The 142,070-nt window shown below is 49.6% G+C and overlaps 8 protein-coding genes, 1 long non-coding RNA gene and 2 pseudogenes across 14 annotated transcripts; 4 read left to right on the top strand and 7 right to left on the bottom strand.

Moving 5' to 3' along the window:
- Positions 1–14,367: 14,367 nt before the first annotated feature.
- LOC112900695 (G-type lectin S-receptor-like serine/threonine-protein kinase LECRK2) lies at positions 14,368–16,933 on the bottom strand. The gene has a single exon (XM_025969520.1). It carries the CDS (start codon positions 16,931–16,933, stop codon positions 14,420–14,422), a length of 2,514 nt encoding a protein of 837 aa, XP_025825305.1. The 3' UTR covers positions 14,368–14,419.
- A 29,021-nt stretch (positions 16,934–45,954) lies between these two features.
- Positions 45,955–46,555, bottom strand: LOC112899252 (histone H3.2). The gene has a single exon (XM_025967654.1). The coding sequence runs from the start codon at positions 46,499–46,501 to the stop codon at positions 46,091–46,093; it is 411 nt and encodes a 136-aa protein (XP_025823439.1). The 5' UTR covers positions 46,502–46,555; the 3' UTR covers positions 45,955–46,090.
- Positions 46,556–47,563: 1,008 nt separating this feature from the next.
- LOC112899250 (RING-H2 finger protein ATL74-like) lies at positions 47,564–53,506 on the bottom strand. 6 transcript variants are annotated; one of them, XM_025967650.1, is made up of 5 exons: positions 53,276–53,506; positions 50,068–51,979; positions 49,575–49,814; positions 49,283–49,457; positions 47,564–49,174 (listed from the first exon to the last, which is right to left on the bottom strand). In XM_025967650.1, the coding sequence occupies exon 5, from the start codon at positions 49,078–49,080 to the stop codon at positions 48,475–48,477; it is 606 nt and encodes a 201-aa protein (XP_025823435.1). In that variant the 5' UTR covers positions 49,081–49,174; positions 49,283–49,457; positions 49,575–49,814; positions 50,068–51,979; positions 53,276–53,506; the 3' UTR covers positions 47,564–48,474. The 6 variants fall into 6 exon arrangements, with proteins under 6 accessions (XP_025823435.1, XP_025823436.1, XP_025823433.1 ...); XM_025967651.1 differs by having other exon boundaries at positions 47,564–49,457; positions 53,266–53,506; XM_025967648.1 differs by having other exon boundaries at positions 47,564–49,457.
- Positions 53,507–55,330: 1,824 nt separating this feature from the next.
- Positions 55,331–56,583, bottom strand: LOC112899043 (extensin-like). The gene has a single exon (XM_025967371.1). The coding sequence runs from the start codon at positions 56,426–56,428 to the stop codon at positions 55,595–55,597; it is 834 nt and encodes a 277-aa protein (XP_025823156.1). The 5' UTR covers positions 56,429–56,583; the 3' UTR covers positions 55,331–55,594.
- Positions 56,584–62,595: 6,012 nt separating this feature from the next.
- Positions 62,596–63,958, bottom strand: LOC112901702 (extensin-like). The gene is made up of 2 exons (XM_025970666.1): positions 62,867–63,958; positions 62,596–62,738 (listed from the first exon to the last, which is right to left on the bottom strand). Exon 1 carries the CDS (start codon positions 63,897–63,899, stop codon positions 62,904–62,906), a length of 996 nt encoding a protein of 331 aa, XP_025826451.1. The 5' UTR covers positions 63,900–63,958; the 3' UTR covers positions 62,596–62,738; positions 62,867–62,903.
- A 7,438-nt stretch (positions 63,959–71,396) lies between these two features.
- On the top strand, positions 71,397–73,975 carry LOC112901156. The gene is made up of 4 exons (XR_003230255.1): positions 71,397–72,200; positions 72,551–72,626; positions 72,701–72,811; positions 73,592–73,975. It is a non-coding gene; the product is annotated as an uncharacterized LOC112901156 (long non-coding RNA).
- A 1,083-nt stretch (positions 73,976–75,058) lies between these two features.
- LOC112898914 (U-box domain-containing protein 27-like) lies at positions 75,059–76,907 on the bottom strand. Its single transcript, XM_025967228.1, has one exon. It carries the CDS (start codon positions 76,685–76,687, stop codon positions 75,356–75,358), a length of 1,332 nt encoding a protein of 443 aa, XP_025823013.1. The 5' UTR covers positions 76,688–76,907; the 3' UTR covers positions 75,059–75,355.
- A 6,009-nt stretch (positions 76,908–82,916) lies between these two features.
- LOC112901514 lies at positions 82,917–84,259 on the top strand. Its single transcript, XM_025970444.1, has 3 exons — positions 82,917–83,634; positions 83,763–83,820; positions 83,935–84,259. The coding sequence occupies exons 1-3, from the start codon at positions 82,956–82,958 to the stop codon at positions 84,152–84,154; spliced, it is 957 nt and encodes a 318-aa protein (XP_025826229.1). The 5' UTR covers positions 82,917–82,955; the 3' UTR covers positions 84,155–84,259.
- Positions 84,260–98,367: 14,108 nt separating this feature from the next.
- On the top strand, positions 98,368–105,357 carry LOC112900694 (annotated as a pseudogene).
- Positions 105,358–105,696: 339 nt separating this feature from the next.
- On the top strand, positions 105,697–106,226 carry LOC112900692 (annotated as a pseudogene).
- A 32,672-nt stretch (positions 106,227–138,898) lies between these two features.
- LOC112900691 lies at positions 138,899–139,510 on the bottom strand. Its single transcript, XM_025969519.1, has one exon. It carries the CDS (start codon positions 139,508–139,510, stop codon positions 138,899–138,901), a length of 612 nt encoding a protein of 203 aa, XP_025825304.1.
- Between the last annotated feature and the right edge of the window lie 2,560 nt (positions 139,511–142,070).

Here is a 142,070-nt window from a genome sequence, read left to right as displayed (position 1 = left end):
CGGCCGCGATTGGCGCCAACGCATTTTCTTTTCCCTCGCTGTTCCCCTCGCGCTGCGCGCTTCCCCGCGCGTGGCCGACCGGCCGCGGTCACCGCCGCGACCGGCGCCGGCACTTCTCCCTTCCCCTTTTTCTTTTCTCTCTTTCTCCCTATTTATTTTCCTTTTCCCTTTTTCCTTTCCTTCCCTTCCCTTTTCTTTTCCCTTTTCTTCCTTCCCTCCCTTTTCTTTTCTCCTTCTTTCCTTCCTGTTTTCCCCTCCCTTCCCCTGCTCCCGAGCTCCCGGCCTCGCCGCCCGCGCCCATGCGCCACCCGCCCCGGCCGTGCCGCGACGCGCGCACGCGCACCGCGTGGCCGCGCGCCGCGCCGTGCCAGCCGTCGCTCGCGCTCCGCCTCTGGCCCGCGCCACGCCGCGCCCCGCGCGCACGCGCGCGCTCTGTTCCCGCGCGTGCCGCGCCGCCCGTCGGTACCCCGCCCCGCCGCGCGCGCGCCGTCGTCCTGTGCCGCACAGCGCCGCTCCACGTGCTCGCACCGTCACGTCGCCCCGGCCTCGCTGCCCGCGCCGCCGCTCGACGACACGAACGCCACGACGCGGCCGCCATTAAGGCGCCCCGCGCCGCTCGCCGGCCCTCCCCACCGGCCACCACCATCCACCGCCTTTGGGCGCCTATAAATAGGCCCCTCGGCACCCCCGGCACCCTCACAACCCTCCACCGCCACCCAGCCCACGCCTCACCAAGCCCAGCACCACCGCCGCGCAACGCACCGCCGCCGCCCGCCGGCCTCCGTCGCCACACCTCCCTGCTCCACCTCAGCCCGAGGTAAGGACGGGGATGGAATCCCCTCCTTCCCCTCTCCCTTTGCCCCCACCTCCGAGCCGCTACCGAGCCCTAGGCCGGCCGGATTTGGCCGCGCTGGCGCCCCACCTTCCCTCCTCTGTTTTGCATGGGGGAGAGGAAGGAGAAGGGCAGTTTTGCCCATAACCCCCCCCCTTTTCTGTTTTTCTCCAAAAGAAACCCCCCCTATCTACTTCTTTTTGCAAAAGAAACCCTACGCTTTCCGTTATTTCAAATCGAACCCCTCGATACATAAACCAAGATATATTTGATGCTTTTTAGCATGCACAGGGTAATTCTAGGATTAGCAAATAAGCCCTTACCCCCTTTAGATGATTACGAACAAGTCCCTAGATCCCCGTTTAAGCCCTGAAACCACTTTAGCGCGTCATTTTATGTGCGAAATGACCTCCGATCGACCCGAAACTTTACCACGCCCTTTCTAGTATAGTTTTAGCCGTGCCATTAAGAAACCACCCAAAGACATCGCCCCTAACCCCGTAACTAAATTATTTCCGATTCTAGCCCAACGATAAAAGCTTTTAGTTCTTTCGCTTGATTGTATGTCTGTTTGTTTGCGTCGTAGGACACGGAGTGAACGGAGAAGTTCCCGACTGCGACCAAGCAACTGAGGACCAGTTCTGCGACCCCGAACCCGAGGGACAGTGCTTCGATCAGGACCTCCTGCAAGGACTTGACGATGGCAAGTTCAATTCCGCCCTTTGATGCATATTTTGTCCTAGTTTTTATAAACACAACCCGATGGCCTGTTTTATAAAATTGCATAGTTTTGCGTGCCGTAACCATGGTAGGATAGCCACCCTTGTTGTGACAACCCTACCTTGACCACCTGATTTTATAAAGAAAATGTGTGTGTGGGAAAGGGTAAAATGTGGATTTGAGAAACGAGTCGGACGGGATGGATGGCATTTCTGTGTGAATTGCCGTTGGTGTGCTCGTACCTGTGTGGTTGAGCGTGGAGGGGAGATATCCATCTTGTCACCCCTAAGGACCGAGTTGATGTGTCGTCTCACCTAGCTTCCTGTCGTGCAAACCACTTGACCGTTGTATGGGCAACGGCTTGGCCTAACCCCACTAGTTAGTCTGATAGCCATCAGGAGAGCTGGGAGCACGGGTGATCAAGGAGAAGGGATAAGATCTGTGTGACTTATGCCCCGGTTAAACCTCGGAGATAGGTCGAATGACCCCTTGATGGATCCCGAGATGGCTAGTCAGGTCTAGCTAAGGTGGGTAATGGCTTTGTTGGGATCTGCACCGGCACTAAGGTGTTCGTGCTGTGGTACCCCACCTGTGGGTAAAGTTGCACACCTCTGCAGAGTTAAAATCTATTCGAATAGCCGTGCCCACGGTATTGGGCAAGTTACAGTGTGGTCACATAACTAGTGTTTATCTCTGGGAATGGATGGGCTGGTGTGAGTTGTTTGGAAAACATCCGGCAGTTGTGCCGTGTGCTACGGCGGACGGGGAGTCCGGTAGCAGTTTAAAACTTGGATCCTGTGTGGATCAACATCGTGTGCTCTTGGTGCTAGAAAACTCGTTTTGAAAATTGTTTCTAAACAAACCCTTGCATACATTTGAGTTTTCCGCAAATGAACCATAACCTTATCCTTGGATTGTCCTGTGCATATGATTATTGTTATACCCCCTCCGTGGGTGTGATTGGACTTGCTGAGTACGTTTGTACTCACCCCATTCTTACTTTTACAGTGGAAGACCCATACTACGTCCCCGAAGACAATGAGTAGGGTTTCGTCCTGCACCCAGTCTTGCCTGTGGGCGAGGCCACCGCTAGGACTCCGCATGGCGCAAGACTCTGATGATCCACTCCTCGTAGCTAGTGTAGTAGTGTGGGTTTTAGTTGTAATCCTCGCGATAGTGGCGCTTCACTGCCCATTACCGCGTAGAGTTGTACGGTGATGTACCATCTGATGTAATAAAAGTGCTATCAGCCTCCTGGGACTGATAAAGCAGCACTTTTAAGTCTTCCCTGATGGGGGGACGCTTCAATGGTGGTTTGTATTCTCTTTGGTGTAGAATGACCTAATGATCTTCTGTTTTTAGGGGGGTCCCTGACCTCCCTTATATATCCAAGAGGCCAGGGTTACAAAGGTACTAACCAACATCAACCAAGGAATCGTAACAGAACATGTCTCGAGTAGATTCCCCCTGTATCGGTTAGCTCTATCTCCTATTTAAACGGAATAAATAAGAGATAAATAAGATGAATAAGAGATAAGACGGACTTAATCTCTTAGACCTCTTTAAACTATGTTATGTGCCCAGCCCGGTGGCCCCGGGTCTGACAAGCCCCCGAGCTCTTCGTAGCTGAGTACTGCAGGCTTATCGAGTACTTTCAAAACAGTCTTCGACTTCTTCTGAAGCTTCGTCTTGAAGACCTTCTTCGAGTACTTGCTTGGCTGCATCGAAGCTATGAGGTGCTCATGCCTCGAATTTTTGTTATGGTGTGCGATTTAAAAATCGCACTCCATATGGAGTAGCCCCCGAGCCTTAGGTTGAATCGGAGAATCTGGCTGAGGGTCCCATTTGTCTGTAATCCTCCTTACCTACTCTTCGAATAAATTCGAAAACTAAGTAGTCGATGCCACGTATCCCGCAGCCCCCGAGCCTTGAACCCAAATCTCCCAGGTTTGGAAAAAAGGATCCAAGAATCGTGGCATTGGTGTTACTCTGAAATCCCGAGAAAAACTCTTCGCTTTCTGCATAATGAAAGTAAGCCTCCCGCTGGTTTATTTAACCGCGCGGTGACTTAAGGTTTCTTCTGCACTCTCAGTCTTCATACGAGTCTTCTTCGAGTAGTTTTGCGGCGTCCGGCCCCCGAGCTTACGAGCCAGGAGAGCCGAAGGAGCCATGTCGAGTAGTGCGCATCGCCCAGCCCCCAAGCCTGAGAACTAGCAGAACTGTGATGGCACGCCGTGCTGCCTGGAGGGTTGTTGCCGAAGCTTGATCTAAAAAAAAAGACAATGCATACATTATGTAGCATAATGCGAAGATACCGAGTAGTACTCAGTAATAATATAAATACACCAAAATTTATTCGGTGTAAAAATTTTGCGTCTTGCTCTTGCTAGGCCATGTAATTTCCCCGGCAGTTAGCCTGTTACGTTTAGCACCTGATCCCTGATGGCCGTAGACCATAGCGTAGGGAGCTTAGCCGCATGCACGCGTAGGAGCATAGGCTTACAGAAGAGTCGAGGTTTCACGGATTAAGGCGTGTGCTACCCGAGTACTTTAGCAACCGTTAAGAGAAGACAAAGAAGTCGTCATGCGACAAAGAGGATGCGCAGTGCGCAAAGATAGTCGGCGAAGTGTAGCTCTAGAGGGTTTCATACCCATCGAGAGTCGTACACGGACAAGTAATCGATCATGGTGTAGCCCCCGAGGGTTTCATGCCCGTCGAGAGGCGTACCAAAAAAGGTAGCCGATCTTGTGAAGAACAAGTCGGAAAAGGTATAAATCACTTAGCTTGATTCGTGGACGAATGTCGACGAAGCCGTGGAGCTCGTTGATGAAGTTGCGGCGATTTGTTGATGAAGCTCGACTAGTTGGAACCGATTCCGACTAGTTTTCAAGTCGAGATGAGTAGTTGATGTAGTCGTCGGTGAGCTGCCGATCGTCCTCGCGAAGTCGAAGTAGTCGCGACGGCCGCGGTGCATCGACGTTGCAGCGCAAGGTGAAGTCGAGCCGAGTAGTCGAGGTCCATGTAGCCGTTCGCTGAAGGATCCGATCTCGAACTCGATGAATCGATCCGTCGATGCACATGCGTGAAGGTAGCAATCCACCACCTGGTGAACTAGAAAGATGCCATCGAGTTCGCCGGTGGATCTTCGACGCGCCCCCTACCTGGCGCGCCAGCTGTCGGTGTTTAACCGGCTGCCCACCGAGGGATATACCCAAGGTGGTAAGTTTTGGGTGAGGGAACGCCGAGATCAGGAACTCGAAGGTGCAAAGAACACAAGACTTTAGACAGGTTCGGGCCGCACGGAGCGTAACACCCTACGTCCTGTATGGTGGTTTGTATTCTCTTTGGTGTAGAATGACCTAATGATCTTCTGTTTTTAGGGGGGTCCCTGACCTCCCTTATATATCCGAGAGGCTAGGGTTACAAAGGTACTAACCAACATCAACCAAGGAATCGTAACAAAACATGTCTCGAGTAGATTCCCCCTGTATCGGTTAGCTCTATCTCCTATTTAAACGGAATAAATAAGAGATAAATAAGATGAATAAGAGATAAGACGGACTTAATCTCTTAGACCTCTTTAAACTATGTTATGTGCCCAGCCCGGTGGCCCCGGGTCTGACAGCAGTATTCGAAGATTCCGCCATTGGGAACCTTGATGAATCGAGAACTTGGAGAATAGATCTAGAGTTGGCAGCGCAAGATCGAATGTGTGTTTTGAAGCCCGAAGAAGGATTCCGCGGCTAGGGTTTATGAGCAAAGGGGTTTTTGGAAGTTAACCTAGATTTCCGGAATCTTTAGAGATCTATCTTGGAGAAGGATTTGAGTTCCGGCAGAAGGTAAAACGGATTGGAAGGTTATTTCGGATCCGGATCGGTATATTCTAAGACCAATGCGTTGCCATCGGCTCTTGAGCAGGTCGTTGTGCGCAAAAGCTTACTGATGTGAGAAGAAGATTCTATTTACAACAGGGAAGTGAGAAAAAAGAGGAGCCGATTGCTCCTAAAGCCGATCTAATGGTGGTGCTACAGCCTACCACCAGTATACGCCGGAGGTCTTGCGATGCTTGGTCGGCGGGGCAATGCTAGCACCACTATCATCGCTGCTGCTATTGCTGCTGTCGTCGCTCCTGCTGCTGCTGCTGGTGAAGCCGCCATCGTCTTCGGCTTCTGCGGTGTCGTCGGAGGCTTCGTCCGATGACCTGCCAAAGAGGAAGTCACCTGCTACCGAATCTTCTTTGGTGGAAAAGGAATCAGCTCTTTCCTCCGAGGAGGAGAGGTCTTCTCCCCATGAGGCATCGTCTTCGTCGTCCTCCTCCAGCTCTGCTCCAAGAAGGAGTGTGAGGTCCTCATCATCAGTTAGGGATTCGTCATCCTCTGACTGACATTGGAAGTCCCACTCTTCTGCATCCCAATGCAGGGGGGCAAGGATCTCATAAGCGGCTATCGGATCATATTCTAGGGTGGGTTCTCAGGAAGATTCAGATTCAAAAAAAATAACAGAAGAGGTAGAGGAGGAGGAAGCCATTGCAAGAGGAAGAAAGGGTGGTGCAGATACGATTGACAATGGTTGTGAGAAGAAGGCAACTAAGGAAGATGCTAGGGGTAAGTTTATAAAGGCAAAGGTAGAAGTGAAGTGAATCGGCACCCTAACGGTTCCCAAGGAGACTGAAGCAGAGCGGTCACATCCTCCGGAAGCTGAAGAGGCATGACTGTACGGGTTGGAAGTCGAAGGGTTAAGGCGATTTTAAAAAGGGTTGATTTCGGAATTATTATTGCCGAAACCAGGGGGGCATGTGTTATCGCCATAATCTGGACGGGCCGGAAGTGGGCCATGGAGCAAGATGGGCTTAGGGGACAACAATGATGGGCTTGCGAATTGGACCTTGTGCGGATGCCTTGGGGCCAGAAAGGCCATATAGATATAGGTAGTTAAGATTCATATCGTGTTAGGGTTGGTTAAGAAAGATAAGTCTACGAACTATAAATATGTACCATGAATAAACAAGAAAGAGAATCATTCATCAACAACTCTCGGCGCATCGCCTCCCCCTGTTCTAGGGTTTTCTCGGGTAAGTGCCGTGCGGCCCCGATCACGCCCTGCGTGATCGGGGTAGCATCACTTGCGCCCATTTGCTTTATGTGTTCCTCATTCTGAAGCTTTGTAGATGGCGAGTAGCACTAGTTATCTCAGCACGCATAGAGTAACGCTATTTTCTTCATATCCCGATCGTACCTTGCTTGTTGCTCATGAGTGTTTGGTGGTCATCGTGTCCGATCTCGGGTGCAATGGTCATGTCTTGCTTTATTTTTATTAATAGATCCAATCTGTTGTGATTAGTTTCTGTTTATTGGAAATTTAGCTTGATATATGCATGATTAGGCCTTGCAAACGAGTTGAAAGTTCCGGCAGTAAGATTAGTGTCGGATCGTAGCTTGAAAAGAGATTGTTCCGGGAATCGGCTCTTCGGCTGTTTTTAGGCCTCTGATTAGGCTGGTTGTTCCGATGCTATTGGTATCTGTTAGGCTCAATCATGTGTAAGATGTTCCGATCATGCAATGAGGGCTTAGTCATCGTAGATTGGATTAGATTAATATTTATGAAGCAAGATTTATATTGCCTTTAAGTACATTTGTCGCCTATTTATAGATCCGATCCGGTATTGATGCAATCGGCTCTTCACAGCCGATACCGGGGAGGAGGTGATGAGCCGATCACGGCTCGGACTAACCTTTACATGTGTCTGTGCACACAGGAATTTAATACATCACACCTTCCTGATCAGGTGCAGGGTCAGGTGGCACGCCTAGCGACTCCAAGTCAGGGTGTGTGCCGGATTACTAGGCCGTTGACCGAGGGATCGGGGCCCACCAGCAGTCTCAGAAGCCTCCCGGCTCCTCGTGTTGCCTGTCACTGCTCGCCGGTGGGTTTTGACCGACAACAAACCCTCCAGAGCTACATTTCGCTGACTACTTATCCGTGTACATCTCTCGATGGGCATGAAACCCTCCAGAGCTACACTTCGCCGACTACTTATCCGTGTACGACTCTCGATGGGCATTGAAACCCTCCAGAGCTACACTTCGTCGACTACTTTTTGCGCAACGCGCATTCATTCTATCGCAATGTTGACTACTTTTGCGCACTGCGCATCCTCTTTGTCGCATGACGACTACTTTCTGCTTGTTGTCTCCTCTTAACGGTCGCTAATCTACTCAAGTAGCAAATGCCTTAATCCGTGAAACCTCGAGTCTCCAGTCATGACCTAAGCGACCCGACCTGTATGAGCGAAGGTTAGAGACCTAAGCGACTTGTACATGCTATGGGCGAAGGCTAAACTGGGACCGGGTGAACGTAAAGGGTGGACTACTCAGGAGAATTAAATGGTCTAAAAAAGAGCTCGACACAACAATTTTTACACCGAATAAATTTTAGTGTCTTCACATTATTACTGAGTACTACTCGATATCTTCATATTATGCTACATAATGTATGCATTGTCTTTTTTCAGATCAAGCTTCGGCAACAACCCTCCAGGCAGCACGGCGTGCCATCACAGTTCCGCTAGTTCTCAGGCTCGGGGGCTGGGCGATGCACACTACTCGAGATGGCTCCTTCGGCTCTCCTGGCTTGTAAGTTCAGGGGCTGGATGCCGCAAAACTACTCGAAGACGACTCATATGAAGACTGAGAGTGCAGAAGAAACCCTAAGTCACTGTGCGGTTAAATAAACCAGCAGGAGGCTCAATTTCACTTTGCAGAAGGCGAAGAGTTTTTCTCAAGATTTGAGAGTAACACCAATGCCACGATTCTTGGATCCTTTTTCCAAACCTAAGGGTTTTGGATTGAAGGCTCGGGGGCTGCAGGATACGTGTCATCGATTATTTATTTTTCGAATATACTCGACGGATAAGAAAAGAAGATTCAAGACTAATTTGACCCTCAGCCTGATTCTTCGATTCAACCTAGGGCTCGGGGGCTACTCCATATGGAATGTGATTTTCCATCGCACCCCATACAAAAGAAGACTTGAAGCTATTTGGGGCATGAGCACCTCATACCCTCGATGCAACCAAGGAAGTAGTCGAAGAAGACCTTCAAAATGGAGTTTCAGAAGAAGCCAAAGACTACTTCAGAAGTACTCGAAATGCCTGCAGTACTCGGCTATGAAGAGCTTGGGGCTTGTCAGGGATAGATCCCCTGGGTACCGCAAAGAAGCTACTCGTGAGGAAAAAGAAGTCTGATTCCTACTAAGATTCAGACTGTAATCCTATTAGGACTCATACCTTATAATCCTACTAGAACTCGTACCTTGTAATCCTATTAGGAACCCCGTCCCCTGGGATATATAAAGGGGGGCAGGGATACCTAGATAGGCAGAGAGAGAGAACCAATAGAGAGTAGCCAACAGGCAACTTAACACCCAAGCGCAGGGCGCAATATACAACACCCCAAAATAGGATGTAGAGTATTACGCTACTCTAGCGGCCCAAACCTGTCTAAATTCGTGTCTTGTGTCCTTGAGTTCACCTTCAAATTCCAGATCCAGCGATCCCTCACCAAATAATCACCTACCTTAGGGTATTCCTAGGTAGGCTGACGGTAAAAACACCGACAGTATCATATAATATTGGTTTGGGTATATAATTATCTAACTAATCATTGCTTAGCCATATCTAATGTTGATTTAATCGCTATAATCGTTTGGTGTGAATCGGATCTGTAGTTTTTTTATAAAATTTTATGGGTACCTAATTTAGAGGATTTACTTAATTTTTTATGGGCTTTATATCTTTAACTTAGCATATTATATTATCAAGCAGGGATTAGTCAGATGATTTGCTTGGCATAAATCGTCATTAGATAGCACTAAACTATTATTAAACTAAGGTGGTGATGATAAATGCACCAATTTAGTTAGTCAAAGGGTTAATTTGCACCAATAAAATATGAGTGATGAATATCACACTTTTATAATATTTGAGGGATGAAAAATACACTTTTTTTATTTTTTATATTCTTCTGTTACTCCTTGTTATTCAATCTATCCATTACTTTTTTATAGATATTAATATTTAGTTGTGTGTTCATGATATAATTGTTCTAAGTGTATAATTTATTTGTTCGCTTTGTATATTAAAATGTTCGACCATTTTGACTCATTTGTTCATGATATTTATTTTTTATTATTTAATCTATACAATCAAATGTTTGCGATGTTTAATATTTCTATCCGTTGTATATTATTATTTTGTTCGTGACGTTTAATTTTTTGTTCGTGAAATAATTATTTGTTCATGTTGTTAATATATTTGTTCTCAGTATTTGAAATAAATTATTTAGTATTAAAAATGATTTTAAAAAATTATCGTGCAAATATAGGTAGGTGCGGTTTTGTTTTGAAGATTCTATCATACTAAAGATAATGGTGCAATCCAAATTTAATATGGATGCTTGATTTAATAATTATATTTTTTTTATTTCCAATTTGCATGCATATGGGTGAGGTCACGGTAATTGTCCTCTCCTGCATGCATGCACACGATCCCTCTCCTCTTTTGTTGGCAGTACACATGCATGCTAGCTATTTTGGTGGACTGATTACCTATTAGGTGATAGTTGGAGGGCATCATAAAATTAATTTAGCTTGTTAGGTCTAACAATTAACTCTAGCCCATGCGGGAGGGCGCACCTCTTCAGGTGACGATTGGAAAATCTGTCACTGAACTGACAGCACCTTGACGGCCGGCCTGACCGGTCATTTTGAGTTGCTTGAGAAAAATGCAACACGGAATTCAGGTACTTTGTTCACCAATCACCACCTGCATATCCAGTTTCAACAGCGTTTAGATGTAACTGAGAGCGTAAAGGCAGTCATGTAAAAGGAGGTCCGTGAGCAACTTCCTTTCAATGTCTACTCCTAGTTCTGTTTGTGGCAAACAATTCAGATGTATGTCACGGTTAAGAGACAGTAAAAAACATACGGAAAATCACGATTACAAATGTAACTGCACTTAGGTTTTATGTGTTGTGATACTTCTCATCTCCCAACTATATTTGAATTTTTTTACTTTTAACCTTTTTTAAGATAATTTTAAAACTAATCCGGTTCAAAATATATTTTCACCCTATAGTCCGTTTGGTCGCGCCAGCCTGATTGGCGCGACTGGCAGCATCTGTCGCACCACTATATACGGCGTGATAGCGCCACGCTGGCCACCCGCGCCAGCACGGCACCTACGGGGCGGCCCTGTCGCGCCAGGCGGGCTGGCGCGATAGGCTTAATGTACTAGGTCCCGCCAGCTCCTTTCTCCTCTCCTTCCCACTCTTTCCCTCACCTGCTCGAGCAGAACCCCTCCTCCTCCGGCCCCCAAATCCGGCTATTTTGGGTGGGAAAAGCGGGGGATCCATCCTCACCCTCCTCTGAATGTATTGCCCCTATCCTTTCTTCGTTTTACGGATTAAATTTGTGGATGTTAGGGTATAATAGTGGTTAGGGTTGATGTTTGATTTGAAACATAATTTTGTAGATGAAATATTTCTTTGGATCAGATGCTTAGATAGTAAGCAGATATTACTCCGCCCACAATTTTAACGTGTGGAATCAGTTGGAAGTGCAAGGGTTTTTTTATGAATACATGCAATGTGTAGTTTGTTTGATGAATGTAGGCCATGTGTAGGTTGTTTTGATGAATATATGCAGTGCTTTTGTCCAATGCAAAAATGGTACTGTTACGATTCGGTATTTATGAAATGTATCTAATCACAATGAACAACCCACGAGATTAGTCTAAGCGGCTTGGTTATGGATAGTACCCATCCGAGTACGGTGAGGATGCTCCAGTCCCTCCTGCCCTTCCAGTTCCATTTTGTCGGTATCCTCCAGGTGATATTCTGGCTCAAGTGAAGCAATTAAGCCATTCTAAAACTGCCGGTAGATCATTCTACGTGTGTAAGTGGAAATCCCCGGCCTTTTGTTGCCATTGTTATTTTTTCCAAAGTAGATCGATGGGCCAAATAAGTTCGACCCTATGATCCGGTTGTTCCCATACAAAGAGTGGAAGATCAAACCGTACAATAAGTTTAGACGGTGGGTGCCTCTACCACCAAATCCTCCTCCGATAACGAAGGAAGAGAAGCAAGATGCTGCTATAATACGTGTAAAGAATCATCCTCTGTGTTATTATGGTGTTCGTGCCAAGCTTCACAGACCAAATATTATTGGTGTGCCCTCTAAGTTCACACTTTTTCTGATGCTCGCTAAAGACACATGTAAGCATAGTGCAACTTATTGTGTATTGTTTTCATAATGAGCTTGATTATTTTATTTTAGTTTATCATAATATGCATGTCGTTATGTGTCATGCTGGATGGATAGCCGTTATGTGACTTTAATGAGTATATTTATGGTCCTAGATCTCGTTGGCCCATGGAAGAGGAAGTGCGGGAATTTGAGACTAACAAGAAGCCTTGGCCATATGAGAGTAGTCCTAGCCTTCGCTGCAAGTGTGGTATTTCGCCGACGGAAAGCGTAGTACCTTTTGAGCTTGGCTACGGATTTTATCGTGCCAGCAACTACGGAGATTATTGGGTGGGTATTTGGCTTCACCGTTTTACCTCTAAATTATTGTACCGCTTCATGATATATTGATGTACTTAAATGTTTGGCTCAAAATGATTGGGCAGGAGGGGCAGATTTGTGATTGGGAGCGGTTTGAAGGTCGGCTTCACCTAATGTTGGACTTGGGCAATTACTCAGAGCCTTGGAAGTCTAGGAAAACTGCATATATAAGAAAGAAGATAAGAAGGAAGTATGATGTTCCATTACCCGATTGATCATTTTTCTTTTTGGGTCTGTTTTGCAAGACCTACGTCGTGAGCATGGAATGAAGGCATATGATAGGTCCGGTCTTGAGAAGTGCATTGCTTATTGAAGAAGGAACAGAGATAAGTTTTCACGGCCCCTAACTAGGGCAGAGCGGTCGGCTATTGAGTTGAGGGAGAAGTAAGAGCATGAGGTGGAGAAGCAGAGGTTGAGGGAGGAAGGGCATGGCAAGGTTTTATAGTAGATCCAAACATAAAGTATCCAAATGGATTATGGGAAGAATATTTCCAGAAATTGGAGGCAAACAAGAGGAGGGTCAAAATGGAAGAGATGGAGGAGTTAGCTACGGAGGCCTGGAGGCAATGCAAGCACTACTTGCCGATTTGCCTCACCAGGTGCCCAATATCGAGAAGGAAGTGCCATCCAAGGAACGTAAGGAGTTTGGTGTAAGAGCAACAAATGGAGGCAATGAAGACACTCGTTGGTGACTTACCTATTGAAGTTGACCATGTTGACCATGAAGGAAAATCGGTGGATATTCCCAATTGGGTGGGCAATGAAGATGACGATGATTGGGGTGACGACAAGTTGCTCTACGACGGCGACTCCGATTAGATTTTCATGGATTTATTTTATGGTATTTATGTAATGGATTTTGTATGCGGACTTTGTATGTGTATCAGATTTTAGTTTGTATTAACGGACTTTGTGTGGTTGTCAGACTTTGCAAATACTTCATGTTTTGTATTGTGTTTTATGTAATGAATACCTATTTGGAAAATTGGAACTTCATTCATGTAGTAAAATATGCGATGCTAGATTATATGGTAGTACATAATACATCTGATGCCTTCATACATGGAGTACATGATATGGGGTACATCAAATATATAGAAAAGTTGCATTGGTCATACAAATGCATTTGTAATACATACGATGCATTTATACATGGGCGCACCTTAACTAGACATAGTAGTTATGTCGTCCAGCAACTGTTGGTGGCATGAAGCATTGCGTTAAGTTCTTTGCACGCTCCTGGCATAGTTCTTCCAACTGATTGATGACCTCGGCCATCTTCGCCTTCTCATGGCTACAACATGAGCTTCTTTTACTTGGCTGCTAGCCACCAAGGATCATTTTCTTAGCAGTTTGCCCGCCAAGCAAATTAGGCTGACGTCAAAATTTCCAACGCTGCTAAGAAAATGTAAGGCATGTTTATGGACCGTTGGTGTGCCAGCTAGAAAAGGTAAAGCTACAACATGCAATGGGTTATTTTCTATGGTAATTTCATGACGAAGAAAATAAGAGCATCTCCAAAAGCCTCTGTATCCTTGATGAGTTAGCTAAAAAAAAAGAAACCCCACCAAAAACTCGATCCAACATAGTCTATATTTTCCTCGGATCGCTATCCTACTCGGTATTTCGTCCCCCTCGCTCGGCAAAGAAGCCAAGCCCCTCCCGCTCGCCATCCCACCCTCTCGTGCTCCCAGCCCCGCCCTCTCGCACTCCCCGGCAGGGACGTTGTTGGCGGGGTCGAACAAGGCGGCGAGCCAGGCGGGAGACCTCGCACCGCCGCTGTCCTCCACGGCGTCTCTTCCCTTTGCCGTGTCTCCTCCTCTGCCGGGCCTCCCCCACCGGCACCTCGTCCCTCCGCCACGAGAGCGCGCCTCCCTCCGCCGCCGCGGGATGCCACAAGACAGACATGGTCTATGACATGTGAGGGCCATCTATCAGAGCAGTTTTTTTGAGCGGAGGAGGGGGATGGATGGAGAGTCCGTTGGTTACCTCACCCTTTGAGAAACTATCTATTTTCTTACAGAACTGCTAAAACTCTAAATTTAGCTAAGATTTTAGCTAGCCTCTTGGAGATGTAAAAGGGTTGCCGTAGTTTCCAGCTGTTGCATCCTTTCGATAGAATAGATAGCTTTATTAATGAGATATACTAGCTGATCTCAGACCTAACCGTCCAAGCCGTGTTTATTTGCTGGTCTACGTACTTACATGAAACATGACAGAGCAAAGTAAAAAAAAGGAAAACTCTCTTATTCAATCTTGAGCTGAGGAATTAAAGGTGAGGATTCCATGTAGCAATCTGCAAGGTCAGGCAGCGCCTCAACCCGCGTCCGGCTGGTCTCCAGCATCTGCACAACCTGGTGCATAGTCGGCCGCAGCAACGGGTTTGGCTCGATGCACCAGAGCGCCACGCGGGCAAAGCGCTCTACCCTCTCCAAGTCCTCAACTGTGTCAACATCTGCGTCGCCGTGCAGCATCAGCTCTGTCCTCCGTGCACTCACCAGCTGCGCCGCCCAACCAAACAATGTGACCGTCTCGTCTTCCTCCGCACGCTGCGGCAGATCAGGCGTCACCGGTTCATGGCACTTCCGGCAGCAGATCATCTCCAGCAGCACGACACCAAAGCTGTACACATCCGCCTTGGTGTCAACGCGCGAGCTGGTGTGGAGCCACTCGGGCGCAATGTACCCTCTGGTGCCCCTAACATGGGTTACCGTGGTGTGCACCTGCTGGCTCCCCAATAGCTTGGAGATCCCGAAGTCGGTGATCTTGGGGATGCCATGGTCGTCCAGCAGGATGTTGTCTGGCTTTATATCGCAATGGATAATTGGTGCGATGCAGCCATCGTGGAGGTACTCGAGCCCTCGGGAGATGGCGAGCGCAGCCTCGGCGCGCCAGCGCCATGGCGGCCGTTTCTCGGGGTTGAAGAGGAAGCTGCGGAGTGACCCACCTGACATGAACTCGAATACAAGCATCCGGTGGTTGCCTTCTTTGCAGTAGCCGATCATACGGACCAAGTTCCGGTGGTGGATCTGCCCAATGGACTGCACCTCGTTTGTGAACTCCTGCTCACTGTACTCGTTCGAGCTGATGAGCTTCTTCACCGCGATGGTATGTGGCTGTGGTGATCTTATCGTTCCTTTGTAGACCTCACCGAAGCTACCTTTGCCCAGTAGTTTCTCGAAGCCATTGGTAGCTTCATGTAGCTCCTTCCAGCTGAATGATCTCACGCTCGGACTCAACAGCCGCTGTCTCTCTCTGTTCTTGGTGACACAATGCTGTGCCACGAGGCCGCCGATGGTAATGATCAAAAGAAAGGCCAAGGAAATGGCGATAACCTTGTAGGCGAATGCGTTTCTCGTTCTTGATATCACCTGAGAATAATTCCTTGTCCGCACCTTGATCAGGGCCTTCGTCGTGACACCGTTCGCTCGCCAGCCGTTGGTGAGCACCGCCACCTCCGCACAGTCAGATCCGCCGATCATCAGCGCGGCGGCGCAGAAGCAGTCGCTGAGGCAGTACTCCCGGCACTGCTCCTCCGTCACCGATGAGAACTTCTTGTAGTATATCGAGGCCTCCCAGGTGGTGTTGAGCAGCTCCACCAGGGTGAACTCGTCGGAGCTGTTCTCCCCGTCGCAGCTGTGCGGCTCGAACGCCGGCGTGCAGCCGCTGTCCCTGTGCTGCTCGTCGGTGTAATTGTATCCGCTCGGGCACACGCAGTTGAGCCTGTCCCTTGAACTCGGTGTCGGCGCGGAGAGGCAGTAGGACCCCGGGCCGCACATGCCCTGCAACCCAGACGTCCACTTGATGCAGCCGTAATCAGGGAACGCACCAGAGACAGTCCAAGACGTGTTGCCGGTGCCGCCGTCCTTGGGACGGATGTAGGTTCGGACGATACCGTCGGGGTCCATCCTGGCGAACTGGAAGTACTCGCCGGCGGCGAAGCTCGCCACCGGCTTGATCAAGCTGGAGACGGTGCCGTTGTGGAGGGTGCAGTTGAGGCGGCCCCGGTCGTCGAAGGTGATCGTCGTGTTGCCGTCGGGGCTGTTGGTGTACGCCTGCCAGTAAGCGTTGTGGGGGTCGTTGCCCTTGAGGAGGTCGACGTAGAGGACGACGTTGCCGTCGCTCTGGATGCCCATGCTGAACCGGCCGGTGGTGAACTCCGCGTCGGCGCGCTTGGCGAAGACCTTCCCTTCGGACCGGGCTAGGTCGTAGACCAAGGACTGGCCGGGAAGGAGCGTGTCCGTCGGATACCAGAAGCTCTCCCACAGCACTTGGCTGCCGGAGTCGCTCAGGAACTGGAGATTGCCGGAGTCGCGGAGCGCGAGCACGGATCCACGCTCGAGGGTCGGCGTCCACAGCACTTGGTTGCTGCCGTCGGTGAGCGTGAGCTGGCCGTCGGCTGTGATGCTCAGGACGGACTGCGCCGTGGCGTTGGGCGTGGCCCCGGAGGGCGACTGTTTCGCGAACCACACCACGGACTCCGGCTGCGGCTGGGAGGAGTCGTCGTCGCCGCCGAAGCGGAACCACGTGGCGAGGAGGAACTTGGTCGGGTCGGAGGTGAAGGCGCGGAAGCCGAAGGCGAAGCCGCCGGACGGGCTGGTGATGTAGTCTGGCGGCGCCATGGTGGCTCCCGCGGTCAGGTTGGTCCGCGCCGCCACGGCCAACGGCAGCGAACGAGGTTGTTGCAGTACCACCAGCAATAGCACGGCAAGAAAGGGAACGTGGGTGACGGGAGCAGAGCAGCAGAGCACAGGCGCCATGATCGCAGCTTCGTGCCGAGCGACCGAGCAAGCGCTGCGCTGCTGTATGTGCGGCCGTGCACAAGCTTTTGAGCTGGCTGGCGGCCCCCGCGGGTAGTGCGGTCGTACCAATTACCAAATGTCTAGTGACACGACGCCGAGGCAAGACTCAGGAGCTCGAGTCTTCACGATGGCACGTACAGATGGAGATGGAATCCACCGAGAGAGGCGACCGGAACGTCCAAGGAAAGCCCCCATCTGCATCTGGTGTGGAGCCTGCACGGTTGCATCATTAAGTTACCAGCTAACTCAGTGTTCCGTAGTCCTTTTTTCAGGAGAACCCGTCAGCGACGTGCTCTGCCCGGCCGCTAGAAAGTCTCCGCCCGGAGAACCAGTCAGCGACGTGCTCTGCCCGCTAGAGTCTGCGAGGGTGCCTTTGGTTCAGCCGGGGATTTCTGAAAATTCGATTTCTGGAATCAGCTGTGGGAAAGCTGCTGTGAGCTGACAGCTGTGGAAAAGCTGAAAGCTGTTTGGCTGAAACAGCTGTCAACTGTGTGATTCTGCGAGAAATGTCAGTTTTGTCCCTGAGACTGTATAAGACTGTTTATATGCTAATTAATTGTAAGGATACGTAGATGACCGTTTTGAAAGGAAATTATCATAATTAGAATTGTTTGACGTATATAATTAATACAAAAGATATATAGATCCACCTCGACCTAACTAAAATATTATCTTCAACTAACCAAAGCATTAGCTATGTTATCACGAACAGTGTTCATGATAACCTCATTCTCCTCCTCAAGAATTTCATCCACTTCTGGTTGTGCCACTTCTTGTTCCTCGGTGTCGTCCTCATCTTGCGGCATATAGTTCTCATCTTCATCACATTTGTCAAACGCATCATCTTGTAACACGCTATCACGAATGAAATCGTGCAATGCCATGCAAGCCATAATGATATGCGCCTGCGTACGAGTTGAGAAACTTGGCATCGACTTCAATATACGCCACTTTTGCTTAAGGACTCCAAATGCACGCTCAATTACATTGCGAAGGGATGAATGCAAATAATTGAACAGCTCATATTTCCCTTGAGGTGCTCGCTGTCTGCGAAGATGAAATTCGGGTAGATGATATGTACTTCCTTTGTAAGGAGCAAGATATCCGGTTCGGTTCGGATAACCGGAATCCACAAGGTAGTATTTGCCTAAAAAAGAACACAAGTCAATGACATATACTTCATGACTTATACTTCAAATAATACCAAAGTATACACAAAGTTAGCATTTGTACCTGCAGGTGGTTTCGAAAATTTGTCACCAAAATTTGTTAAGGCATGATTGAGAATCCGTGTGTCATGTGCAGAGCCCGGCCAACCAGTAACCACAAAAGTAAACCTCATATCAAAATCACAAACTGCTAGAATATTTTGCGATGTGTACCCATGCCGACATGTGTGGTTGACAACATCCTCTGCAGGTACCGAAACTTGTACATGTGACCCATCTATAGCTCCAATAGCATCTTTGAAATGAGGCCAGAAACGGTTTTCTCTAACCTTTGCATGCTCGGTACTAAAAGTAGGATCCCTCGGTGTGATATTATCTTTTGCTAATTTTCGCAAACATTTCAAGACTTCCTTAAATTTAGTGTGAACTGTCCATAGGGACCGAACGAAGCGGTTTTCAGCTTGAGAAAAAGATTGAGGTCCTCCAACAATCCATAAAAACGTATCTACTGACTCCACGGATGAAACATTGCTTGTTGACTTCAAACCATAGTTAGCGACAAGTGAGTTATGAAGTACCATGAAAACCTCAGGAGTCATCCTAAACATCTTGTAGAAATATCTAGGTGCAGCTAGGCACTCTTCGACCCACTCAATTCCAGATTGTTGAGGATTTCTGTAATTATTTTTATTCAAGTACCTTTCGGTGTACCGGTCACCTAATGACCAATGGTGGTAGCCTGCTTGGACAACTCGGCTAGAAGTTGAAGTCCGTTGTGACCCTTCTTTGCCAATTCTTCCATGGCCTCTGCAAGCATGAGCATAACAAGTACACACCATAAGCCACATTTCAGATTATCAATCTACGGGTCTGAACATACAAGGACTCAAACAAATCATTATTCATAAAATACGAGTCTGAACATACAAAGACTCAAACATAATGGTTAGCTTACACAAGAACAACAATATAATAGTTCAAAAAACAATAATGATTCAAATAACAAGAACGAACATAATGATTAAGGCAACTTCTTCATCTCATGGTCACTTTGCAGCAAATCAAGTTTTCCTTCATTTGTCTCAAACAAGGTGAGGAGCTCCCTAAATTCAGTTTTCATTATCAATAATGCAGCTGTATGCACGAGGGTAGTTTTCTCCTGTACTCCATATTCTTTCACCATCCTCATAGCCTCCGCAAGGGTAGGAATGTGGCTGGTCATATAAGGAGCCGATGAAGCTTCTATACTAGTGGTAATCTTGTTCACTCCATCTTCGATCTTGCTGCAGGTTTGTTTGTACAGACGTAAAAATGGACTTTTCTCTTCCTTATCATCCGCACACGTAGAAGAAGGGGCTTTACGCTTCTTGACTTTCTGTTGGAGCATAGTGGACATGTGGATATTTGAGGGGCTTCTCTCAACCTCATGCACTTCATCATCACTGCAATTATCAGACAAATCTCCAGGTATGGAAACAGATGCCCCAGTAACATGTGCACTTCCAAACATGATGTGCATCGCCTCCAAGTTGTCCGGACCACGTTTTCTAAACTGAACATGTTTGCATTTCCTTCCATTACTTGGATCGTCGCATCTCTGCAATATATTGGTTAAATTAGCTACTACAAAATATCCAAGAAAACTACAAAATGACAAATGTTGGGACACTCACCGCAAGATGCTCGTTCCACCATTCATCTGAACAATCTACAGTCTGCTTTTCATCATTCCAACCAAATCCGGTGGCAGCATTTTTTAACTCCATAAAAATAGTATAACTTCTTTTGAGACCATCCCATTTATTCTTGAGTTGCAAATGTTCTAGTTTCCAACCAGTTTTCTGTTCAAACTTTTCTGCAACATTCTTCCATCCGACTCTATTCAAATGACCTAATGGCCTATGCCCAGCATTAAACAGCTACCGGACTCCCCGTCCGCCGTAGCACACGGCACGACTGCCGGATATTTTCCAAACAACTCACACCAGCTCATCCATTCCCAGAGAGAAACACTAGTTATGTGACCACACCATAACTTGCCCAATACCGTGGGCACGGCTATTCGAATAGATTTTCAACTCTGCAGAGGTGTGCAACTTTACCCACAGGTGGGGTACCACAGCACGAACACCTTAGTGCCGGTGCAGATCCCATCAAAGCCCTTACCCACCTTAGCTAGACCTGACTAGCCACCACGGGATCTATCAAGGGGTCATTCGACCTATCACCGAGGTTTAACCGGGGCATAAGTCACACAGAGCTTATCCCGTCTCCTTGATCACCCGTTGCTCCCAGCTCTCCTGATGGCTATCAGACTAACTAGTGGGGTTAGGCCAAGCCGTTGCCCATACAACGGTCAAGTGGTTTGCACGACAGGAAGCTAGGTGAGACGACACATCAACTCGGTCCTTAGGGGTGACAAGATGGATATCTCCCTTCCACGCTCAACCACACAGGTACGAGCACACCAACGGCAATTCACACAGAAATGCCATCCATCCCATCTAACTCACTTTTCAAAACCACATTTTATCCCTTCCCACACGCACACACACTTTCTTTGCAAAACCAGGTGGTCAATGTATGGTTATCACAAGTAGGGGTGGCTATCCTACCATGTTTTCAGCACACAAAACCATGCAACTTTATAAAACAGGCCTCTGGGTTGTGTTTATAAAAACTAGGACAGAAACATGCATCAAAGGGCGGAATTGAACTTGCCATCGTCAAGTCCTTGCGAAAGGTCCTGATCGAAGCACTGTCCCTCGGGTTCGGGGTCGCAGAACTGGTCTTCGGTTGCTTGGTCACAGTCGGGAACTCCTTCGTTCACTCCGTGTCCTACGACGCAAACAAACAGACATACAATCAAGCGATAGAACTAAAAGCTTTTACCGTTGAGCTTGAATCGGAAATAATTTAGTTACGGAGTTAGGGGTAATATTTTTGGCTGGTTTCTTATCGGCATGGCTGGAACTATACTAGAAACGGAGTGGTAAAGTTTCGGGTCAATCGGAGGTCGTTTCGCACATAAAATGACGAGCTAAAGGGGGTTCGGGTGGTTAAACAGGGCTCCAGGGGTTTATTTGTAAGTATTTGGAGGGAGCAAGGGCCTATTTGCAAATTCTAGAAATACGCAGGGCACGCTAAAGGATGTCAAGTACAAATGGGTTTGTGTAATGGAGGGTTTATTTTGAATTATTTAAAAGGGCGAGGTTTCCTTTGCAAAGAATGGGTGGATAGGGGTGCTCCTAAGGGGGGGTTTTCTTTGGGGAAATACAGGGGAGGCCAGGGGGTTTTGGGCAAAATGCCCTTTCTTCTTCCTCCTGCCGCAGGAAACAGGGGAGGGGGAAAGGGGGGCTCGGCGCCGGCCCAATCCCGGCGGCCGAGGCCCGGGGCGGCTCGAGCGCGTGGGGGAAAAGGGAGAGGGGGAAGAGGGGGTTCGATACCCGCCCTCACCCCGGGCTGGGGTGGCGCGTGGAGGCCGGTCGACGGGAGGCGGCGGCGGCGGGTGGTGCGGCACGGGCGGGCGGCGATGGGGGCGCGGGGAGAGGCAGGAGGCGGCGGTGGGAGCTGTGGGGGAACGAGGGGCTGCGCGAGCGCCTATTTATAGGCGGGGGACGGCGGTGGAGAGGCCGGAGGTAGGTGGAGGCCGGCGAGCGGCGCGGGGTGCCACTAATGGCGCTCGGCCGTAGGCTTTCGTCGCGACGCGGCGTGCGACGGGGCGCGGGCGTCAAGGCGGCGTCAAGCGCGTGGGGAGGGGCCGGGTGCTGTGCGCACAGGGGCGGCGCGGGCGGCGAGGTGGGGTGCGGCAGCGGCGGGCGGCGCGTCGCCACGGCTCGGCCGTGTGCGCGGAGCGACGGGCGGCACGGCGGGCGGCGCGGCACGCGGTGCACGCGCGTGCGCGCGCGTGGGCGCGGGCAGCCGGCGTGGCGCGGGCCAGGGGGGGCGGCCGGTGCTCTGGAGCTGGGCGGTGCTCGGGAGCAGAGGAGAGAAGGGAGGAGAAGAGAGGAGGGAAAAGAAGAAAGGAAGAAAAGAAAGAGAGGAAAAAGGGGAAAAAAGAAATAGAAGGGAGAGAGAAAGGAAGGAAAAGAGAGAGGGGAGAGAGAGTGTCGGCGCCGGTCGCGGCGGCGACCGCGGCTGGTCGGCCACGCGCGGGGAAGCGCACTGCGCGAGGAGGAAGGAATCGCGCCGGCGTTGATTGCGAAAAGCGGTCGCGCGCGGTTGTCGTGACGCGGCCGGGCGCTGTGCGGCACAGGGCGGGAAACGTGACAGCGCGCGTGTGGCGGAGAGGGTCAGGGTTTTTCGACGGTTAAATTTTTAGTTGGAACGCGTAGTTTAGATTTGAAATTTTCGGGGCGTTACAAACCTACCCCACTTAAATGAATCTCGTCCTCGAGATTCGGCTGGCTCCTAAACAGATGGGGAAATTCCTTCTTTAGGGCCTCTTCGCGTTCCCATGTCGCTTCTTCTACTCCATGTCTACTCCACTGAACCCTGCATATCCGTACTTCGGAGTTTCTTGTCTTCCTAGTGACAGTGTCCAGAATTTTGACCGGTATTTCCTGGTATCGCAGATCCGGCTGTAGATCGATTGTTTCCGCAGGCACATGTTCTCCCTCGGGTACTCTTAAACATCTCCTTAATTGCGAGACATGAAATACTGGGTGTATATCTGACATTTCTTCCGGTAACTCCAGTCGGTATGCCACTGCTCCGACCCTCTTCAGAACTCGATATGGTCCAATATATCGAGGGGCTAGTTTTCCTTGTACCTGAAACCTTCGTGTCCCTCGAATGGGTGAGACTTTGAGATAGACAAATTCTCCCGGATTGAAACTTACTTCCCGCCTCTTCTGGTCCGCATAGCTCTTTTGTCGGGACTGAGCCGCTTTCAATTTCTTGCGGATTTCCGCTACTTTTTCTTCCGCTTCTTTTATGAGCGCGGGTCCTACTAGTGCACGTTCTCCAACTTCTGACCACATCAGGGGAGTTTTGCATTTCCTTCCATAGAGAGCTTCGAATGGCGACATGCCCAAGCTGGCTTGGTAACTATTGTTATACGAGAATTCTGCATAAGGTAGACTCTGCTCCCAATCATTTCCATAGGTCAGGGCGCATGCTCTCAGCATATCCTCCATAATCTGATTCACCCTTTCGGTTTGACCATCCGTCTGTGGGTGGTATGCGGAGCTAAAATCTAGCTTAGTGCCCATGGCTTTATGCAGGCTTTTCCAAAACCTAGACGTAAATTGGGTCCCTCTATCTGAGACAATTCTGCTAGGCACTCCATGTAACTTTACTATGTTCTCCACATAAAGCTTTGCCAGCTTTTCTCCACCGTAAGTGGTTCGTACAGGTATGAAATGAGCCGATTTAGTGAGTCGGTCCGCTATTACCCATATGGAATCGTGTCCCTTCTGTGTTCTGGGTAGGCCTACTACGAAGTCCATTCCTATTTCATCCCATTTCCAGACCGGGATAGGCAAGGGTTGCAATAATCCCGCCGGTTTCTGATGTTCGGCCTTGATCCTTTGGCAAGTATCACAATGAGCCACGAATCGTGCAATATCCGCCTTCATTCCATTCCACCAATATTTTTGCTTTATGTCCATATACATTTTGGTGGATCCCGGGTGGATGGAGTAGGCTGAGTTATGGGCTTCGTCCATGATTAGCTGCCGGAAGTCTCCATTCCGGGGCACGCAAATCCTATCCTCGTACCATAATGTCCCCTTATCGTCTACTCTGAAACCCGGCGCTTTGTTTTCTCCAGTTTGTTTGCAGATCTTCATTAACTCTTGATCCGATCGTTGGGCTTCTCTAATTCCATCTTCTAGTGTCGATTGGATGTTTAGCACTTGGCTGGAACCTCGAGGAACAATGTGCACATTTAATCGTGCCATTTCCTCACATAGATGGTCATTCTTGGGTCCATAGGTTTTCCCGCTTAAGGCGTCGGCCACCACGTTCGCCTTTCCGGGGTGATACTGAATTTCCAAATTATAGTCCTTGACCAACTCCAACCATCTCCTTTGCCTTAGGTTTAAATCCGGCTGAGTGAAGATATACTTCAGGCTCTTGTGGTCGGTGTAAACCTCACACTTATTTCCAATCAGGTAATGTCTCCAAATCTTAAGGGCATGCACTACGGCTGCTAATTCCAAATCATGGGTCGGATAATTCTGCTCATGAGTCCTGAGTTGGCGGGAGGCGTATGCAACGACTTTCCCGTCTTGCATCAGTACGCACCCTAGTCCTTGTTGGGATGCGTCACAATAAATGACAAAGTCCCGATGGATGTCCGGTAGGGTCAGCACTGGGGCGGTTGTCAGCCTTTGCTTCAATTCTTGAAAACTTCTTTCACAATTTTCCGTCCAGGCGAACTTCTTCTCCTTCTTAAGAAGTTCCGTCATGGGTCGGGCTATCTTGGAGAATCCCTCAATAAATCTCCGATAGTATCCGGCTAATCCAAGAAAACTCCTGATTTCACTAACGTTGGTCGGCCGCTGCCAGTTAGAGACCGCTTCGACCTTCTCTGGGTCCACTGCTACGCCTTCAGCGGTCAGAATGTGACCAAGGAAAGCTACTCTCTCTAGCCAGAATTCACACTTGCTAAATTTGGCATATAGTTTATGCTTCCTTAGCTTTTCCAACACTACCCGCAGATGTTGCTCATGTTCCTGAATACTCTTAGAGTAGATAAGTATGTCGTCAATAAAGACTACGACAAACTTATCTAGCTCGTCCATGAACACCTTATTCATGAGGTTCATAAAATAGGCAGGAGCGTTGGTTAGTCCAAAGGACATTACGGTGAACTCAAACTGCCCGTAACGGGTGACAAAAGCTGTCTTGGGGATATCGTTTTCCCTAATCTTGAGCTGAAAATACCCTGACCTTAGATCGATCTTAGAGAAGTACTTGGCTCCTTTTAGCTGATCGAACAGGTCATCGATCCTGGGGAGGGGGTACTTATTCTTAATGGTAACCTCGTTCAGGGCTCGGTAATCTACACACAACCTCATACTCCCATCTTTCTTCTTGACAAACAGCACTGGGGCTCCCCATGGCGACGAGCTTGGTCTAATGAAACCAATTCGTTGCAGTTCTTCTAGTTGCTTCTTTAATTCCATTAACTCAGAAGCCGCCATCCTATAGGGTCTCTTGGCTATCGGAGAGGTTCCGGGAATAAGGTCTATGACGAATTCTATATCTCTGTCCGGCGGCATACCGGGAAGCTCTTCGGGGAATACATCCGGATATTCGTTTACTACCGGGACTCCTTCTAAGGGCTTGGCTTCCAGGCTAAACACCATTGGGTCGAACTTACTATCCCGGGTATGGCAGATCACTTGTACTCCTTCGGGGTTTGTTAGGTCTACCACTTTGTCGGTACAGCCTATGAGACCATTGTGCCGGCTTAACCAGTCCATTCCAAGGATCACGTCTATTCCCCCAGACTTAAGTACTACCAAATCTGCTAGAAAGTCTACCCCACTTAAATTGATCCTTACCCGTGGACAATCTAATTGACAATTGATGTCACCTCCAGGCGTCCGGGTTAATAGGGGTGTTTTTAGTAGTACTGTAGGTATTTTGTGTTTCTCCACATAGCTCGAGGATATAAACGAGTGCGATGCTCCAGAATCGAATAGTACTATTGCTAGAGCTGAGTTGACTAGATACTCACCGAGCACTACGCCCTGAGCTTCTTGAGCCTCCTGCTCGTCGATGTGATTGACGCGGGCTCGTCCAAATGATTGCTGCTTCACCTGCTGGCTGCCATCGTTGTTGCGGACGGGCACTCGGTTGGCACCGGTCAGGGCTGGTCTGGGCCCATTCACCGTGTTGGAGAAGGCCGACGTTGCCGGCTTATTCTTGGCGTAGGGGCAATTGGCGATGAAGTGCCCCGTCTCACGGCAGTTGAAACAGGCCCTAACATTGTTGTTGTCGGAGGCGGCCAGGCTGGTGTTGCTCTGCGGGGCCCTCATGGTATTCTGGCTCTTAGGCTGTGCTTCAGAGGCTCGTGATCCCGTCACTTGGGACTGAGTCCTATACTGCATTGGGGCCTGGGATCTTGGTGCGGTGTAGTTGGAGTTCCTCGGCTTCTGGAAGCGGTCCTGTTGGTGGGCCTTACTTTCCAGGAATTTGCGTTTATTATCCTTTCTCTCTTCGGCTTTGGCCCTTTCCGTGAGGATAGCTTTGTTCATCAGAGTGTTGAAGTCCGGATAGATCTGGGGGGTAAGTAAAGTCCGGAGTTCTGGGCTTAATCCCTTCTTGAACATGTCTTGCTTTTTATCATCGTCGTTCACCTCTTCCGGCGCATATCGGGCCAATTCTATAAACCGGTGGGTGTATTCTTCCACCGTCATGCTTCCTTGTTGTAGTGCGCGGAATTCATCCGCCTTGCGCTTCATGGTGGCCGAGGGGATGTGGTAGCGGCGGAACTCCCTTATGAATTCTCCCCAGGTGATAGTAGAGGCATCTTCGGCTGCGGCACAGTAGTTTTCCCACCAGGATAATGCTGTTCCGGTGAGCTGGTGGGCTGCCAGAAGGACTTTATCCCGATCCTGGCATTCGAATGGTTCGAGCTTCCTCTGAATTACTCGCAACCAGTCGTCAGCATCCAACGGGTTGCAGGATCCGGCGAAGGTAGGTGGCTTGGTCCTTAGAAAGGCCGTCAGCTTGTCGTTCATATTCTGCCCTCGTGGCTGCCGGTTAATGAGGGCATTCGCCAGAGTCTCCAGTATGAGGGTCTGGTTATGAATGATTTGCGCCAGGTCTCCGAGGGGTGGGGGTGGTGGTAGTTGTTCTCCTTCTTGACTTCCCCCTTGGTTCTGGCTTACTTCTTGTTCTCCCTGGGGAAGATCTTGTTCAACGGGCTGTGCTCCGGCACTGGCGGCTACGGGGTTCCGGCCACGGGAGGCCCTCGCGACGTTCCGGGGAGTCACCTGTTGATCGGGTAGATTGGGGTTACGTTTATGTGATGTTTAAGTTGTTTAATTCGTATATATATATAAGGCAGAATCTACCTCCTGCCGGTACTCATATAAATAATCAGCACACAACAAACCAGCACACAACATCACAAACAACAAGCACAAACCATTTTATTACTGCAAGGGGGGTACAACTTAGGGTAAGGCTAGGTCTCGTACTACTCGTCTGGGATCAGGCACAACAACAAAAGTGGCTGGGGACACATCACTAGGGTGGCGCCGGTCATTTTACCCGCGGGGCAGGCCTTCTTCTGGGGCGAAGAGTGCGAGTGATCCTTGCTCGCCGTCCTCTGGGTTTCCACCGGCCAGGGGTTGCGCTTCAGCATCCCTTTCGACGGCGGCAGCAGAGCTTTCAGGGTTCCCGGGTGGGGCTTGTGTGTTTCCAAAAAGGGGTCCCCATCCTATGATGGGCGTCCCGAGTAAAACATGGTCCTCCCCAATTGCCGGGACTGGTGTCCCACTTCGGGTCCAATCTTGCATGCGCCGGTCTCGGGCTTGCCTGAGGCTTTCTTGGGCGACCGCTTCGCTACTGACCGCGGCTGCGGCTCTCGCCTCGGCGTGGGTGACTCGGATCTGCTGTATCCTCACTGCGAGCTCTGCTTGCTCGGCTCGATGGGTCTGCTCCCTTAGAAGGTTGGCTTGCTCATCAAAGAGTTGGTCCAGGGCGGCTAGGTAGGTAGCCACTTGGTACAGGGGGCCTTCTTCGTGGCGACGTCGTTCCAGGTTTCTCATGCGTGCTTCCCAGACTGGGGTTTTGATGGCCGGCAGGAAGAACTTCGCTGGCATAGGGGCGAGGTGTTCTTCAAAAATTCGGCACAGATAACGGAGTGCTTTTCTGATGGCCAAGGGGTAGGTGTCTTGGTGTCTAAACCCTGTGGCGGTCGCCCGCCAGGGCTGGATGTCGGGGTAGCGGTTGCTCCTGGCGATGACCAGGATCACCCTGCAGCGGAGGGTACCATGGTGCTCGTACTCTCGGCTGTAGTACCTTGGGCGCTCCGTAACGCCAAGGTCCTCCAGGGTGTTGATCAAAAGGCTGGGGAATCCAGGTGCAGCTTGGCAATCGCCCTGGGTCCATCCTTCCTCAGCCATCTGAAACAGAAACAGGGTAAACAACCTGGTACAGGTGCAAAAGGGAGTAGATGATTTTTATTATTACAACAAGGGTGGTACAGTTTTCATAGATGCGTGGTCATTAGGGTAGGGTTTTAGCTAGGGGTGCTAATCCTATCATGGGGATTCTTCCTCGGTCCTGATAGAGCGCTTCTTTATTGGAAGGAACTGATCCATCTCCTTTTCAGTCTGAGTACCCTTATCCCAATGTGTTTCCATGGGTTCTTCTTCTTCTTCCTCTATCCATCCACCTATTCCGTTGTGGTTCTCGTATTCTTGCATCTGGGCTTGGAGGGCGGCTAAGGAATATTCGGCGCTTGCGGCTCTTGTCCGTTGTTCCTCCAGCTCCTAGGTTATCTTTTCGATCCTATGGATTAGCTGCTTCAGTTGTGCCGCCTGTTCACGGTAGAGTGCATCCAAGCCAGTAAGGTAGATGGACAGGTGGGAGACCGTGTCTTCTAGTTCTTCTTCTTCTCGTCCAAGTCCCCTCATCCGGGCAATCCAAGTGCGTCCTCTTCCCTCGGCGGGTGGGAAAAATCCCATAGGAGTCCGCTGAAGGTGGTGCCTGTAAAGCACACGCAGTCGTCGCAGGGCTGTACGGGCGGCCTTTCGATAGGTGTCGGGGAAGCGGAAACCAGCGGTGGAGATGAACCAAGGGTCCACATCAGGGTAGCGGGTGCTTTTCTCCACAAAAACCATCATGTCGCACCGAAGGGTGCCTCCGGCGATGTACTCATGGTAGGCATACTCTGGTGGTTCCATAACCCCAACGCGTTCCAGGCTGAGCAATAGTAACTTGGGGAGGCCGGGCTCTGCGTGGCAGATTCCGTTAACCCATCCATTGCCAGCCATCTGGAACAAGGCAAAGACCAGTGGTGAGTGTTTGTGCAGAAAATTTCTAAATCGGGACGAGTTCTAGGGCCTGAAAAGGGGTCTCGCTCCTAGGGTCACGTCCTACGGCCAGCCTACGGCTCTGATACCACCTGTAGCATCCCCCCATCAGGGAAGACTTAAAAGTGTTGATTTATCAGTCCCAGGAGGCTGATAACACTTTTATTACATCAGATGATACATCACCGTACAACTCTACGCGGTAATGGGCAGTGAAGCGCCACTATCGCGAGGATTACAACTAAAACCCACACCATTATACTAGCTACATAAAGAGGATCATCAGAGTCTTGCGCCATACGGAATCCAACGGTGGCCTCAACCACAGGCAAGACTGGGTGCAGGACGAAACCCTACTCGTTGTCTTCGGGGAGGTAGTCGGGGTCTTCCACTGTAAAAGTAAGAATGGGGTGAGTACAAACGTACTCAGCAAGTCCAATCACACCCACGGGGGGGGGGGGGTAAATCAGAAATTAATGCACTGAACGATCCAAGGATACGGTTATGGTTCATTTGCGGAAAACTCAATTGTATGCAAGGGTTTGCTTAAAAATAATTTCCAAAACGAGTTTTCTAGCACCATAGAGCACACGATGTTGATCCACACAGGACCCAAGTTTTAAACAGCTACCGGACTCCCCGTCCGCCGTAGCACACGGCACGACTGCCGGATATTTTCCAAACAACTCACACCAGCTCATCCATTCCCAGAGAGAAACACTAGTTATGTGACCACACCATAACTTGCCCAATACCGTGGGCACGGCTATTCGAATAGATTTTCAACTCTGCAGAGGTGTGCAACTTTACCCACAGGTGGGGTACCACAGCACGAACACCTTAGTGCCGGTGCAGATCCCATCAAAGCCCTTACCCACCTTAGCTAGACCTGACTAGCCACCACGGGATCTATCAAGGGGTCATTCGACCTATCACCGAGGTTTAACCGGGGCATAAGTCACACAGAGCTTATCCCGTCTCCTTGATCACCCGTTGCTCCCAGCTCTCCTGATGGCTATCAGACTAACTAGTGGGGTTAGGCCAAGCCGTTGCCCATACAACGGTCAAGTGGTTTGCACGACAGGAAGCTAGGTGAGACGACACATCAACTCGGTCCTTAGGGGTGACAAGATGGATATCTCCCTTCCACGCTCAACCACACAGGTACGAGCACACCAACGGCAATTCACACAGAAATGCCATCCATCCCATCTAACTCACTTTTCAAAACCACATTTTATCCCTTCCCACACGCACACACACTTTCTTTGCAAAACCAGGTGGTCAATGTATGGTTATCACAAGTAGGGGTGGCTATCCTACCATGTTTTCAGCACACAAAACCATGCAACTTTATAAAACAGGTCTCTGGGTTGTGTTTATAAAAACTAGGACAGAAACATGCATCAAAGGGCGAAATTGAACTTGCCATCGTCAAGTCCTTGCGAAAGGTCCTGATCGAAGCATTGTCCCTCGGGTTCGGGGTCGCAGAACTGGTCTTCGGTTGCTTGGTCGCAGTCGGGAACTCCTTCGTTCACTCCGTGTCCTACGACGCAAACAAACAGACATACAATCAAGCGACAGAACTAAAAGCTTTTACCGTTGAGCTTGAATCGGAAATAATTTAGTTACGGAGTTAGGGGTAATATTTTTGGGTGGTTTCTTATCGGCATGGCTGGAACTATACTAGAAACGGAGTGGTAAAATTTCGGGTCAATCGGAGGTCGTTTCGCACATAAAATGACGAGCTAAAGGGGGTTCGGGTGGTTAAACAGGGCTCCAGGGGTTTATTTGTAAGTATCTGGAGGGAGCAAGGGCCTATTTGCAAATTCTAGAAATACACAGGGCACGCTAAAGGATGTCAAGTACAAATGGGTTTGTGTAATGGAGGGTTTATTTTGAATTATTAAAAAGGGCGAGGTTTCCTTTGCAAAGAATGGGTGGATAGGGGTGCTCCTAAGGGGGGGTTTTCTTTGGGGAAATACAGGGGAGGCCAGGGGGTTTTGGGCAAAATGCCCTTTCTTCTTCCTCCTGCCGCAGGAAACAGGGGAGGGGGAAAGGGGGGCTCGGCGCCGGCCCAATCCCGGCGGCCGAGGCCCGGGGCGGCTCGAGCGCGTGGGGGAAAAGGGAGAGGGGGAAGAGGGGGTTCGATACCCGCCCTCACCCCGGGCCGGGGTGGCGCGTGGAGGCCGGTCGACGGGAGGCGGCGGCGGCGGGTGGTGCGGCACGGGCGGGCGGCGATGGGGGCGCGGGGAGAGGCAGGAGGCGGCGGTGGGAGCTGTGGGGGAACGAGGGGCTGCGCGAGGGCCTATTTATAGGCGGGGGACGGCGGTGGAGAGGCCGGAGGTAGGTGGAGGCCGGCGAGCGGCGCGGGGCGCCACTAATGGCGCTCGGCCGTAGGCTTTCATCGCGACGCGGCGTGCGACGGGGCGCGGGCGTCAAGGCGGCGTCAAGCGCGTGGGAGGGGCCGGGTGCTGTGCGCACAGGGGCGGCGCGGGCGGCGAGGTGGGGTGCGGCAGCGGCGGGCGGCGCGTCGCCACGGCTCGGCCGTGCGCGCGGAGCGACGGGCGGCACGGCGGGCGGCGAGGCACGCGGTGCACGCGCGTGCGCGCGCGTGGGCGCGGGCAGCCGGCGTGGCGCGGGCCACGGGGGGGCGGCCGGTGCTCAGGAGCTGGGCGGCGCTCGGGAGAAGAGGAGAGAAGGGAGGAGAAGAGAGGAGGGAAAAGAAGAAAGGAAGAAAAGAAAGAGAGGAAAAAGGGGAAAAAAGAAATAGAAGGGAGAGAGAAAGGAAGGAAAAGAGAGAGGGGAGAGAGAGTGTCGGCGCCGGTCGCGGCGGCGACCGCGGCTGGTCGGCCACGCGCGGGGAAGCGCACTGCGCGAGGAGGAAGGAATCGCGCCGGCGTTGATTGCGAAAAGCGGTCGCGCGCGGTTGTCGTGACGCGGCCGGGCGCTGTGCGGCACAGGGCGGGAAACGTGACAGCGCGCGTGTGGCGGAGAGGGTCAGGGTTTTTCGACGGTTAAATTTTTAGTTGGAACGCGTAGTTTAGATTTGAAATTTTCGGGGCGTTACAATAGGCCATGTTCTAGTACTTATTATATTTATCTATCATAGGTTAAACCACAGATCTGATGTGCACATCATAGCATAATTTTTTAGTTGTAGAGCAATCTTAACAAGATAATAAATTATAAGTGGAGATGTAGGATAATATACACCAGACAGTGCAACTGTTGAAACATAAAACAACTCAAGAAATGGTAGCACTTTTTGTGTCACAACCCAATGCTCATCAGTTAACAACAAGGGCTCACCTTCAGCCCTAGGATACTGAGCATGGATGAAAGTAGTGAAAGGGGTCTTATGAGGAAATAGATGCTTAAGCATTAGAAAGATAGAATTCCAAAACTTTCTAAGCATAACACCAGTTGCAATGCAGTAACTTTTATATACATCAATTCTCTGATTAGAGGAACTTAAGAATGATATTGCACTTCTAAATGTTTCTATCAAAGACTTAAGAGCAATCTTCTTAATAATCAGATTGATAATATGACATGCACAACGTTGATGCAAGAACATAGAATTAACTGCATTAGATGATGCATACTCTAGTGCATCAATAACCTCAAAACCAAGGTATTTAGACAGAATAGGTCTCAGTTTTTGCATGGCTGAAGCATTAGATGATGCATTGTCTAAAGTAACAGCAAACATCTTTTCAGTCAAACAATAATCAGCAAGCACAAATGCAACACGGTCAGCAATGTCTATCGTGGGACACATCAATAAGAACTAGATCAAGCACCCTCTTCGCTAGTTGCCTGTCAGAGTTTATGTACTCAGCAACAACACTAATATAGTCCTCTTTAGCATTACCAGACCAAATGTCAGAGGTTAGACACACACAATTTACAGAAGCACTAAAAGTCTCAATAAGCTTAGCCTTGCAATCAGTGAAGTACTTCAGTATATCTCTAGTGGTGCTTTGCCTAGACACTCTAACATATTTAGGGTTATGAGCAGTTTTAATATACTCTTCAAAAGCCTCAGATTCACCCATAGAGATAGGAACATCAAGTCTAGCAATCAATCGAACCAGTTGAGTACGAGCAACCAGAGGATAGTAGTCCCAACTACGCATACTACCATCATGATTAAAAGAGATTTGAGACCGAGACATGCGAGTCTTTTCACGCTTCTTAACGCAAACTGCAATATGCCAGGAAAGGTAACCAGTGCCACCACTAGAGAGAGCAGAGTACTCCTTAGAGCAATGCAGGCACCTAGCTCCGTACCTGAACCATCTTACCATTGATGTTCTTGAATAGTTTTTCATAGTCATCCCAAATAGGAGAGGTAGAGGGACGTGAGCGCTTGGCGTTGTTCCCGTCCAAGGGAGGTGCAGATGGATCATCAGCGCCGTCGACGCTGATGGGATCATCAGCGATACGGCCGAACATGGCCTCACGGTCCTCGCGCATGTCGTCCTTGTCGTCATCTCCAGCCAACCCGCACAACCGCCGCTCTTCGTTCATACCCACCTCAACCGTCTCATCGTCAGAGCCGGCCATCATCACTCGCCAGTGACCTGGTTCCTCAACAGCTGCAAAACAAACAAGATCTAGGTTAGGGAAATATTAGAGAGAAGAGATGACCTAGATTTAGGGTTAGGGTTGTACTCGTACCTTTGCAGCCGGAGCACCAGGATCGCCAGCGATGTCGATGAAGCACGGATCCAGCCCTCTGGTTCTTCAACGGATCTAGTCTACATTTGCAGAAAGAGTGAGAGACAGTGAGACCGAGACACACACTGACATACACACACACGGAGAGAGAGAGAGAGGATTCGAGGGAAGAGCTCTTACACTAGATCCAGAGCACCAGAGTTGCTGGAGTTCAGCGACGGCAAGGTCGACAACAGCAGAGATGATGAGGTGGACAACAAGGAGAGGAGGAGGCTACATCATCTGTGCAAGATTGAGATGAGGGGTCTAGACGGGCGTGTCGTGTGCCAGTGCTGGCCCCCGGCGGCTCAAGGCTACCGGAGCCTGAGAGGATGAGATGACGGAGGAGAGAGGGGTGAGTCACAGAGAGGAGAGCGAGAGAGGAGGGAGAGAGAGAGAGAGAGAGAGAGAGAGAGAGAGGAGAAAACGAGCGGCGCGGCGAGTCAGACGAGAAGAGAGAAATGAATTAGGGTTAGGGTTGAGGGAGGCGGCGGCCGACGCGCCGCATTATGTAGTAGCCCTCCCCCAATGGGCCATCGTTGTGCCACCCTTGGGCCGGCCCATTAAGCGTGTCGTGCCCGTGCTAGTGCCGCGTGCCGCGAATGTGGCCCAGGCACGGCACTAGCCAGGCACTAGCATGGCACTGGCATGATGAGCCACGTGCCAGGCCGTATCGTGCCACGTGCCGGGCCGTTCTAGGGTTGTGCTTGCTAGTGCCGTGCCAGTACCAGCCCGGCAGGCCTGACCCGTTTGACCAACTATACTTCTGAAAGATACTTAACAACCGGGTGTTTGTTGAGCTGCCAACAGCAGGTTGTTTAATGTATTCAAAACACCTGATTGAGACAAAAGTTTCTAGTGCCGTGCCAGTGCCGGCCCGGCGGGTCTGGCCCGTTTGGCCAACTATACTCCTGAAAGATACTTAACAACCGGGTGTTTGTTGAGCTGCCAACAACCGGTTGTTTAATGTATTCAAAATACATGATTGAGACAAAAGAAAATTTCGGATGTTTCATGTAGACCTGACACCCGAATTCTAAACCATCAGATCAAATATGTGACGGCCAAACACACACAGCGCAATAATAGCACGTATTCGCTTCATCCCTCTATTTTGGATTGAATACACGTCAAAAAAGAGACTGGAAGTACCACTGACATATAAGAACATAGTATGTGATTGCTTGATTACCAATACATTTGCATACAGAAAATTAGGGGGGATAGCAATTAAAATATGAAAGTCAGCAAACGACATTAGCATATATTTTTATACAGCTTCAAGTGGTATTGCGTTGGCACCATTTTTTGGCACGTGTTAAGTTCGGCGTCGGAAAGGAGTAGGAGGGACTTTGTGGAGTGAAGGAGGAAAATCGGCTGATTAAGATGACTGAAAGGAGATAGATGAGGACTGGCCGATGGGGTTGCCGATTGGAGGCTTGGCCGATTTTGCACAAGGGGTTCAGTCGATTGCCGATTGAACATTACTACCGATTGGGCCGGATTGGGCCTGTCGCGTTTTGTGATCAATTAGGGTTTTGTGTCGAGTCTGACTCTTGCATGGGTCGATAAGATTGTTTAGAAAGTTTATTTTTTTAGCGTCAAGTTTTTTGTTTGTCATGATCGACAAGGAGTCTGTATTTTAGATATAAATAGCGACCCTGCATGGTCTAAAGAAGTTTTGTAAACACCAACATAAACCAAAACCCTACTTTTTTCGCAATCTACTTTTCGTACTTTGCGACTTCGTGGAATCTTTTTCCTTTTTCCACGAGTTCTCTCGAGTTAGCGGGGCTGCATCACTTCAATCTCCGCCTTGCTGACTTTAACTTCGGGCGCATCGCTGTCGTTTTATCTAGATTTATTCACAATTTATCGATACCTGCTAGATCTACAAGTTTTAACTCAAATCTTATAGTTTTAGTTTTTATCACCAATTGATCCAGTTTGAAATAACTTCTATCGGCTAGATCGGATCTATTAAAATATATTGTTTCATAGCCGATTTAGATCTGTTTGGAGCATTTGTTTATCGAGCTCTGTTTAAATTATATTTTAGTAGCTTTTTACATTGCTCACATTACAAAAATTGGCTTCCCTAACTGTTTATCTTTACTCGTATGGGCAACTTTACCATTACAACCTATCGGAGAGATTCGGTACACCAGCCGTTTCGCTCCTGAATTTAATATTTTATTTTCTTGTCAATCAACAAGTCAGGGCACGCCTTTGGTCTAGATTCAGTGTGCTAGTAGGTGAAGGTCGCTGCACGATTTTTGCGTCAACATATTGATATACTTATATAGTCCGGCATAGAAATTTTAAACCATATATATACATAACCTACTATACTGTCTGTCATACCCCAGCCAACCATGATAGCTATTGGCATACAAGATCAGCTAAAGAACAGCATTACTTCATCGGAAGGTCTCACATTTTTGCTTCTCAAAATGAATATGATGCTAGTGTGTTGTCCCACGTCGTGGCATGCATGGTTTGGACATCGGATGACAGTGAAGAGCCGAGAAAAGTCATAAGCCATGCGACTCGAAGAGATTGGGTCCGCAGAGTGAAAGATGAACTCAAGGTCCGGACAGTCAGCACCACCAAGTTGGGGTTAACCCCTATCAAATCTGAAGCCAGCACAAGGCAAAATACTGAGGGCGTGCAGTTGTCCTGTGTGACATATCAACACACTCTCAAATTGATAAGGCTCATACTTGCATGCCATCTGCAGAAAAAAAAGAGAAGAGAAGAAAAAACAGGATACTTTTTGTGTGATTAAAAAAATGATGTCATGCTCATGGTCCAGACCAAAAACACTAGCACTGATGCATACAAAAACATAGACACGGAATAATAATGACAGTTTGACGGTGTCAAAATACCAAACTGACAGCCAGATAATCACTGTAAAAATAAAGTTGAAACATTGTATATGATCACAGGCGCATAATGTACTAGGAGTAGGAGAAAAATACTCACAAAATTGCAATGCATAAAAAATAGACATGAATACATTATCTGTAAATACCCTGAAGAAGGAAAAGAATGGAGCATCCAAAAGGCTCGCTGATCGGTGGGAATAGGTTTCGGCCTGCACAAAAGAAGTAATTTGAGAAACAAAACGATGTTACAAATGTTACTTAAAGTGATTGAATTTTGATCAGGATCCTCAGACACAGTAAGAGTCATGCACACAATTACTAAAGGGGGTGCTATAACTGATGTAAAATCAATTTGCATTAGAGCGTGAAGAACTGTGTTGATTAAAAAAACAAAACTATGCCTGTAGTGGCAAAAGTTATATTTTCTTTTGGAAAATAAAAGAAACATCATAATACTAAAATGGGGGCATCAAAAACAGCGTAAGCATATAACTTGGGAGGCATGAATGAAGTAATGAGATCAAATGACTATAGAATTGAAAACTTGCAGGTTGGGACAAACAGAGAGAAGAAATATAAAGGGGCATGATGTAAAGTTTGAAGGTTACAACCAGAAGAACTATCAAGCTTCTCCATAAATTAAGGATTCCACGGCAAAGACTGTTTTTTCTCTATTGAACTTGCATGCTGCATTACAACAAAAATAAAAGGTTAATACACACTTAATCTTGAAAATATACAGATCAGGAAGACACCATTGAATAAAAAATAGTTCCATTACAGTACAACAACACTGAAATGATAGTGGTATTATCACTGTCATACCAACTCAACTATATTGTACATCTGATGTTTGGGAAAAGATAACACAAGTTCAATGATTTCATCTGAGCGTAGTAGACTAGCACAAGTCTTAAAACTTAAATCCATGTTCATTTGTGATGCAATTAAGTCAGGATTATTATATCTTCAAAATTTATTCAACTTTTGTAGAGACTAAGAAAAAAGTGCTGCATAATGGAGGAAATATTATAAAAGAACGACACTGCAAACAACTTTGTGAATATTGAAGAAGAGGTCTTGCACCATATAGACCAGGAGTTACTAGATCAAGATCCGCATATGGACCAGACTCGGTCAAGATCCGTATAAGTCTTGATCATAAGTCTTATTCAGACAACTGCAGAGACACATAGGATGCAGAAAAATGAACTGTGCAATTATTAAAATATGTATAAAAGGAAAATGATACTTGCACAAGGTTTAAGTGACCTTGCAAGCTTCAGCTTTTTTACCCTGTGTGAACATGACAAGTTATCATGTATGTGCAAAAAGAAAGGGTAGCATCATTTTTTTGCAAAAAAAAATAGCATAGTCATAACAGAGAGAAGAAGATATGCTTATATAAAAAGCACTGGCATCATTTCTAAGAAGCATCAGTAGTCGTAACAGGGGGAGATGATTTGAACAAACCTCAACATCTAAAGAATTGTCAGTTTCATTCTCGGATAGAATAGCACAATCATGGCTAGCTCAAAAGTCGTCGAATATACTTCACTCCCTGAATCCAGTGCTAATTCACTATTTCTCTTCTGGGCATCTAATGAGTAAATATATACACATCAACAAGAAAAATAACCCTGAGTCCAAAGGCAATGGTTTTATATTGGAACCTTGAGCTATCATATATAAAATACAGTGATAAGTCATAATGAACTAACCCCACTCACAAAAGAGATGCACAGATCCTACTAGTCGTACATTTCTGCAACTTATGAGAGATGGATTTAACCTGCAAAAGCATGACTTATAATTGTGTATGTGCCTAAAACATCTCTCCTTAAAAGCAGGCGAGACCCCATTCAGACTGCGCAGCTTGTCATGATCAGAAAAAATGATCAGGATTCTCACCTCTCTCACCCTCGTCACATAGCCCCTTTGGATCCTCGGAATCGGTCCGAATTGGAAACACATTCTAGCGCGGCCTGTTCGGCTCCCGCGAGAATTGGGAAAGAGGATTTCACCGCTCTCCAGACCGAGGAAAGTTGGGCTACGACCAATTCACTGCCAAAAAAATGGAAACGGATTCCACTTCCTCGTCCCCGAGCCCCCGCTCCTCTTGGCTCTCGCGAATACATGGCGATGGGGGATAGGGTTTCCTAGTGCCTCCTCCTCTATCGCCCCCTTCTGTTCCTCCGCTCCGTCACCGGCTCAGTCATCCTCTTCACCCGGTAGATCAAACGTGGTTGCCGCTTGCCCGCAGCGGAGAATCAGTCCGCTTGCCCTGATCTGACCCCATCCAGATCAAGGTAAATCTTGGGTCACAACCACACCTCCGTCTCATCTTGTTGGCATCTGTGATGTATGTATGTGATGTATACTCGATTTGGAAATCAATCGAACTTGGCATTGATTTTTTTTTTCTTGTAGGATCGATCTGGGCATGATTTGTTCTAGGGCATCGATGTTTTTCTTGTAGGTCGTTGGTCATCTGTGCTTGCTAGGTAACTGTACGGGTCAATTCTTACTTGTTTGGCAGTCAGTTTCGCATCCTTCAGTTTGATTTGGGTAGCCAGAACCTAGCTGTGATAGAAGGTTTCATTGCCATCGAATGCCTACGCAAACTATCGTGGCCTCTACTTGACTACCCTAGCAAGGGGTGGTGGCTTAGTTTAATTGTCATATCAGATTTAAGTTGACAAATTAATAACTTGATTGACACATTTTATAGATTAAAGTTTGTTGCATTTGTTTTCCAAACAATTCTTTTCTCTTTATGAATCTTGGTATGAGTCTAAGATCATCAGTTGTGAGTTGTGACTTGTATGACTTGCTCTGTTCTTACTTTTTGAAATAACTGTTCTTTGCTACTTATTGAAGAGTCTTACTTAATTGCTTCTAGTGATAGGGTTTAGCTTAGGCTTAGCTGCTGGTTTCAGGAAAAAACCTAGTAGTTCTAGTGATGCTCTGTTCTTTGCTCTTGATCAGTAAAATTCCATGCTACAATTTATCTTTACTGATTTGAATATATTGGTATAGTTCATACAGCGGTCATGGTTTAACTAACCACTCAATCGTTTCTAGTGATTGGTATAAATAATAAGAGTGATAGGTTGATACTAAAGTATTTCTTTAGCCTTGTTTACTGCTGTATCCTTAATTTTGTGATGGCCAGATAGGAGTAGATGTTCAGATAGTAGTAGAGGTTCAGATATTCCAGCTTATAACACTAGTATATAATTCATTTGTGATAGCCAATAGTCATCTCTTTTTTTTCAGCATGGTGAATTCTTTGCATAACACTGCCTTTGCCGGTTCCAAGCTCGCGATGAGAAAATGTGGAGGGTTGTGTTAGGTCTGGCGAACCAGCGTAAAAAATCAGCCACTCAAATGGAAATAAAATCCATAAGAAATTCGTTGGGGCGTAACCCTCTTAGCGACGCGCTACATCGGAACCAGGGTGTGGTGCTAAATGGGCATGGGCCGGGTCGTCATCCCCTCAGGGGCGCGTCGTATCGTGATCCGGGTACGATGATAAGTGAGCAAGGGTCGGGTCGTCGCAGCCTCTGTGGCACGCTACATCTGCGCCCGGGTGTAGTGAAAAATGAGCAAGGGTCTTCGCATTTCTCTCGACGGGTGCGAAGGGTAAGAAAGCTACCCGAGCCAACTAGGATTCGTTTAGGTAGTTGGAACGTAAGGTCTCTAACAGGTAAGTTAAGAGAACTAGTCGATATAGCAATTAGGAGGCGTGTAAATATTCTATGCATGCAGGAGACTAAATGGAAGGGCCAGAAGGCGAAGGAGGTGGAGGGTTCTGGCTTCAAGCTCTGGTACACGGGGACAACTTCGGGTAGGAATGGTGTAGGCATCTTGATCGATAAGAGCCTTAAGGATGGAGTTGTAGATGTTAGGAGGCAAGGCGACCGGATTATCCTAGTGCGGTTGGTCATTGGAGATTTGGTTCTGAATGTGATCAGTGCCTATGCCCCTCAAGTAGGTCTTAGTGAGAGCTCCAAGAGTCAGTTTTGAGAAGACCTTGATAGTATGGTTAGTACCGTGCCTATCAGTGAGAAGCTCTTCATAGGAGGAGATCTCAATGGCCATGTGGGAGCGACTAATGTAGGATATGAGCGAGTACACGGGGGTTTCAGGTATGGTAGTAGGAACGAGGGGGGGAGGATGTTTTGAATTTTGCGGTGGCCTATGACCTGTTGTTAGCGAATACCCTCTTTAGAAAGAGCGAGTCCCATCTAGTGACTTTCCATAGTGGACAATACTCGAGCCAAATCGATTTTATCCTTGCTAGGAGAGAGGATAGACGTGCATGCTTAGATTGTAAGGTGATACCTGGGGAGTGTGTTGTCCCCTAACACAAGCTTGTGGTGGCGGATTTTCGTTTTTGGGTACGTGCCCACCGGGACAAACGTGCCAAGATTGCGAGAACGAAGTGGTGGAAGCTTAGAGGGGAAGAGGCACAAACGTTTAAGGAGAGGATGCTAGGCGAGGGGCCTTGGGAAGAAGGAACAGATGTAGATGATATGTGGCTAAAGATGGCGACATGTGTTCGGAAGGTGGCCTCAGAAGTGTTTGGTGTGAGTAGGGGAGGCAAGCAGGAAGTGAAAGCGACTTGGTGGTGGAATGACGTGGTGCAAAGGGCTATTAAGGAGAAGAAGGAGTGTTTCAAACGCCTTCACCTCGACAAGAGCGCAGCCAACATCGAGGGCTATAGATTAGCGAAGAGGTCTGCAAAGCGAGCTGTAAGTGTAGCGAAAGGTTAGCCTTTTGATGACCTTTATCAACGGCTAGGTACGAAGGAAGGAGATAAGGACATTTATAGGATCGATAGGACCCGTGAGAGAAAGACAAGGGACATAAACCAAATCAAATGCATCAAGGATGGGATAGATCGACTTCTGGTGAAGGATGAGGAGATCAAGGACAGATGGCGAGAATACTTCGATAAGTTGTTTAATGGGGAAAATGAGAGTCCTACCTTCGAGTTGGACGACTCATCTGATGATACCAACAGACGCTTTGTGAGGAAGATTCAGGAGGCAGAGATCGGGGAGGCTTTGAAGAGGATGAAGGGAGGTAAAGCGATGGGTCCTAATGGCATCCCCATTGAGGTGTGGAGATGCCTGGGCGAGAGGGCAGTAGTATGGTTAACTAAGCTTTTTAACCTAATTTTCCGGTCAAACAAGATGCCGGAGGAATGGAGGAGAAGTATATTAGTACCGATCTTCAAGAATAAGGGAGATGTTCAAAGTTGTACTAACTACCGGGGGATTAAGCTGATGAGCCATACGATGAAGCTTTGGGAGAGGGTTATCGAGCATCGCCTAAGAAGATTGACAAGGGTAACCCAAAACCAGTTTGGGTTCATGCCTGGGAGGTCGACCATGGAGGCGATTTTCTTAGTACGACAGTTGATGGGGAGATATAGAGAGGAGAAGAAGGACTTACACATGGTCTTTATTGACCTAGAGAAGGCGTATGACAAAGTACCGAGAGACGTCATGTGGTGGGCCTTGGAAAAATACAAAATCCCAACTAAGTATATTACCCTCATCAAGGATATGTACAAGGATGCGATGACTTATGTTCGAACATGTGATGGCGATACCAGTGACTTTCCAATTAAAATAGAACTACATCAGGGGTAAGCATTGAGCCCTTATCTATTTGCTTTGGTGATGGATGAGGACACAAGGGACATACAGGGTGATATCCCTTGGTGTATGCTCTTTGCTGATGATGTGGTGCTAGTTGACGAGAGTAGGGCAGGGGTTAATATGAAGTTGGAGCTGTGGAGACACACATTAGAGTCGAGGGAGTTCAGACTGAGTAGGACCAAGACCGAGTATATGATGTGCGACTTTAGCCCGACTAGGCATGAGGATGGGGACGTTAGCCTCGAAGGCCAAGTGGTGGTCAAGAAGGATACTTTTTGGTATTTAGGATCAATGCTTCAGAAAGATGGAGACATTGATGAAAATGTTAGGCATAGAATTTCAGCCGGTTGGTTGAAGTGGCGGCAGGCTTCTGGCGTCCTCTGTGACAAGAAGGTGCCACAGAGGCTAAAAGATTAGTTCTATAGGACGGCGATTCTCCCGGCGATGCTATACGGTGCTGAATGTTGGCCTACAAAAAGGCGACATGTCCAGCAACTGAGTGTAGCAGAGATGCGTATGCTGCGTTGGTTCTGCGGGCATACAAGAAGGGATAGAGTCCGGATCGAAGAGATTCGAGATAGGGTCGGGGTGGCACCTATCGAGGAGAAGTTGATTCAACATCGGTTGAGATGGTTTGGACATGTACAATGGAGGCCTCCCGAGGCGCCGGTGCGTAGTGGAGTTTTAAAGTGGGGCGATAATGTAAGGAGAGGTAGATGTAGACTTAGACTAACTTGGGACGAGACGGTCAAGAGATATCTTAAGGAGTGGAATATCGCTAAGAAATTAGTTATGGATCGGAGCGCTTGGAGATTAGCAATTAACGTACCTGAACCGTGACCTTTGTTATTTTTTGTTTAACCCCTAACTCTTCCTTTAGCTTGTACCCTTTTTGTGTTTCTTATTCTTGTTTTCTGTGCGTCTTATCTCTAACCTACCCCTACTTGCTTGGGAAAAAAGGCTAAGTTGTTGGTGGTGGTGGTGGTGAATTCTTTGCATAAAGTACCTAAAACATGGCTGCTACAGATTCTTTGCATAAGTTTTTGCCTTTTATGGACTAGTGTATAATAGCTGCAGTGACTAGTGGTAAAGTCTTTGCTATCTTAAATTGTAGTTGCTACCTAATGTGCTAACTTTTAACTGTAGAAAATATTATTTGTAGAACATCTAGTTGAACAAGTATTGATTGCTTGATAACAGATTTATCACTTATGTGGTCATGACCGACTTGTTAAGATTGTTGTTTCATGAAGCTAAAACATGTCTTTTGCAAATGTCTATAGGGCCACGGCCACTCCGACGACCATCCGTGCCGCCATCGCCTCACCTGCTCGATCGTGCCAAGTCCCTCCTCCTCGATGGTTGCCTGCCGAAACTCCGATCGATTCCTCTAGCACTAGCGACCACTGTATTAATCTACTGCCTAGTGTGTTGCTAGAGCTTATTAACCCAGCCGGCATCCGAATCTGAACCTGGTGTGACCATGGATTCCGTGCGTATTTATACACGAGACTGGCGTGATGTTACAGTTGGGCGCGCGTTAGTGAGGCAGGCAGCAATTAGCTGTGTCCGGCGCTACTGATGCTGAGCTTTACCCAGTGTCAAGGAGTTACGCCATTCCTTTACCTCCTTGGCGAAGCAAAGCAACCGGCTGGCATGTTGTAGTGGCGCAGTGCATTACTGTCCACAGCACACAGGAGGAGGATGGATACTGATGGCTGAATTCCAAACATGTGTGATGGTTGTGCTGCTGTCCACAGCTGTTATTCTAGCGTGCAGTGATGTCCTGGTAGTTCTGGTAGTCTCATGTTATGTTGTTCCGTTCACAGCTCCTGTCCTGTTACTTGAGATGTGTGTTGTTTGTAACAGGTGTGCGTGAGAGAGAGGAGAGAGTAAATTGTGAGAAGGGTGTGTTTGAGAGAGAGATTATTTGTACAAAGAACAAATTCTATATTTCAATACAGCCAAATATCAATTCTAGGAAAATATTTCTAGTTTTATCCAAACAGGAAAATTGAATTGAGTCATATTCTAGAGATTCATTTCCTATTGAATGAAATTGCTAGAATGTGATTCACATCCAAACGGGCCCTTATAGAAATTTCTATGATATTGTTACCGATAGAGATGAAGTTATTCTAACCTGAATGGAGCGGCAATGTAGTTGTCAGATTTGTGCTGGTGCATACATAAACACTATTATTAGATACCGGATTAATGCATAAACACTATCATAGTGAGATGTCTGGCCCATCATCTCTAAGGATACAATCATATTCATATCTGGGCATCCCCTCAGTCTTCGTTTTCACATACCAACATTATCATACTGCTTTCGTTGGCAACTCATGCGAACAAGAAGAGCACAGTTAACCTCGTTGATTCTGCAACTGCATTTGCAGTAACTGTAACCTATAAAGCAAACAGAAGGGAAAAAACATAGGCCACAGGCACAATCAATTCTGCAGGCACATAACGCTGAAACCAATTCTGCAGCTCGCCCTGTATCCATTCCTCCCTGAAACGCATAAACAGAAGAGTGGAGGATGTTAAATCGTGGCAGGCATCCAGGTGACTGATGTAACATCCTCCATCACCATCAAGTCATGTAACTAGATGGGGGATTTGTTTCTCCCCGTGCTATCTAGGTAGTTACTTGCTCTTCTCACAGCCCCTTGTGGCCTTCTGGGATGTTGACCTTTGAGGTGCTTGAGAAAAATGCAACACGGAAACATTATTGGATTGTTAGCTTCAAGTTTCATCGTAGTTTTCATTTTAGTGAAATGCTTCTACATAGTCTGGCACTATATACATGGAATTTAATCAAGCGTTTGGATCAAATTAGGGGAGTAAACAGAATCCATATCTTTCTTTTTTCCTTTGCAAACAATCGAGATATATGTCACGGTTGAAACTGTCTGGAATATAATAAAACCGCAATTACAAGCTCGATTGCATCAGGTTCTATGTGTTAGTTCCCCTCATCTCTCAATTGTTTCAGTCTAGAAACACTGTTTCGAGAGTTCATTTTTCATTTTAGAAATTTCTATGATATTGTTACCTGTAGAGATGAAGTTACTCCAACCTGAATGGAGCGGCAATGTAGCTGTCAGGTTTCTGCTGATGGATACATAAACACTATTATTACATACCACCGTACCGGATTAATGCATAAACACTATCATAGTGAGATGTCTACCCCCATCATCTCTAAGGATACAATCATATGTGGGCATCCCGGCAGTTTTCGTTTTCACAAGCCAATATTATCATACTGCTTGCGTTGGCAACTCATGAGAACGAGAAGAGCACAGTTAAGCTCGTTGATTCTGCAACCACATTTGCAGTAACTCCAGCCTTTAAAGCAAACAGAAGGGGGGAAACATACGCAACAGGCACAATTCAATCTGCAGGCACGTAATGCTAAAACCATCTCCCGCAGATTTACTCTTTCAAGCTAAATCAACACGTTAATCACAAAGAACAGGCAGCATATCTCCCAAGAACAGAGACATTCAGAAATTTTCAGAAACTAGCAATCACGTCCCATTGCAGTGCGGCCAACCCATCCAGAACATTACTACAAGACAGCACGGCAAGAAACAAAATCCCCCCATCTAGTTCTAGCGCTGTGACGACCATGCAGCAGCAGAGGCGATCACGCCCTCTCGCCCCTGATGCGGCGCGCAAGCTGGATGTCCTTGGGCATGATGGTGACCCTCTTGGCGTGGATGGCGCACAGGTTGGTGTCCTCGAAGAGCCCCACCAGGTACGCCTCCGCGGCCTCCTGCAGCGCCGCCACGGCGGACGACTGGAACCGGAGATCCGTCTTGAAGTCCTGCGCGATCTCCCGCACCAGCCGCTGGAAGGGGAGCTTGCGGATGAGAAGCTCCGTGCTCTTCTGGTACTTGCGGATCTCGCGGAGCGCGACGGTGCCGGGGCGGAAGCGGTGGGGCTTCTTCACGCCGCCGGTGGCCGGCGCCGACTTGCGGGCGGCCTTGGTGGCCAGCTGCTTCCTCGGAGCCTTGCCGCCGGTCGACTTGCGCGCCGTCTGCTTCGTGCGGGCCATCGGAGCGGGGCGGGGGACGGGCGGCGCGAGGAGGCGGGGAGGGTCCGGCGGATCGGTAACTTGGATTGCGAATGCGAGCTGCTGCGGCGTGGGGCGGGGTATTTGAAGCGAGCGGTGGAGGCGGGATCTTGAAATTTTCGGGGGAGGCGCGGGCGGGGCGAGGGAAGGGAGGCTGGATCGGTGGGTTTCAGCCGTCGGATGGGGATGGACGGTGGGGGTGGCGCTCCTGGCGGTGCCGATCCGCGTGACGGGTGATGCTGCTACGCCATTGGGTGACGCGGCGATGGAGCGGATAGCAGGACCCACACGGTGGTCTCACCTCCTTCCTCCGTAGCTTCGCGAGCCGAGTGGCGACTAGCGAGGGAGATCACGCGCCCACTGGCCGGCCCACTCCTGAAGCTTTTGTTTTTTAAAAGAAAAATCAATGGCCATTCATGCCTGCATGAAGCTTGGAGTCCTGGTCATGGCCAAAATGCAGGAGACGTGTCGCGCCGTGCTGGACACGGAGAGAGGCCGACCACGTCGAACGAGAGAATCAGCGGGCGCCGAACGTTAAATCGGTCGTCTTTGTGCCTGCCATGATAGACAGACGAACTCTCTCTGCTGAACTCCCACTCACCTACCGATCAGCTTATGCTTCCGCGTGACATGACCTCACCTGACCCATCCTGTAACCGCCTCCTTTTGGAGTTTTGGGGATGAAACCTTTCGAGTTCCATCAGAAAATTGCCACACGGAAACATCATTGGCGATTGGATTTGGGTCCCAGCAGGCGCGCTGTGCTCCTACTGCGTAGTTACCTGCAGGGATCGAGTGCCATCCCAGCAGGTAACTTTTGTTCGCTGATGAAGCCTAGATTACCGTTTGGAGAATGTTCTCTCTTCCTGCGAACTCTTTAGAAATTTTTGTTTCGCCCTTGCTGTAAAAATCTCGTCCAGCAAGAGAATGATTCCAATCTGGTCACTGCGACAGCAGTGCCCCAGCTCACTTTCCAAAACACACAAGGCAAAAAACAAAAAAAAAATGTGCAGGAGGCAACTGCGTATCTGGGCGAGTGATCCATTCAAGTAGGCAGCAGCACTACTACTGAATTTCCTTATCCCAATAGCACAGAAGCAATATTATGTCCGGGCCAAAAAGCCATATCATCTCTGAAGAGACTAGCGTATCTTACCTTGAGTGGGCATCCAGGCAGCCCTCCTTTTCAGCGAGCACAAGCCAACACATTCTCTTCTTGTTTCTCACAGCAACTCGTACGAGAACCACAAGCACAGCCGAAACAGCTGATTCTCCGGAGGCACTACTAGCTTCAGCCTTTAGGGCAAACAGCCGAAAAACCACATGCGCATCGTGCAATGGCGGATGGACACGTCACCTGGGCTTCTATCACTGGCCAATCTGGTCTCCTGTTGGCAGCACATCACACGAAGGAAATAGCCACCCCAGCCAATGTGCATCAGGTTTAGTTGGGCGTGGGGCAGCCTCTCTCTCAGTTCTGGGGGCACACACACACACATGATTCATGGCCACTAAGGCCTTGCAGCAGATTGCACAGCCCCTGATCTCTCAATAATGGCTGTAGAATATGCTGCCCCCACTGAAACCATGAACCTTAGCAGCAAAACTGCAAAAAGCTTGATCCCCAATCACCACGATGGACTGGTGGTGCGGCACTGCCCATATCATTAGCCCTGCCAATCATGTCCCTCTCTTTTGTCTCATTTTGCAAATTCACATGGAAATGTGATTCACAAAAGGCCCAGAGAACCTGGCATTTTCCATGGCACATTCTCCATCAACAATTGGCACCAACATAACAAATAGAAAACTGAGGAAATCTGTACAATTCTTTCTTTTTCTCCAGCAACAATGTACAAGCCAGATTGGCAGTATCCTAATGATCACAATTTTTTGTTTCTACTTTTTCTCAACCTCTCGTCCTTCATGTAACACCAAAGAAGCAACTGAAGAGACTAAAAATCATATGGAGTGACCAAACCTTCAGGTCTGAGTGGCACGAGGACAGAGCGGGCAGGCGCAGGCTCGACCCAGCTCGACTCAGAGCAGCCAGAGGCCTTCTGCGGAGATCCAAACAAGGACTGCCGGCATGTCGGGCACGTCGACCGCGCCAAGAGCCATCGGTCGATGCACCTGACATGGAACCCATGGTTGCACCTGGGGAGGACCCTGACATGCTCTCCAGCCTCAAAATCGGAGAGACAGATCGCACACATCGGGTTGGCAGCATTGAGCTTCAGCCCGGTCGAGTAGACCAGGATCGGCATGGCTCGGAGGGCCTTCCTCTTCAGCCCGCTCTGAGCCATACGTGCCACCGGGTTCGGCACGGGATCAACAACCGCTCGGCTCGAGCACCGCAGCGCACACCGGACTATTGAGTTGAGCCCGAGCGCGCAGATCAGTGCACAGAGAAGAACAGCCAGGATCATGACGATGTTTGCGTCGAAGTTGCTTCCAGGAGAGCCTCCATCTGTGGCGGCGGTTCCATCAACTGGATGGCTCGAGCCAGAGGGATGCCCAGAGAATGGAGTGTGCAGTAGTGTCCTTCTTGGGTACTCCATGTCCTTCTTGGGCACAAACCCGGCTTTCTTCAGAATCCTGCAAGTGCAATTCTGTAGCTCTGTCTCTTGCGTAGGTTTGCTCTCTCTCTTTTGTCTGCCTCAGGTAGAATCATAAGCTGGGTTTGTGCTGAAGTATTTATAGGCTCCATAAAGACTGCAATAATATGGCTACTGAATTCTTTTATTTGGTACGATACGCTACCTCTTTCGCCCTTGCCCCTTTCATCTCTGCCAGCCAATTGAGACAAAAAGCATTTGGTAAAGGTTGGAAGGCAATTGGAAGCTTCTTTGCTTGTGGCAAGTGGGCTGCATCTCAGTGGGTTTCTCTGGGAATCAGAGGGCCACACGCAGCACCATCTCTTGTCTGCCTGATAATACTGTATAAGAAGTACATATGCAAAGCGTGGATATAAGAATTGCATAAAATGGAACTCGCATTTGTCTGGTTCAGGGAAAGGAGCATGGCGACTGGAATAGGATAAATATATACTAACCACTGTCTGTAGCTGCATCAGTTTCATCCGCTTCAAACCAGCTCTAAGGTTATGCTGGTTGGCTGTAAAATATTGTAGGCTTCTATCCAGCTATAGGGTCATTATGTGTGGCTGTGAAAATTCTGGCTGTAATCAGCTATTTGACCTCTATTAGTGGATTCATGACTTCACAGGAACTAAGTCAGGAATGCCATAAACTCAGTGCAATTCTTCTTCATTTTATATAAAGATGACTCCTAACTGCAGGAAACGAACATGCTGGATGAGCTAATCATTTCACTTGACTCATGTGTAAACTACACTGTTTAGGCATTAACAGATCCAAGGAGAAAACATGACAACTTAGAATAAAATATACAGCCAACAGTGACATAATTTAACATCTAGCTACAAGAAAGATAAGGACAGCACCTAATACTAAAAAATGAAAAAGGAATCATCTAAGCTTAAATGCAAAGGAAATGGAGCAGCTACATATTCCTTGCGCACTCACAAATTCTATGTTTATTCCTAGTTGCTCTGTTTTGATCCCCACCACTTAGTGTGAACCATAGCAATCTCACAAATTGGAGGATGATTTGTCAGATTAGAACTGCCTGGGCCATCAACAGCAATCCTACTGGGTAAAGCACCCCTTGAATGAGTGGTTAGTCGACAAAAAGCAATTTAGGCACAAAAAGTTAAGTTAAACATGTTATCTATGAAGCATTATATAAACTATGAGTGTTGCTTCCTCCACAAAGCTGTATGTTTCTTTCATATGGTGCCAACATCCATAAGCTTAGCTGGTAGCCAACTACGTGCTGACACCTGACCTCGTTGATCAGTGTAGTATGGAAAGGACTGATTAAGTAATATGGATAAACATAACCCGGGCACTCCATTAAAATAATTTGAAGGAAGTACCTTTTTCTAAATATGGATTTGTTGATAATGAGAAGTAGCATGACTTCTGCGGCATGCAAATTAGATATGTCGACTCTCTGTTTTTATTTTTGTGCTTCTTTTATTTGTATCTTCACCTCTTTTTCCAAAAATTAATATATAACCAGTAGGGGGCAAACCCTCCTGTTTCATTAAAAAAAAGAATATGGACTTAACGACTGTGGTTGCTTTGATGAGAAGCAAATATCATGGTGGAGGAACCAATGATTTCCAGGAATCAAGATTTGCTCAGTTAGCCGGAGGTGCAGGTGTGCACAATATATGTTGACTATTCACCACCCAAATTTGGGTCCATTTCACAAAAAAATTGGGTGATTATTTCCTTCTTAATACAAAATCACTTGGATCCCCTAGCTAGTCTCTTTTTATTTCAATTTGAACAAATAGTTGTCACTGAAATTCTTGGCCAAACATACTGCCTCTGCAGTCTGTACTAATTCTGATTAATCTTCTTAGTTTCTAATTATGCCTACCTGCACAGAGCAAAGCTGTCGTATGAGCTCTGTAGAATGTGAAAAATATAACAATAGTTCCAATTTCGGATACGCAGAAAATTGGTTGTCACAAGAACTCCTTGGTGAACCATTATGCTAATGCCTCTTCAGTGTGAAGTTGTAGACATCTACGCGTAAGTCATATGATTGTTCCAGGCTATCCATAATTAAGCTTATCTCAACCCATCACTTTATGCTTTGGAGCCTTAGATCTATCTAGTCAATCTTAAGTTACAGGCATGGTTCAATGCTTATCTTAAGTTAGTCTGCAGGAGACATAAGATCCATTCAACGAAAAGTGATAAAACTAAACCGGGAAAAGAAAGAAAAACAGAACAAAAGGTCTGTGTACCGATCGGTGTTCATCCATAGAAAAGCTTAAGGAAAATCCACATGTGCAATTACATGGATGCATCTGGCTGTTTCTGTCTTGCCTGCATTCTTGCCTAACATGGCCACAAGGATTAACAAGGTGAAAAACAAGAGAAAACTACCATTGTATACTTGCTATAAATGATAGAGAAAATTACCATGCTATCCTTGCTATAGACACGACTCCTAAATGACAGAGAAGATAGGATAAGTTGGTAATAGAGAGAAGAAGGGGAAGAGGGGACATTGATAAATTCATACGCAGATCTATCTCGCAACAAGGTGGGAATAAAGCTACTACAAGACAAGGAAAAGCATAGTCAGTTGCAATATATAATGCAGATGCTAAAGGCAATAATGTTGGGTATCTCATACTACAGAAGTTTTCTGGAACACTGTGTCTTTACGTCAATATTAACATGTATAAAAGACTTCGGACTGTATGGAACACAAAAGATCTGCAAGAGCACACCCTCATTTGTCACTTTCTGATGTCCTGCCCGTCCAAAATCAAGCCACCGAGAAATACGCTTAGCACTGATGCTGCCACCTCCAGTGAGCTAGCCACCAGATACCATACAGAAAGCCAAGAGTCTGTTGAAACATGAAAGTGCAAACCAAGGCAACATTTGATGGTAGATCCAGAATAAGAAAAACTCTTAGTTGCATATGCAAATTGTTTCCCTAGTAAAGGCATTATTTAATCTAATACTTTACTCAAGAAGACCCTGAAGGTAAGCCATAAGAGATCAGATAAACATGTATATTGATTGGGTGCATTCATAGCATCTTTATCCAATCTGTAGCAATTACTAGAACAACACTTTATATATAGATTGGGTGAATTCATAGCGCATACACACACTTCTAGAGAAGGGTTCATTTGGATATTCATGTGTGATTCACAAACACAAGTAAAATATAGTGCTATCACTTTGTGTTAACTCTGGTCCGCAAGTTCATCACTGCGGATGAGGCACACAAAGGTAGGGAGAAGGAGAGAGCTGGTTGTAAGACACATCTATGGTATAACTCATACAGGCCTACTATCTGAGCAGTTTGACATCATTTGTAGGCCTTAATTATTGTTAAAATACAACATTTTGAATACCACTTTACAAATTCTAGCAAAATGTTCATTGAAGAACAATCTACCTAGCTTATCTTTCATAAATCTGGGACCTACATTAGCTGCAAAGACCAAAGTGGTCTAACTAATGATGCATATCAAGAGATTGCATGCCTTTGTTGATTGGATCATCCAACGACAGATAAAAACATGTTGAATCAAGGTAAAGGCGAATGTGACATCTAGTCGATGGAGGGATCCCGATCTTATCCGATAGATAGTTTTTTTTATCTGGAGAGGAAATCCAATAGATAGGTTACTTTTGTGCTGCTAGTGGTTGGTGGAACTGCATGCATTATTACTAAAGTTTATTGACTCAACAATTAACTAGATGGCACTGACCACTGGGGGTTGGAAATAGCTAGTCAATTCGGGCATCTAGGCCTCAAAATGGCACTCCCACTTCTCACCTGTATCTACAATAGAATTTGCCACCAGGGATCTAAGAAGGCGGCCTAAATTAGTCTTAGGACCCCAAGTCCACTAGCACTCAGGACAGCTAAGCTGCAATATGTACAAGTGCTGTTTCAGCTAATTTTGTTTTGGATGGGTAAGTATCGCTTTTTCTCACAAAAATCAGGAAGTCTTAAATTCCTCCTAAAGCCAGTTGGCTAAATTCGTGATAACAATCCTGTCTTCTGTCACCGCGCGCCTCAATAATAGCCTGCTAAGCTTTGCTCGAACAAACTTGGGAAAACGCGTCAGGACGCAGCCTAGAGAGGAACATAGCAGGAAGCGATGGGAGGCTCACGGGAGCTCACCGGCGTGGCGCTGGGTGGCTGGTGCTACCGACTAGGCAGCGGCGGTACCGCGCCGCGAGGGTGCCGGTCTCCCTCCCGCCCCTGGCTCCCATCGGCGGCGCCAGGCTCCTTCACCGCGCGAAGCAGGATGTGCGCGAGCGCGAGTTCCTCCGCCACCGCCGACCCCCTCGGCGGCTCCAGAGCTCCTCCGGGAGGGGCTCCGCCGCCGCACTGGCTAGTAGGCCAGTTTGGCTCCGCACCATGGGCTCGTCAAACCGGGCCGTAGAGGCAAAGGCAAAAGCCCAATAAGCAAAGAACCCGCCACTTGCTGCTCGCTCGAGGCCCAAAATTCACCCAGGGCCAGGAGGGCAGCGAGCGAGCGAGTAGCGCCCCACAAATTGCAATCGCCATCCACCCCTCGATCACCTGGAATCTTCCAGTAACCTCCGGCGCGCCACCACTTTGATCTTGTCGCTTCGGATGCCGATGGCGGCGGCGCGCGGGCCCGTTCCCTCCTAGTGCTTTGGCGGCCCGGAGGCCGGAGCGGAGCACCGAGGATGGGCCTTGCTGCGCGCACAGTTTGCGTGATCGCGAGGTAAATTTGGGATATGCGGGTGGTTCGAATTTCGATCGCTCCTCGATCGGGATGATCCCTGGAGGCGACTTCTATAAATTTTGCTTCGTCGTACACCGCGCTTCCTGCGCTTGTGGTGTCTGATTAGGCATTTGTGAGGGCCTGTGTGAGTTTGCGATCCGTGCGTGTATGGCTTCCTTCTTGTGCTGGTTCCTACTAATTAATGGTAGCAGACAGGGCCTAACGGGTATGGATGCTAAATTCGTGCACGTTTGGTCAGGCTTTGCAAATTGTAAGTGACGATGCCAGACAGACTTATGTAGGGGTTTGGTGTGAAAATGGGTGGACCAGTACACCAAGTGCTTAGAGATGCAGTCAGCGAAATGGTTTAGTTCCTTACGCATCCAGAATGCCAGATGGAGTGCTAATTCTGTTGATTAGTTACTCCGTTCATTTTTTCTGTAGTCGATGGTCATTTTCTGTGAATGCTTTGGTTTTCGAGACTAGCCAAATAATGTGGCATTAAGATGTTTGGGGTTACATGGGTTTACATTAAGCGTACGTATATATTTCAGAGTTTGTGTTTCTAGAAGTAAACGAATCTTGCGTTTTTATTCATGCTTGTGAGTTGTGATGATCATTCTTGATTAGGAAAGTTGTTATGATGATTTACCGAAGGACATACTAATATAGTATCGCCTCCTGATTTATATGGTGTATAAGACAACCCCGAACATGATAAACACACAGCGATATGTATTACTATTACACCATTTGCAGGTACACCATTTTAACACATAGGATCCTGCTGCTTAAGCCCCGTTGACGATATCTTTGCTGTTCTCTTAAGGAACTTTGTAAACAATTAGTTCATCAATTATGTCTTTTCAGCTTTGATCTAGCTATTTCGGGAAAGAATATAACATAGGAGTCGTTCACTGGTTTATTAGTTCGTGTAACAATATGTTTGTCATGCTCTCAAGCCACTTTAAGTTTGCATTAGTTTAGTTGATAAAGTTTGGCCTTATGGGCTTTCATCTGTTATGTTAGTGACTAAGCTAAATTCTGCTGTGAATTTCTTATAGAAGGTTATAAAATTCAGCACTTTGTGAGATTTCTGTTGCTGGAATCATCCACCAGGTGAGTTCACTTTTTTTTCCCTACTTTGGTAATCGTACTTGACCACTCCCTGCATCTCTGTTCCTTTTCGGGAAGGAAGAACATTTAGCATGGAGCTGTAATTCACTAAGCCTTACAGAGTTTCAGTGAAATAATGTAAAAGAGGAGAGATAGTTCTTCTGAAATAAGTTTTTGTTTGTATTTGTGCTCTGTGATTGAATCAACTTTTGTGGTATGATATTGGATTCCATACCTCTAAATTTTGCACTGGAGCCAGTTAAGGTTATGTTTCAGGTGATGCTATCATTAGTCATCAATTAGATTAAAGGAATATACAACATTTACTTGAAACATTGGAGAATAAAGGCATACAAGATCAACGATTGGATAATTTGTAAAGTATGGATCTCATAACATAGATACCAACTGATCACAGAGAAACATTTTGATACAGGACTCCAAGAACAACATGACTTCAAAATGAGGTACATAATTGATTCGGTAATCTTCTTACTGGGAACAGAGTATAATGAAAAAGCAAGGCTGCCCTCTGAAGTAGCTATTGAGCTTTTGATCTCTTGTGCAAAGTTCAACCGCAATCTTACTAACAACTCAGGCAAGTGTATGTGTATATCTTGGTTCTAGCATCAAACATACCACGGAGGTGATGCTCCATTTTGACCTGCTAGAGGCGCGTTACTAGGGGCAGCATGATATGGGAGCTTGGGACCTTGCTCAGATGGTGGGATGCCACTGTAATCAGCGGGTGAGGGTGCTATAGCTGAATGCGGTGATCGCATTGGCGGCGGGAATTTCCTGTGACCATGTGGTGGTGGTGCCTTGCCATGAGAAGGTGGCGGCGAATGCTTGTGCGGTGGAGGTGCTGGGACATGCGGTGGGTAGCGGGATGGAGGCGGGGGTGGCGAGTGGTGTGCTGGGGGTGACGGCGAGTGCTGAGGCGGTGGTGTGTAGTGAGCTGGGGGAGGAGGCGCAAGGTGAGCCTGGGGCGGAGAATGAGGCGGTGGCGGTGAATGATGTTTAGGGGGTGGGAAATGGGGTGGTGGTGCATGGTGACCAGGGGGTGTATAACGTGGTGGCGGCGCATGGTGACCAGGGGGTGTAAAACGTGGTGGCGGCGCGTGGGGATGAGGGGGCGGTGGAGGGTGGTGAGCAGGGGAATGGCTTGGCGGAGCTTCGTGATGGTCATGGTGGTGACGGCGATGGTGGCCACGATGGCCATGGTGCTTGTGGTCAGGCGAGCCGTGGTAGGACGGTGGTTCCGCCGGCGTCAGCTCATGGCGGTGACACTTGCCGTGCTCGGGGCCACGGTGCCCCGTCAGCGGCGCCTCGGCATTGGGCGCCTGAGCCGGTGCTTCTGCCGGCGGGAAGGCGTGGTGAGGCGATGAGGCGCCGCAGCACGAGGCGAGCGCAGTGGCAAGAGCGACGAGGAGGGCAGTGGCCCTCATGCTTGCGGTGCTCATGCTTCGCTCCCTTCACTGCTTGGTTGGTCTGCCTCTGGGTCTCCTCCATCTGGCGCCTTATATAGTGGCCGTTTGAATCTTGAGTTTGATGTTGTACCAAACCCATTATCTCGGGTTGGGAGCTGCTGGGACATTCGGAGACTGCGCGAGCGCCGACTGGGCCGTCGCCGCGAATTCCGTGTTTTGGACTTGCGAGCAGGCACTTCAGCAAAATTCGCGCTTGGGTGCACGGCAATTAGCAAGGCTGTCTCTTCAAAGTGACTTCGATCTCCTGAATGAACATCCAACCTGACCTTGAGACTCTCGGTACACTGCTACAGATTTTTGAATTTGGGACTTGGATTTCTTCCTGCGGTAATCTGGTAAAATAAAATGCTTGAAGCTTGTGTGGTGGTTTGGACGCTAAATGAGCATGATCAGTAGTAGTAACAGAACAGCAGCTTTTTAACGTTTCATTAGGAGTGTAAATCCCATGATTTGGACAAAGGAAGTTCTGTACAATGAATCTTATGGAGTATCCTGAGGATCGGTTAGATTTGGCATGTTCTCTCTACCCCCTGCCCTGAGCCCGAATGACTTGCACTGACAATCTGATGGGCTCTCGACCTTATCGATCGGTCCGTGTTGCGACTTGTGCGGCCGTGTGTTTGGACCAAACTGCATCCGACTGAGTGGGCTTCAGCCTCAGTGGTCTACTGGTCTTCGGACTGAAGAAATTTTGTGGACAAAGGATTTGCTTCCCACTGAGTGCCATGCTCATCGTCCGCGGCAGTACGGCAAAATCAACTTTCGGGTGCATGGACTGAGAATTTTTGGCACTGCCGTTCCCTTTCCGTCGCTACTGTGCATTTGACTTGTGCTCTGCTGTGCCGTTTCCTGGCACGTTTAGCTTGCTTCCGTTGCGTCACACAGGCTCTGTGGATTAGCACCATCAGAGCACGGTAGGTTCGTATCTACTCTGAAGTCTGAACAAGAAGTTCAGCCCCCAGAAATCTCAACTCTTGAGGACCGAGGTGGGTTCCTTTATCACCAATGAAAGATTCTTTTTAACCGTTGCCGCGTTTTGCTGTTCACGGAAAGAGGGCATCAGTTCAGTCCTGCTAGTACCACATTTGTAGCAGTGGTTATGCTCATAAGAAGCCATGTGAGGAGCACGAGATGGCTAGTGAATGTTAGGCGAGGCTAGACACTAGTAGTAGGAGGAGACACAGTTCCGGCATGGACGGCACTGCCCGCTGGCAAGTAAAGGTCAACCGAGACGGCATGCATGCGTAGTGCTTTAGGTGGATCTGATCACGACGGTGAGATCTGAACACTTTTCGCCCCAATATTATCCATGCGGACGTGTCCATCTCCCGACTCGCCGGCTCGCCGTGGTTACACGAAAATAGGCCCGACACTGGTCCAGAAATACCTATTAGTTTCGGTTGGGAAATCTTAGTTATCCCGATTTTCCAACCAGGACCATTAATTCAGAACTAAAATTTCCGATCGTTCCCGATGAGATAACCGGGATAAAAATAATTTTTAATCTCGATTGGTAAAACCAACCGGAACCAACACTAATAAAAAATAATAATAAAAAAGCATGTGCCCGTGCTTGCGGCCACCGGTTCACCGCCGCGGGGAGCTGCGCCCTGGCCACCCCTGCCAGGAACCACCGCTGCTAGGAACTGTGCCCGCACAAAACTTAACTGAAAATGAAGAAGATATGACACCACCGCACAAAATTTAACTGAAAATGAAGAGATTATACAGGTATTTCCATTTTCATTATCGAAAGAATACAAATGCTTCTCTATTTTCATGCAAACTCAAACTGTCTAGCTGCAGTATTACCGCAAACACCCAATGTCCCAATCTCCACTGCTACTCCTCCCACGACTTGAAAAAAAAAAGAGAAGAAACCCAGAGCTGCTCGCCGCAGTGGATAGAAGGATCGTCGTCGCCAGAGCTGGCCGTCGACGCTGCTTGCCGCGGGCTCGAGCCACCGCTGCTCACCAGGCCTGTCCCTGCCGGCCACGCAGCTCCTGGCCTGCCACTCTGGCCCGCCGTGCGGCCCCCGACCGCGCCCCTGGAAGAGGATAAGGGAGGGGGAGGGAGAGAGGAGGGAAGAGGATAAGGCAAGGTAAGAAAGAGAGGATGGTTTGGAAAATATCAAGAGAAGAGATAAAAAGAGTGAATAGAGGGGTGTGGAGAATGAAAATAGATTTGACCCACTTCTTCTACTTTTGAGTTACGGTGGTCGTCCATGTGCACGGAACCACCGTCGTTTACTCGATGGATCGTGTAGCCAGTCCCGCTAGGCTCCCACCGAACATCTCCAACAGCTGGTATGTCTCCTTTCTTGATAAGATTTTTTTCTCTGCAATTTTTTCTTTTGAAAAGTTATAATTTCTAAATATAACTTTTACGCATAACTTTTTACACACACTTTCTGAGAGATAATTTTGCATCATAACTTTGCAATACATATAATCATGAAGGATAAGTTTTCAGCACAACTTGTATGATGTTATCTTTATTCGGGGAGATTTCTCACATAATATTTTTATGCACAAGTTTATCATACAACTTCTGAGTACAATTTATATAAAAAAAAGTTGACAAGAGAACTCCAACACGTAATAGAACGTGAAAGGAGAGAAAAAAACCTGAAAAGAAAAAGAAATGATAGCACACTTGTGGAATGTAATGGAAGAAAAATAGAAATAAGAAGACAACTAAATACTTGGGTGGCTGGAGACGCGGCTGTCGCGTATTGTAGATTTAGGTTCTCGGTAGAGCACCGCGCTGGATCGCTAGCCTGCAGCTTTCTTTCTTTCCTTGCCGCGTCTCCATCCTTGCATGCAAACCGTGTAAGACCGTGCTGTTGCCTGCAGCTTTCAAGAATGGCGAGCCTTTTTGCGCCATGGATCTGAGGCCGCGACGGTCGACGGGATCGGGCCGTTAACAACCAAAACAAAATGGAAATGTTTGTTTTTAGAAAAGGAAGACAAAAGGAAATGGTTACAGGTAGGAATTACGCGCTGAATGATTTTTTTTCTATTTTCTATTTGAAACTACGTGCTGAATGATAGGTATACATAGTACTAGGCCGCTGACGGCGTGTCCCCCGGGGCCGGGAAGTGTGCGCGCAGCTTCGCCGTTTGCTGATGATGAGCAGCAGGCTCGGGCATGGGCCACAGCCCACATGGATGGAGGGGAGAGCCCCGTCCGTCCCCGTCGTCGAGCTGTCGGCTTCCCCACCATCCACGCGCTGGCTGCGCTCGCCTAGTCCCGGATTCGAGCCGGCCGCCCGGCCATCCCCAATCATCGCGGCGGGGGCGCGCTGGCTGGCTTCATTCTCCGCATCGCACTCGCGTCAAATTAAAAATTGCCGCCGCTCCCGCTCGGCCGCCCGCTCGTCCTCATCCGCGCGTCCCCGCCGGTTCGGCCGTGTCCCCCGGTGGTGTCGGCGCAAATGGCCCTGGCCGCCGCCGCCGCGCGCCCTGCCGGTCAAAGCCCGGGGCCCCCGGGACGCAGACGAGGCTCGCTCGTCCGTTCTCTTCGTTCCCAGATCTGCAACAGTCAATGGTGGGTGGGCCCGGAGGGCCCAGGGCGGGCGGCTAGGTCTCCTTGCAGCGGCCCTGTTTGTGCTGTGCGTCGCGCTTGCGGCTAGCGGTGAAAGGAGTGGGCCTGCCTGGCGTGCCGGTCTCGGCGCCTGTAACAGTAGCACCTGCACCCCTGGCCAGCCACTGGCCCCTTCTCGAGCCTTCTCATCCGTGCTCCCCGCCATGGATGGCCCCGTCGACCGCGGCGGCTTTCGAGGGTAGAGTACGCCAGCGTCTCTGTACCTGCCCCATCTGTTCTGTGCCTCTGCTGTGCTGCCTTGCCATGCATGCACGGCCGGCACAGGTTGCCCACACTCGAGACGTCACACGCGCTGATTGGAGTGCAGAGCCCTCTAGATGTCACAAGCTGCTTTGCTCAAGCTATCTACTAATAACCTAGTTAGGCCTGCCTGATGATGACTCGACGCTAGTTGCGCATCAGTCGGTCTAAACACAGCTGTTACGTTACGTTACGTTGACCTATAGCTACTACCCGTTACTGCACTGCCTTCACGTACACGGCCACACGGGTCCTCTTGCCCTTCTCCCACCGGCCGGCCAATGCCTGCTTACATTACAGTTACAGGAGCCGGAGCCGGAGCCGGAGCCACGTTGCTTGCTACTAATGAATGCACGCTTGCCTTTCTCGTGCAATACATGGATCGGATCGCTTCTTTTCTTTTCTTTTCTTTTCACTCCGCCACTCACTAGGTCGCTGCACGCGCCAGCCATTTATGTATGGCGCGCCACGCCACCAAACTGCTGTTCATTTGTTCTTCCCTTGCTTGCTGCTGCTGCCCATGCCGGCCAACTTTTTCAAATTTCACCGGGAAGACGACGACCATGCCGTCGAACCTGCATAGTAAAAACCATTGGATTTTCAGGATGCAGTTCAAGTAAGTTTCCCTGCTGCTGACTCGTTGGTTGTCGTCGAACAGACAGACGGTAGAGTGTCTCTTCGAGAGAAGCAGATGGTTGCTAGAGTAGTAATAGAGCACGGTTCCTCTGAATTACATTAGCTCGGCTATTAATCCTTTTGGGTCATCGATCAAGTGACTCACAGAAATCAAGTTTCTTTTTTTTTTGAAAGAAATCAATCAAGTTTCTTACTGAACACCATGCATCATTTCGACTCAGTAACGTTATTTTTGTTCGTTCTTTTGTTTTCAGGAAACATTCTTTTCTTCGTTCTACTTTCGCATGTTTGTGCCATTTTGCAGTGACAGGTATGGGTGTAGGGCGTAATATGAGGCGAAGCTCCTTTTTTTCTTTATTCTTCACAAGTTAACTTTATCTCTGACATCCATCGACATGCCCACGTGGGCATGTGGCCTTAGGTAAAAAGATGTCTCATATCCGTGCGAACCCGAGATGATCGTGAGCGGCATAAATCTACGTAAATGTGTGTGTGTGGTGTACTGCACTGTACTAGCTATTATATATGTAGCATATAAACATGTGGGCTATCGGTCGGTTTAACGATTCTATTATGCCCTTAATTAACTTATTGCGTGGGAGCATGTAAAAAGATGCGCAAGAGATGAACAGCGGCGCATGGAATTTCACTTTTCGAAACTTAGCCTTAGATATCTACAGCACACAATATTGCTTGTCTTTTCCTAAACACGCGATAAGCACTTCAACTTCTTCCTAAAATGTTTCCATCGATCTAGGGCCTCCTTCTAGCCTCATTATGTCTCCATCTCGTAACAATATCACGCACCATGGGGTTATCTTCGGCCTAAGCATGCAGCAAGCACCTCACTTTTGCATAACATGGCTAGAGAGCAATGGATAATATAAAGCACGCATGGTCGTACACCGGGGGTCACCATGGTTAATTTTACTATATTCTGACCAGTTCGTGTTCTTGCTTATTTTTTTCCCCAGAAAAGAGGGGGAAAAAGTAGTGCTTTTGTCTGCTTTCTCTTGGCTCCACGCACGCAACGTACTATGAGTGGATTTGTTTTCAACCACTAGGATTGGGAAATCTAGGTCATGTGATGTTTCTGAGCTAATTGCTGGGCTAGCTGCCGACGAACTTTGCCAAGCTTAGATGGCCCCTGAAACAGGTTTGTACTACCACAGAAATTCAGAAAAGGTTTGTACTGCATGCTTGCTGCACCAAAGCGAGCAGAGGATTCAGGATTGGGTTCCAGTATTCAATGGAGTCACCGCTTGGGCAGCTTGGCGCTCTGAATCTACGGATGCAGTGGATGAGTGGAGGTAACCACTAAGAGACACGCAAAGAGTGCTGTCCATATAGGCCACTGCCTCTGTACACCGAGCATCTCAGACATGAAAACATCACATCTCGTCACGTCGTCATGGAGGAAAATGCAGACGCGAGGAGGTAGCTGAGAACGCGTTTGCGCAGTGAACGGAGTAGCAGAACAGTAAAAATACTAGCTTTCACTTGCATTTCGGTTATTGTGGCTTTACTTTCACAGTAAACCTCCTGATGACACACCAATAGTGGCAATACCATTACCCACACACGACACGGCTGCTAAGACAGACGACACTGGCGACGAACACGAATTAAACGGGACAGCAGAAATCAGAGGGTGCTGCAGAGCTCTGCTTGCATTATTCTCTCCTCTCAAGCTAGGACAGATGGACGGCAGCAAACGTAGGAGGAGGATCAGGGAAGGGCCTCTCATCTTCAGCTCAACTCTTGGCCGGCTGGTTGGCACAAACTCTTCTTCCATCACCTTCTGCAACACACAACAAACAAAAGGATCACCATTGGTTAAGCAAAGGTATTTTTCAGATAAATGAACAAAGAAGGCATCTGACGGAAATGTTAGAAAATGTGTGCATGCTCGTTTCTTGTTGTACGTACCCTATGCTCCGAGCTTGACACAGCAGAGTAGCGGATCTCACTTGTAGTAGGGCGGAGGCGGGCTGGGGGTGTAGGACACCGGCGGCGTCGGCTTGGGAGCAGGCTTGTAGGTCGGCGGCGTCGGCTTGGGGGCAGGCTTGTAGGTCGGAGGAGTGGGCTTGGGGGTCGGCGTGTAGGTCGGAGGAGTTGGCTTGGGGGTGGGGGTGGGGGTCGGCGGTGTCGGCTTCGGCTTCGGCGACGGGGTGTAGGTTGGCGGCGTCGGCTTCGGCTTGGGCGACGGGGTGTAGGTCGGGGGAGTGGGCTTGGGGGTCGGCTTGTAGGTCGGTGGCGTCGGCTTCGGCTTCGGCGACGGGGTGTAGCTCGGGGGAGTGGGCTTGGGCGTGGGGGTGTAGGTTGGTGGCTTGGTCGGCGGCTTCGGCTTAGGGGTGTAGGTTGGCGGAGTGGGCTTGGGCGTCGGGGTGTAGGTCGGCGGCTTGGTCGCCGGCGGCTTGGGCGTCGGGGTGTACGTCGGCGGCGTGGGCTTCGGCGAGGGAGTGTACGTCGGCGGGGTTGGCTTCGGTGTCGGCGGCTTGGTTACCGGTGGCTTGGGCGTGGGAGTGTACGTCGGAGGAGTGGGCTTGGGCGTGGGAGTGTAGGTGGGCGGCGTGGGCTTCGGCGTCGGCGTCGGCGTCGGCTTGGGCGTGGGAGTGTAGGCGGGTGGCGTCGGCTTGGGCGTCGGCGGAGTGGGCTTGGGGGTGGGAGTGTACGTGGGCGGCGTCGGCTTCGGGCTCGGGGTGTAGGTGGGAGGCTTGTGCTCCTTGGGTGGCTTCTCAGGCTTGGGCCCGTGCTCCTTGGGCGGCTTGCCGCCCTTTGGTGGCTTCTCCGGCTTGCCGCCCTTGGGCGGCTTCTCCGGCTTAGGGGTCGGTGTGGCCGGCGTGGGCGTCGTGGGCGTGGGTCCGTACCCGCCGCCGTAGCCGTAGCCGGCGTCGGCGTGGATCTCCACGGCCAGGCTCACGGCCACCAGGGCCAGCAGCAGAGCTGCCTTGCCACCCATCCTCTCACTCTCACACTTCCTCACTCCACTTCAAGCTACCGCTTGGCTCTGGTCAGTGTGGCTGGTGGTCTGAGGAGAAGCTCGCCCTGCCACCTCTTATATACACGGCGGATGGAGTGGAGTGGGGGCCTCGGATGCCCGCTCGTGATCGAGAGGATAGGCATGTGGGGACGGAGGCGAGGCGAGGCGTGGCTTCCCCGCTGGTCCCTTGCGTTCGCCGGTCACTGGTCGAGCACGGGCCAGTCTGAACCTGTTGACGCCATGGTAGCTGCTGGGCTGCTAGGAGCTAGTTACCGGCGCGGGCCCTCGCGGTGCAGGTCTTTTTACATCGTTGCATATACAAGTATTTTTTTCTGCATCGCACTGTAGCGACAGTGACTAGTAAGTAGGCACTGTAGAGAAGAGAAGACCCATGTGACGTTTGCGCAGCCGGGCAGGTCGCCGGGCTGTTGAGATCACACGACGTGGACCGAGCAGAACTGCAGAACAGAGAATGCTGAGCGTGGAAAAAGGAAAATGAAAGTATATAGTTTCTTTTCGGGAGTTGATGAACCATGATCTTGTGCTTTTCTACAGTAGCTTCAGGGCTGTGGTCACAGTGAACTGCTATTTACGGGCAGTTACATGGGCAGCCGGAAATCGTCATGGTTCTCATAAAAATTGTGTTTTTCTGCACGTATCCGCACTATGGAATACCATTTTGAGCATGTTAGCTGGCCAAAGAAAGTGCGCGCGCAAGGAGCCTTTTTTGTGATGACGTTAATAGGGCAATTTCTATACTGGTGATAGCATTAGGACAGTAGCTAAAGTAGAACATGTATGGAAGACATTTACACACCCCGCACCGCACATCTGCTTTCGATCATGCAAGCTGATCAATCTCTCGCACTACTACTACTACCCTACCTCAGCCTATTACCTTCATCAACGGCAGTTTTTCCTGCTAGCCGGCAGCATAATTCTACTATCACACTCCAAATTATTGCGGCATTCTCTATTAAAGCCGGCCTGGATATAACTTCAAACTAACGGTTTTCCTATCTGTAGGAAAAGTGGTACAGCCTCAAATGTTAGGTTGAAACTAGAGATGATATGAATTCATAGATCAAGATCGGACCGGAGAAGACACATGCATCTGCCACCTTAGAAAATTTGTTAGTTAAGGAATACGCATGGGGGGATTGGAACATGAGCTAAAGTAACTAAAACGAGGCCCGACTAATCGCAAGCATCAGCATGCTAATTTGTGCATTTCGGCACTTGTTTTTGTCTTACCAAGATCATTTCATCACACCCTCCTCCTGCCCAGTGCAAACAAAGCTTCAGACATTTAGCACTCCAATACTGACATCCACTTGGATCACTCATCCTCTGCAAGGGGCTGCTCGTGTAGTGTGAAAGGGTTTAGGGCTACCGGAATCCAGTGCACGCGGCTCTGCAGAACGAAAGCGAGAGGTGGTTGCCCAATGCCCACAAACGGGCTGACGAACACATGTGCATTCATCTGAGCGAAGGCATTTCTCAGCTTATGATCTCCCCTGAAAAGGCTGAGGCGGTTGTCTTCTTCCCTCGGCCGACCCGCAGGAAAACAGGCGAAATCGATCGTCTCCCCCCAGAAATCGAGATGCAGATGCCTCCTGCTCGCCTCGTCCTTATTGGTGTGGCCACGAACAGGCCCCCGGAAAAACACCCAGCAGTCGGCACTAGCGTTGTTCGCCGCGCCATCAATACTTCCAAATCCAGTGGTTACAGGTATCTGAGGGTGCGTAAGGCTGTCTCGGTGAGCTGCATCTTGTCGGTGGGAGTCGTCCTAGTAGCCCTTTTTTTTCTAACCTAGTATTAAACACTAGAAGAAATATTCTACTTTCAGAAAGATGTAAGAGTTTGTCTGGGAAAAATATGTCTGTGAACTATTTCTGCAAATTTTTCTGAAATTCTTGTTTTTCAAATGTGTCGCCTTAGCACAGCGGCTCGGGATCAAATTCAGAAGAAGAATTTTTTACATGCATCAATGTTCAACAGTTCGAGTGAGCACCATCATCAGCAGAAAATTAATAATTGTTAAACTCCCATCAGTTCATCTATGATCTATCCCACCGCCGATCTAGCTATAGCAAGCTCCTTGTCATGGCTCAGTACACTGTACACATACATGCCCATTGCTGCGGCTGCTGCTCAGCTAGGGTTGGGCATGTCGGTGCGCTGAAGATGACAAGGAAAACCTCCGTGCCCTAGCTAGCTAGCGTGCTAACTGCTAATGCACGGTATATGCTTTGACAAGAACTGGTGGCGCTGAAAGGATGCCCCTCGGTGCACATGCATACGGTCATGGAGACGTCACTCGCTTTGCCAGTGCCGGTGCCCCTCGCTTGTACTGACATGGCGAGCACATTCCCATATGGCTGCTTTTCTCTTAACCTTTTGCAATGCTGCAGAGTTGCAGTCTCACATACCAGTGCCAGCTGCTAACATGACCATCACGTACGGTTTTGCTAACGATATAAAATTATTAAGGGTGCAGTGTAAAAACCGCACTTGGGAGCTAAAAAGAAAAGGGGAGGACGACGAAGGCTCTCCCTCCCCCACGTCGCTCTATCGGATGGCTCGGGGCCGTCCCGCGCCGCCGCCCACCACCCCGCCAGCGCCACCTCCGGTGGCCGCCACCGCGGACCGTTCGGGTGGCGGCGGCGGCCCGCGGCTAAGCCGAAGTCGGCTCAGCTTGCAGTCTCCCCCCTTCTCTCTTCCCCCGCCTACCTCCGCTCGGCCTCTCGCCTCAACCTGTCGATGCTCCTCCGCCGGCCGTTGGGGCCGGATCGGGCCTCCCCCTCGCCGGATCCGGGGTTCCCCAGGCCGGATCTGTTGCTGCCGCCCCCTTTCCTGGCCGGCCGGCATGCTGTGCCTCCGGGGGGGCTCGGTTGGGTGGGGCGCGTGGCTGTGCCACCACCACCGCCCGCTCCAGCCTTGCCGCCCCACTTGGTCAGCCCTACACCGTGGCGTGGGCTTACTGCACCTCCGAGGGTTTGGTTGGGTGAGGGTGCGTGGCTGCGCCGCCACCGCCGCCCGCTCCGGCCTTGCCACACCAGCTGGCCGGCTCTGCGCCCGCGGCGTGGGCTTGCTATGCCTTCGGGGCTCGGTTGGGCAAGGGCGCGTGGCTGCGCCGCCGTTGCCGCTTGCTCCGGCCTTGCCGCCCCACCTACCGGTCCTGCGCCCTTGGTGTGGCCGTGCTGTGCCTCTCTGCTCAGTTGGTCGGGGCCGCTCACCCAGGGACGGGTCGCCGGCGCTTGCGCCACCTTCGGACGGGTGCACGTTCTTGTGGGGGTTGGTGCCGGCCTTCTTCGTTCTAGGTTGCCGGGGCCGGCCGGCTTTCCTTCAGCTCGGCTGGCTGGCCTGGCCTCGGTGGTTGCCTTCTGCCCCCTAGTGGCCATCCCTTCCTGGTGGCCTCCTGCGGCAGGGTGCCGGCCGGTGGGCTCTCCTGCGCTGTGGCGGCGTTGGTTTTGGGGAGGGAACGGGTGGAGACGAAAGCCTAGGATCTGCTTGCGAGCCGATGACGATAACACCCTCGGGCGTTGTTTACCTTCTTTAAGGCGTCATCCTTTCCCCCTCTTCTCTCCTCTCCGGTGAGCTCTCCGGGTGAAAGCCTTAACCTGGTGGCCGAACGACGATGGTGCCGGTGGCGTCGCTCTCTCCCTTGAGGCGTCGTCTTGGAAGCTCTGCTGGTGGTGGTCGCTTGCTCTCTTCGGAGAGTTTCCACTTCTGCGCCTGTCTTCACTCTGTTTCCTCTACATCGTCCGGGTTGCGTAGGTCGTCATTTGGAGGATGCTTTGCCACCTCTCTTGTCGCTGGTGGATGCTTTGTCGCCGTTCTGCTCTGGTGGATGCTTTGCCGCCATCGTCGTCTTGGTTGGAGATCGCTTCGGGGCGGATGCTTTGTCGTCATGGTTGGTTGATCGGGTGAATGCTTTGCTACCCTTGTTGTGTCATTGATCTGTGCGCTCTCGATGTCGTAGCGTCTTTTAGCAGGTTCAGTTCTGTGTTTTTGTCTAGGTTTGAGAGTTCGTCAGTCTCCTCTTTCCTATTTCTTGCTGTTCTTGTTTGTTTTTGGGATTGTTTGCCAGGGTCGTCTGTATCCGTCTTAATAGTCTCGGGCTATTAAGGGTGTGTTCGTTTCCTTCCCTCTAAAGTTTAGACCCGTCACATTAAAGAGAATCTTGCTATTTATAAGTATTAAATAAAATCTGTTTATAAATTTTTTTGCACAGATAGGTGCTAATTCACGAGACAAATTTAATGAGCCTAATTAATCCATAATTTGCCACAGTGATGCTACAGTAATCATCCACTAATCATGGACTAATATACCTCATTAGATTCGTCTCGCGAATTAGCCCTGGGGTTCTGCAATTAGTTTTGTAATTAGACTTTATTTAATAAGATTCTTTTTAATATGACACCTTTAAACTTTAGACCGTAGGAAACGAACACACCCTAAGATTTGTAATGGTCGTATTAATGAAATATGTGCTCGGGCCGGAGAAAAAGGTGTCAGCGTAATGCATACGCTGCACACAGGAAAAGGTTGACTGCATGCATGACATCTTTCAAGCGACTGCGATTTAGCGGTGCTTTTGTTAGATCCATTAAGGCAGCATTAGGCCGAGGGCACGTGCTAGGGCTTTGGATCCATTATCAATACCTGCAAATCTACTAGTATAATCTAGTGTACTAATATACCATATAGTGTAGATGCATGACGGTACTGTAAAATTTTTAACCCATCTCTCCTGCCCTGCAGGCCATGCATGTCCGTCGCTTGGCACTGGTGAAGTTCTTACACTTGGGCAGATGAGATTCTCACGCACTTCCAGAAAGTTCATGAGAGGCCAGTTCTCTACTAGCCCCGTAAAGAAAAAAAGGAAAAGAAAAGGAAACTCGGTAAGCACAAAGCGTGACGTATTTTATGGCCGCTTTTAGCAAAGTTAGGCGTGGTGAGTATCCTGCATGCCCCCGGGTTCTTTAATCAGTGCTAGCGTGGTATCGCTCATGGATATGCATTGGTCGATGCTGCGATGTGTAGCTAGCGGCTAGGGTGGATGACTGAAGGGGAGCCCGTCTCTTCTTTGGCAAATAAAGGACGAGCGCCATGATTCGTGCGTGGTGTGCTTTTCAGGAGCCACGCATGGGAGGGGCGCATGATGCGTGTCTCGCCAGGTTCACCTGATGACCAGCAGCAGTGGTAGTTCCAGTGCGCCCGTGGCATGCAGTTCCGGCACGGTAGAAATGTAGGATGCATGATCAACCTAGTGTTTAACTGGCTACCGTGCCGGAAGGAGGAGCAGCAGACCGAGAAAGGGTTTTGCTAGCTTTGCCTAACTTGTTACGGTTTTAGCACGGTGCTGAATGTGCTCTGATCTACAGGGTAGTCGAAAATCGTTGAGAGATGGAATGGATCTCTCCAGAAGCTGGATAGATGTGGTCGGATCACGGAACTTGCATGAAGCCAGGTGCTCATCTGCAATGGCCTCTTCCTTTCTTCAGCCTTTCAGCAGTGACAAAACACTAGTATTACTCCCTCTTAGCTTATCCTGAAACGTCGTGTATGAACTAATTAAATTAGCTTGTTCAGTGATTACCACCGTCCAGTTTAAGGAAATGCAGTTGAAGCATGCCTCCATAGTCCACACATACAGAGCGATGGATGGTGTTCGATGAAGCAGCCTGTGCGCGAATGATGATGCAGGAGGACCTGAGGAGTTTGAGCCCAGCCCGATGCACGCCGACAGCCGGGCCGCATCCGAGGGGGCGGGTGTATATCTCGCTCGCTCCAGCCAGCAGCCCAGAGGGACACGTAGGAATGGGCCCATCTTATTGGAATTATATAGCCCATGATGAAATGACTCACGTACGTAGTTGTGGGTGCGTGCAGTGGCAGGCAAAGTCCTCTCGTGGGCTTTTAGCACCACATAATGAAGCCCAAGGTCCTCGTCGAGCTCCAAGCCTCTCCAACTCGCACGGCAGCCAGCCAGCCCAGCCCCCCCGGGCCGTAGCCAAGTCGAGCGTACGGCCGCACGCAGACGCAGCAGCACCCGGACGGCACGGTGCCTGCCTGGGTAGCCGCTGGAGGACAGACCAGACAGGACGGAGGAGTACGAGCCGACAGCCTGTGACCGAGACCGACCGACCGGGAGGTCCTCGCGCGGTGCGGGTTCGCGTGGCCAGCGAGGCGGCGCACGACCCGCGCCAGCTCGCCGTCGGTCTCCCCCCGCCCTGGGGCGCGTGGATCCAGCCAGCCCGCCGGAAGCCATGGCGACGCGCCGGGGTCGCTCCGAGTCCGATCGGCCCCTCCAGCTTCCACGCCACCCGACCGTCTCCGATCCTTTCTCCACGGCCCACTAAGCAACGCGGTGGATCCGACTGAGACTTTCAGAGTTACCTTGGACGGGAAGTCGGGAACGCGTAGTGGCGAGTGGTGACTGGCAGAGCAGAGGCAGAAAGGAGCGCGAGGAGATGGATGGCCAACTTGCGGGTCGGGCCATTCGGTTCAGTTCAGCGGCAGGGCGGTCAAAAAGAGTACCGAAAAAGAGCAGTAACACGTTCCGTCCTGCCTTGCTCGGCCTCTTCTTCTTCTCTTCTTTCTTGAAAAAAGATCACCGCCTCTTCTTTATCGCCGTTTCTCCCGTTGGCCGTTCTCCGTCCCGTCTCTCATCTCTCAATCCCTCCCCGCGTGCTCTCACGAGAAAAGGCCCACGCGACGCGAGTCAGTCGGTCAACTGTGACCGGCGTCCGCATCAGCTTCATTAAAAACCTGCTGGGCTTTGCCCTCCCCGCTGTGCTTCACGGAAAAAAAGATAACACTTGCTTTGGCTATTTTTCAAAAAAACCCTTCTACTTTCTAATAATCACAACTAAACCCACCTCTCTGCTCATGTTCTTTTATTTTCCCCGTGGAACCTCAAATTAATGTTTATTTTGATATAAAGAAGAAAAAATTCAATAATTCTATCGTGTTTGAAAAAATCCTGCTAAGCAGTTTTTCACTCACCCCCTCCCACAGCTCCGAACCCTACCCCCCTCTCCCTCCTCCCCGCCGACCTCCCCCTCCCTCTCCTGCTCCCCGCCGCCGCTCCTCCTGCTCTTAGCTGCTCCCGCAGGATCCGGATCCAGCGTGGGGCGCGGCTCGAAGCGAGGGGGCGTGGGCCGGCCAGCCACGGCGCGGCTGCTCTAGCGCATGGAGCAGAGCGACGGCCGCCGTGTGCCTAGGCCCTTGCCCAGCCGCACCTTGGATGCGGTGGAGGAGGCATGACTCACCGAGGTCGAGGGCACGGGAGAGCGTGACGTCTGAGCTCCTCGACGTGCTGCGGGAGACCAAGCGCAATGCCGTTAGGATCCGCGCGCCCCGCTGCCATCTCCCTCTCCTGCTCCCAGCTGCCGCCCTCTCTCTCCCCCTCTCCTCAGTTGCCCCTCCCCGCCACCACTCCTCCTGCTCTCTACCGCCGGGCGCCCGAAGGAGAGAGTCTCCGGCACCGCCTCGAGCTTGGACGCCGCTGCAGCGCGGTCTAGCCGAAGCCGGTGCTTGGGCAGGCACGGCATCCCAGCTCGGACGCAGCATGGGCCGTGGCGGCTTGGAGCGGCGGGCAGGCAAGGCCACGGGGGCGCGTCGCGGTGGGTCGATCCCGGCTGTGGCGAGGGAGCGGCGCGGCAACATGCTCCCGATCGAGCTCGAGCTCCAGCACGATCTTGAGCTCAAGCACAACGACGAGCCCCGGCCAGCACGCCGGATATGCTGTTGAATGGTAGGCGCTGAGGGCTTGCAGACTAGCACTCGTCCACCTAGAGTGAGTCCCATGTGCCCTCTCTCTTTTATTGTTTGGAATTAGAGAGATCAATGGTAGTGGTCCATTCATAATTTATAGTGTGCTTCTAGAAACAAGTTGTTCTACATTGGATTGCAGATTGGGATTAACTGATTTCTTGGATGGATAATAATACAATGTCCTTTTTCTATAAAAAATGTGGCTGTCATGAAAGATGGCACTGACACAACCATGGCAGGGGCCTTGGATAGAATCTAACGCCATGAGCTACTTATGTTAGACAGATAAACTAAGTTCTTGATTTTTTTTAAATTTTATTTGGGCATCTGCAGAGAATATCACCATTGGAAATTTTGGAGCTACATCTAAGATTGCTATACTAAATGACGCTACGTTTCTTAATGCGCAGAACACATTGCCTACAAATGGTGTTGTGTGATACTCTCCAAAACCAACCTGGCTTGTGTGGCATTGTTTGCCCCTGTATTGAGGTGCTTTTTTGCCTCCTTTATGTCAGACAAACATATTGCCCTTCTGAATATCTTCTATATTTCTCTTAACTGTGCTCATGATGAGGTAAAATTACTCCTTGCTGTTTTTATCCACTGCAGTAGACTACAGCTCCACAGAGGGACATGCATTTTGCAAATTGTGCTGTGCTCAGTCTGATCAGATATGCATTTCTGCCTAAAATGTGTTGTGGATATGAAAAACCTGTTTATACTTAAAATCATAAGCTGCAGATGAGTGGATACTTTATATAGGCCATGCCTTAGCTTCATGAGATAAAGACTTATGATCAGTAGCCTTAGATGCTCATTTTAGCATTTCTTGCCACCAGACAAGATTTTGGCTTCCATTGCACATGCCACTGGTGGTTCTTCTACAAAGACACAGACAAGCGCTACAAAGAAGAGGTTATCCCTAATACCATCCAGTTTTTTTGTTGTCATTTTGTTAATAAGCACAAAACTTATATCTATACTTATAGGTCTCGCCCATCTCCTAATAAAAAGGTTGCTAAAAAACTTTTCACTGCTGAGCAAGCTGGAGATGACAGTGGCAGCGGTAACGATGGTGCAGATGCTCCTGATTAGACCAGGTAATTGCTTCTTTTACTTGCCTGCGTTACTGTTAGTAAAATGGCTAAAGGATTAAGGACTTCCCATCATGCTCTACAGGACTACAGGGAATCTTGTACTGTAAGGTGTACTTTTTTACTTAGGATGCAGATGATTGATCTGTGAGCAATAACGATTTATAGTCGATGTCTTATTGGAATCCACATTTGTCAGCTCTGAACTTGCACTGTAACTTTTCAAAATGCTAAATAAGCTAAGAATAATGGTGTGTTCGTTTCCTAGGGTCTAAAGTTTAGACCCGTCACATCAAAGAGAATTTTATCATTTAAAAATATTAAATAAAGTCTAATTACAAAACTAATTGCAGAACTCTAGGGCTAATTCGCGAGACGAATCTAATAAGTTATATTAGACCATGATTAGCGGATGATTACTGTAGCATCACTATGGCAAATTATGGATTAATTAGGCTCATTAAATTTATCTCGCGAATTAGCACCCATCTGTGCAAAAAGATTTGTAATTAGACTTTATTTAATACTTCTAAATGATAAAATTCTCTTTGACGTGACGGGTCTAAAGTTTAGAGGGTAGAAAACGAACGCACCCTAAATTGTCTTTGGTCACTGTCACCCTTGCAGTTACATCTCCAGGAGACATGCTAGATATTAAATTTTTAGGATGCATGCAAGGATTAGCCATGCAATTTTTAGGACAAAAACCAAGATAGTGGATCATTTGCGTCTTGCTATTATATCTCCAGGAGACGGGCTAGACAATAAATTATTATCCTTTTGCAGCTCAAATTAGGATGCATGAGCAGTCGAGCTCGTGCTCATTTTGCCTCCACCAGTTGCGGCCACTTTTGTGTTTTTGTGCTTCGTCCATGGACCTGCAGGCTGTGTAGCATCATTGTCAGCCATTGATTTCAATGCAGCTACGTAGTTTGGTAGCTATGGATACTGGTTGAAACATGTAGATTCATGGTGCTTGGATGTACTGCAATATCGTAGTGTTTCAAATGCCGGTCACAAACTTCTAATCGATAGGATAGTCATGGTGCTCGGATGTATTGTAACATTGATGATCTAGATGCCGAACAGATACCTCTTGGATGTGCTGTAACGTGATGATCAGAATACCAGACAGACAATATGCTGTAACGTTGATGGTTTGTTATTTTATGGGTGTTGCATTTTCAGAAACTCAGTTCGTTTTTGTTCGTTTGCGCACTTCAAGATAGGACGCGCAACCCGAATGTTGTACTGCCCTAAACAACTACCCCAGGATTGACTCCTGCGGCCGGCCTAGGAGTTTGGACGCCGCTAAAGGGCGCCGGAAACTTTGCCCGGCCGGCTAGGTGGCTACACGTCGTCCGGTTCATCGGAACGGGAAAAGGGTAAAGATGCATGTGGTGCGCGACCGTTCTGCCTCCCACTCACGCTCTCGCTCACTTTCGTTGAGGTGCTCGACCGGCGCCTCGCCACCACCTCGCCCATCTCTGAACGCCATGTCTAAATCCAAATAGCTGGTGATATTAGCTGAATTTCTTCGCAATTAAGTACTGTTTTTTTAAGAACTCAAGTTCTATTTTTCCTGCTGCACGGATGATCACTTAGCTGAAAACAAATCAGAAGGCAAGCAAATGTCCCTGGCTTGCTCTGCTCAATCTGCTGCTGTCCGGAAGCACTTCGGCGTCTCAGCTGCTAGTTGCAGCTAAAAGTTCAGGCATGATGCCCCCGGCGTGTGGGTGGAGTGAACTGGACGTGATGCTCCACGCCCTGGTCAAATGATCATGACATCCGGTCAAACGCAGACGTGGAGGGAGATGCTCCCATTTTAATTAGACTTATCCTACTAGGACTAGCGACCATGCTGTACGCATTTTTGCTTTCAAGCTACGGATATGCGTAGGAGGCGTAATCCGTTCTAGAGTCCAGACCCCGACATTCCGCATCAGGTAATTTTTTACAACTTGCTGCCTGATAAGCACCCCTCTCTCTCTCTCTCTCTCTCTCTCTCTCTCTCTCTCTCTCTCTCTCTCTCTCTCAAACCTAGTACTACGAATCACCAACTGCTGTGTAGACCAATGATTCGTCGTCGTGCGAGTTCTTCGAGGATTTTGGTCAGAGCAGCATGTAATGATTTTCGCTTGAGGCTGCAGCTTTATCGTTTCACAGCTCATGACGATCATTGTTTCTCTCTTCTCTCTCAGAGTGCAATTCCAGAGCTGCAACTTTATCATGCACATGCAATTGCCTTGGCCTAAAAAAAAAAAATCAATTCTTTGGTTAAATTTGTCCCCTGTGCCTGTTCTGATAAGATCATGTCAAAACTCTCTCTACGCATGTACAGATTATTCTTCCTCCTCCCCTCCACGAACCAATTCTTCTTTCTTTCTCTATCTATCGACTTACATCAAAAGAAAAAGGAAAAAAAAAGCAAGAAACATCATCGCAGGAACAAGAACACCCATCCACTGTTCCACGCGATTCAGTTGATCGGCTGGCTGCTCAACTCCATCCATCGCGGATCACCGAGCCGTTCCCACCCGCTTCGCTTCCTCAGAACGGCATGATGTGGGTGGTCTTGGAGTCGTACCCGGCGAGGCAGCTCTTGGCGTTCACTCTGTACATCTTGAGCAGCTCCAGCGCCATCTGCCGCGCCGCCGGCGAGCACCCGCTCTGCACCAGCAGCAGCAGCCTCGTCAGCCCGCCCTCCGCCGCCGCCGCCGCGTCCGCCGCCCGCCGGTCCCGGTACCGGTGGCACACCGCCCAGAGCACGGCCACCGCGGCCTCCGCGCCGTCGCGCCCGGCCTTCATCATCCTGCCCACCACCGCCGGGACGGCCTCCTCCGCGCCCTCGCACAGCGCGGCGCGGCCCTCGGCGCAGCCCGCCGCGGACTCGAGCACCCGGAGCGCCCTCGCGGACGCGCGGGGATCCGCCGTGGCGCGGAGCGCGCGCACCGCGGCGGGGACCGCGCCCAGCCGCACCATCTCGGCGCGCGCCGCGCGGCGCGACTCGCAGATGGTGGCCAGGCACGAGAGCCCGGCCTCCACGGCCCTCCCGTCCAGGGTGCCCTTCTCGTCCACGGGGCCGATGATCCGGATCAGCTCGGACACCAGCTCGGACGACTCGGCCGCCGCCGCCTTCGCCTCGTCGGTGGCATTGGCGAGCAGGAACTCCGCCAGCCTCGCCGCGGCGACCCTCGCCTCCAGGCCGCTCCCGCCGCGCATCACGCGCGCCAGCGACGCGGCTGAGGTGGGCGCGTCCGCGGCGAGGCCGGCGGCAACCCGCTTCTTGTTCGCGTCGTCGATGCCGTCCGAGGCCACGATCGCGGCAAGCACCCTCGTGGCCGCCTCCACGCTCTCGACGCTGGTCTCCTCCTCGCCTTTCCTCCGGAGCACCGACGCGACCGTCTCGGCGGCGCGGCCGGCGCCCACAAGCGCGTTCTTTTCGAAGTCGTCCACGTCATCGTCGGAGAGATACGCCGCCAGCCCGCGGAGGGCTGGGGACGGGTCCGCGCCGGAGGCCGCCACCTGCCGGACGAGGCTGGCGGGGGAGGAAGTCCGTACCGAGGAAGCTGCGGAGCCTCCTCCGGCGGCGGTGGGCGAGCAGGTGGCGGCCGAGGCGGCCCAGTGGGCGATGAGGCTGCGGAGGGTGAGGTTGGGGACGAGGTCGGTGGAGGGGAGCGGGAGCATGGTGGCCGGGCAGGTTGTGTTGCCGGAGTCGAGCCAGCGCTGGATGGAGGCGCGGTCGTAGGTGACGCCGGTGCAGAGGCTGACGGGCGAGCGCATGACGTCGAGCGAGATGGGGCAGCGGAAGAAGCTGGGGATCTTGACCTCCAGCCCCCGGTGCTGCGGGGGCAGCCTCATGGCCGTCTCCTTCCGGACCATGGGACGGGGAGCTGGCGACGGCTGCCGGAGGAAGAGGGAATGCGGCAGAAAGGGAAAGGCCGGAGGAGGTGGTGGGGATGGTGGGTATATGGAAGGAGAAGCAAAAGCGGTGGTGGTGCTGGTCGTCGCGTCGGCCACCCCGGGTCTACCGTGCTCGTGTCGTGTGTAACGTAACCGTTACAATTTTTTCCGGGGAATTCTTCGCGTGTACCCCTCAAAGAATGCATATTTTCCTCCACACTTTTTTTTCACAAGCGAATAGGTTTATATCAAAGATGAATCACGATATATATCCTCATATTACATGAATCAACCTAAACAAAACAAGATGACTAAAGAGGCTATTAGGCCCACGTTTGCAAAATAGAATATCGATATTTTCAGTGTCATTTCTTTACTTAAAAAAAGATGTTACACCCATCGGCTGTAGTCAATAATCTATCTCAAGTTTTATGCATTTTTATGAAGTCTTTAATCACTAGATGGCACACATCATGACTAAATAAAACCACAGAATTGATAATATTTGCAATATCATGATATATGCATTTTTTTGAAGTCTTTAATCACATAGATTTTATCAGAATTTACATATAGTCTCATATCATGTCGATCTTGGAATGAACACGGGGTGGTATGATTACACAAACCTCGTGGCCCAGCTGAAAAATTGCCATCCACGAACCCATCATGCTGGCATGCAAATTCCCAAACCACAAGGCGGATATTTGCAAACATGTGGTCGTACTAAAATAAAGGGTTGTGGAATACAACAAGGAAAAGGAGGTGGTGTTCCCTAAAAAAAAAAGAAAAGAAAAGGAGGCGGTGTTCAAAGCAGGAAAGGCAGGAGGAGTCAAAGGAAGAAATGAGGGTGACGTATGGGCGCGGGGTGGGTGGTCGCTTTCGCCCCCGGCCGGGCTCGCTCGCTTTGGGTGCCCTGCCTTTACTTCCTCCCTGTCTGGTCCACAGTCTCCATGGCAAGCAAAAAAAAAAAAAAAACAAAATCGCTCGCTGGTGCGCATCCCGCCTGGAATTATTCTGGCCGGTCAATGGTCAAAGCCGCCGTGATACGGGTCGACGTTGACGTCGGCGGCCACGCGATACGGGCCGAGGCTTTCTGCTGCCGGTGGTGTGGCGTCGCACGGCGCTCTTTTTTTCTTTTTTCTTTTGGTCCTGGCTGTGCGTGCCCGTGCCCGTCTCCATCGTCGTCGTCGCCGGCGCCGGCGGTGCACGTATCGAGCTGCGTGTGCGTGTGGTTCGTCTTCTCCTCCCGTCTTGGGCTGGATTTTCTTGTTGCGGGTAGACTTTTTTCACGGGCGGTTGTTAACCTGTTGTGTTACCCGGCTGTGAAAAAAGGTTTCGGGTGGACAGTAACTGTTGATGGGACATCTTGCGATGGCGTGTTCTGACTTTGTGCCGCCGCCGCTGCTTGGGGAAAGCTGTGCCGACAGTGAATCCGCTGTTGGAGGGAAGCGTTGAGTTCGTTCTTTATTCTTCTTTTCATCTCCGTGAACACTGAACAGTGAGTACGATGCGATGTTACAGTCTTCAGTCTTCACGTTTTCGTCGGTGGGCCTGCCAGCTCCAACTCTGCCGTGCCCTTGGATTCTTCTTGCTCGGTAGTGTAGTGGAAAACCGGGCGCACTCGAGAGGCACGCGGGCTGTCCACTATCCTGACGGGGCTCTTAGGACATGGTGTCAACAATCCATATCTCATGCATGGCGACTTGCGTTGGTTACTCAAACCTGAACTCCACAAAGAAACGTTCAGCAAAGCAATGTTTTTTTTTTCTACGATAACGATGCAGATATGCATTCAGTAACAAAAAAAAAATGATGCTATTCTCGACATCACCGTTTCATGCGTCTGGACTTGATTGCTACCGGAAACCAGGAAAAAGCAGTGGTTGATGCCAGCAATGGCGAGATTCATGCTGCGGCTCCCTCGTTCAGAAACCGTATCTTCTTTGGTCTGTGCAGGTTGGGGAGCGGCATGTGATGCCGATAATTTTTCCAACCTCCAAATTAGCTGGAAGATGATTCTTTTTTTGACGGGACTGGAAGATGATTCTATAAGATCACACGATATCTTCTTCTTCTTCTTCTTCTAGCGTTGCTTGTTTGACCGATCAAATACTAGTTCTGGTACCTGTCGCTCGTTGCACGACGGCTGCCTTGCCGGTGCAATACTTAAAACCAATTTGCAAGCCGGAGTAGCTTGACTGATCCTAGCATTTTTTTTTATCAGCGATCCTGCTCCGGTTTCAGGGGACGAAGATTGCAGAAAATTTGGCCGGATTTCGCAGGTCCCAGCGTCCTCTGTCCATGTAGGCCCTGGCATGAAAAATGAAGCTGGAGGAGAGAGAAACAGACTCCCAAACTGGCAAACAGATTTGTGCGTCCAGGTCGTCGCTGTCGTGGCCGTGAAGCGGACCTGCAATTTCGGTGTTTTCCCTGTCGGAAGTGGAAAGCTCATGTGTTTGGTCGGGACCCACCTGCAGGTGTCCTGTGCGCCTGTGGCCCTGGTCTCGGCCAACTTGGCTCCCGTGTCCCTTTCTCCTGCTCAACAAAAGCTGGTAGTCCCGTTTGTCTCCCTGGCATTTGTTCTGTTGCGGTACCCAGTTGGGTTTCACCAAAAAATAAAAAGAAAAAAAGCTGGCTATGATGGTACGGCAATTTGCATCAGCAGGCATCAAAGTGCAAACGGGTGCAGCGAAAACTCGAAATTCTCTCTGTTACGGCAACCACACGTCCATATCGATTCATCCGATCGGCGATCGATTTTCATTGGGGTTTCAGTGTGAACAAGAGGACATTGTTCTGTTCGTCCATACGACTCCCATTGCATAGGTGTTCAGACCAAACTAGCTAGGGATGAAAATTGGAAGAAAACACGAAGACGGCAGATATCCGAAATATTCAAATCCGTTTTTATAGGTATATGATCCGGTTCCGTACTTAAAAGCCAGCCCCGATTGAGAGGCAAGCTTACAATAATTCTGCGTTGGGTGAACATATTCTCCAGCGATGTGCCGGCACACAGGAATGGGCACATACGCTGGTGCCCAGCAGGCGCCGCGGATTCTGAAACAAAGCTTCACGTTCTCTGAAATAGCTTCGCACCGGCAGAGCCAAACCTGTGCTAACATTGGAGTTCGACTACCACTCGGCTTTGCATCCGTTTTTCTGTCATCTATATCCGCTGAAAACCTGCAATCTTGTTACACTGCTCCGGCAGTCAGTGGTTGTACGTTGATAATGGATAAAAGCTCACTTTACAAAAAGGCTCTACATCTAACGTTCATTGATAAAAAGGGCACTGCACAAATTGTACAAGCAAAAACAAAACCCTGCATAAGCATCATTGTGTCAGTCAAATCATGGACCTGATCTGTTTCTATTCTATCACGCAGAAAAAAAAAATGCCCATCGTCTCCTCAGTGGCGCCACAAGCAAGCAGGGCTACCCGTGCGTGCCAACCACCGTGCACAGGCATCATTGTGCCCGGGCCTCTTTGAGTGAGATCACGGGCAATTCGAGCGGCTTTATCGCACGAACCGGAAAAGAAATTGGGGTAATGTGTTAGTGCACTTTTGGTTGAGGATCGGAGCTGGCCGCACCCAACGCTTCGGTTCGGCCCAACACAACCATCTTTTGTCTCCCAAGGGAACGACCCCGGGCAGTAGCTGATTAAGCTAGATCAGTGTCGTACTGATCTGCTCGGATGTGCATTTTGACCGGAAAGGATCCAAAAGATCGCCCAACCCAGCCCCAATCACGACCAAAGTGCCTTTCCTTTGGTTTTCGAAGTTCACGCATAGCACCTCATAGGCTCATATGCATTATGAGAGACCTGAGCTTAGAGAGAAGAGGCTGTCTACCTAATGTTTTTTTTTCTTTTGCTGATCTTCTTCTGATTGAAGTCGGACATGTACGCTGACAGTTTTGTTGAAACCAGAAAAATCAACTGATGCGTTTTCATCATCTCAGTCACATTTTGCAATAGATTCGGATTGCAGGCAGTACTCGTAGGCTCTTAGCGGACAACAAGCAGAGAAAATCAAGTGAATTTATTTGGTATTGCATTAAAAAATAATACATTCGTTGAAGCAATGAAACCAAAATATTTTGTTTACTACATCTGATCAGATATAGAAATACATTTAGGTTTGTCCCAACTCAGCTCAATTATAGCTTTGGCATCCATAGCCAAAAGAATCATATAGATTGACAATGTAATGTTGATATAACTAGATTCAGCTTAAAAATGTATTCACAATATATAATTATTTTTTTTAAAATAAGGATGAGTTTTATCTACGAGCTACTTTCACCATCAGTATACCACCGTATATATATATCCACATACTCATTTATCACTTTAATTTGAGTATGCTCATATACTAATTATAAGATATTTTAAAAGGATACAAACAAAAAATTTAAAATTATTTTTAAATATATTATGATTATACCTTATTACTAGTATATAAAAATGAGTATATTTATATACTCTATGTATGGTCACATACTCAACATATATACCATCATAGATGGTATAGTATGATTACGTACTTTACGTACATGCTCTCCGTTCGATCAGATATATCCTACATCATAGAATACACACGTGGGAGTAGCTACGTATATATGCTGAATTGATTTAATAATATATATTTATACATTATTAATAAAAAGATCATATAGGCAGGTCCTAGTGTTCAAATGGACTTATGTTTGGATAGATATAATGCAACTTATGAAATCGAGATTTTATGAATTACTTAGACTTTATGTTACTGAAACCTCTTTACCTCTTTAAGAACTCACAAACTTTCCAATTTAAAAGATAAAAATAGAAATGGCATTCCACTCATGGATGGATGGTCCGTGACTTTACTTGCCGTGCCACCCATCGACAGATTTGGCACCTACTTTCTCAATGGGTGTTGGTACACGTATAAGGCTATGTTTGGTTTCGATGGGGTTTATTTTAAGTCTCGTCACATCGAATATTTGGATGAAGTATTAAGCATAGACTAATGATAAAACGAATTCCATAACCCTAGACTAATTCGTGAAATGAATCTATTAAGCCTGATTAGTCTATGTGATGCCACAGTAACATGTGCTAATTATGGATTAATTAGGTTTAATAGATTCGTTTCGCGAATTAGTCATAGGCTTATGCAGTTAGTTTTATAATTAACTTATATTTAGTTTTTCTAATTGATATTAAAATATTTGATATGATATGATTTATTATAAACCTCAAGTAACCAAACACTTCCTAAGAAAACCAAGCATACAAGAAAAAAATCTAAACAGCATAATCTCACCGTATTGGAGTTGCACTCGGTGTTCCTTAAACCCTTGTTCTTTCTTTCTACAACGGACTTGTCTTTAATCTGTCTAGTAATTGCTAATTATCTCGGTAGCAAAATTTAAATTGGTATGAAAAATTTGAATTTTGATCACTGCAAACTTGGGATTCGTAAAATTGCCATTGCTCAGATGGGCTTTGCAAAAATTGCCACTCATATCGTTGTTTTCCTTGCTAGTATTCCTCTTTAAACAAAGTCTATTTCTAACCATCGAACTATCATCAGAGTTCGGTTTTAGCCATCGACCTTGAAAACCGGGTATCTTTGACCATTAACCGTGAAAACCGGATAAATTGGACCATCTACCCGGTTTCAAAGGTGGTTTGCATATATGTGTATTTTCTAAAACAAATAGAATCTAATTTAATCTCTAAAAATTCATACTAATTCGGTTTAAATTAGAAAAATATGAAACACATATCAAAATTTCTCAAAAAGTATAATCTACCTGACCATGCTCTATGTAGAGTTATTTGAATCTTATTTGTTCCTTTTGCTAGTGTTTTATTGCTTTGTAATTGTGACATTGTTTATTTAAATTATCGTTTGATTCTATAATATAATAATAGATTAGATATTGACCAAAAGGATTCATGCAGGAGAAATTTTTATACTAATTTTATATTTTTTTGATTTAAAATAAATTAGTTATAATTTTAGGGGTTAAATCATATTTTATTATTATTTAGAAATATAAATATATCCAAGACCACCTTTGAAACTGGATAGAGTGCCAAACTTATCCGGTTTTTATAGTTCGATGGCTAAAGTTATCCGGTTTTCAAGTTTTATGGCCAGGATCAAACTCCGATCGATGGTCAAAAATGGCATTGCAAAAACAGCCCTTCCTCTTTTGTATTCTTTTTTCCTTGCAAAAACAGCCCATGCCTTACGTATACATCTGGTTGGAATTGGTCATTGGATCGGTGAAACGTAACTACTGTTTTGGGACTCTGAGTTGCGCTCGCCGCCGCGATCGCCACGCCGGCCGGAGGCCAAGACGCCTCGCGCGATCGCCAGGGCGCCGCCCTCCGCCGACGTCCAGGTTCAAACGTCGCCCTCCTCCGCCCTCCTCCTCTTCTTTCCCAATCTCCCTCCAAACTGTAGGGGCTGGGCCATCCTCGTCTCTGGCGCGCGACCGGCGCCGCGATCCCGTTCCTCGGCCGCTGGTGCCTGGTGGCCGCGGGCGCAGGAACACGCCGCCGCCGCCGTCACGGGCAGGTAGTGGCAGGGGCCGAGAGGGGATCACGCCGGCGCTGCTCGAGGACGGCGCGCTCATCGCGAGGGGTAGCGTCGTAGCGATGTCGAAGGGTGGGACGGGGAGGCCACAAGGAGCCGCGACTCCGCGAGCGGCGGCCAGCGGGCGCGCGGGCGGGCAGGCGGCTGGCTGGTACAGGGTAGGCGGCCCTAGCGGCAACTCAGAGTTGCAGACCGATTCGGTGCAACCAGATAATGTGAGAGGGGCAGGCCGGTGCATTTTGGTCGTTCCACGGCCTGGAAAAAGAAAAAAAATGAAAATCAATACAAGAGGAAGAATGACAAGGAAAACGAGTTGTCAACGGTGTAAGTGAGAATTTTGCAAAACCCATCTTGATGGTGGTAATTTTGTGAAGCCCCCATATTTGTAGTGGTAAAAATTTAAATTTCTCTTTTTTTTCTTGTTGATGATACTATCTTATTTTGACTCCCAGCTACTGCGTTCTCTGCAAGCTCAAATGTACAAGTCCAGCATGTGCGTTGCAGAGAAATGTATATTGTCTGACTATCTTGTAAATTTTTTATGTACTTTAGAGAAATCCAGCATTCGAGCTAGATATTGCTTAGTACAAAAAAGAGGGCAAATTGATTTGGAACATTTTCCAGGATAGACTTGTATCAGCTAGCTAGAGAAACGGTGATACTGAAGATCGGGGCTGCAGAAATGGAGGCAGCACACAAGGAGGGATTGATTTTTCGTTCTCATGAAGCTGAAGTTTATGGACCACACATGGATGAGTGGGACCCATGGAATCCTCCCTATCCTTCGTACCGTCCCGCTCCTTCTGATCTTGAACTCAGGTTGTATTCGTTTCTTAGGGTCTAAATTTTAGAGGGGTCACATCAAAGAGAATCTTATCATTTAGAAATATCAAATAAAGTCTAATTACAAAACTAATTGCAGAACCCCAGGGCTAATTCGCGAGACGAATCTAACGAGGTATATTAGTCCATGATTAGCGAATGATTACTGTAGTATCACTGTGGTAAATTATGGATTAATTAGGCTCATTAAATTTATCTCGCGAATTAGCACCCATCTGTGTAAAAAGTTTTATAAACAAATTTTATTTAATACTTCTAAATGATAAGATTCTCTTTGATGTGACGGGTCTAAACTTTAGAGGGGAGGAAACGAACACACCCTTAGGCCCACGAGTAGGGTGGGTTGAAATAGATTTTATGGGGTGGGTTCTGTGGAGTGTGTTTGGATACGTTAAAATAGGTTGTATTAGGTACTGGGGCAAGGTGGAGCGGGTTCTATGCAAATGCGGGTTGGAATGAGTGTATTTTAATCAATTTTGACTTAGTATGATTAGCGGTTACTCTATATAAAGCAGTGTGACTAGACCTACACGTGGGCCCCACGCCAAGAGCTGGACCCTGGAAATAAACTCTTGCGTTCACACCATAAAATTTTGTCGAAATTAACCGAAATTTGTTGGAGATGACTCGGTATGACTGGCAGCTACTCTCTGTAAAGCACTGTGGCTAGATCTACACGTGGACCCGATGTAAAGAGCCAGACCCTGGAAATAAAACCTCACGTTCACAATATAAAATTTTATCGAAATTGACTAAAATTTGTTAGAGATGTACTCTATGCACATTAGTGTGGCTAGACTTGTACGTAGCCCCACATCAAAAGCGGAGCCACTAAATATAAATATATATATAGTTAAATATGGGTTGGGGTGGATTTAATTGGTAGGCATAGCTATATCCATGGGTTTAGGCATCAAATGGAGTAGGGCGGTGTCGGAGGAAATCTCCAGCCGGGTGGCGGAAAGCACCCGCCTAATCCTAGTTAAAGATGGGTTTGGAGGAGACTTAGGGGCGCTCGATCGGTGGACAGATGAACGCAGGAAGGACACGAAGATTTAGAGTGGTTCGGGCCGCCGGAGCGTAATACCCTACGTCCACTTTGGTGTTGTATTGGCTGCGTGGGCCTGAATAGAGAGCAGCATAAGCTTGCGTGTGTGCAACCTGGAACTTGGGACCTATCTTCTAACGAGTACATTCTCCCTTTTATAGTTCAAGGGGAGTGCTTACACTGTGCGGGACCCCGACATGTGGGTCCGGCCTGCAGGAGCTGTTCTATGAGAGATATAGAGATCTTCATCTCCAGTTCCTCTCCGTAGTCCTCTCAATCGAAAAGTTGATGTGCGTATCTACAGCCAGGATATGGCCATGTACAGCCTTGTCTTGCACAGTGTCCGGCGTCAGCGCTGCACAACAGTGAAGCCGTGCTGTCACTGTTGGGATGGGACCTCCCGTCAGGCGGTGAAGCAGCGCTGACCCGTCGCGCGTGCACTGTTACAGCGCACGCCTTGGCTCGCCTATTACAGGCCATCATCACGCGCACAGCACCGTGACGGGACTGTACACAGTCCGCGCACTGTGCGCGGTGATACGACGCGCCGCCTTCAGATCAGGCGGGCTTACCGTGGTGTCAGCTTACCTGCCCCGTGTGTCAGAGGCAGGCCGCACCTTTTGACTTTGGCGCGCCTGACCCAGCTACCGCATTAAATGCTGGTAGGTGAGAGGCGACCCGCAAGGGGCCTCCGGCCGCAGGCACGCGGCGGGGCCAGCCCCACTCCTCCCGCTGGGCAGCACATGGTGGCACCGGACCCCTTCCCGGGGGAAGGGGGGTCCGGGGCCCCCGAGGCCGGTCGGAGCGGGCTGGCCTGTGATGGTTCGGCCATCACACGTGGCGGCCCCGGACCTCCCAGGGGAGACCGGGTCCGCAGGGGCTACCCGAGGGCTCTCCCGTCCGTCTAGGTGTGCAGTAGACCCCGGACCTCACAGAGCTCGGGGGGAGGGTCCGGAGACCGCGGCCCCAGCTGTCAGGCCCGGAGGTCGTATGCCACGTGTCCCAGAGACGAGGGGGAGCATGGATTATGAGAAGCCAATGGCCTGGACACCCTAGCAGGAGGTACCCCTATCTGTATGTACCGACAGTGGCCCCTGGGCCCACCTCGGGAGAGGGACGTACCCGCAGGTGGGGCCAAATCCCAGCATCGCGCCGGGTGGACAGCTCGTTCCCGCCGGGCGAGGGCACGGATGTCCTTTCGCCCGTAGCGGGATCCCCGAGGGGCCCGTCTTCCGCGCGCACCGTGCGCGTCAGACGGTTCAGATTCTTGTCTCATTCGAGCCCGCCGCGCGGCTCGGGCGGTTCGGATTCTGCCCTTCCCACGATCCTCCAGCACCCACGCCTATGACTGGTGGGCCCGAGCCCACTGGTCATAGAGTGTGAGGGAAGGGGAAGGCGGCGCTGGCGACCGCTTGACTTCTCCTCGGTCGCCGCGGGATGCTAAGGGGATGCAGCCTTTTGCATAAAAGGTAAGCGCCGAAGGGAACGGCTACCTTTTCGCTCCTGCCAAGAACAAACGCCGCAGCGCCCCTTCGTCTCCGCGTCCCTTCTCGCGATCAGCTTCCTTGCGCCCGGCGCCTTTCTCTTCTCTACTCCTTCGCAATCCCCCCCAATAATCCACATGGCTTCGCTTCCTTTCCCGCGCCGCTTCCAGAGCCAAGAACAGTTGGACGCGGTGCGGCGCCTTCTGGGGTGGACCGCGCCGGCGAACGCCGGGAAGGTCAGGGCCGGCGAGGTTCCCCTCCGCGACCTTGCCGCGGGGGAGTTCGTCCTCTTCAATTCGTACATTATGTGCGGGTTGGTTCCTCCGATCTCCCCCTTCTTCCTCCTGCTCCTGGAGGAGTTCGGCCTCCAACTTCAACATCTCACCCCCCACTCCGTTCTCCTCGCGGCGGTCTTCGTCCACTTTATGGAGATGTTCGTGGGGGTGCGCCCCTGCACCACCATCTTCAAACAATTCTACGCCCTGGTCGGGACCGGGAAGAAGCGCGGCGAGATTGGCACTTACTACTTCCAACTCCGGCACGGGATGTCGGGCGCCTACATCGCCGCCTTCTCCAGCTCCAAGTGGGAGGACTGGCGCGAAGGCTGGGTCATTGCGGTGACCGACCCCCACGACCGCCTAGAACTGCCGGAAGGGGGCCCCCAGAGCGACCGGAGCACCTGGAAGGCCAGGCCGTCAATACCGGTGGAGCTCGACCCGGTCCTGAACCGGATCAAGAAGCTGGCAAGGAGCGGCCTGACTTCCATGATGGTGCTGGGCGACTTCTTGAAGCGGCGGATCGCCCCCCTGCAGCATCGAACCCGGATGGCCTACGTGTACACGGGGCTAAACGACTGCTGCAGGATTGCACGCGGGCCCGGCGGCGACTTCACCAGGGCGGAGCTGGAGGCGGCGATCCGGGCGATGACCGGCGAGACGTTCATCCCAGAGTCCCTGGTCCTCCCGAGCGGGGTGAAGGCCCTGTGCGAGGACCAGGCTCTGCGTTCAACGGTCCTGGCGTCGATGCCGACCCTGGACGAGGGCGGCCTGGCGGTCCGGCAACTGGGGGGCGACCCCAACCGCGGGCTCCAGATCCCTGGTGCCACACCGGTCCGCCAGCAACGCCCCAGCGAAGGTGCCGGGGAGCCGGGACCCAGAGGTCCGGCCCCTGGCGGGAAGGGAAATGAGAAAGCGCCGGTGCCGGAGCACCGGCAGAAAGACAGTACGGGTGCTGCCCCAGCCCAAAGGAGCGGCGAGGCTCAGGGGGCGGCACCCGAGCGGCGCAGCCAAGCCGAAGGGAGCAAGTCCCGGAGGCTCCAGCGAGGTGACGGCTCCTTGGTGGGGGAGCCGGCGCCCAAGCGCCAGAAAACCACGGGGGTGGAGGAGCAGAGCGGAGCTGCACCACCCCCACCACAGCACCAGCCTCCGCCGGGACGACAGACTCCTCCGCCACCACCACCAGGGTCGCGGCCAGCGACGCCTCCGCCACCGTCCGAGATCAGACCGCCGTCCCCAACGCCGCCGCCAGGAGGCTCAAAGGCCGGGGACGGCCCCCAAAGGTCCGGGGGGTCCTCGGCAGGGAGGAAGGTCCCCCCGGCCGCCCGGGGCAGATGGGAGTGGTACGACTTCCCGTAAGTGGTTTTATCAAGGTTTTTCATTTTCTTTCTCGGCTTCTAGTGCTTAACCAAACAGGTGGTACGGCAGGCCGCAACCTTCAAATGCTCCGACTGGGGGACCCGGCCCCCAGCCAGCGCCGGAGTCCTCGGCGTCGGCTCCAGCAGGGCCTCCGCCAGGAGCAGCTCCAGAAGCCCCCGGACCCAGCGGTCCGGAGCCGGAGGTTACCACGTCGCCACGTCCAGAAGCCATCCCCCAGGAGGAGGCGATCAGGCCCACTGCAGCGGCTGAGGCACCGGCAATAGCGCCGGGCGCCGAGGTCGGACCTTCTCCAGCTGATCCGGCAGCTGAGGGGATCGCTGCTACAGCGGAGGCTGCTGGGCCAGGGGCAGCGGCGACGGCGGTACCGGAGGCAGCGGAGGTGGCGGCCCCGGAGGCAGCAGAGGCAGCGGCTCCGGAGGTCGCCGAAGTCGCCAGTAGCGTCGCCCCACCAGCGGAGGAGGAGGAACCGGAGGTGGTACTGGGAAGGTACCTCCTCCCGAGCACAGCGGAGGTCCCACTCCCCCGGCTCATAGCCAAATGCCAGCAAGCTCAACTGGAGCTAGAGGCTGGCATGCGCCGGGAGTGGGAGAAGCTGGAGACGGAGCGCCAGCGGCTCTCCGACTGGGAGGTCCGCCTGGGGGACCGCATCAACACCGTCTCCACCCGCTACGCCAAGGAGCGCGCCAAGCTCGAGTTGGAGCGCGAGCTCCTGCGGGAGGGGCTGGAGGAAGCGCGCGACCGAGAGGCAGCGGCGCTCTAGCGGGAGAAAGCGGCCAACCGGCGGGAAAAGGAGGCCCTCGAGGCGCAGATCGTCGCGGAGAAGCTGAAGGAGGCAGCGACGGCCAGGGAGCGGGCCGCCCGGGAGCTGGCGAACGGGGCGAGGGAGGCGTTTGCGACGGCCGAGGTGCAACATGCCACCCTCGCAGAACAGGTGGTGGCGGCAGCGAAGAAAGAAGAAGAGCTGGCCGCCCGAGAGGCAGAGGAGGTGGCCCGGCTGCAGGAGCTCCAGAAGCGGGAAGAGGCCGTGGAGGAGGAGCTGGCAGCCGGGTACCGGAGGCTCCAGGAGCGCGAGGCGACGCTCCAGGAGAGGGAGGCCAAGGTGGAGGAGCTCCTGGCAGAGCAGCACGCCGGCGCCAACCGATTAACAAGATGGGTTGGCGCAGTGAATCCTCTGCTAGAGGCGCTCGGGGCCAACCCCATCTGGGTGCCGGAGGCCCCTTCACCATACGGCGCCGCACTCCAGCTGCTGGACTCCACCGCCAGGCGGCTACAAAACGCGGAGGCCGGCCTACAGGACCTCCTGGAGGCAGAGGGACGAATAGTTGCCCGGGAGATGGCGGAGTACATCCTCACCAGCTTCCGGAGCCATGATCCTGCCGTCCAGCTGACTCCCGTCCTGGTCGGACCCCTCCGGGCAACGGCAGCCGCTGCACGGGAAGGAGTCCAGGAGGCAGTGGACCTGGTCGCGGCCCGCCTCCGGCGACGTCCCGAACCTGCAGAGAGTGGGAGCGCTTCCGGACCACCAAAGCAGTAGTGCTAGTATCTTTTTGTTATTTCTTTTGTAATATAATTTTTGTTATTGTAAAATAACTTCGTAATGTTGTGCATATTATCAGTGATGCATTTAAACATTTCGTGCGTCTACTTTTTTGAAAAACTTAGCTGTTTTCCTGGTTGTCGGTCCGGAAAGTGTTCTCGAGTACACCGAGGTCCCCTGGCCCCCTGGGAGGTAGTCGCGATAAGTTGGGACTAGCTGCCATAGAACCGAGGTCCTGCACATAACTTAGGATCGACGTTTAGGAGACGTCCCCACAGGTTCCCGGACTGGCCAGCAGAGGCCTCCTAAGTCGCGTAGCGAGTCAGAGCTCTAGGACCCATGTTTAAGGGCTAAAAGGGGTCCCGGCCCCCGGTACATGGTTCGAGGTGCAACGGCGCTCATCCTAGGAGGGCAAGGCGTGTAGGCTTAGGGTACGGAACCAGGCTAAGCGGCTACACAACCCTGGACCCCAGCAAAGGGCGAGCGCGTTTCCCTGAAACCAGTCAACAGGGGTCCGGTTCCTTTTTTCCTTTGAAACAGAGGCCCGGGGCAGGGACGTAGCTACGCAACTTAAGAAGGGCCTTGGTCATGACACAGACGCGGAAAACATGTGAGGGGTTAGCGTAATCAAGAAGCGAAAAAATGTAGAATTGTATAGACTTCAAGGACGCATTTGAGAGCAAATTTTCCCTTAACGAATTGGTACAGAAGAGTTGTGCGATGTACGCCAGGGGCCGGGTTTACGAGGGCGGACCTCCACCGCCCTGGTCCGCACGTTGACGCTACCAATTACAAAGGGAAAATTCCCACACAATGGGGTCCTAGGGATAGAACTTACGGAGGTGCTCAATGTTCCACGGATTGGGCAGTTGCATTCCATCCTCCGCAGCCAAACGAACAGATCCGGGTCGGCACACCTTTGTCACCTTGAAGGGCCCCTCCCAGCTGGGGGAGAGCTTGTGCATGCCCTCTCGGTTCAGAATCCGCCTCAGGACTAGGTCCCCGACCCGGAGCTCCCTACTACGCACGAACCGTTGGTGGTAGCGCCGGAGCGCTTGGTTATACCGTGCGTTTCGGACTGCTGCTCGCCATCTGCGCTCGTCGACGAGGTCCACATCTTAGCGACGCTCCTGTCCCTGCATTTCCTCATCAAAAGACCGAACTCGTAGAGAGCCCATGGTGATCTCCGGGGGAAGGCATGCTTCGGCCCCGTAAACCAAGAAGAAAGGGGTTTCCCCTGTTGCCCGGCTAGGTGTGGTCCGGTTCCCCCATAACACGCTTGGAAGCTCTTCAATCCACCTTGCGCCATGCTTCTCAAGGTCACAGTAGGTCCGGATCTTGAGCCCTCTGAGGATTTCGGCATTGGCCCGCTCAACTTGGCCATTGCTCCTGGGATGCGCCACTGAGGCGAAACAGAGCTGGATGCCCATATCCTCACAGTACTCCTGGAAGTACTGGCTCGTGAACTGGGTCCCATTGTCGGTGATGACCCGGTTCGGGACCCCGAACCGGCACACAATTGACCTGAGAAAAGCAGTTGCTGACGCCTTGGTAATGTTGACCACTGGGGTTGCCTCCGGCCACTTGGTGAACTTGTCAACGGCGACGTAGAGGTACCGGTACCCGCCGACGGCCCTAGGGAAAGGTCCCAAGATATCCAACCCCCATACCGCAAAGGGCCAGGAGGGAGGAATCATCTGCAGGGCCTGAGCTGGAGTGTGTATCTGCTTTGTGTGGAACTGACACGCTTTGCAGGACCTTACCAACTCAGCTGCATCCTGGAGCGCTGTCGGCCAGTAAAAGCCATGCCGGAAAGCTTTACCAACCAGCGTGCGGGATGAAGAATGACTTCCGCACTCGCCTCCATGGATCTCCGCGAGCAGGTCACGGCCTCTTCCTGGGTGATGCACCGCATGAGGACGCCGTTGGCGCCACGGCGGTAGAGATCCCCTTCTACCACCGTGTATCGCTTAGCCATCCGGACAATGCGCTCAGCAGATGCCTGATCTTCAGGAAGGTAATTATCTTTCAGGTAGTCACGGACCTTAGAGATCCATGCGTCGGGACCTTCCTGAGAAACTGGGCGTGGCTCCCTGAGGTCTTCGGGCCCCTCAAGGGAACACACGACCCTTGGCGGGCAGCACGGATGGAGCGCCGCCGGGATCGCTAGCTTCGAGGTGCTAGTCCGACCCCCATCGCCCAGGTCGGCAGGCTGGGCGGAAGGCTTCAGCAGACGCCTTTGGAAGACGCCCTCCGGCACGGGTGCCTGAGTCGATGCGCTCGCGGAGAGCGCATCAGCTGCTGTGTTGCCTTCACGTGGAACGTGTTGCAGTTCCAGCACATCGAAATCCTTCTCGAGCCTCTTCACATGAATGAGGTAGGCTGCGAGCTGGGGGTTGTTGCAGCAACACTCCCCCGGACCTGCCTGATGATGAGCTGGGAGTCCCCTTTGACCAGGAGCTCCCGGACCCCAGGGACAGAGCCGCCATGAGACCAAAGATCAAGGCCTCATACTCCGCCATGTTGTTGGTGGCCTCAAAATCGAGGTGCACCATGTACTTCAACTGCTCGCCGCGTGGGTCGATGAGGACCACGCCCGCACCGGCCCTCTTGCTACGGGCGGACCCGTCAAAGAAGAGGGTCCAGTGAGGTCCGGTGAAGGCCGGAGCCCTGACCTCTGGATGTGGGGGGTCCGTCCCTTGGTCCGGACCCCCGATGGCGCTTGGTGCGGGCGTCCATTCCGCGATGAAGTCAGCAAGGATCTGGCTCTTGATGGCGTGACGCGGCTGGAAGTCGAGCTGAAAGCCAGCGAGCTCTGCTGCCCACTTGGCGATGTTGCCCGTGGCGTTAGAGTTGTGGAGGATAGCCCTCAATGGGTAGGAGGTCACCACCACAATCTTGTGTGCCTGAAAGTAGTGGCGAAGCTTCCTGGACGCAACAAGTATAGCGTAAAGGAGCTTATGCGTCTCAGGGTACCTGGCCTTTGCCTCATGAAGGACCTCGCTGACGTAGTAGACCGGCTTCTGGATGGTCCTGATCCTGCCAAGTGGACTGGATCCTTCATCTTGAGCTGGGGTCCCGTCGGGCCCCAAGCTGCTTGGCACTTCTCCGGGTCGGAACCCGGCCGGACCCCCCGAAGTAGGGTCGGTCGATGGAGTGGAGGAGGCCGGATCTCCTTCTCCTGCAGGGGGGTCCACAGGGGCCCCCTGCAAGGGAGACTCGGACCTCTCGGTGACCAGCACCATGCTGATCATTTCGGTCGTTGCTGCAAGATAAAGAAACAGTGTCTCGCCTGGGTCCGGTGCGACCAGGGCCGGCAAGGAAGTAAGGTACTGCTTCATCTCTTGGAAGGCACGTTCTGCCTCTTCGGTCCATACAAATGGGCCGGACCCCCTCATCAACTTGAAGAAGGGAAGCGCCCTCTCTGCCAGCCTCGAAATGAAACGGCTGAGGGCTGCAAGGGACCCCGTCAACCTCTGTAGATCTTTGAGGCGCGCAGGGGGCCTCATTGCTTCGATCGCCCGGACCTTATCTGGGTTGGCTTCGATCCCCCGGTGGGAGACCAGGAAACCAAGGAGCTTTCCCGCCGATACGCCGAAGACGCACTTCTCGGGGTTAAGCTTGGTGGAGGTCGCCCGTAACTTGTCGAAGACTTGAGCTAAGTTTTCTAGGAGGGAATTCGACTCTCTAGTCTTGACAACGATGTCATCAACATACACCTCGACTATTTCTCTAACCAAATCACCTAGAGTGATGTTCATTGCACGAGCAAAGGTGGGTAGAGCATTAAGTAATCCATAAGGCATCACTATATAACAATAAAGACCATCCACTGTTACAAAAGCTGTATGCTTCCTATCATCACAAGCCATCTTGATTTGGTGGAAACCAGAATAGGCATCTATGAAGGACAGCAAATTACACCCGGAGGTGGAGTCTACAATCTGGTCTATACGCGGAAGTGGATAAGGGTCTTTTGGACATGCCTTGTTTAGATTGGTGTAGTCGATGCACATCCGAAGCTTCCCGTTGGCCTTTGGGACCACAACCGGGTTGGCCAACCATACAGGATGGTAGACCTCCTCGATGAAGCCAGCCTGCAGCATCTTGCGGACCTCTTCACGGATGAAGTTTTGCCGCTCGATGGACTGCTTGCGTGGCTTCTGCCGGACCGGCCTGGCGTCGGGGTGGATCTTCAGATGATGCTCAATCACCTCCCTAGGGATCCCGGGCATCTGTGACGGTTCCCAGGCGAACACGTCAACATTTGCCCGGAGGAAGGCGATGAGCGCGCTTTCCTATTTCTCCCCCAGGTTGCCACCGATGCGGGTGGTCTGGGAGGTCTCCGCTCCGACCTGGACGGTCTTCACGGGAACATCGTTCGTGTCGGACGGACGGACCTTTGGTGCCTTGGCCAGGGCCTTGGCACGTGAGGTCGAGGGGTCGGACCCCTGGGCGCCAGCTACAGGGGCAAGCCCCGTAGCCGGCGCATGGAGCTTTTCGACCGCTATAACAGCAGCGGCCCGATCGCTCTGGACGGTGAGGACGCCCGCCGGAGAGGGCATCTTCAGGACCAGGTACCCGTAGTGGGCTACGGCCATGAACCGGTACAGGGCCGGTCTGCCGATGATGGCGTTGAAGGGGAGGTTAACTTCCGCGACCTCGAACTGCACGTTCTCGGTACGGAAGTTGTCCTCCGTCCGAATGTAACCGGTAAGGTGATGGTCCCTACCGGGTACACGGGATCCGGGCCCACTCCTGAGAATGGGCGTGATGGAGCCAGCTTGGACTCCGGGATCTGCAGGTGCTTGAACGCCGCATAGCTGATGACGCTGAGGCCGGCGCCTCCGTCGATCAGCACATGGTGAAGGCGAATATTGGCAATGGTGGGTGCCGTGATGAGCGGCAGCACTCCTGCACCCGCCATGTTCTCTGGGCAGTCGGATGGCCCAAAGGAGATGGTGGTGCCCTTCCACCGCTGGTGGGGCGCCGCCCTCGGCACCCCTGGTTTCACCGAGAGGACCTCCCGGCGAAGGGCCTTGACGTCCCGTCGGGAGACGAGCTCCGTACTGCCACCGTACATAACGTACAGCTTTTTGCGGCGCTCGTCCCCGCCGGACTCGGAGTCGGACTGTTGGAACAGTCCCTTGAGGTCTTTATTGGGGGTTTGATACCCCAACTCCCTCTCAGTTGCAGCAGCGTCGGCATCGGAGGCCTTCTCCTTGCCGGACCGCCGCGGAGGGGAGGAGCCTTCCTTGGCAGCTTGGTCACGCCTCTTGCTGAGGTGTTCCGCGAGCTTCTGGATCTCGCGGCACTCAGCGGCGCTGTGGCGAGCCCCAGGATGAACAGGGCACGACCCGGGGTCGGTGCGCTGCTGTCGTGGGCGCTTGCCACGGGAGTTTTGGCCCCCGGTCGTTGCAGCCGCAACGGCCGGACCCCCGATCCGTGACTTGTCAAAGCCACGGCTCTTCTTGTTCTTCTTCTTGCCGCTGCCAGGGGCAGCGACACTGGGCCCGCTCGTTTGAGCAGGTCCTGCCTGAGTTGCAGAGTGCCATGCACGGCCTTCTGCAGCTCGGGCGCATTTGTCCGCCAGAGCGAACAGGGTGGTGACGGCTTCCACCTGGTGGGTCGCCAGCTTCTCTAGCATCTTCTCGTCTCGGACCCCCTGTCGGAAAGCCGTGATAATAGATGCATCGGAGATACGTGGGATGGTTCCACGTACCTTAGTGAAGCGGGAGATGAAGGCCCGGAGGGTTTCCCCGGGTTGTTGCCTCACGGTGTGGAGGTGGGCTTCCACGCCATGCTGCTGGTACGCACTGGCGAAGTTCGCCGTGAACTGTGCGCAGAGTTCACCCCAGGACTGGATGGATCCCGGGGTAAGGTTCATGAGCCAGGTCCGGGCCGGCCCGGTCAAGGCTACATGAAAGTAACTTGCCATGACGGCTTCATTACCCCCAGCCGCCGTGATGGCGGTGATGTAGACCTGCAGGAACTCTGACGGGTTGGAGGACCCGTCATATTTTTCCGGCAGGTGAGGCTGGAACTTGGACGGCCAGGCGACCGCACGAAGGTGGTCTGCGAGCGCTGCGCAGCCCACGCCCGATACCGGCGCCCTGGCGAGTCCTTGCGGCCTGGCCGCAGCCGCATCGAGCTCAGGCGCAAGGTCCCGACCCTCAATGTTGAGCCGTCGGTTGCGTGCTCGCTCGATGGAGATCCTAGCATCCTCTCCCGCATGCCTGCGGTTGAGCTCTGCCCGGAGTTCCTCAGTCCGCGCACTCCTCACTGATGGTGAGTGCACAGAACCGGAGGCGCCGCCCTGGCGACGGCGCTGCCTGGATACAGACCCCCCGCTGAGCCTGGGGAAGCCTGTGCCAGGTTGAGGAGGCGGTCGACGTCGTCACGCCATTGTCTGTGCGCGTCTGGCGACGCCGCCTCGCCAGGGGGGTTGTGGAGCAACTCCCTGGCTGCCATGAGGGGCCCGCTCGGTGGGAGCACCGATTGGGCCACTGAGGCCCGCTCCGCTGCGAATGGTGGAGCAGCACGCGGAGCCACCCTGGAAACGGGATGGCGCAAGACGTGTGGCGCCGTCGACGCCACTTCTTCACCGATCAGGAGGTCATGGTGACCGTTTTCCTGCGCCATTGGGGTCGTGAAGGTCGACCGAGCGCAAACCAAACCTAAACCCCCTACCTGGCGCGCCAAATGTCGGAGGAAATCTCCAGCCGGGTGGCGGAAAGCACCCGCCTAATCCTAGTTAAGGATGGGTTTGGAGGAGACTTAGGGGCGCTCGATCGGTGGACAGATGAACGCAGGAAGGACACGAAGATTTAGAGTGGTTCGGGCCGCCGGAGCGTAATACCCTACGTCCACTTTGGTGTTGTATTGGCTGCGTGGGCCTGAATAGAGAGCAGCATAAGCTTGCGTGTGTGCAACCTGGAACTTGGGACCTATCTTCTAACGAGTACACTCTCCCTTTTATAGTTCAAGGGGAGTGCTTACACTGTGCGGGACCCCGACATGTGGGTCCGGCCTGCAGGAGCTGTTCTATGAGAGATATAGAGATCTTCATCTCCAGTTCCTCTCCGTAGTCCTCTCAATCGAGAAGTTGATGTGCGTATCTACAGCCAGGATATGGCCATGTACAGCTTTGTCTTGCACAGTGTCCGGCGTCAGCGCTGCACAACAGTGAAGCCGTGCTGTCACTGTTGGGATGGGACCTCCCGTCAGGCGGTGAAGCAGCGCTGACCCGTCGCGCGTGCACTGTTACAGCGCACGCCTTGGCTCGCCTATTACAGGCCATCATCACGCGCACAGCACCGTGACGGGACTGTACACAGTCCGCGCACTGTGAGCGGTGATACGACGCGCCGCCTTCAGATCAGGCGGGCTTACCGTGGTGTCAGCTTACCTGCCCCGTGTGTCAGAGGCAGGCCGCACCTTTTGACTTTGGCGCGCCTGACCCAGCTACCGCATTAAATGCTGGTAGGTGAGAGGCGACCCGCAAGGGGCCGCAGGCACGCGGCGGGGCCAGCCCCACTCCTCCCGCTGGGCAGCACATGGTGGCACCGGACCGCTTCCCGGGGGAAGGGGGGTCCGGGGCCCCCGAGGCCGGTCGGAGCGGGCTGGCCTGTGATGGTTCGGCCATCACACGTGGCGGCCCCGGACCTCCCAGGGGAGACCGGGTCCGTAGGGGCTACCCGAGGGCTCTCCCGTCCGTCTAGGTGTGCAGTAGACCCGGACCTCACAGAGCTCGGGGGAGGGTCCGGAGACCGCGGCCCCAGCTGTCAGGCCCGGAGGTCGTATGCCACGTGTCCCAGAGACGAGGGGGAGCATGGATTATGAGAAGCCAAGGGCCTGGACACCCTAGCAGGAGATACCCCTATCTGTATGTACCGACAGGCGGGGTGGGTTATTTAGTTGAGCTTTAGAGGCGGGGTGGGTTGCCATTTGATTTTCATAAGTATTAGGGTGGGGTGGGTTTAGCCCCATTAGCAGGCCTAATGCTCAGTTGATCGATGAGGTAGATTAACTAACAACACCTATGGTATTCCTCTTTTTTGTGTTTCTTTCCTTAGCCGTGGCTGTTGGCACATTTTCTCTCTTAGTATTATGATGAAATAAAGGAAATTATTGCTACCTCAAGAAGAGCCAACATAATCATTCCAGACCGTACTCCTTTCTATCTTCATTTATAGAATTCGAAGTATTTATCTTTCGGGTATTTCGGCTTTTCTGCTTTGTAGCCATGTGATGGTTAGAGGAAGACTTTGTTTATTTTGTTATATCTTGTAATAGATAATTGACTGTCTTCTACCCTTTTCAATTGTGAATTTGTCAATCCAGGAAGTGGATGATGCCTTCTATCATAAACTTCCCCGCTTGTTTCCCATACTGGAAAAAGATGGCGTGCGGCGCTTTCTTCGCTTATTCTGTCAAGTGGGGGGCTGCATGAAATGGGGTTTTATCATTACCCTACTAACCTTCACCCAGATGGTCAAGCAAAATGCTTTGCGATGTGCTAAAGTTCCCTTGGATGGCAAGGCACCTGAGCTTTCTGGGTGCCGTGCCAACCCCAACTGCATGAACAGCTATGGATATTTCCCCCTCCACCAAGCTGCTGAAATGTTTTCTGTTGATATGGTCAAGTTTCTCTTCAGCTATGGTGCATTGGCAAATCTACGCACTGCAGGAATTCGAGTCATTGAGGACCTACTCCCACTCCATGTTGCAGTTGAGAACACTTGCATGCATAAGTATCTGGAGGAAAATGCATTTCCGAATCAGGAGGATCTGGAAGGCAGTCAGGCAAATCTAAACTGTATCTGCAAGCTCATCCATATTCTATGCCTACCTGAGATGGTGCGTCACATCCGTCCTTACCCAAATTGCTACTTTGGCATCATAACACAATACTGTGAATTGCATTTCATCCTATTTGAAGATCCTATTATATAAAAAAAAGCCGTGTAAAGCATGCTGTGGCATTTGACCCTGCATATACATGCAAAATTGTTTCACTTGCCCCACCTTACACCTTTATCTCTAACACTCCCTCCGCCTCCTTATGCCCTCTTACTCCATTTTATAGTGTTGGCAATGGTGGATGGACATGGCATCAAGTTTCCCTTTCCTTACTTAGGTCCTGTGAGACAATTTTAGTTGTTTAGTGGGCAACTGGGGTACTAGATGCCATCATTTTGGACTAGTGCACAATTTTAAATGTTTTCATGGTCATGTAATAATGGCATGCCAGTTGTTACTTGTGTGCAGCTGACTAATAAGACCTGGAATTTGTGTTTGTTTAGCATTCTCACGATCCAATAAAGTGGGTATAAGAACTTTGGGGGATTAGATCTAGGGATGGGGCAAATTGAAGAATTTAGTTGTTTATATGTGGATGAAGTGACATAGCATGCTTTGTATGGGGTTTTCTGAAACCATGGTGCCTTTGTAAGGAGCATTATGCAATTAACTCTAAAAGTTATTGAGCTCTTGTCTCAAACCACTAATGCCTCAGCCTAAGTATTGAACATTCTTACATATCCACTTATTGAATACACACGTGTCATTTTTTGTATGTGTCCAAGTGTCGAGACACATTTTTTATTAGCTGAGGAGTTAGCAAATTCCAGCAGACGTCGCAAATTTTAATATTTGATTTTGTTTTACTCAGATGCGGCAATATTGTTTGAAGTTAATCAGCACTATGTGCTGGTATATGAATTCTAGAAACACTGGTATTTTGTTCCTTTGGTTGTCTTTCCAGAAAATCTTCTTGGATACGACTAGACTGCTTGCGGAGAATACTGATAATCTTGTTGATGAGCTCTGGAACTACAAAAAGGATGGAAAACTTGTTCAGACTGCAGTTTTGCTCTTGGCAGCTCGCGGGGGCCCCGGGGGGGGGGGGGGGGGGGGGCACCCTGCAAGAAAAAGGGCAACAGCAAGCCAGATGGTTTTTCTATTAAGTCATCCCGCAAGAAAAATGGCAACGGCAGGCCAGATGGGTTTTCTATAATCATAAATCGTATTCTAACCCACAAAATTAGCTTGGTGGTGCAGATAGGTCAAAACAGAAAGAAAAATAAGGAGCTGGAGATTAAGAAAAGGCTTACTTCTGCTGCATTACTTCTTGTTCGTGCAGTTCTCAAAGCCGGTTGAGTCCTTGATACATATATTCAGTCACATCCTGAGGTATTGAATTGTTTACAGCTGTAGTTACAATTCTAGTCTTTTTGCTAAGTGTGTACTTTGCAGTAATATAGCAAGCACAGACTTTTTAGGAAAACATGACTCAAAGCCTCAGACATATCCTTCCCTGAGCTTAAGAACGTGTTCCACCTTCTATTTGTTGTTCCTTCATTAACCTGATTAAATGCTGGAACTTCTTAAATCTGGGGATAAAGAACAAAATATCTACTGAAAAACTTACCAGGAACGTCGAACGGTTTGTAATTGGACCATTTTCTTCTTCTTAATATAAAGAAGCACAGCTCTCGTGCGTATTCGTGAAAAAAAGAACGAAACATCTCTACACTCTTATAGGTTTAGGCATTGATTTTAGATTAGTTTGGAAGATACCATAAAACTGGTTTGAATGGGATAGCTATAACTTCCATAAACTTTTTTATTTATGGTTTGAATGGAATAGCTATAACTTGCATAAACTGGTTTATTTAGGCCCTCTTGATGGAATTTCAGCTTCAGGTTAATGCTAATGCCACCAGAATCTTAAGTTGTACCAAAAGGGAGACTGTATGTCTGTCTTCATGATTAGACTTAACTGCTTAATCGATCTGAGTGCTTGGAAGCTAAAACCCATCTCCACTAGTTTCACTAAGAATCCAGAGAATTTAGCCTTCAGGGCAGTTGTCACCAATTACTTAAGTAGTCTAAAGTTAAAAGAACTTAGAGCATTTTACTCAATATAAAACACAGCTGGCATCAATGCTTCATCTTCAGTACGGAAAAATTTAGTTTCTAGTGAACATGTCAAGATATATAGAACTGTTGTAACCGTGTTTGGCAATTGCTAGTGATGTTAAGGTTTGTGTTAGAACTTTGACTATTTCAAATATATAGCATAATATAACTTTATATGTTTTGTGGTACTTACACCCCCTAAGTTACGCCCCCATTATTTCACAAGAACCTCGGCAGTTCGTGTTAGAACTTTGACTATTTCAAATATATAACATAATATAACTTTATATGTTTTGTGGTACTTACACCCCCTAAGTTACGCCCCCATTATTTCACAAGAACCTCGGCACTCAGTATATTTTTAGGGCTTGTTATGACATGCTATATAGTTAAAAAGTTTTGTTAAACTAATGTACATGTGTTCAATATGATTTCCTTGATCTGAAAACTTTTGCAAGTTATTCTTTTGCATATGTTATAGTGTTTTGTTACAGTCTTATCAATTGACTCATCACTGCATCATCATCAAAACCATCACGTCACCCACTGACCCATCACAAAAACATTGTCACTCATGTCTCAAAATGTTAAATATGGCATGCAGATGCTCCATAACATGCATGTATCCCATAATGAGGTACATGAACGAGTCTCATCTATTCTGAAAAATAGTGGTTTTTGTCCTGGAGAAATCATCGAGGTTGGAAAGCTGTACTACTTTTACTCCCCTTTGCTTTGCTTCAATGATTATAATTTTACATACAACTACACCATCAATATGCTTGTTCATTTCTTTATTCTACTTGTTCTTGAAGCTGCCCCTATAAGAATGTATTGTCCCAAAAGGAGTTACCTAACAACCATGGTATGTTAGTGCTTGTGCTCATTGAAATAACTCTTTCAAACTTTGAGAAAATGAGCCCCATTTGTTCTGTGATGAAAAGCAGGGGACATGTTTGCAGTTGAAGCAAGTTGTCAACATTCAGTAAAAAAGGTAATGGTTTTAGTCATGGAAAAGTTGATATCCCCTCTTTTTGGTTGCTTTCTGTCATTATAAGTAAATGTTGGGGAACTGGAATCTTCCATGACATTCTCCAAAAATTCCGCAATTTTGGTAATTGTCTTTACCTGTATGAAAAAAACTAGGGTCGGGTCTTTGTTACTGATTAGCTAAATGGTGGTGTCCAGTTCATCTACAGCGAAATATAATCCAAAAACTAGGGTCGGGTCTTTGTTACTGAAACTGTTGCTGTTTAATAACTTGCATGATTTTTGTGTTCTTACCGATTTTACCATCCTTTTGGTTGCTGGTGAATTAAGTCTCTTTTTGTGAGGAAATAGTAGTGGAACAGAGGAAATTGTGTACTAAGCTAATCTCTAGAGCTTATAGCAAAGCATGTGTTGCTTGCTATGGTCATAATGTTTGAAGATTGTCTCTAGATGATAGGTGGTTGAGAGCAGCTTAATGTATTTGCACACATGTTAGTGAATAATAGTCAGTTCCACTTTATTAGGCATTTGTGTTTTTGTTTTGTTTCAAAGTATATGTTTCTTTTTTTCACCAAAGAAACCCAACCAGATCTTTGTTTCTGTCATTTAAACTCATAAGCTTTATGTATTTTCAGATTTCAAATTACTGCAGATGGTCATGTAGTCAGTCTGACAAGGGGTCTTTTTTTTAAAGAAAAAAACTTTCTAGACCAATTTGGATCGGAAAATGAAAATGAATGTTTGTCTATGTCCTGGTTTAGTCTAACAGATTTGGTTTTCTTTTGCTTCCAAGGGACTGACTCCAAGCTAAGCCTCTAGACTATGAAACAAACCTTGTTGAACTGACAACTCGATAAATGAAAGCAGAATGGGCAAAATGCCCAACTGTCTTATATCTAGAGCTACATTAAACCTGTGGCTCTTTCACTGCCAAATGATTCGGGATTTTAAATAGCATATATCTTAGGGAAGGTTCTGTTTAGAGGCGTGCTTCTAGATTTAATGCTAGTTCTTTGTAGTTGCTGTGGGAAGGACATATTGCGTGAGATTATTTGCAATTGGCCTCTCAGGGGGTATTAATAGAGTACAGAGACTTAGGGGCAAGACGCCTCCCCAATACATATGGTAAGTCCGTGATACATAATATCTAGCATTCTAGCCTACCAAAATTACTAACAGTTGCAAGTTGCAACTAATTTATATATATTATCTTATGCAATTGTGCATGTACACTCACACAGACCAGCCTATCTATTTAGAGCACTTGAACTCTTTATTTTGTGAATTCTCAAATTCAGAACTTTCTTAATCTTTGTGGTAGCCAAAGCAGTCCTTGGAAAAGGGGATTGAGAGAGCAGTGGACTTTAGTTACATGATATCCTACTCTAGAAGAATATTATGAGTTGCTTAAATTATACCATGATATCCCACTCTAATATACCAAGCTTTAGCTTCCTGGCTGCTAATTCTGAACGTTTTGGTTTGTGATTTCTGACATTTGGATTTTTTGTGAACTTTGATACAGGTTGTGAGAAACAGGACACCTAGAGGATGGGAACTCGAATACACACGGAGAAGTTTTTTCCCATATCGGAGATCAGTTCTGAGAGCCAGATCACCTTGTAAGGTGGTCAATTAGATGATTTACGCACTCTCGGAAGGCTTGAAAAATCTTGGGGTAAATCACTGGGCCTTGGATCTTCACGGATTCTGAATCCCAACCTTGGTCTGCTGGGAAGGACTCATCGATTTAGTAACCATCACCCCAAAAGGATGTTTTGTAGTGCTGCATTGCCACTGCTGAAGGTGTTCAGAAATGCATGAGTGGAAGGTACGCCAGGACAGGAGTTATGTTTTCTAGTCAAAATTTATTTATTACCAACAGAAGGGACAGAAACTTGCTGATGTACCTAAAGAATTTTTGGAAGCTCGCTTGGATTTATTAATATTTTACCTCATTATTCCTCCTAGTTGCTTATAGCTCTGTCAATTTGTGCTCACCACATTTTGATGCAAATGCACACTTACCTATGTGTAGAATCCCTTTTGTGCTCCAATGATCCAATCACTTAATATTTTCGTTTTTGTTTGCACAGGTTCCCATTAAGTTATCTCGTACTTATTTGGCCAAGATCTGCTTCAGTTGGAAGTAGCAACCTTGCTGGTGACTAGGAACTGATCATGTAACCTTACCAGGCTTTGTCTGGACTGCTAATTATTTTGCTACCTAGGCATGGAGTAACCTTACTCAGCGTCATGAACTGATGTGTTAAATATGTAACGGCCTGGTTGAATTTGTACTGATGTTACGCAACTGCTACTACTTAGTATCATTTTGAACAGTGATCTGAACGAAACATGCAGAGACAGTTAATGGTATGAATTTTTTTATAATCAGTTCCTGAATGCAAGCTACAATTTTGTAACAGTATTGCATAAACGTTATACATGTTGCGGTGTCACCTGAATTGCGCTTTTGGTGATGTTTATGGCGTCTCCTGATCAGTCGAGTTCTACACGGTAACTATAGCTTTGACTTTTGTCATTTAGAACGTGGATACTGTGAGCTGATCCATCTTTATCGAGAACTGAATATACAGAGCAGTGCCCATTCCTGTTGGCAAAGCAGATGATGCCTGAATGCCACTAATGCGTTTTCTTTCTTTCTTATGATGCGGTAGATATGGCATTCAGTATCCAAACTGTTCTGGGTAGTGATTACCTCACTGCTGAAATAGATGCAAAGATCACTGCAGCCTTTACCTTCTTCTGGACGGGGTCGTTTTTTTTCTTTTTTTTAAAAAGAGCAGTTTCTGCACAAATGGAAACCTAACAAGCAACCGAGGACCATCTGACTAATGGAGTAACAACAAAACGTTATGTACACATACTTTCAGGTGCAAAAGTGTATCTTATTGGGAGTGACACAGCCTGGTAGAAATAATTGGACAGGCAAAACCAAAGCAATGATCCTGAAGAACTAGTTCTCGGCAGCATCTTACAGGTAAGAAAATGGATTATGAAGAAATCCATTTTATTTTTATTGCCTTAATCTGTGAACTTAATAATGCTGGATAGAGGTTGCTACAGATCAGTGCACGACAACGGAAGGCCTCGTACTGTCCTCTGACATTGCACTATTGCAGCAGTCAGCAGATGCAGAGCAACACCAGCCATCAGTGCATCAGCACAAAATTCACTCGCTATGCTCTTGCGTACTTTGCGGTCCATTCAGGTCCGGAAAGCGAGGCAACCATTGGCCATGGCGCCGCTCGCGACCCCAAGTCCACCCTTCTGCTCCTCTTCTCCTTCTTCCTCGCAGCGCTAGGCGCCGCCGCGGACGTCGACGGCTGGTACGTTGGCGGGACCACCAGCCTCTTCACGTTCCTCGGTTGCAGCGGCAGCGGCCCCTCTGACGACTCCGCGTTGCCGTCGTCCAAGAACGCGAACTTCTCGCCGCGATTCCCTCCGTGGTCGCGCCCCGAGGGCTCCGGCGCCCTCTCCCGCGGTGGCGCCTCCGTCCGCGGCGTGTGCGTTGGCGAGGAGACGGCACTTTCTAGGCTGTAATCTTGACGGGGAACCGCCGGGATGGATGGCGATTAGGCAAGCGGAGGTCGCCGGCGACGAGCCTGCTGCCCCGGAATATTTACAAATACCCCCTGGTTGGATCGCGATTAATAATAGCAATCCAAACTAGGGATTTTCTGTAAATACTGGATTATATTGCTATACAAATTAGAGGTATTTATGCAAATTCCTAATTGAGTATTTTCATAAAGCCCCTTAGTTTGGTTCGCAATTATATCTAAATGAGGAGTCCATTTGCAAATTTTGTAATGTATATTTACAGATAGCCCATAGTCACGATCCAAGTATTTGTGAAGAGCCCCTGATAACTGATAAGTGATGTCGCGAGCTTCTAGGGGACTGGAATGGCGGCGGTGTCGGGTCCTCCCGTCGCCGCCAGCGGTGGACTTCGCCTCGCCGGACGGCAAGCGCCTTTTCGCGGAGGCCCTCGAGGGCGGCACCATGGAAGGCTTCTTCAGCCTCGCCTCCTGCTTCCAGATGCAGTCGCCAGTCGGAACCTGCCTGCTGCGTCCTCGCCTCCCTCGCCGTCGTCCTCAACGCGCTCGCCATCGATCGCGGCCGCCGCTAGAAGGGTCCCTGGCGTTGGTTCGACGAGACCATACTCGACTACTGCGAGCCCCTCGACAAGGTCAAGGCCCAGCGCATCACCTTCGGCAAGGTCGCCTGCCTCGCGTATTGCTCCGGTGCTTCGACCCTTCCGCGCCAACCAGATCAACGTCGATGACCTGCGCCCTCACCTCATCGGCTGCACCTCCTCTCGGAACTGTCATCTCATCGCTTTCTATCACGGAAAGCCTTCCAAACAGATGAGATCCTATCTGATCCCCTATTTTTACTGCCCAAATTAATAAGGACATGGTTAATGCAGGGCCGAACGCAAATTAGGCTAGCCGCACGACCAGCTCTTTTTTGACAATCACATATATCTGCTACTGTCCACTTTCCTATTCTGGAAAGTACTATTTTTTTTGCGGGCGTAAAGAATTGTCATGGTCATGGGTAGAACGCAGTGCCCAGAAGCACCCGTATAGCTGTACGGGAAATTATTAGGTGCAAACCATCTTTTAGGTGGAAACGTGAAAACCCCAAAAAACTTCGAGCATGCACATCCATAGTGCATTATTAGATGTACTTTGTATCAAAACTTGTGATGCAAAATTATTTTTGTAAAAATGCAAATGAAAATAACAAATTCTATATGCAAGTGCACTACAAGACAAATTTCTAGGAATTTTATTTTCTAGTGCCTCATGCACTTTGAGTTTGTCATTTTTGTTTAAAGTTTTCTAGGTTGAGTTTGCATCCCAACTTTTGATACAAAATACATCTAATGATAGACTATGGATGCGCATCTTTGAAATATTTTGGATACTTGCAACTATAATTTTTAAGAGGTTTTCACGTTTCCACCGAGAATATGGTTTGCACCTAATATTCCCTGTTATACTGTTAGAAAACAAACAAGAGAATATTACTATGGTATCCTTTTTGCACGCAATTTTTCTGATAGAAAGCATAACTCTATCACGAAATCAGAAAAACAGTATCGGCATAATATGCAATTTTGTTTAGAAATTGCATAAGATTCATCATACAACACATGACCCAGAGCTGCAAGATTAGGGACCAAGGAGTTTGGTTGTCCTGACGTCAGCAGTCAGCACAAGGACAGCAAGATCTGAGACTAGCAATTTTTTGGTTATCCCTCTCCTAACTATTTGGATTGCACGCAGCAATTTGCCCATGCACTTAGAAACTGCACATGCAGAACAAATACTCCCAAGATGAATAAACACATCATATTTTTCTTCCCATTACAAACTGTAGTATTTGCATTCATGTCCTGCAAAATATAGTGAGAAAAAATAAACCAATGAGAAAGCTTGTATTGCAGATGTTTGAGGAAAATAGTTGTATCAGGCTAGAGGCTAGAGGCTAGAGGCTAGAGAACAGTTAAAGTGGTGTATTTTTTTTAAACGAACTGGCAGTAAAGCTGCCAATTATATTAAAAAGAAGGACATCCCAAAAGGAAGAACTATATAAACTCATTAGGCTAAGCTTGAAAACCAAAACAGAAGAAAGAAAAAAACACAACCGCGCAGCACGGTACATGTTAGGTCCGGCCGGCAAGAGTGGCGAAATGTTTAGCCCCCCGTCATAACCCATCTATCTAACTGTTTTGATGATACTTTACTCGTACAACAAAAAGCATTCTTGCTAGGAGTTGTAGGCATATTATAATGAACTCCGGAGCACCTTAAAACAAATGAGCAGGCAAAAATAACTAAAACCACATAACCTAATTCCTAGCATTTTATATGCTAGTAATCTAACTCAACAAGTTACAATTGATAATTTTTGGAACCTCTTAAGCAAAGTTTTTAAAAAATAATGAGCAAATTAAAACATGGACAAAAATATCTTCAAAGACCAGAAGGCATGGATTGGCTACATCATCGGCTTGCGTGAGCCTACTCTAACACCAAGCACCAAGTAGGAAGTAAATCAGTAGAAGAAAATGGTAGATCATCAGAACAAAAAGTTGATAATCGGAACTTAAAAAGTATAATTTGATAATATTAAAATGCTTATAATTCCTAAGTTGTCTATATGACTTATGATTCATTTGCACAACTACAACCCTTACATTTCACTAACAAAACGAGATCCATTTGTCTATATTTTAAAGTCATATTTCCATGCAGACATAATATGCCTATATCAAACTAAAAAAAACATATATGTAACCCAATTAAAATGTTTATGAGTTTTGCCAAAACTGCTTACCTCTCTAACACTAACACAAAACAAATCTTATATTCAAGTAAAAAAACCATCGATCGGTTGCATCATTAGTTTGTGTGAGCCTATTATAACACCAAGCATTACGCAGGAACTAAACAGTAGAAAAAAATGCCAGATCACCGAACCCAAAAAGAAATTCTACCCAAGAATATAGAGGCATAATTTGACAATATTGAAATGCTTATATTTCCTAAATGAAATCAGTAGAAAAATGCCAGATCACCGAACCCAAAAAATTTCTACCAAAGAATATAGAGGCATAATTTGACAATATTGAAATGCTTATATTTCCTAAATGGTGTGTCCTGATTTACAATCTTTTTTCCAACAAAACAAGATCCATTTATCTATATTTTGAATTCACATGTCTGTGCAGATATAAACTCTATACCAGACGGAAAAGTGAAAAAACATAATTAATCCAATTGAAATGCTTATGAGTTTTGCTAAAACTGCTTACCTCTTATATACAAAAGAATCATGTATTATTGCCTCATTCTTGTCCATATTATTGCCTAATTCAGAACCATATTATTGAAGATCAGCAGTTAAAGAATATACAAACGAAAAGTGAAGAAGACACACTAATAGAATGAATGCAGAATCTAAAGGTAGAAAAAGAAAATGCAGAGCAAGTCAAAGGTAATGTGTTGGTGTTTCGTTCACCGGCTAGTAAATTAGCGCCGCATTTCTCCACTGCTCGATGGCTAACACTCAGAGACAAAGGTTTAGACTGGTTCGGGCGATCGTCCTACGTCCAGTGTGGGTGATGTTCTTCGTGTTCTTCGTATCCAAGTGCTGGATGCTTACAACAGGGCGATTGTAAGCGGGTGCGTTTGTGTGTGTCAGAATTCAAGTTTTTTTAGAGAAGGCCCGGCTCCACCTCATACACCTTAGTGGACCGGGCTACAAATGTGAGAGAAAGTGGGCCCTCTTCCCCGGGGTCATCACCCTAGTGAATTAGGTCAGGAGTTCTACATGTGCCCTAACCTAGGTCTCCCGTGGATCGCGCTCCATATTGTCCCGAAGCCAAATCTTGTCTGTCTTGTCCACCGGCGCAGCCTGTTGTAGCCTCGGTCGTGTCTGCCATCCCTTCGACAAAGCATGGCATGATCCTGTTTGCGATTTGGCCAGCCCGGTCCGCCAGGATGGGCTTTTTCATTGCGCGTGTCGCAGTGTCTCCCGTAGCAGGGGTTGGGAGGTCGCGCCGCCCTTCCCCTAGTACAGTGGGTTCGTAATGGGGCCCGCTAGCTTGGCGTGCCTGCCTTAACCTACGCTTGATAGCTGTGGGGTATGGGGTACGGCCCATACCATTGTTCTAACGAGGGAGCGCAGGTGGCGTGGCCACAGGTTTGTGGTGCTATGATAGCCCGGCTGCCAGAGGTGTGTCCGCCGGACCCGCGGTCTGTAGACAGCTCCCCTATCCCGCCTGTCTGTCGGGGGGGGGGGGGGTGCGTATCACATCAGTGCGGCACATTTAATGTCCCCAACAGCTTGCTGTTTCAGCCCCCCACCTCCCTCCCGAGTGTTGGTATTTCTTAACGTTCAAAGATAGAATCCGTAAGCGCACGGATATACTGCTGTAGCACTTAACCCGGAGAGTATTCAGGGTATTGTATAATTCTCAGGAAACGGAGGTGTAACGGTCTCTAGCTAGTTTACCCAGGAAAAGGAAGAGATAGAGTGGTCCTGGTAGTGTGGTTGAATAATGATAGAGATACTTAATAAAGATAAGTTTAGGTACTACCCGCTTGCTTCGGGCACCGGCTTACACCTGGTCTACCAAGCGTATCCAGCTATTAGCTCTACGCTCAATCCGAACGTGGGGGACTACGAAGGACGAACAAGGCTATCACCACCTATCGCCTACCCCGACAGACCGTGGGAAAGGGTAGCAAACAAATGCGACTTCAAGCCTAGACACCACGTCTACGCTATCGATCACTACTTCTAACCCTGGCCAGGTTCTGTCTTAAGACCGAAGTCCTTAGGCTAGAAGCAAATGTTCTTGGACGAACAATGATCCCGCAAGCAAATAATAACAAGAACTTAAATTAGATAAGTACTCACCACCGTAGATGAACCCGGATACTTACTCAAAAGTGGCTCGTATCCGCCGAGGTACAAGCAGAGGGAGGTCGACAACTCTAGCTCTCCTCTTGAACTTCCCCTCCACACACGCCCTAACCTACTCTACAAAGTAGCACTAAAAGGATGGAGTCCCCCTACTCTTCTCTTCTCCAAGTGATGTGTGTGAAATGATCTTAGTGATGCCTAGAGGGGGGGGGGGGGGGGGTTGAATAGGCGTAACTTAAAATTCCTGCAAAATTCTTGGCAATAATTAAATCTGTCGGAACTTCCGACGCTGTGTAGGAAGTTCCAATGGACCAGAACTAACATAGGACCGGAACTTCTGACGAAATGAAGTTCCATGCAAAATTCAAAATTAAACTCAAAATTGAAGAACTTGGCTGAATCAAAAGTTCACCACTGATGCTAGGAGGCCTCTAAAAGTGATCTTTGCAAGCACAACAACACAGAATGTAGATCGGCACAAAACAAAGTCTAGGTTAACAAGAACTAGAAATATGCAATAAGTACAAGAGACAAGAGATTTATTCCCGAAGTTCACTCCCACTAAGGAAGCTACGTCTCCGTTGAGGAGCTCATAAAGAGCAGGGTCTTACATAATCCTTTTCCTCCGTTAATCAACCACAAAGGAGGATTGAGTCGCTTACTATGAAATCTACAAAGGATGGGTAATACAAACTTCTCGGAGCGCACACGCACAAGAGGACGCTCAACCGGGCGACGCCTAACCACCTAGAAGCAAGCTTCAAGAGTAACAAATGCAAATCAAAGAGTGGAGATGCTTCAAGTGCTCTTGAGATGAACATAGCTGCCTTCTAACTCAAATGCTCAAGCCTCACACTTCAATCTTGCTCTCACCCAAGCCCTAACTCAAATCAACTTAAGGATTAGCTCTTGGAGGGATTGGGAAAATGTATTGGAAGCTTGTGGAGGTGTGTTTCTCGGGGAAGAACAGCAGCCCACGAAAGGAGGGCTGAAGGGGTATAAATATCTAAGCCCCAAAAAATAGCCATTAGTGTGCTGGTCAAGTGATTGTCGGAACTTCCGACACAGGGCCGGAACTTTCAGCACAAATAAAATCAGCCGGCCGAGGACCCCGTGTCGGAACTATTGAGCATCTTTTGATAGGGGTCGGAACTTCCGATCCATGGTTGGAACTTCCAACCCACCCCGAGTCAGTGAGAAATCAAGTGTGCAAGTGTGTGATTTGTGTCTCTCATGGGTGGTTAGTATTTCAAATAAGCACTCTGACATCTTCAAGCTATCTATTTGCATCCCTCTTAATAGTATGGTGTTTCCTATACTCAAATTCAAAATAGAAAGTAAATAGAGATCTTCTTTTAAGCTCCAACACCGTCTATCAAGTAAATTGACGTCTTTTCACGCAAATATTTCATTCTATTAAACTTTGACCTGTTCCAAACTTGATAATCTCATTAGCTCCTTAATTATGCATGTCATCGGCACCAAAACCCACTTAGGGGGCCAAATGCACTTTCAATCTCCCCTTTTTGGTTATTTATGACAACACAATTAAGGCTCATAAATAATATCTCAAATCAGTTTTGAATTCAGTCATATAATTGAGCTCCCCCTTAATATGTGCATTTTTAGGATGAAATAAAAAACAGTCTCAAATGCCATTTGCACATATTAAAAGAGCTCCCCCAATATCATTGCATTCGTGGGGTGCAAAGTGTGATGAATATCAACATGATGCATATGACAAGATATATCACAACAACAAAGTGGAAATGGACATTTCATCAAGTCGTGATCATCACAAGAGCATTAAGTTCTAAAACCACACTAGCATAGATAAATCTTGCAAATTTAAAAGTCTCACTTGGCACACCACCACACATAACAACAAACAAATGTCTCACATGTCCTCAAGCACGAGAGTTCAAGGTTCAAAGCTACTAGATAGATAGATAGATAGATAGATAGATAGATAGATAATGCCCAACATCCACCATAAGGAGAGGCCCTTCCATAGCCACTACTCATCATCGTCGTCATCATCGTCATCCTCTTCTTCATCCGTAGGGGTGTTGGCTGCGGGCACATCCCCTTCTTCCTCTTCATCCTTCTCCTCACGTCCGTCCAAGTCTTCTTCAATTTCATCATCATCGATTTGGTGGGCGCTAAACATCATGGATGAACTGCCATATTCCTCCCAAGGATTATAGAACGTTGGAGGAGGAGGGAAGTCCATAGGAGCCCGAAGAGGAGAATGCGGTATATCATTCTTGGTCATGATCTCCTTCTGCCTAGCCTTAATCTTTAGAAGCTGTCATCAACATACTTCTTGTGAGCATACATCTCCTCTGCATTGTGGCGACCCACATTGAAGCAAGCAAAGAGACCTTGGGATATGAAACAAAGAATTCCTTTCTTCTTAGGTGCACGAGGAGGAGGACCACGAGAACTTGAAGGACCTTGTGAAATAGATGGACCATAAGAACTAGATGGAGCTTGAGATGGTCCTTGAGTGGTGCGACAAGGTGCATGAGCTCCAAGTTTGAGAAGATGCTGGAGGTGACCTTTTTTTGGCTTGTATACTTGATGGCCTTTGTCAATCAAGATCTCCACACCGGTCACCTCTTTGATCATAGCAAAGATATAAGGTGCATAGTGGCAGCTCTTCTTGGGTGACACTGAAACAAAATATGATCTCTTCCCAAATGAAGTCAAACACACTAAATTCATTTTAATTGGGAGCCATCCTTGCAAGCAAATTTTTGGACATGTTGGAGATGTTGTACGAATCACCTCCTTTGGGACTCAGAGTGTAGCGGAAGAGTTGGTTGAGCATCTTATAGTAAGGTGTCAACCCATGTATAGTCCCAAACTGAATGTCACCATAGGCACTGTCATACATGAAGTGGAGCTCTCCATTATCTAGCACATTTTCCTTCTCATGTATCTTCTCGCTTATGAGATCAGCATTAGTGAATCCTAGAATACTTGCAAACTGTGCATACTCAACAGAAAATGGCTTGCCTTGTATAGTCCAATGGAAGGTCTTTGTCGAGCAGTTGACATAGAGTGCTGCATAGAATTGAGCTACGACCTCCTCATTCCAATCACAATTGAACGACATAATTGAGGTGAGATTCATCCTTCTACAAGCATCTTGAGCTTCCCGCACCACCGGCAAATCAATATCCATCAAATAGTCCCTGTTGATGGACTTCATCTTGGTGGTAGGATGAGATTTGCAAAGAATCACTGAGTCATACCAATCAGCATGAAAGTTCATCCAAAAGCGGACATCCCTTGCTGCTCCTTGGCGTACCAAGAGGGATCATCATATCTCTTGGCATAAAGATCATGCTTGCCCTTTGTGTAATCTGTTGGACAAGTCCCATTGTACTGAGGATCAGTTTGCCTAATAGGTGGCTGCATCTGACTAATAATCCTCTCAAGATACTCTAGGGACTCTCCTGCATCTGCCATATGAGAATCCGGAGCGGAAGCACGCTTAATGTGAGGACGAGCACCTTGACCCAAAGTTCCTTGAGGATTTGGTCGTCCACGACCACGAGAGCGCAAAGGAACTTTTGGAAAAGCTTTTCTCTTTGCTGTGCGATGGATAACCTGTGATGCTTCCTCGATTGCCTCAAAATCGGATGAGGTAGGTGATTCACTTTCCGGAGATGCACCATGCTGCTTGCCTCTCTTTTCATGAGCCATCTGAAGAATATATGACGATCATTAGGATGGATCGAAAGAAAGGAATCAAATGAACCAAAATTGGACGACTCAGGCGCGTGTCGGAAGTTCCGACAGGACCTGAGCTGAGCCAATGATCCATGAAATTAGAGATTGAGCCCACCAATTTTGACAAGATTCTATACATGAGTTCTAGGATGTATCTAGAAGCTATCCCCAAAAGGAAATAATCTAACTCCTTCTACATTGAGAGATCGGGTGATGGGATTTTTAAATGATTTACCTCAAAGATTTCCCACGCGAATCGGAGAAAAGATGATGGGGATCGGATCTTCCAAGGAGTGAAGAATCCAAAGAAACACCAAGCAATGAAATCCCACGGTTGATTCTTGAAATCCCCTCAAGAGTTTGAGAGAGAAGAGAGTGGGGCGTCGGTGGTGTTTGAAGGGAGGAGTTAGGGTTTTGGGGGCTGTCCAACAGGTATATATAGGTGTGAATGAATTGTCAGAAGTTCCGATGGGGGGTCGGAAGTTCCGACTAATAAAATAATTCGAACCCGAGAACCTTTGGTCGGAAGAATGCTGAAAGATTCGACGATTATCTGGAAGTTCCGACCCGGCATTGGAAGTTCCGATGAATATTATTTTTGCCTCCCAAAGACCCTTGATCGGAACAATGGTGATACCTCCGATGAACGTCGGAAGTTTCGACTTGGTATCAGAAGTTCCGATGGTAGCTTACTTTCTCCAAAAGATAGATTTTCAGATTTGAACAAATTTGGAGATTTTGATAGATATGGCTTGAGACATATGAGACAACTTGACACTTAGTGATCAGCCACAAACAACAATTCATAATAATGATCACAAGAGTCAAGTTTTGATCCAAAGATCAAAATCCAAATATTTTAAAAACAACTCAACACAAGTAAATTCATTTTTCCTATCTAGGAAACAATCAAGTATGTGCAATAAGTCAAGCCAAGTTACGAGAATCTGAGATATTTAGTTCACTCCTCAAGACACAAAACCTTTGCTCATCTAGTGGCTTAGTGAAGATATCGGCAAGTTGTCGTTCGGTGCTCACATGATGTAAAGCAGTATCTCCCTTAGCCTCATGATCCCGTAAGAAGTGATGTCTTATATCTATATACTTTGTTCGGGAGTGTTGCATCGAATTGTTAGCTAGCTTGATCGCACTCTCATTGTCACACAAGAGCGGAATCTTGCTAAACTCACAACCGAAGTCACTCAAGTCATCCATAAAAGTTGGGCACAACAAGCACCCACTGCAACATATTCTGCTTCCACGGTGAACAAAGCAACCGAATTCTGTTTCTTAGAGCTCCAAGACACTTGGGACCTTCCATGAAATTGAGAAGTTCCTATTGTACTCTTTCCATCTACCTTGCAACCGGCATAATCCGAATCAGAATAGCCAAGTATATCGAAAGTGGAGCCTTTGGCATACAACAAGCCAAGGTTAGGAGTATGTACTAAATATCTCAAAATTCTCTTAACATCCATTAAGTGACATTCCTTAGGATTGGCTTGAAATCTGGATAGTGAGGAGATGAGAACCATTCTCCTCAATGGGCACAAAACCATCCCATCCAATAGCATGCCAAACATGAGTGAAGTCTACGTCCATACTTGTTTCTCGAGGAGGTCCTCTCAGGCCCGGTACACGAGACTGTACATGTGGCATATTTCTCCTAGGATACGGGATGGGACATAGCCAATGCCCTGTATCTGTTGTAACTACTCGTTGTGCAGTAGGACTACTCATACAGTAGTGAAACTAGTCGGACACGGTAAGAAACTACCCGAGAAGTACCCGGGTAGGACTCATGGGCTTGTACCCGACTAGGACTTCCATGTAAACCTGTCCCCCCAAACTATATAAGGGCGGACAGGGACCCCCTCAGGGACAATCATTCATCTAAGATAATACAAACCACACAGGACGTAGGGTATTACGCTCTCAGCGGCCCGACCTGTCTAAACCTTATGTCCCTTGCTCCTTCAAGTTCCTGATCTCGGCGACACCCTACCTACAAACTCACCACCTCGGGGGTATCCCTCGGTGGGCGTGGCCGTAAAACACCGATAGCTGGCGCGCCAGGTAGGGGTGTTCATCGAGCATCCACTGGAGAATTCGATGGCATCTTTTAACTTCACCAGCGCTGTGCTCGATGAGGGCACAACTTTCATCTTCGGCTCCTGGATCTGCGTCGCCAATGGTTTGGGTGGCTTCTACAGCAACCTAGCCAACTCCAAGGAGCCGGAGGCCTCTTCATCGACTCCAAGCAGCGATCTCGACGAGTTCATCAACAACTTTGATGATCTATTGCTTCCCGATCTGGCCTTGCAGATCGAAAAGATGTCCGTTTTCGACGCGACATCCACTCATGACGCACCAGATCTTGTCGGGTTAGATTCAAACCGATCTGAAAAGACCACATGATCTAAATCCCTCTCCAACTTGGAGGAGGATTTGGATCTGCTGCTCAAGATTAAGGACGTGGGAGCCACCGCTTGCCAGGAGGCCCCCGTTTTTGACGTCTACTCGGAATCCAACGAAGAGTACTCCTCGCTCATTACTACACCTTCAAGCCAGTCTCGAGAAGGACTCGGAGATGAGGGAGCCACTGCTCGTCGGGTAGCTTCCCGTCGTTGAAAACCGCTCGCAACCCGACGGCCACACTGAATCATTTTCGGGCAGCCATCTGGGTTTAACTATAACATCAATGCTGCAAGGCTGTTTCGTGTACTAGAAGGGTTTTGAGCCCTCCGAACTACTCGATTATGAGTCCCGCCTTGTGGCCTTCATGCTGGAACTGCCCTTCCAGGAGGGCAGACCTCTCTCTCCCATCGTGGAAGAATGAGAAAGTAGCCCAGAGCTACTCAAGTACAGCCTTACGGCTAACAACTCGCCGGATCGTCAAGTCTGCATGGCCTCCCTTCACAATGTGGAGGATGACCAGCTAGACCCCCAGTACGACAACGAGCAACTCGCGGATGTCTCAGTCGATGAGCCCACAGCTAACGCTCCCCAGGACGAAGACAAGGAGCACCGAAGGATCCGGCGGGTAAAGAACGCCAAGCGCGCCCAACGCAGGTGCAATGCGCAGAATCACGCTCGCGAACCAAGGGATCTCAACAACGCTTTTGCAGCAGTCGCGGATCGGGAGTACCGTACACCGATTGGTGCCATCATAGATGTAGCACTCTTAGCTCAACAACTCCCACCCAATCCTCAGATACAAAGGCTGCAGTATCTTACCCAGCGTGCACTCGTGCAACTCAATTGGCAACATCCAGTGTCTCCCACTCGGATTCTGCCCTCGAGGTCTGAGCACCATGGCGATACCGCGTTGGTCAGTGCACCCCGGAGGAGGCCACAGGAGCCGGAGGAACGATAACCGCCAGTGCAACGAGGGCCACCCGTTCGCGCGTGGCAATAATGAACAAGAGGTACAACAATGTACTCGCAACTCGCATGGTGCAAGGCATCAAGGCCAAGATCCACTCGAGGCTAGCCTTCACGACGCCCCCACGATTGGCCTCAGGCAGAAGATCAATGAAGGCCATGACGCGCGGCATGTTATTGAAGGAAGGAGAAGGGATCGTACCGGCAGGCGCCACGATGACGACAGCCACCGCTTCCCCGCCTTCACCTCCAACATAACCGACAAGTCCTATCCAAAGAAATTCAAACCAGTCGGATTTCCTAAGTACGACGGTAAGCAGCACCCGTGCCAGTGGATTCGTTGCTACTTAGTTGCTATTGAAGTTTCAGGGGGATCCAACTCCACCAAAGCTCTCTACTTCCCGGTGGCTCTAGAGTCCGCACCCCTCACGTGGCTTGAAAGTCTCAAGCCAAACTCCATCGACTTGTGGGAGGACCTCAAGCGGGCCTTCATCAACAACTTTCGAGGCTCCATGATCAGGGCGGGCACTCACCATGATCTATCCAAGGTGAAGCAAGAGATGAACCAGAGCCTGAGATCCTACACCCGACGTTTCTTCGAGATGCGCACCACCATGACCAACATCACCGACGAGGACGTCATCCACTGCTTCCAGAACGGGCTCTTCTCGAAGCACACGTACCACGACTTCGGACGCAATCGCCCGACTACTATCATGGAGTTGCGTGACATGATGACACGGTGGGCTAACCAGGAGGACGAGGAGAACGACCGCTTCCCCAAGCGTAACCACGACAAGCAAAGCAACGGCACCGGCCACTTCGACAAAAGCCACCGGAACCACTCTGGGAACACCCCAAAGTGCAAGCCGAACCGAGAAGTCATCGTTGTTGAGCGCAATCCGCGTGGCAAGAAGTCGGGGAACAACCACTCGCAATACAAGCAAGTCACGCACAAACAGTGCCTGATACACCCGAAGTCGCGACACACGCTCTTCGAGTGCATCACCATCCGCAAGACACTCAATGCACCACCCCTCCCTCAAGGAGGGAAGTGAAAGGACCAGGAGGATGACGAGGGCGGTGACAAGTCGGGGGCTCAAGACTTCCAAGATCCGAAGAACATCGTCAACGTCATCTTTGATGGAGACGGCAGATTCCCCTCCAAGTGTGCGCAGAAGTTGACCCTGCGTGAAATACTCTCTGTGGAGCTGGGCACGACAAGGCCTCTGAGATACAACGAGGTCCTGATCTCCTTCTCTAGGGACGATCAATGGACTAGCTTCTCCGAGCCGGGAAAATTCTCGCTCGTCCTAGACCCTGTCATGGCGGGCTCACAGCTAACTCGAGTACTCATCGATGGCGGGAGCGGCCTCAACCTGCTGTTTGCGAGTACTCTGAAGAAGATGGGCCTGGACATCTCCACGATGCTCACCCCCAGCAGAGCTCCTTTCTACGGCATTGTCCCGGGTAACGCGGCTACACCACTCGGGTCAGTGGTCCTGCCAGTCACCTTTGGGATGAAAGACAACTACCGCACCGAGTACATCAAGTTTGAGGTGGTGGATTTCAACTCGTCATACCATGCCATCCTTGGCAGACTGGCACTAGCCAAATTCATGGCCGTGCCCCACTACATCTACCTGCTACTTAAGATGCCAGGCAAGACAGGCGTACGCACACTCCATGGTGACCTGAAGAAGTCGTATGACTATGATCAGGAAGTCATCGAGTATGCCACGACATCAGGCGTGCCAGAGCCGTCTGCCGAAGTACTCACGGCCGCGCAGAAGCTGACCAACTCAGAGATGGAGATCTCCAACCAGCGGCCTAGTCAGTCGAGGGTTAAAACCAACCCCAGCGATGTCGGCATTAAGGCCATCGAGCTGCAAGAAAGCAACCCGTCCAAGACTGCTTTGATCGGGGGTGGCTTAGGTGACAAATAGGAAAGCGCGCTCGTCGGCTTCCTTAATGCTAATCATGATATATTTGCATGGAAACCAGCGGATATGCCAAGGGTGCCCAAGGATTTGATCGAGAATTGCCTAAAAGTCTACCCTAAAGCCACTCCAAAGAAGCAACGACTACGACGCTTCGCCCCAGAGAAGAGGGAGGCCATCAAGAAAGAGTTAGCAAAACTACTCGCAGCTGGCTTTATTAAAGAAGTGTACAATCCCAAGTGGTTAGCTAACCCTGTATTGGTCTTGAAAAAGAATAATAATGAATGGAGGATGTGCAAGGATTACAATGATCTCAATAAGCACTGCCCGAAGGACCCCTTCGCGCTCCCACGCATCGACTCTATGGCTGGCTGTGTCTTGCTTTCTTTCGTCGACTGCTACTCGGGCTACCACTAGATAGCTCTCAAGGAAGAAGACAAGATCAAAATGGCGTTAATCACCCTCTTTGGAGCATATGCATACACTATAGTGTCATTCGGGTTGAAGAATGCAGGAGCCACCTACCAACGAGCCATCCAACTGTGCCTCGCAAACCAGCTACACCGCAACTTTGAAGCTTACATGGATGACGTGGTCATCAAGACCAGGTCCCACGATGAGTTCATCACTGATCTCAAGGAGATATTCAATAGCTTACGACAATTTTGATGGAAGCTTAACCCGACAAAGTGCGTCTTTGGCGTGCCACAAGGAAAACTACTCGGGTTCATTGTTAGTAACCGAGGAATTGAAGCAAACCCGAAGAAGATCAACGCCATCACAGCCATAAACGCTCCAAAGACGATCAAGGACGTTCAGAAGCTCACAAGCTGCATGGCAGCTTTGAATCGATTCATCTCCCGACTTGGAGATAGGGGACTACCCTTCTTCAAATTGCTCAAGCTCCACGTCAAGTTCCAGTGGACCGAGGAGGCAAACCAGGTGCTGCAAGATCTCAAGCATCATTTGCAGTCGCCACCCATCCTGACGGCTCCCAACCTGGCGAGAATCAACTACTCTACATCACCGCGACTACTCACGTTGTCAGGAACGACAGGAAGAATGCCGCGCCTTCGGGGTGCAGCGACCAGTCTACTTCATCAGCGAAGTCCTCTCTGAATCCAAGGTTCGTTACCCGATAATTCAGAAACTACTCTATGGTATATTCATAACTTCAAGGAAGCTCCGCCACTACTTCGATGCATACAATATCCTGGTGGTCTCGAGCTTCCCATTGGCGGATATCCTCCACAGTCGGGACGCTACCGGGAGCATCTCCAAGTGGACCTAGAGCTGGGAGCCCTCATACTCGACTTCAAGCCCCGGACAGCCATCAAGCTGCAAGCACTAATCGATTTCACAGCGGAGTGGCGAGAAAACCAAGTGGAAGCCCCAACCAACCAGCCATCGCATTGGGTCATGTACTTTGACGGCTGACTCAAGCTCGGTGGCAGCGGTGCAGGAGTTCTTTTCATCAGCCCAAGAGGAGAACAGCTCAAGTACATGTTACAAATACTATTCGAGGTCTCTAACAACGAAACCGAGTATGAGGCATTATTGTACGGGCTACGCCTGGCAGTCTTCCTGGGCATCAAGCGACTACTCGTCTATAGTGACTCCTTACTGGTGGTTCAAGAAGTCAACTAAGGAGTGGGACATCAACAAGGACACCATGGATGCCTACGTTACAGAAATACGCAAGCTAGAGAACAAGTTCTTGGAGTTGGAAATTCACCATGTGATTCATGACAACAATGTGGGCATGGATGTGCTCTCCAAACTGGGTTCTGATCGAGCTAATGTTCCACCAGGAGTTTTCGTTCACGAGTTGCATCACCCTTCCATCCGGGCACCAGACTCAAATTGCTCAGGGTTCCAAGGAACCCGACTGAGAGGTCTTGATGATCGAGGTCGACTGGAGGGTGGCCTTCATCAATGAAGCGTCCCCCCATCAGGGAAGACTTAAAAGTGTTAATTTATCAGTCCCAGGAGGCTGATAACACTTTTATTACAACAGATGGTACATCACCGTACAACTCTTCGCGGTAATGGGCAGTGAAGCGCCACTATCGCGAGGATTACAACTAAAACCCACACCACTACACTAGTTACGAAAAGGGAATCATCAGAGTCTTGCGCCATGCGGAGCTCCAACGGTGACCTCACCCACAGGCAAGACTGGGTGCAGGACGGAACCCTACTCGACGTCTTCGGGAATGTAGTCGGGATCTTCCACTGTAAAAGTAAGAATAGGGTGAGTACGAACGTACTCAGCAAGTCCAATCACACCCACGGGGGGGGGGGGGGGTATAACAGAAATTAATGCAAAGGACAATCCAAGGGTACGGTTAGGGTTTGTTTGCGGAAAACTCGGTTATATGCAAAGGTTCGTTTATAAATATTTTCAAAACTAGTTTTCAAACACCAAGAAGCACGTGATGTTGATCCACACGGGATCCAAGTTTAAACTGCTACCGGACTCCCCGTCCACCGTAGCACATGGCACAACTGTCGGATACTTTCCAAATAACTCACACCAACCCAACCATTCCCGGAGAGAAACACTAGTTATGTGACCACACCGTAACTTGCCCAATACCGTGGGCACGGCTATTCGAATAGATTTTCAACTCTGCAGAGGTGTGCAACTTTACCCACAGGTGGGGTACCACAGCACGAACACCTTAGTGCCGGTGCAGATCCCATCAAAGCCCTTACCCACCTTAGCTAGACCTGACTAGCCACCACGGGATCTATCAAGGGGTCATTCGACCTATCACCGAGGTTTAACCGGGACATAAGTCACACAGGGCTTATCCCGTCTCCTTGATCACCCGTTGCTCCCAGCTCTCCTGATGGCTATCAGACTAACTAGTGGGGTTAGGCCAAGCCGTTGCCCATACAACGGTCAAGTGGTTTGCACGACAGGAAGCTAGGTGAGACGACACATCAACTCGGTCCTTAGGGGTGACAAGATGGATATCTCCCTTCCACGCTCAACCACACAGGTACGAGCACACCAACGGCAATTCACACAGAAATGCCATCCATCCCGTCCGACTCGTCTTTCAAAAACCACATTTTACCCTTTCCCACACACACGCATTTTCTTTATAAAATCAGGTGTTCCAGGTATGGTTATCACAACGAGGGTGGCTATCCTACCATGGTTACGGCACGCAAAACCATGCAATTTTATAAAACAGGCCATCGGGTTATGTTTATAAAAACTAGGACAAAAACGTGCATCAAAGGGCGGAATTGAACTTGCCATCGTCAAGTCCTTGCGGGAGGTCCTGATCGAAGCACTGTCCCTCGAGTTCGGGGTCGCAGAACTGGTCCTCGGTTGCTTGGTCACAGTCGGGAACTCCTTCGTTCACTCCGTGTCCTACGACGCAAACAAACAGGCATACAATCAGGCGAGAGAACTAAAAGCTTTTATCGTTGAGCTTGGATCGGAAATAATTTAGTTACGGAGATGGGGGTCATATTTTTGGGTGGTTTCTTAATGGCATGGCTAAAACTATACTAGAAAGGGCGTGGTAAAGTTTCGGGTCGATCGGAGGTCGTTTCGCACATAAAATGACGAGTTAAAGACGGTTTCAGGGATTAAACGGGGTCCAGGGGCTTGTTTGTAATTAACCGGAAGGAGTAAGGACCTATTTGCGAATCCTAGAAATACCCTAGGCACGCAAAAAGGTGTCAAGTATATCTAAGTTTATGTATTGGAGGGCTCAAATTGAAATAACAAACGCGCGAGGTTTCTTTTACAAAAAGGAAGTGGATAGGGGTGCTCCTAGAGAAGGGGGGGGGGGGGGTTTCTTGGGAAAAGAGGGAAAAGGAGGGGGCTGTGGGCAAAATGCCCCTTCTTCCTCCTCTCCCGTGACAGGAAACAGGGGAGGGGGAACAGGGGCGGCGGCGGCGAGCACGCCGGCCAGCCAGGGCCAAAAGGGCGGCTCGGGATAGGGGGATGAGGGAGAGGGGGGCACGGGGAACCCATCCCCGTCCTTACCCCGGGCCGAGGTGGAGCGAGGAGGCGGGGCGACGGAGGGCAGCGGGTGGTGGCTGTGCGGGGCGCGGCGGCGGCGCTGGGCTCGGGAAGGCGGAGGGCTGGGCGTGCGGTGGTGGTTGTGGTGGTGAAGTGCGGTGCCGGGGGTATTTATAGAGGGAGTGGGCGGTGAGGTGGAGGGGAACGGGGCGGTGGCGGCCGGCGGGCGGTGCGGGGCGCCATCAATGGCGCTCGGCCGCTTGCGGCCGTCGCGACGCGGCGTGGCGAGGAGGGCGCCGAGCTCCGCACGTGGGGAGGAGCGGCGTGGTGCGGCACAGGGGCAGGCGCGCGCGCGGGGTGCGGCAGGGAACAGCGGCGGGCGGCACGGCTTGACGACGGGCGGCGCGGCCGCGCGGGGACAGGGCGCGCGTAGGCGACGTGCGGCACGGCGGGCGGCGCGGCACGCGGCGCACGCGCGCGCGCGTGTGCGGGTGGCGTGACACGGCGCGGGCCAGAGGGCGTGGTGCGGGCACGGCGTGGCCGGGCAGGAGCTCGCGCGCGGTGCGGCGAGGGCTCGTGCGTGTCACGGCAGGGCTAGCGCGGGGGGGGGGGGGGGTGCCCGGGCGCGCGCGCTCGCGCGTGAGGGAAGGAGGGGCCGTGGCTCGGGGCCAAGCAGGAGGGGCGGTGCTCGGGAGCAGGGGAAGGAGGGAGAAACAGGGAGAAGAGGAGGAAAGGAAGGAGAAAAGGGAAAAGAAGAGAAAGGGAAAAGAGAAAGGAAAAGGAAAAAGAAAAAGGAGAAAAGAAGGGGAGGAAAAGAAAAGACAATGGAAAAAAAATAGCGCGTGCCGGCAGGATTCGCGCGCGCGACGCACGCGTGCAGCGCGAGGAGAACGGTGAGGGGGAAAGGAAAACGTGTCGGCGCCAAACGCGGCGGCGGCCACGGCCGGTCGGCCACGCGCGTACGTCGCCTGCGCGCTGCGCGAGAAGAACAGCATCGCGCCGGCGCTGATCGCGGAAAGCGGTCGCGCGTAAGCGGTGCGAGACGTGACGGCGGTCAAGTCCGCTGTCGGACAGGAAGGGTTAGGGTAAGCGGTGCGAGACGTGACGGCGGTCAAGTCCGCTGTCGGACAGGAAGGGTTAGGGTTAGGGTTTCGACGACGAATGACTTTTAAATGAAGCACTCTAGCGCGTGATTTAGTCTGGTGAATTTTTCAGGGCGTCACAAACCTACCCCACTTAAATGAATCTCGTCCTCGAGATTCGGCTGGTTCCTAAATAGATGGGGAAACTCCTTCTTTAGCGCCTCTTCGCGTTCCCAGGTTGCTTCTTCTATTCCGTGCCTGCTCCATTGAACTCTGCATATCCGTACCTCGGAGTTTCTTGTCCTTCTAGTGACTGTGTCCAGAATTTTGACCGGTACTTCCTAGTATCGCAGATCCGGTTGCAGGTCTATTGTTTCCACTGGTACGTGTTCATCTTCGGGTACTCTCAAGCATCTCCTTAATTGTGAGACGTGAAACACTGGATGTATATCCGACATTCCTTCTGGTAACTCTAGTCGGTATGCTACTGCTCCGACTCTCTTTAGAACCCGATATGGTCCAATGTATCGAGGGGCCAATTTTCCTTGTACTTGAAATCTTCGCGTTCCTCGAATGGGTGAGACCTTGAGATAAACAAAATCTCCTGAGTTGAAACTTATTTCCCGCCTCTTCTTGTCTGCGTAGCTCTTTTGTCGCGACTGGGCTGCCCTCAATTTCTCGCGGATCTCCGCTACCTTTTCTTCTGCTTCTTTTATAAGTGCAGGTCCTACTAGTGCACGTTCTCCAACTTCCGACCACATCAAGGGAGTTTTGCACTTTCTTCCATAGAGGGCTTCGAATGGCGACATGCCCAAGCTGGCTTGGTAGCTATTGTTGTACGAGAATTCTGCATAAGGTAGGCTCTGCTCCCAATCATTTCCATAGGTCAAGACGCATGCTCTCAGCATATCTTCCATGACCTGATTTACTCTTTCGGTCTGACCATCCGTCTGTGGGTGGTATGCGGAGCTGAAATCCAACTTAGTGCCCATGGCTTTATGCAGGCTTTTCCAAAATCTAGAGGTGAATTGGGTTCCTCTATCCGAGACAATCCTGCTAGGCACTCCATGTAACTTTACTATGTTCTCCACGTAAAGCTTTGCCAGCTTTTCTCCGCCATAAGTGGTTCGTACGGGTATGAAATGAGCCGATTTAGTGAGTCGGTCCACTATTACCCATATGGAATCGTGTCCCTTCTGTGTTCTGGGTAGGCCTACTACGAAGTCCATTCCTATTTCATCCCATTTCCAGACCGGGATAGGCAAGGGTTGCAATAATCCTGCCGGCTTTTGATGTTCGGCCTTGATCCTTTGGCAGGTATCACAATGAGCCACGAATCGTGCAATATCCGCCTTCATTCCATTCCACCAATATTTTTGCTTTATGTCCATATACATTTTGGTGGATCCTGGGTGGATGGAGTAGGCTGAGTTATGGGCTTCGTCCATGATTAGCTGCCGGAAGTCTCCATTCCGGGGCACACAAATCCTATTCTCGTACCATAATGTCCCCTTATCGTCTACTCTGAAACCCGGCGCTTTGTTTTCTCCAGTTTGTTTGCAGATCTTCATTAACTCCTGATCCGATCGTTGGGCCTCTCTAATCCCATCTTCTAGTGTCGATTGGATGTTTAGCACTTGGCTGGAACCTCGAGGAACAATGTGCACATTTAATCATGCCATTTCCTCGCACAGATGGTCATCCTTGGGTCCATAGGTTTTCCGGCTTAAGGCGTCGGCCACCACGTTCGCCTTTCCGGGGTGATACTGAATTTCCAAATTATAGTCCTTGACCAACTCCAACCATCTCCTTTGCCTTAGGTTTAAATCCGGCTGGGTGAAGATATACTTCAGGCTCTTGTGGTCGGTGTAAACCTCACACTTATTTCCAATCAGGTAATGTCTCCAAATCTTAAGGGCATGCACTACGGCTGCTAATTCCAAATCATGGGTCGGATAATTCTGCTCATGAGTCCTGAGTTGGCGGGAGGCATATGCAACGACTTTCCCGTCTTGCATCAGTACGCACCCTAATCCTTGTCGGGATGCGTCACAATAAATGACAAAGTCCCGATGGATGTCCGGTAGGGTCAGCACTGGGGCGGTTGTCAACCTTTGCTTCAATTCTTAAAAACTTCTTTCACAATTTTCCGTCCAGGCGAACTTTTTCTCCTTCTTAAGAAGTTCCGTCATGGGTCGGGCTATCTTAGAGAATCCCTCAATGAACCTCCGATAGTACCCAGCTAACCCAAGGAAGCTTCTGATTTCACTGACGTTAGTTGGTCGCTGCCAGTTGGAAACTGCTTCGACCTTCTCTGGGTCCACGGCTACACCTTCCGCGGTCAGAATGTGACCAAGGAAAGCTACTCTTTCCAGCCAGAATTCGCACTTGCTAAACTTGGCATATAGTCTGTGTGTCCTCAGCTTTTCCAATACTGCCCGCAGATGTTGCTCATGTTGCTGGATACTTTTGGAGTAGATAAGTATGTCGTCGATAAAGACTACGACAAACTTATCCAGCTCGTCCATAAATACTTTGTTCATGAGGTTCATAAAATAGGCAGGGGCATTGGTTAGTCCGAAGGACATTACGGTGAACTCGAACTGCCTGTAGCGGGTGACAAAAGCTGTCTTAGGGATGTCACTTTCTCTAATCTTGAGCTGAAAATATCCTGACCTTAGATCGATCTTGGAAAAGTACTTGGCTCCTTTTAGCTGATCGAAAAGGTCATCGATCCTGGGAAGGGGATACTTATTCTTAATGGTAACCTCGTTCAGTGCTCGATAATCTACACATAACCTCATACTCCCATCTTTCTTCTTGACAAACAGGACTGGGGCTCCCCATGGCGACGAGCTTGGTCTGATGAAGCCAATCCGTTGTAGTTCTTCTAGTTGTTTCTTTAATTCTGTCAATTCCGAGGCCGCCATCCTATAGGGTCTCTTGGCTATAGGGGATGTTCCGGGGATAAGGTCTATGACAAACTCTATATCCCTGTCCGGCGGCATACCGGGAAGCTCTTCGGGGAATACATCCGGGTACTCGTTTACTACCGGGACTCCTTCTAAGGGCTTGGCTTCCAGGCTAAACACCATTGGGTCAAACTTACTATCCCGGGTATGGCAGATCACTTGTACTCCTTCGGGGTTTGTTAGGTGTACCACTTTGTAGGTACAGCCTATGAGACCATTGTGTCGGCTTAACCAGTCCATTCCAAGGATCACGTCTATTCCCCCAGACTTAAGTACTACCAAATCTGCTAGAAAGTCTACCCCACTTAAATTGATCCTTACCCATGGACAACCTAATTGACAGTTGATATCGCCTCCAGGCGTCCGGGTTAATAGGGGTGGTTTTAGTAGTATTGTAGGTATTTTGTGTTTCTCCACATAGCTCGAGGATATAAACGAGTGCGATGCTCCAGAATCAAATAGTACTGTTGCCAGAGCTGAGTTGACTAGGTACTCACCGAGCACTACGCCCTGAGCTTCTTGAGCCTCCTGCGCATCGATGTGATTGACGCGGGCTCGTCCAAATGATTGCTGGGGCTGCTTCGTCTGTTGGCTGTTGTCGTTGTTGCGGATAGGCACTCGGTTGGCACCGGTCAGGGCTGGTCTGGGTCCATTCACCGAGTTGGAGAAGGCTGATGTGGCCGGTTTATTCTTGGCGTAAGGGCAATTGGCAATATAATGCCTTATCTCGCGGCAGTTGAAGCAGGCCCTAACATTGTTGTTGTCGGAGGCGGCCAGACTTGCATTGCTCTGTGGGGCCCTCATGGTATTCTGGCTTCTAGGCTGTGTGTCAGGGGCCCGTGGTCCTGTCACTTGGGACTGAGTCCTATACTGCATTGGGGCCTGAGATCTTGGTGCGGTGTAGTTGGAGTTTCTCGGCTTTTGGAAGCGGTCCTGCTGGCGGGCCTTACTTTCCAGGAATTTGCGTTTGTTATCCTTCCTCTCCTCAGCTTTGGCCCTTTTCGTGAGGATAGCTTTATTCTTCAGGGTGTTGAAGTCCGGATATATCTGTGGAGTAAGCAAGGTCCGGAGTTCTGGGCTTAATCCCTTCTTGAACATGTCTTGCTTCTTATCGTCGTCGCTCACTTCCTCCGGCGCATATCGGGCCAATTCTATGAACCGGTGGGTGTACTCTTCCACCGTCATACTTCCTTGTTGTAGTGCGCGGAATTCATCCGCCTTGCGCTTCATGGTGGCCGAAGGGATGTGGTAGCGGTGGAACTCCCTTACAAATTCTCCCCAGGTGATGGTAGAGGCATCCTCAACTGCGGCACAATAGTTTTCCCACCAGGATAATGCTGTCCCGGTGAGCTGGTGGGCTGCTAAAAGAACTTTGTCCCGGTCCTGGCATTCGAATGGTTCGAGCTTCCTCTGAATCACTCGCAACCAGTCGTCTGCATCCAACGGGTTGCAGGATCCGGCAAAGGTGGGCAGCTTGGTCCTTAGAAAGGCCGTCAGCTTGTCGTTCATATTCTGCCCTCGTGGCTGCCGGTTAATGAGGGCATTGGCTAGCGTCTCCAGTATGAGGGTCTGGTTGTGGATTATCTGCGCCAAGTCTCCGAGGGGTGGGGGTGGTGGTAGTTGTTCTCCTTCTTGACTTCCCCCTCGGTTCTGGCTTACTTCTTGTTCTCCTTAGGGAAGATCTTGTTCAACGGGCTGTGCTTCGGCACTAGCGGCTACGGGGTTCCGACCACGGGAGGCCCTCGCGACGTTCCGGGGGGTCACCTGTTGATCGGGTAGATTGGGGTTACGTTTATGTGATGTTTAAGTTGTTTAATTCGTATATATATAAGGCAGAATCTACCTTCTGCCGGTACTCATATAAACAATCAGCACGCAACAAACCAGCACACAACATCACAAACAACAAGCACAAATCATTTTATTACTGCAAGGAGGTACAACTAGGTCTCGTGCTTCCCGGCCAGGGTCTTGTCTAAGGGCACGTCTTAAACTGGGGGGTGCATCACTAGGACGGCGTCGGTCATTCTACTCGCGGGGCGTGCCTTCTTCCGGGGCGGGGAGTGTGAGTAATCCTTGCTCGCCGTTCTTCGGGTTCCCATCCATCAAGGGTTGCGCTGCAGCATCCCCTTCGACGGCGGCAGTAGAACTTTCAGGGTTCCCGGGTGGAGCTTGCGTGTTTCCAAAAAGGGGTCCCCATCCTATGATGGGCGTCCCGAGTAAAACATGGTCCTCCCCAATTGCCGGGACTGGTGTCCCACTTCGGGTCCAATCTTGCATGCGCCGGTCTCGGGCTTGCCTGAGGCTTTCTTGGGCGACTGCTTCGCTATTGACCGCGGCTGCGGCTCTTGCCTCGGCGTGGGCGGCTCGGATCTGCTGTAATCTCACTGCGAGCTCCGCTTGCTCGGCTCGATGGGTCTACTCCCTTAAAAGGTTGGCTTGCTCATCAAAGAGTTGGTCCAGGGCGGCTAGGTAAGTAGCCACTTGGTACAGGGGGCCTTCTTCGTGGTGACGTCGTTCCAGGTTTCTCATGCGTGCTTCCCAGACTGGGGTTCTGATGGCCGGCGGGAAGAACTTCGCTGGTGTGGGGGCGAGGTGTTCTTCAAAAATCCAGCACAAATAACGGAGTGTTTTTCTGATGGCCAAGGGGTAGGTATCTTGGTGCCTAAACCCTGTGGCGGTCGCTCGCCAAGGCTGGATGTCGGGGTAGCGGTCGCTCCTGGCGATGACCAGGATCACCCTGCAGCGGAGGGTACCATGGTGCTCGTACTCTCGGCTGTAGTACCTTGGGCGTTCTGTAACGCCAAGGTCCTCCAGGGTGTTGATCAAAAGGCTGGGGAATCCAGGTGCAGCTTGGCAATCGCCCTGGGTCCATCCTTCCTCAGCCATCTGAAACAGCAACAGGGTAATCAATCTGGTACAGGTGCAAAAGGGAGTAGATGATATTTATTATTACAACAAGGGTGGTACAGCTTTCATGGATACGTGGTCATAAGGGTAGGGTTCTAGCTCGGGGTGCTAATCCTATCATGGGGATTCTTCCTCGGTCCTGATAGAGCGCTTCTTTATTGGAAGGAACCGATCCATCTCATTTTCGGTCTGAGTACCCTTATCCCAATGGGTTTCCATGGGTTCTTCTTCTTCTTCCTCTATCCATCCACCTATTCCGTTGCGGTTCTCGTATTCTTGCATCTGGGCTTGGAGGGCGGCTAAGGAATACTCGGCGTTTGCAGCTCTTGTCCGTTGTTCCTCCAGCTCCTGGGTTATCCTTTCAATCCCACGAATTAACTGCCTCAGTTGTGCCGCCTGTTCGCGGTAGAGGGCATCCAAGCCAGTAAGGTAGATGGATAGGTGGGAAAACGTATCTTCGAGGTCTTCTTCTTCTCGTCCAAGGCCCCTCATTCGGGCAATCCAAGTGCGTCCTCGTCCCTTAGCGGGTGGGAAAAATCCCATAGGAGTCCGCTGAAGGTGGTGCTTGTAGAGCATACGCAGTCGTCGCAGGGCTTTACGGGCGGCCTTTCGGTAGGTGTCAGGGAAACGGAAGCCAGTTGTGGAGATGAACCAAGGGTCCACATCAGGGTAGCGGTTGCTTCTTTCCACGAAAACCATTATGTCGCACCGAAGGGTGCCTCCAGAGATGTATTCTCGGTAGGCATACTCTGGTTGTTCCATAACCCCAACGCGTTCCAGGCTGAGTAACAACAACTTAGGAAGGCCGGGCTCTGCGTGGCAGACTCCGTTGACCCGTCCATTGCCAGCCATCTGGAACAGGGCAAGAACCAGTGGTAAGTGTTTGTGTAAGAAAAGGGCTTAGTCAGGACAAGTCCTAGGGTCTGAAAAGGGTCTCGTTCCTAGGGTCATGTCCTACGGCCAGCCTACGGCTCTGATACCACTTGAAGCGTCCCCCCATCAGGGAAGACTTAAAAGTGTTAATTTATCAGTCCCAGGAGGCTGATAACACTTTTATTACAACAGATGGTACATCACCGTACAACTCTTCGCGGTAATGGGCAGTGAAGCGCCAATATCGCGAGGATTACAACTAAAACCCACACCACTACACTAGTTACGAAAAGGGAATCATCAGAGTCTTGCGCCATGCGGAGCTCCAACGGTGACCTCACCCACAGGCAAGATTGGGTGCAGGACGGAACCCTACTCGACATCTTCGGGAATGTAGTCGGGATCTTCCACTGTAAAAGTAAGAATAGGGTGAGTACGAACGTACTCAGCAAGTCCAATCACACCCACGGGGGGTGGGGGGTATAACAGAAATTAATGCAAAGGACAATCCAAGGGTACGGTTAGGGTTTGTTTGCGGAAAACTCGGTTATATGCAAAGGTTCATTTATAAATATTTTCAAAACTAGTTTTCAAACACCAAGAAGCACGTGATGTTGATCCACACGGGATCCAAGTTTAAACTGCTACCGGACTCCCCGTCCACCGTAGCACACGGCACAACTGCCGGATACTTTCCAAACAACTCACACCAACCCAACCATTCCCGGAGAGAAACACTAGTTATGTGACCACACCGTAACTTGCCCAATACCGTGGGCACGGCTATTCGAATAGATTTTCAACTCTGCAGAGGTGTGCAACTTTACCCACAGGTGGGGTACCACAGCACGAACACCTTAGTGCCGGTGCAGATCCCATCAAAGCCCTTACCCACCTTAGCTAGACCTGACTAGCCACCACGGGATCTATCAAGGGGTCATTCGACCTATCACCGAGGTTTAACCGGGACATAAGTCACACAGGGCTTATCCCGTCTCCTTGATCACCCGTTGCTCCCAGCTCTCCTGATGGCTATCAGACTAACTAGTGGGGTTAGGCCAAGCCGTTGCCCATACAACGGTCAAGTGGTTTGCACGACAGGAAGCTAGGTGAGACGACACATCAACTCGGTCCTTAGGGGTGACAAGATGGATATCTCCCTTCCACGCTCAACCACACAGGTACGAGCACACCAACGGCAATTCACACAGAAATGCCATCCATCCCGTCCGACTCGTCTTTCAAAAACCACATTTTACCCTTTCCCACACACACGCATTTTCTTTATAAAATCAGGTGTTCCAGGTATGGTTATCACAACGAGGGTGGCTATCCTACCATGGTTACGGCACGCAAAACCATGCAATTTTATAAAACAGGCCATCGGGTTGTGTTTATAAAAACTAGGACAAAAACATGCATCAAAGGGCGGAATTGAACTTGCCATCGTCAAGTCCTTGCGGGAGGTCCTGATCGAAGCACTGTCCCTCGAGTTCGGGGTCGCAGAACTGGTCCTCGGTTGCTTGGTCGCAGTCGGGAACTCCTTCGTTCACTCCGTGTCCTACGACGCAAACAAACAGGCATACAATCAGGCGAGAGAACTAAAAGCTTTTATCGTTGAGCTTGGATCGGAAATAATTTAGTTACGGAGATGGGGGTCATATTTTTGGGTGGTTTCTTAATGGCATGGCTAAAACTATACTAGAAAGGGCGTGGTAAAGTTTCGGGTCGATCGGAGGTCGTTTCGCACATAAAATGACGAGTTAAAGACGGTTTCAGGGATTAAACGGGGTCCAGGGGCTTGTTTGTAATTAACCGGAAGGAGTAAGGACCTATTTGCGAATCCTAGAAATACCCTAGGCACGCAAAAAGGTGTCAAGTATATCTAAGTTTATGTATTGGAGGGCTCAAATTGAAATAACAAACGCGCGAGGTTTCTTTTACAAAAAGGAAGTGGATAGGGGTGCTCCTAGAGAAGGGGGGGGTTTCTTGGGAAAAGAGGGAAAAGGAGGGGGCTGTGGGCAAAATGCCCCTTCTTCCTCCTCTCCCGTGACAGGAAACAGGGGAGGGGGAACAGGGGCGGCGGCGGCGAGCACGCCGGCCAGCCAGGGCCAAAGGGGCGGCTCGGGATAGGGGGATGAGGGAGAGGGGGGCACGGGGAACCCATCCCCGTCCTTACCCCGGGCCGAGGTGGAGCGAGGAGGCGGGGCGACGGAGGGCAGCGGGTGGCGGCTGTGCGGGGCGCGGCGGCGGCGCTGGGCTCGGGAAGGCGGAGGGCTGGGCGTGCCGTGGTGGTTGTGGTGGTGAAGTGCGGTGCCGGGGGGTATTTATAGAGGGAGTGGGCGGTGAGGTGGAGGGGAACGGGGCGGTGGCGGCCGGCGGGCGGTGCGGGGCGCCATCAATGGCGCTCGGCCGCTTGCGGCCGTCGCGACGCGGCGTGGCGAGGAGGGCGCCGAGCTCCGCACGTGGGGAGGAGCGGCGTGGTGCGGCACAGGGGCAGGCGCGCGCGCGGGGTGCGGCAGGGAACAGCGGCGGGCGGCACGGCTTGACGACGGGCGGCGCGGCCGCGCGGGGACAGGGCGCGCGTAGGCGACGTGCGGCACGGCGGGCGGCGCGGCACGCGGCGCACGCGCACGCGCGTGTGCGGGTGGCGTGACACGGCGCCGGCCAGAGGGCGTGGTGCGGGCACGGCGCGGCCGGGCAGGAGCTCGCGCGCGGTGCGGCGAGGGCTCGTGCGTGTCACGGTAGGGCTAGCGCGGGGGGGGGGGGGTGCCCGGGCGCGCGCGCTCGCGCGTGAGGGAAGGAGGGGCCGTGGCTCGGGGCCAAGCAGGAGGGGCGGCGCTCGGGAGCAGGGGAAGGAGGGAGAAACAGGGAGAAGAGGAGGAAAGGAAGGAGAAAAGGGAAAAGAAGAGAAAGGGAAAAGAGAAAGGAAAAGGAAAAAGAAAAAGGAGAAAAGAAGGGGAGGAAAAGAAAAGACAATGGAAAAAAAATAGCGCGTGCCGGCGGGATTCGCGCGCGCGACGCACGCGTGCAGCGCGAGGTGAACGGTGAGGGGGAAAGGAAAACGTGTCGGCGCCAAACGCGGCGGCGGCCACGGCCGGTCGGCCACGCGCGTACGTCGCCTGCGCGCTGCGCGAGAAGAACAGCATCGCGCCGGCGCTGATCGCGGAAAGCGGTCGCGCGTAAGCGGTGCGAGACGTGACGGCGGTCAAGTCCGCTGTCGGACAGGAAGGGTTAGGGTAAGCGGTGCAAGACGTGACGGCGGTCAAGTCCGCTGTCGGACAGGAAGGGTTAGGGTTAGGGTTTCGACGACGAATGACTTTTAAATGAAGCACTCTAGCGCGTGATTTAGTCTGGTGAATTTTTCAGGGCGTCACAATCAACTACATCCAGGAGCACAAACTTCCCCCTGTTGTCGACCCAAAATGCTCTTACATCCAGGAGCACAAACTTCCCCCCGTTGTCGACCCAAAAAGCGCTGAAGCTACTTGCATCCTAAGGCGCAGCAAAGGGTATGTCCTAGTCGGGGTAACCTGTACAATCGTGGATCAGCATCAGGCATACTCATGAAGTGTGTCAGCATGGAGGAGGGCAAAGAGATACTCCAAGAGATTGCCGAAGGCGTGTGCGGGAACCACGCGGCTTCTCGCACATTAGTCGGCAAGGCATTTCGATCTGGTTTCTACTGGCTGACTGCTTTGGTAGATGCCAAAGCACTTGCTCGCTGGTGTACCAACTACAGTTCTTTGGCAAACAGCCCCATGTTCCGGCTCATAACCTCATTACCATATCACCCTCATGGCCATTTCCATGCTGGGGCCTGGACATGATAGGGCCCTTAACAACTGCGCCAGGAGGTTTCACGCATGTGTTGGTGGCCATCGACAAGTTTACCAAGTGGATCAAGTACAAGTCAATCGCAACGCTCTCTGCGGATCGAGTGGTTGCTTTCATCTATGATATTTTACATGATTTTGGCTTCCCCAACACTATCATTACCGATCTGGGATCCAATTTCCACTCGCATCAGTTCTGGGATTTCTGTGAACATAGTTCCATTGAAGTCAAATATATTTTAGTGGCTCACCCGCGGGCCAACGGCCAGGATGAGCACGCCAACGGCTTGATCCTTGATGGATTGAAGAAAAGACTCTATGACGAGAACAGCAAAAAGGGCGGCAAGTGGATCGATGAGATCTCATCAGTAGTCTCGGGGCTTCGCACACAACCAAGCAAAGCCACAGGACAGTCACTTTTCTTTCTCATATATGGGTGTGAAAATATATTACCAGCTGACGTGATGTGGAAGCCTCCATGACTGGAGATGTTTGAAGAAGGCAAGGCTGACACTGCAAGACATCTCGAGCTTGACAGCATTGTATTGTTCCAGATGGCTCGCTACTTACAAGGAGTTCATCATTACCAAGACAGGAACGTTCAAGGACGCTCTTTCAACGTTGGAGATATGGTTCTTCAACGAATCCAGGATGATACCGGGCTACACAAGCTTAACTCTCGATGGGAAGGATCTTTCATTGTGCACATGGTTACAGGCTCTGAATCTTATCGCTTACAGTACCTTGATGGCCAGGAGGTACCAAATTCTTGGAATATTGAGCATCTACATCATTTTCATCCTTGATCAACTGGGGACATCTACTATTGGTGCCTGGAGATTGATACTTCTAGTACAACTCCGTTTTACTAGTTTACGACTAGTATTATGCGCAAGTTTGCTGAAGGGGTCCCGCTCCCATATTTCTAACTAATTACTAGTTTCCGACTAGTATCTTGGGATAGTGAAGGGGCTTTGTGCTCATACTTCTAGTATAACTCCGTTTTACTGGTTTACGGCTGGTATTACACGCAAGTTTGCTAAAGAGGCCTCGCTCCTGTACTTCTAGTAACTAATTACTAGTTTCCGACTAGTATCTTAGGTTACTGAAGGGGCCTTGCACTCGTATTTCCAGTACAACACCGTTTTACTGGTTTACGACTGGCACTACACGCAAGTTTACTGAAGGGGCCTCGCTCCCTTATTTCCACTAACATATTATTAGTTTTTGACTTGTACACTATGTTATTGAAGGGGCCTCGATCCCATAGCAAGAAGTTTACTAGTTTCTGACTAGTTCTACACATGTTCGACTACTTGCCTTGACTACAATCCTAGTCGAGACCGACTCCGACTAGATGGCTTCATTGACTGTTCAAGCACCAGCGGCTACTTGCTCGATGCTTGGGCTCGGGGGCTGACGCCACCGACTGCTATATATACTCTATGATGCTCATCTGGCCCCTTGGCTCGGGGGGCTCGATGGGATAGGGCACTCAACATGCTTTAAGGGACAGCTCTCATGTTTCAACACTGGACGCTGTAAAATTACTCGACAATACCCGATCCAAGAGGCTTTTTAAGATTTATCTTAGGGATATGTTTGTTAACCATTATTTCTAGGATTTTATTCCGAAATAAGGGGTTTTTTCATATTATTACCGAGAGATCTTATTCAGTCATTGACTCAGGGAACAAAGATTGATTTGAGTGGTAACTTTAGGTGTTTATTGAAGAAGTAATTTGTTTAACCATTTTCTCAGGGAATTTATCCCGACAAAAGAGTTTCAAATTTACTGAACCAATTTGCCCATGTTCCCCCTCAAATTTTTGACGCCATATATTACAAGTCACGATTCTTTGGATCCTTCATTCCAAATCTTGGGGATTTGGATTCAAGGCTCAGAGGCTACGGGATAAGTGTCATCAGCGACTTATTTTTCAAGTCTACCGGAAGATAAGGACAGAAGACTCAAGACTGGACAACTACTCGGGGCATGAGCACCTCACAGTCTCAACACAACTAAGGAAGTACTCGGAGGACACCTTCAAGATGAAGTTTGAGAGAACTCGAAGACACCTTCAAAAGTACTCGGACGCCTGCAGTACTCGGCTACGAAGAGCTCAGGGGCTTGTTAGACCCGGGTACATGGGGCTGTACACGTGGCATACTTCTCCTAGGAACGGGATGGGATATGGCCCATGCCCTACATCTGTTGTAACTACTCGTAGTGCAGTAGGACTACTCCTACAGTAGTGAAACTAGTCGGACACGGTAGGAAGCTACCCGAGAAGTACTCGGGTAGGACTCCTGGGCTTGTACCCGACTAGGACTTCCATGTAAACCTTTCCCCCAGACTATATAAGGGCGGACAGGGATCCCCTCGGGGACAGTCATCCATCTAAGGCAATACAAACCACACAGGACGTATGCTATTATGCTGTCAATGGCCTGAACATATCTAAACCTTGTGTTCCTTGCACCTTCAAATTCCTGATCTCGACGACACCCTACCTAGAAACTCACCACCTCGAGGGTATCCCTCGGTGGGCGTGGCGGTAAAACACCGACAGGTCCGGATCGAAAGCTTTGGTATGACCAAAGTTTCGATGCTTGAGGATGGCGTGGGCTTGCCGCTCGCGGTTATCTCACAAGTCGAGGTAGGGTGCGTCATCATCATCCATCTCCATTTCCTCAGCTTGTGGTTTGGCTTGCACTTCTTCTTGTTTTTCTTGTTCTTCTTCGTAGTCCATCATGCTCGGGCTTGGTAAAGGTTCAGGAGCGTGGTGAGAGCTTGATCCACCCCGAGAACGGGACGAACTCATGCCCGTCATCTTCTTCAATGCACCGGAAAACCTGCGCCCTGTGCCCTTCATGCTTGAAGAACAAGAACGACGCGAACAACTCGAATCGGGTTACGTTAGTGAAACCAAAATGAAATTCTTACCCGAAAGTTGTCCATCAAAAGTGTGGAAATCTTGCAGCAAAGAAATGAGAGAGAGAGAGGTTTCTTGAACCCAAACTTGAGCAAAAATCCAATGAAATCCCGAGAGCAAGAAAGTGTGAGAGGGAGGGAGTGAGTGAGAATGAGTTGTGAGTGAAACACACCCTCCTCTCGGGCTCTATTTAAAGAGCCACGAGCTCAAACGGCCGGGAACACGCAGGCAACAACGGCTAGTAGCCGTTGGAGCTGGTGGGGCCCAGGAGCCATTGCTCCTGGTTCAGTTGAACCATGGGTTTGGTCGACCCCTGGGTGGCCCCCCTAGCTGACAGCTGGGGCCCACTGGCTCCCCAACGGCTATAAGCTTTGATACCTAGGTGCTTCAGCCAAACTTGCTCCGAAAAGATTCTCAAAATGTTTTTCCAAAGAAATTTAAGCTCTTAAATATTTTAGAATTTTTAGTAAAAGGGAAAAGTGGCTAGAAAAATTCCAACATGCAAGAGAGGTTTTGGAAAATTCAAATATGCAGTGAAAAAATCAAATGGTGTGGGAAAGCAAATTTTGGAAAAATCAAATATGAGATAAATACCAATTTACCTTTGGCAAGGGCTCATCATTTTAAGTCTGACGGGCAGGACATTTCTCTTGCGTGTCTTACATTGATGGGACATCCGGTTCAGGAGAAGCGGAGCCGGATGGCTGTACGTCCTTCACCTTCCACACCTTTTTGTTTTGCTGGGACTTTATTGGTGTGGATGGTGGTTGCTGCATTTGAGCAGGCTTCGGGGTTTGTAGCTTTTTAGACTTGTGCTTTTGAGATTTTTGTTCCCTGGGCCACTTATCCAATTTCTGCATGTCATCCTTCATGAGTGCCTTCATGAAGGTGACGAGGTTGTCCGTCCTATGTGGCATTACTTCAACCTCCTTGACACCTTGTGGGTTCAGCCCATATTTGATCTTGATCATGGAGCATTACTCCGTCCTGGGCTGGAAGGGGAACTTTTCTTCTTTGCCGTTGATGTTGAAGCGGATTTCTCCAGCTCCGACATCTATCTGTGCTCCGGCACTGCTCAAGAATGGCCGCCCTAGGATGAGCGGTGTTTCTTTGGATATTTCCATGTCGAGCACCATGAAGTCGACAAGGATGAAGTAGTTCCTGACTCTCACCGGAATGTCTTCTGCAATCCCTTCTGGGTAGCAAACTGAAGAGTCGGCTAGCTGGAGATGCATCAGAGTTGGTGTGAGGTGAGTGAAGTTTAGCTTATCAAAGACGACCTTGGGCATCATGCTAATGCTAGCCCCAAGGTCACACAAGGCATGGCCGAAGTGCTGGGTCCTGATTGAACAAGTGATCGTCGGGCACCCAGGGTCTTTCTTCTTCTCAGGATGTTGGTTAAGTATAGCTGCACTACACTCCTCTCTGAGTTTGACAATGTCTGTGGTGGGTAGCGGACGCTTATTGTTGATGATGTCCTTGATGTAGCAAGAGTATGTTGGTACGTGCATTATGTCCAACAAAGGGAAGTTAACATGAATCTTCTGGATCATCTCAACAAAATGAGCGAATTGCTCATCCACCGCCATCTTCCGGTTACGAGTAGGACATGGCAAGAAACTCGTATCAACGCATTGTTGTGGAGCTGTTTCCTTCTCGGGCTCCCTGATGTCATCCTAGCTTGACTGCCATTCGTCTTCTTGTGGTTCTGTTGCCTTTCCTGCATGGTTAGGATTTGGTGGGTCACGAGTGGACTTACCACCCCTCATGGTCACCGCATTTACTTTCTTTGACACTGGAATGGCAGCAGCAACTTGGGCAAGTTGCGTTTCAATCATTTTATTAAAACTTAATTGAGTCTTCAAAGCAGAAGATAAGGTTTTAATTTTTATATTTATGCTTTCAAGAGTTTTATCGTTGGCAACAAGCTTTTTGTTTAAAGATTCATTAATTTAGCCTGGCCAAGAACAAGATGTTTTAAGGAGGGTTGGTTTGAATTGAAATTTTAATTGAAATTGGAGTTGTAGTTATTACCTCCTTGATATGGTGGGTGCGACTATTTCCACCCCTAGCCTCCTTGTGGACGATACCCGTTGCTGTTGTTGTTGATGAATGCAGCGTCTTCATGGGTTCCGGGGCAGTCGTTCTCCGAATGTCCACCATTACCACAGATCTCGCACATGGAGGGTGCGTCTATGGCTTGAGCGTAGTTGTTCATATGTTCTTTGTACTGCACCCTTTTGTCTAGGCACTTAAGAAGGAGGTCCATCTTCGAGGCGAGCATGTCCATATCCTTGACGGCGTGCATGCCCTTGGTTCGGAGTTGGAGCAGTTCTTTGCTCTACCCTTGGTTGGAGACCATTTTCTCGACCAGCGCAGTGGCTTTGGCGATGGTTAGGTCGAGGAAGGCTCCTCCGGCAGCAGTGTTGATGTGGGCTCTTGAAGTAGGAGTTAGCCTGTTGTAGAAGCTTTGGAAGACAAGCCACTCATCCATCCCAAGATGAGGACAGGCAAGGATGTATTCTTGTAGCCTCTCCCAAGCTTCAAGGATTGACTCTATCCCTGTCTGCTGGAAACTTGCCAAGCGGGAAGAACTTTGCGAGGAACATCGTGGAACACTTGTCCCACGTACTGACGGCTTCCTTGTTCTTGTAGAACCACTGTTTCGCCTTCCCTAGGAGGGAGAAAGGAAACAAATGGAGCCTGATAGCATCAGCTATGACGCCCCGTATCACTATGGTCTTGCAAAGCTCAAGGAAGTTTTGGAGATGTGCATTGGCGTCCACGTTTGGCTTGCCACAAAATGGGCTAGCCTGCACCATGTAAATAAGACTTGACTTAAGCTCAAAATTCACGTCCCCGACATCGACGTTGGGTTCGGTAGCCACGTTGGCAGCGGAGGGGATGGAGAAGTCATGAAGAGTCTTTTCAGCCATGGGTTCAGGTGCTTGAATGGCTAGTTCGCTTGCCGAGAGAGTGATTTTTGGAGGGACGATGCGAGGTCGGACCCTTCTCACGAGCTTCTCTAAATTTTCAACAAAGTTTGTCGGTAGAGAGAAACCAGTCATACACTACCCTATTTTTATCCAACAGGAGGAAACAAAAGCAACATTAGCATGTACAAGCTATAGCTATTTCTTAATCATATTTCCAAGATTATGTATTAGTAAATCTTTTAACCAATGCCATCCCCAGCAACGGCGCCAGAAATTCTTGTAGGCATTTCTTAATGTCGTCACCAAGATTGTTAGTCCTTAGCGATGGCACCAAGAAATGCTAGTGTGGTATGTCTTAACGATTACAGATTGGATCCACAAGTGAACGGATATACCGCTGTAGCATTTCACCTAGAGAGTATTCGGGTATCGTTATTTATATTTTCCTGTAGGATGGCATGGTGTAAAAGAGTTTACTAGGTACATAACCAGGACAGTATGAATAAGTTATAGACCATATTTCATACAGGGGTAAGCCATGATAAATGATATGAATAAGGGTAATGTGACACACACAAAAGCAAATCTCAAGATAAAGAAGAACAAATAAACTAAAGGTTAGTGGGAGCATACGCATACAAAGAGTGTCCTAAAGCATCTATTCGACTCTGCAGCTGGCTGCGTCCTGCTCTCCTTCCTCGACTGCTACTCGGGTTACCACCAGATCGCTCTTAAGGAAGAAGATCAAATCAAAACGGCGTTCATCGCCCCCTTCGGAGCATATGCATACACAACAATTTCATTCGGGTTGAAGAACGCAGGAGCCACTTATCAGCGGACCATCCAACTGTGCCTTGTGGACCAGCTACATCGCAATGTTGAAGCTTATGTGGACGACGTGGTCATCAAGACCAGATCCCACGACGAGTTCATCCCTGATCTCGAACAAAAATTCAACAGCTTACGCAAGTTTTGATGGAAGCTTAACCCAACGAAGTGCATCTTGGGTGTGCCACAAGGAAAACTACTCGGTTCCATCATTAGTCACCGAGGAATTAAAGCAAACCTGGAGAAGATCATCGCCACTACCGCCATGGATGCTCCACGGACGATCAAGGATGTACAGAAACTCACAGGTTGCATGGCAACCTTGAACAGATTCATCTCCTGACTTGGAGAACAGGGACTACCCTTCTTCAAACTGCTCAAGCAA

Source organism: Panicum hallii, chromosome 7 (genome assembly GCF_002211085.1).
Source record: "Panicum hallii strain FIL2 chromosome 7, PHallii_v3.1, whole genome shotgun sequence".
NCBI classification, from domain to species: Eukaryota; Viridiplantae; Streptophyta; class Magnoliopsida; order Poales; family Poaceae; genus Panicum; species Panicum hallii.
Note: the sequence above shows the minus strand (reverse complement) of the source record. Positions and strands in the feature narration are given on the sequence as shown.

What these genes read in the sequence shown, in the direction of transcription:
- LOC112900695 (XM_025969520.1), bottom strand. Translation starts at nt 16,933, where the DNA reads ATGGCGCCTGTGCTCTGCTGCTCTGCTCCCGTCACCCACGTTCCCTTT.
- LOC112899252 (XM_025967654.1), bottom strand. Translation starts at nt 46,501, where the DNA reads ATGGCCCGCACGAAGCAGACGGCGCGCAAGTCGACCGGCGGCAAGGCT.
- LOC112899250 (XM_025967651.1), bottom strand. Translation starts at nt 49,080, where the DNA reads ATGGAGTACCCAAGAAGGACACTACTGCACACTCCATTCTCTGGGCAT.
- LOC112899043 (XM_025967371.1), bottom strand. Translation starts at nt 56,428, where the DNA reads ATGAGCACCGCAAGCATGAGGGCCACTGCCCTCCTCGTCGCTCTTGCC.
- LOC112901702 (XM_025970666.1), bottom strand. Translation starts at nt 63,899, where the DNA reads ATGGGTGGCAAGGCAGCTCTGCTGCTGGCCCTGGTGGCCGTGAGCCTG.
- LOC112898914 (XM_025967228.1), bottom strand. Translation starts at nt 76,687, where the DNA reads ATGGTCCGGAAGGAGACGGCCATGAGGCTGCCCCCGCAGCACCGGGGG.
- LOC112901514 (XM_025970444.1), top strand. Translation starts at nt 82,956, where the DNA reads ATGCCTTACGTATACATCTGGTTGGAATTGGTCATTGGATCGGTGAAA. An exon ending in GAAAACGAGTTGTCAACGGT is followed by an intron (nt 83,635 to 83,762) that starts GTAAGTGAGAAT and finishes TTTGACTCCCAG; the next exon opens with CTACTGCGTTCTCTGCAAGC. An exon ending in CATGTGCGTTGCAGAGAAAT is followed by an intron (nt 83,821 to 83,934) that starts GTATATTGTCTG and finishes AACATTTTCCAG; the next exon opens with GATAGACTTGTATCAGCTAG.
- LOC112900691 (XM_025969519.1), bottom strand. Translation starts at nt 139,510, where the DNA reads ATGGCGGTGGATGAGCAATTCGCTCATTTTGTTGAGATGATCCAGAAG.